Raw genomic sequence first — 144,179 nt, 5'->3', positions numbered from 1 at the left:
TGTACAGCTGATGTGGGGGACTCTGAGTGTGCGCTGTGGTACCGCAGTGTACAGCTGATGTGTGGGACTCTGAGTGTGCGCTGTGGTACCGCAGTGTACAGCTGATGTGGGGGCTCTGAGTGTGCGCTGTGGTACCGCAGTGTACAGCTGATGTGGGGGTGGGGGACTCTGAGTGTGCGCTGTGGTACCGCAGTGTACAGCTGATGTGGGGGTGGGGGACTCTGAGTGTGCGCTGTGGTACCGCAGTGTACAGCTGATGTGGGGGACTCTGAGTGTGCGCTGTGGTACCGCAGTGTACAGCTGATGTGGGGGCTCTGAGTGTGCGCTGTGGTACCGCAGTGTACAGTTGATGTGGGGGCTCTGAGTGTGCGCTGTGGTACTGCAGTGTACAGCTGATGTGGGGGTGGGGGACTCTGAGTGTGCGCTGTGGTACCGCAGTGTACAGCTGATGTGGGGGTGGGGGACTCTGAGTGTGCGCTGTGGTACCGCAGTGTACAGCTGATGTGGGGGACTCTGAGTGTGCGCTGTGGTACCGCAGTGTACAGCTGATGTGGGGGCTCTGAGTGTGCGCTGTGGTACCGCAGTGTACAGCTGATGTGGGGGACTCTGAGTGTGCGCTGTGGTACCGCAGTGTACAGCTGATGTGGGGGTGGGGGACTCTGAGTGTGCGCTGTGGTACCGCAGTGTACAGCTGATGTGGGGGTGGGGGACTCTGAGTGTGCGCTGTGGTACCGCAGTGTACAGCTGATGTGGGGGACTCTGAGTGTGCGCTGTGGTACCGCAGTGTACAGCTGATGTGGGGGACTCTGAGTGTGCGCTGTGGTACCGCAGTGTACAGCTGATGTGGGGGACTCTGAGTGTGCGCTGTGGTACCGCAGTGTACAGCTGATGTGGGGGACTCTGAGTGTGCGCTGTGGTACCGCAGTGTACAGCTGATGTGGGAGTGGGGGACTCTGAGTGTGCGCTGTGGTACCGCAGTGTACAGCTGATGTGGGGGACTCTGAGTGTGCGCTGTGGTACCGCAGTGTACAGCTGATGTGGGGGACTCTGAGTGTGCGCTGTGGTACCGCAGTGTACAGCTGATGTGGGGGACTCTGAGTGTGCGCTGTGGTACCGCAGTGTACAGCTGATGTGGGGGACTCTGAGTGTGCGCTGTGGTACCGCAGTGTACAGCTGATGTGGGGGACTCTGAGTGTGCGCTGTGGTACCGCAGTGTACAGCTGATGTGGGGGACTCTGAGTGTGCGCTGTGGTACCGCAGTGTACAGCTGATGTGGGGGCTCTGAGTGTGCGATGTGGTACCGCAGTGTACAGCTGATGTGGGGGCTCTGAGTGTGCGCTGTGGTACCGCAGTGTACAGCTGATGTGGGGGTGGGGGACTCTGAGTGTGCGATGTGGTACCGCAGTGTACAGCTGATGTGGGGGCTCTGAGTGTGCGCTGTGGTACCGCAGTGTACAGCTGATGTGGGGGACTCTGAGTGTGCGCTGTGGTACCGCAGTGTACAGCTGATGTGGGGGCTCTGAGTGTGCGCTGTGGTACCGCAGTGTACAGCTGATGTGGGGGTGGGGGACTCTGAGTGTGCGCTGTGGTACCGCAGTGTACAGCTGATGTGGGGGCTCTGAGTGTGCGCTGTGGTACCGCAGTGTACAGCTGATGTGGGGGTGGGGGACTCTGAGTGTGCGCTGTGGTACCGCAGTGTACAGCTGATGTGGGGGTGGGGGACTCTGAGTGTGCGCTGTGGTACCGCAGTGTACAGCTGATGTGGGGGACTCTGAGTGTGCGCTGTGGTACCGCAGTGTACAGCTGATGTGGGGGCTCTGAGTGTGCGCTGTGGTACCGCAGTGTACAGCTGATGTGGGGGACTCTGAGTGTGCGCTGTGGTACCGCAGTGTACAGCTGATGTGGGGGACTCTGAGTGTGCGCTGTGGTACCGCAGTGTACAGCTGATGTGGGGGACTCTGAGTGTGCGCTGTGGTACCGCAGTGTACAGCTGATGTGGGGGACTCTGAGTGTGCGCTGTGGTACCGCAGTGTACAGCTGATGTGGGGGACTCTGAGTGTGCGCTGTGGTACCGCAGTGTACAGCTGATGTAGGGGCTCTGAGTGTGCGCTGTGGTACCGCAGTGTACAGCTGATGTGGGGGTGGGGGACTCTGAGTGTGCGCTGTGGTACCGCAGTGTACAGCTGATGTGGGGGTGGGGGACTCTGAGTGTGCGCTGTGGTACCGCAAGTACAGCTGATGTGGGGGCTCTGAGTGTGCGCTGTGGTACCGCAGTGTACAGCTGATGTGGGGGTGGGGGACTCTGAGTGTGCGCTGTGGTACCGCAGTGTACAGCTGCTGTGGGGGTGGGGGACTCTGAGTGTGCGCTGTGGTACCGCAGTGTACAGCTGATGTGGGGGACTCTGAGTGTGCGCTGTGGTACCGCAGTGTACAGCTGATGTGGGGGCTCTGAGTGTGCGCTGTGGTACCGCAGTGTACAGCTGATGTGGGGGACTCTGAGTGTGCGCTGTGGTACCGCAGTGTACAGCTGATGTGGGGGACTCTGAGTGTGCGCTGTGGTACCGCAGTGTACAGCTGATGTGGGGGTGGGGGACTCTGAGTGTGCGCTGTGGTACCGCAGTGTACAGCTGATGTGGGGGACTCTGAGTGTGCGTTGTGGTACCGCAGTGTACAGCTGATGTGGGGGACTCTGAGTGTGCGCTGTGGTACCGCAGTGTACAGCTGATGTGGGGGTGGGGGACTCTGAGTGTGCGCTGTGGTACCGCAGTGTACAGCTGATGTGGGGGACTCTGAGTGTGCGCTGTGGTACCGCAGTGTACAGCTGATGTGGGGGACTCTGAGTGTGCGCTGTGGTACCGCAGTGTACAGCTGATGTGGGGGACTCTGAGTGTGCGCTGTGGTACCGCAGTGTACAGCTGATGTGGGGGACTCTGAGTGTGCGCTGTGGTACCGCAGTGTACAGCTGATGTGGGGGACTCTGAGTGTGCGCTGTGGTACCGCAGTGTACAGCTGATGTGGGGGACTCTGAGTGTGCGCTGTGGTACCGCAGTGTACAGCTGATGTGGGGGTGGGGGACTCTGAGTGTGCGCTGTGGTACCGCAGTGTACAGCTGATGTGGGGGACTCTGAGTGTGCGCTGTGGTACCGCAGTGTACAGCTGATGTGGGGGACTCTGAGTGTGCGCTGTGGTACCGCAGTGTACAGCTGATGTGGAGGACTCTGAGTGTGCGCTGTGGTACCGCAGTGTACAGCTGATGTGGGGGTGGGGGACACTGAGTGTGTGTAATACACGTGGCATGTCTGTATTGTACGTGGCTGTAGATACTGTTATTACATGGCTGTACTGTGTGCTGTGTACAGGATACACGATCCCAGCGCTATAACCTCACCAATCACCAGCCAGGATGGTTCAGTGTCACTGGGATGCGGTTATGTTACCGGTGCTCGGGATCCCATCGGTCAGCATGCTGACGACAGGTTCCTCAACGCTAAAAATGCCGGCAGTCGGCATGCCGACCCACAAGGTCTATTACCACTAATGGGTGTCCATGTTTTCCTGAGGTCACGCCCCCTGTTAGGGGGTATCCGTTCAGATGGTCGACCATGTTATGGTCGACAGTCATTAGGTCGACCACTATTGGTCGACATTGACATGGTCGACATGGACACATGGTCGACACATGAAAATGGTCGACACATGAAAGGTCGACAGATGAAAAGGTCGACATGAGTTTTTTAACTTTTTTTTCTTTTGGGGAACTTTTCCATACTTTACGATCCACGTGGACTACGATTGGAACGGTAATCTGTGCCGAGCGAAGCGGTAGCGGAGCGAAGGCACCATGCCCGAAGCATGGCGAGCGAAGCGAGCCATGCGATGGGACGCGGTGCACTAATTGGGGTTCCCAGTCACTTTACGCAAAAAACGACACCAAAAAAAGTAAAAAAAACTCACGTCGACCTTTTCATGTGTCGACCATTTTCATATGTCGACCATGTCAATGTCGACCAATAGTGGTCGACCTAATGACTGTCGACCATAAAATGGTCGACCATTCATACCGGAACCCTGTTAGGGCGGGTACGGCTTCGCCGCGCAGAAAGGTCTCGCTTAGAAGATTGTAAATGTTGGGAAGTATGCAGATGCATGCGGTCTCCTGCTGGAACTATTCCTGTGCCCCCTCACCTGGGATACCAGCTCACACAGCGCCCCTCACCATGATTACTCCCCACTGATGGCACCGCCTGCACTACAGAACCCAGCATTGCCCTCTCTAGGCCTGGGCTGCAGATATTCCTGTGCCCCCTCACCTGGGATACCAGCTCACACAGCGCCCCTCACCATGATCACTCCCCACTGATGGCACCGCCTGCACTACAGAACCCAGCACTGCCCTCTCTAGGCCTGGGCTGCAGATATTCCTGTGCCCCCTCACCTGGGATACCAGCTCACACAGCGCCCCTCACCATGATCACTCCCCACTGATGGCACCGCCTGCACTACAGAACCCAGCACTGCCCTCTCTAGGCCTGGGCTGCAGATATTCCTGTGCCCCCTCACCTGGGATACCAGCTCACACAGCGCCCCTCACCATGATTACTCCCCACTGATAGCACCGCCTGCACTACAGAACCCAGCACTGCCCTCTCTAGGCCTGGGCTGCAGATATTCCTGTGCCCCCTCACCTGGGATACCAGCTCACACAGCGCCCCTCACCATGATTACTCCCCACTGATAGCACCATGCTGCCCAGTCACCGCCAGCACTACAGAACCCAGCACTACCCCTCTCTGGACCGTCTCTGCAGATATTCACCCCCCAGATAAACTCACCCCCATTCCCCCGGGGGTAGACGCCTTCCAGCGCTGTCCAGTGCTCTCTGCAAATGTAGGGTCTGGAGATGGGATGGAGGGCAGGTTCAGTGTCGGTTACCCCCTGCCACACGTGTAGCCTTTCTCCAGTCTCAGATAGTGTCCAGTCCCCCTCACGTGCCTCTGTGACATGCAGGAGATTTCAGCTGCTGTTTGTCTGTGAAATCCCCTGCAATAGACGTATTCCTATTAACAATTACACTAAACACAGTATAGCCACATAGACTAAATATAAACACAGTATAACAGATAAACTACAGCTATACAATATAATAATAATAACACAATACAACGCAGTATTGCCCAGCATATAACTAATAACATGCCAGCACCAGGGCCAGGACAGTAATACCCCTCTTACACCGCCAGCATATAACACAGATTATAGCACATGAACGCGCATAACCCGTGTTGCTGCGCAGTGTAAAAGGGCCGAGTTGGAATAATCTGGGTAGAGTGACTCGGGTAGTTTGCAGGGTTGAACACGTGATATTTAGTCTAAAAGAGGTATAACTGTGCAGCACGAGGTGCAGGCTGAGCAGAGTAAAGTCCTACTTGTACAAACCATACATCCCTATTGTCACAAAATGGAGGCCGTGCGCTGTGTCTCCGTTACTGGCGCTCTCAGGCCTGGCGCCCATTGTCAGTCTCCACTGCCCACTCCGCACTGGCAGATCCCTCCACAACCAGTCATGGACAGCATTATGACAGTTCTGAGCAGCTGACCGCCCAGAGTCCAATCAGGAACCATTTCTCAGTCATGTGATTATCACCACCAATCACCAGCAAGCCAGGGGTATAAATTCTGAACCCCAGCAGTGGCAAATTGCCAGTGCTTTGTTGTCTATCCACCTGTTGTGAGCTCCAGACTCTCCTATTGAATTCTAGACTAGCGCAGTTTCCATCTCCAGCACTCCCTGACTTCCTGTGCTATCCAGTTCAGCTGCTCAGCTCAGCAACGCAGCATATCCAGATTCTCCGGTACAGCCAATCCCAGTGATCCTGAAGGGCTGCTCAGTTCATCATTGCAGCATATCCAGATTCACCGGTGCAGCCAATCCCAGTGATCCTGAAGGGCTGCTCAGTTCATCATTACAGCATATCCAGATTCACCGGTACAGCCAATCCCAGTGATCCTGAAGGGCTGCTCGGTTCATCATTGCAGCATATCCAGATTCACCGGTACAGCCAATCCCAGTGATCCTGAAGGGCTGCTCAGTTCATCATTACAGCATATCCAGATTCACCGGTACAGCCAATCCCAGTGATCCTGAAGGGCTGCTCGGTTCATCATTGCAGCATATCCAGATTCACCGGTACAGCCAATCCATACCTCACTTTGTTGCAGAATTCAGTACAGGTTATGCCACAATGACAATGATGGTAAACGTCCTCTAATCGTGGGGTATGGGGTGATGCAGGCCTGACAGTATGAGCATCTGTGGTTCCTGCAGACATTTCACAGCGCAGAAAGTGATCGCACACCTATACAGCTATGGGAGCCAATGACATATAATTATTATCCTGTGATACCATCTTGGGATCGTTACATGGCGACAGGACCGGCGTGTGCCATCTTGGTGACCCACCAACCTGCTGGGTTGCTGTCCTATCCACACCTTTTGTGGCACTGGCAATTTACCTCTGCTGGGGTTCAGGATTTATACCCCTGGCTTGCTGGTGATTGGTGGTGATAATCACATGACTGAGAAATGGTTCCTGACTGGACTTTTGGGCGTGTGGGCACCGTCCCTTTACCATCATGGACAACCAGGAGCCGGTAAAGGTAAGAAGAGGCCGATGTAGCCCCACAATGTGTATGGCTGGGGCACTGTGAGGGGACACTGAGGTGACACCTACACCCTGGCACCTTGGGGTAACACTGGGGCTTGCCTGGTGGTGGCACCGGTCACTGTGCCAGGGATATTCCTCCCATAGGTGTAATCAGTATAAGTTTTATGTTACGCTGTATGTTGGAGGTTTACGTTGCTCCTGTGTTACACGGTCGCAGGGAACCCGCGCTGACACGGTGCAGGAGACGGTGCAGGCCTGGAGGCAGTATCAGGAAGACTGTGAGGAGAAGATGAGGACGGACCCCCCATGGAGCGGTGAGACACTGATGACTTACTGTATACCATTCATTGTGTCCTCTGTCTCATGGAGGCTTGTGGCCATGTCTGCATGTGATCAGGGTAATAGTGCATGACGGAGCAGTAGCGGGATCACCACTCGCACGTAAAGGCCGCGCCCTGCGCCTCTCCTCGCCCTCGTGTGTGCTCATTAATGTGCTTCATCAGTGACACTTCCCTTCATAGTTACAGGTGATGTCTGAAGATTGTCAAACATTGTTTAGACTCGGAGCGCCCTTCTTACCCCTCTCTTACCCCTCTCTTACCCCTCTCTTACCCCTCTCTTATCCCTCTCTTACCCCTCTCTTATCCTTCTATTACCCCTCTCTTATTCCTCTCTAACCCCTTGCTTATCCCTCTCTTATTCCTCTCTTACCCCTCTCTTATCCTTCTTTCTCTGACGTCCTAGTGGATGCTGGGAACTCCGTAAGGACCATGGGGAATAGACGGGCTCCGCAGGAGACTGGGCACTCTTAAAAGAAAGATTAGGTACTATATCTGGTGTGCACTGGCTCCTCCCTCTATGCCCCTCCTCCAGACCTCAGTTAGAATCTGTGCCCGGCCAGAGCTGGATGCACACTAGGGGCTCTCCTGAGCTTGCTAGAAAGAAAGTATTTGTTAGGCTTTTTATTTTCAGTGAGATCTGCTGGCAACAGACTCACTGCTACGTGGGACTGAGGGGAGAGAAGCGAACCTACCTGCTTGCAGCTAGCTTGGGCTTCTAAGGCTACTGGACACCATTAGCTCCAGAGGGTTCAAACACAGGGCCTGACCTCAATCGTCCGTTCCCGGAGCCGCGCCGCCGTCCCCCTTGCAGAGCCAGAAGACAGAAGAGAAGCGATGAAATCGGCGGCAGAAGACTCCTGTCTTCATTAAGGTAGCGCACAGCACCGCAGCTGTGCGCCATTGCTCCCACAGCACACCACACACTCCGGTCACTGTAGGGTGCAGGGCGCTGGGGGGGGGGTCCTGGGCAGCAATAAAAATACCTTTGGCATAAAAATACACATAATACAGTCTGTGACTGTATATGTGTAAAACCCCCGCCATTTTTAGTCAGAAACAGGACAGAAGCCCGCCGCTGAGGGGGCAGGGCCTTCTTCCTCAGCACACAAGCGCCATTTTCTTTTCACAGCTCCGCTGGAAGGAAGCTCCCCAGGCTCTCCCCTGCAGTATCCTGGTACACAAAGGGTGAAAAGAGAGGGGGGGGGGGGGGGGGGGCACATAAATTTAGGCGCAAAAAATTGTATACACAGCAGCTACTGAGTAAACACTGAGTTGTAGTGTAATCCCTGGGTTATATAGCGCTGGGGTGTGTGCTGGCATACTCTCTCTCTGTCTCTCCAAAGGGCCTTGTGGGGGAACTGTCCTCAAATAGAGCATCCCCTGTGTGTGTGGTGTGTCAGTACGCGTGTGTCGACATGTCTGAGGTAAAGGGCTCCTCTAAGGAGGTGATAGAGCGGATATGTGTGTGAGAGGGTGTCTCCGTCGACAACGCCGACACCTGTTTGGATATGTGTAAGTGCTGAGGTAAAATTATTGCACAAAAGATTAGAGAACAGACAGGAAATCTACCCATGTCTGTCCCTATGTCACAGAGACCTTCAGAGTCTCACAATGCTCACTATCCAAAATAATAAACACTGATATCGACACGGAGTTTAACTCGACTGTCGACTACGATAATGCAAAGTTACAGCCAAGATGGCTAGAAGGCATTCAATATATGATTATTGAAATAATAGATGATTTGCATATCACTGATGACTCATCTGTCCCTGACACGAGAGTACACATGTTTAAGGGGAAGAATGCTGAGGTAAATTTCCCTCCTCTCATGATGAAAAAGAGCGGGAATCTCCAGACAAGAGACGGCAGCTTCCCACAAGAGAATTCTCAGGCTGCATCCTTTCCCCACTAGGGCCAGGATGTGTTGAGAATCTTCCCCTAGGGTGTCCTGTTTGCACAGACGGTAGCACTTGCTATTCTCAGGGATCCTGCAGATAGCGTGCACATTCTAGTATACTACCCAGACCGGCGATTGTGTCGGCATGGGTTTATAGCGCTGTGGCAGCGTGGACAGGTACCTTATCAGCAGAGATTGAGACCCTAGTAAATATATTAAAGATGCTGTCTTAAGTGATAGATATATAGTTATAAAGCATGCCCAAAGAGACATGAGTATACTGGGTCCTAGAGTCAAAGCTATGTCGATCTCTGCTTGACGTGTCCTGTAGAATATGCATTGGACAGATGATGCCGACTTAAGAGGCATATGGAAGGCTGAGGATTGTGTGGAGAAGGGTTCTCGGGCCTGGTCTCCACAGCTATAGCTGGTAATTCTGCTAGTTTGCCTTATATTCCTGCACAGCCTAAGAAAGCACGACATTATTAAATGCAGCCTTTCGAATAAAGAAACAAGAAAGTCTGAGGTGCGTCCTTTCTTGTCAGAGCCGGGATCAACACAGCTAGTTCCCAGGAACAGAAGTCCTCCCCGGCCCCTACAAAAATCCACCTATGCCGCTGGGGCTCCACAGGCGGAGCTAGGCCCGGTGGGGACACGACTTCGTAAGTTCAGCCACAAGTGGGTTCACTCCCTGTTAGGTCCCTGGGCAATAGATATTGTGTCTCAGGGATACAAGCTGGACTGTGAGAAGATGCCCCCTCACCGACGGCCCTGCTGGCTTCCCCCCAAGAGAGGGAGCCAGTGTTAACTGCAATTCACAAATTGTATCTTTAACAGGTGGTGGTCAAGGGTCCCCTCCTTCAACAAGAGGGTGTTATTATTCGACCATGTTGTAATCCCGAAACCAGACGGTTCGGTCAGACCCATATTGAATTAAAAATCCCTGAACATATACCTGAGAAGGTTCAAGTTCAAGATGGAATCGCTAAGAGCGGTCAGGGCAAGCCTAAAAAGAGGGAGACTTTATCGTGAATCGGGTCATAAGGGATGCATACCTTCATGTCCCCATTTATCCACCTCATTAGGCGTACCTCAGAATTGCGGTACGGGATTGTCATAACCAAGGTAATGGCGGATATGATTGTGCTCCTGCGGAAGCAAGGTGTCACTATTATCACGTACTTGGACAATCTCCTCATACAAGCGAGATCAAGAGAGCAGTTGCTGAACAGCGTATCACTTTCTCTGGAAGTGTAACGGCAACACGGCTGGATTCTATATATTCCAAAGTCGCAGTTGGTTCCTACAGCTCATCTGCCTCTCCTAGGCACGATCCTAGACACAGACCAGAAAAGGGTTTATCTCCCGATAGAGAGAGCTCAGGAGCTCATGACACTGGTCAGGAATCTATTAAAACCAAAACAGGTGTCAGTGCATCACTGCACTCGAGTCCTGGGAAGGATGGTGGCATCATACGAGGCCATTCCCTTAGGCAGGTTCCATGCGAGGACCTTCCAATGGGACTTACTGGACAAGTGGTCCGGATCACCTCTTCAGATGCATCGGTTAATCACCCTATCCCCCAGGGCCAGGGTGTCTCTCCTGTGGTGGCTGCAGAGTGCTCACCTTCTCGAGGGCCGCAGATTCGGCATTCAGGACTGGATCCTGGTGACCACGGATGCAAGCCTCCGAGGGTGGGGGGCAGTTACACAGGGAAGAAATTTCCAAGGTCTGTGGTCAAGTCAACAGACTTGCCTTCACATCAATATCCTGGAACTAAGGGCCATATACAACGCCCTAAGTCAAGCGGAGATCCTGCTTCGCGACCAACCGGTTCTGATCCAGTCAGACCGCAGGGGTTCATGTAAACCGCCAAGACGGCACAAGGAGCAGGGTGGCGAGGGTAGAAGCCACCAGAATTCTTCGCTGGGCGGAGAATCAAGTAAGCGCACTGTCAGCAGTGTTCATTCCGGGAGTGGACAACTGGGAAGCAGACTTCCTCAGCAGGCACGACCTCCACCCGGGAAAGTGGGGACTTCATCAGGAAGTCTTCACGCAGTTTGCAAATTGATGGGAACTGCCTCAGGTGGACTAGATGGCGTCCCACCTCAAAAAAAGCTAAAAAAGGTTTTACGCCGGGTCAAGGACCCTCAGGTGATAGCTGTGGTCGCACTAGTAACACCGTGGGTGTTCCAGTCGGTCTATGTATTCCCTCCTCTTCCTCTCATACCCAAGGGCTGAGAATTGTAATAAAAGGAGGAGTGAGAACAATATTCTTTGCTCCAAATTGGCCAAGAAGGACTCGGTACCCGGAGCTGCAAGAAATGCTCTCAGAGGACTCAGGGCTTCTGCCTCTCAGACAGGACATGTTGCAACAGGGGCCCTCTCTGTTCCAAGACTTACCGCGGCTGCATTTGACGGCATGGCGGTTGAACGCCAGATCATAGCGGAATAGGGCATTCCGGATGCAGTTATTCCTACGCTGATAAAGGCTAGGAAAGACGTGACAGCAAGACTTTTTCACTGTATATAGCGAAAATAGGTTGCTTGGTGTGAGGCCGGGAAGGCCCTACAGAGGAATTCCAGCGGGGTCGATTCCTGCACTTCCTACAGTCAGGAGTGACTATGGGCCTAAAATTAGGATCCATAAAGGTCAAGATTTCGTCCCTATCCATTTTCTCTCAAAAAGAACTGGCTTCACTGCCTGAAGTTCAGACGTTGTTCCGGGGGTGCTGCATATTCAGCCTCCTTTTGTGCCACCGGTGGCACCTTGGGATCTCAACGTTGTGTTGGATTTCCTGAAATCCCACTGGTTTGAGCCACTTAAGACCGTGGAGCTAAAATATCTCACGTGGAAAGTGGTCATGCTATTGGCCTTAGCTTCGGCTAGGCGTGTGTCAGATTTGGCGGTTTTGTCATGTAAAAGCCCTTATCTGATCTTCCATATGGACAGGGCAGAATTGAGGACTCGTCCCCAATTTCTCCCTAGGGTGGTATCATCGTTTCATTTGAACCAGCCTATTGTGATGCCTGCGGCTACTAGGGACTTGGAGGATTCCAAGTTGCTGGACGTAGTCCGGGCTTTGAAAATTTATGTTTCCAGAACGGCGGGAGTCAGAAAGTCTGACTCGCTGTTTATTCTGTATGCAGCCAACAAGGTTGGCGCTCCTGCTTCGAAGCAGACTATTGCTCGCTGGATCTATAGCACGATTCAGCTGGTTCACTCTGCGGCTGGATTGCCGCATCTAAAATCGGTGAAAGCCCATTCCACAAGGAAGGTGGGCTCTTCTTGGGCGGCTGCCCGAGGGGTCTCGGCTTTACAGCTTTGCCGGGCTGCTACTTGGTCGGGGTCAAACAAGTTTGCTAAGTTCTACAAGTTTGATACCCTGGCTGAGGAGGACCTTGAGTTTGCTCATGCGGTGCTGCAGAGTCATCCGCACTCTCCCGCCCGTTTGGGAGCTTTGGTATAATCCCCATGGTCCTTACGGAGTTCCCAGCATCCACTAAGACGTCCGAGAAAATAAGAATTTACTCACCGGTAATTCTATTTCTCGTAGTCCATAGTGGATGCTGGGCGCCCGTCCCAAGTGCGGACTCTCTGCAATACATGTATATAGTTATTGCTTAACTAAAGGGTTATTGATTTGTTATGAGCCATCCGTTAAATGAGGCTCAGTTGTTGTTCATACTGTTAACTGGGTATAGTTATCACAAGTTGTACGGTGTGATTGGTGTGGCTGGTATGAGTCTTACCCTGGATTTCAAATCCTTTCCTTATTGTGTCAGCTCTTCCGGGCACAGTTTCCCTAACTGAGGACTGGAGGAGGGGCATAGAGGGAGGAGCCAGTGCACACCAGATAGTACCTAATCTTTCTTTTAGAGTGCCCAGTCTCCTGCGGAGCCCGTCTATTCCCCATGGTCCTTACAGAGTTCCCAGCATCCACTACGGACTACGAGAAATAGAATTACCGGTGAGTAAATTCTTATTATTACCCCTCTCTTATCCCTCTCTTACCCCTCTCTTACCCCTCTCTTATCCCTCTCTTACCCCTCTCTTATCCTTCTATTACCCCTCTCTTATCCCTCTCTTACCCCTTTCTTATCCCTCTCTTATTCCTCTCTTATTCCTCTCTTATCCCTCTCTTATCCCTATCTTACCCCTTTCTTACCCCTTTCTTACCCCTTTTTTTATCCCTCTCTTATCCCACTCTTATTCCGCTCTTATTCCGCTCTTACCCCTCTTACCCCTCTCTTATCCTTCTCTTATCCTTCTCTTACCCCTCTCTTACCCCTCTCTTACCCCTCTCTTACCCCTTTCTTACCCCTTTCTTATCCCTCTCTTATCCCTTTCTTATTCCGCTCTTACTCCGCTCTTACCCCTCTCTTACCCCTCTCTTACCCCTCTCTTACCCCTCTCTTACCCCTTTCTTACCCCTTTCTTATCCTCTCTTATCCCTCTCTTATTCCGCTCTTATTCCGCTCTTATTCCGCTCTTACCCCTCTCTTACCCCTCTCTTACCCCTCTCTTACTCCTCTCTTACCCCTCTCTTACCCCTCTCTTACCCCTCTCTTATCCTTCTATTACCCCTTTCTTATCCCTCTCTTACCCCTTTCTTATCCCTCTCTTATCCCTCTCTTATTCCGCTCTTATTCCGCACTTATCCCTCTCTTATTCCGCTCTTATCCCTCTCTTATCCCTCTCTTATCCTCTCTTATCCCTCTCTTATCCCTCTCTTTTCCCTCTCTTATTCCTCTCTTATTCCTCTCTTACCCCGCTCTTACCCCTCTCTTATCCCGCTCTTACCCCTCTCTTATCCCGCTCTTACCCCTCTCTTACCCCTCTCTTATCCCTCTCTTACCCCTCTTATTCCTCTTACCCCTCTCTTATCCCTCTCTTATCCCTCTCTTACCCCTCTCTTATTCCGCTCTTATCCCTCTCTTATTCCTCTCGTATCCCTTTCTTATCCCTTTCTTATCCCTCTCTTACCCCTCTCTTACCCCTCTCTTATTCCTCTCTTATTCCGCTCTTATCCCTCTCTTATCCCTCTCTTATCCCTCTTTTACCCCTCTCTTACCCCTCTTACCCCTCTCTTATTCCGCTCTTATCCCTCTCTTATCCCTCTCTTATCCCTCTCTTATCCCTCTCTTACCCCGCTCTTACCCCTCTCTTACCCCTCTCTTATCCCTCTCTTATCCCTCTCTTACCCCTCTCTTATCCCTCTCTTATCCCTCTCTTATCCCTCTCTTACCCCTCTCTTATCCCTCTCTTATCCCTCTCTTACCCCTCTCTTACCCCTCTCTTATCCCTCTCTTATCCCTCTCTTATCCCTCTCTTACCCCTCTCTTATTCTGCTCTTATTCCGCTCTTATTCCGCTCGTATCCCTCTCTTATCCCTCTCTTATCACTCTCTTACCCCTCTCTTATCCCTCTCTTATCCCTCTCTTATCCCTCTCTTATCCCTCTCTTATTCCGCTCTTATCCCTCTCTTATCCCTCTCTTATCCCTCTCTTACCCCTTTCTTATCCCTCTCTTACCCCTCTCTTACCCCACTCTTATCCCACTCTTATCCCTCTTATCCCTTTCTTATCCCTCTCTTATCCCTCTCTTACCCCTCTCTTATTCCTCTCTTACCCCACTCTTACCCCTCTCTTATCCCTCTCTTATCCCTTTCTTATCCCTCTCTTACCCCTCTCTTACCCCTCTCTTATCCCTCTCTTACCCCTCTCTTATTCATCTCTTATTCATCTCTTATCCCTCTCTTATCCCTCTCTTATTCCGCTCTTATTCCGCTCTTATCCCTCTCTTATTCCGCTCTTATCCCTCTATTATCCCTCTCTTATCCCCCGCTCTTATCCCTCTCTTATCCCTCTCTTATCCCTCTCTTATCCCTCTCTTACCCCGCTCTTACCCCTCTCTTATCCCTCTCTTATCCCTTTCTTATCCCTTTCTTATCCCTCTCTTACCCCTCTCTTACCCCTCTCTTACCCCTCTCTTATCCCTCTCTTATCCCTCTCTTACCCCTCTCTTATCCCTCTCTTATCCCTCTCTTACCCCTCTCTTACCCCTCTCTTATCCCTCTCTTATTCATCTCTTATCCCTCTCTTATCCCTCTCTTATTCCGCTCTTATTCCGCTCTTATCCCTCTCTTATTCCGCTCTTATCCCTCTATTATCCCTCTCTTATCCCTTTGTTATCCCCCGCTCTTATCACTCTCTTATCCCTCTCTTATCCCTCTCTTATCCCTTTCTTATCCCTCTCTTATCCCTCTCTTATCCCTCTCTTACCCCGCTCTTATCCCTCTCTTACCCCTCTCTTATCCCTCTCTTACCCCTCTCTTACCCCTCTCTTATCCCTCTCTTACCCCTCTCTTATCCCTCTCTTACCCCTCTCTTACCCCTCTCTTACCCCTCTCTTATCCCTCTCTTACCCCTCTCTTACCCCTCTCTTATCCCTCTCTCTTATCCCTCTCTTACCCCTCTCTTATCCCTCTCTTACCCCTCTCTTACCCCTCTCTTATTCCGCTCTTATCCCTCTCTTACCCCTCTCTTATCCCTCTCTTACCCCTCTCTTACCCCTCTCTTATCCCTCTCTTACCCCTCTCTTATCCCTCTCTTACCCCTCTCTTATTCCTCTCTTATCCCTCTCTTATCTCACTCTTATTCCGCTCTTATTCCGCTCTTATCCCTCTCTTACCCCTTTCTTACCCCTCTCTTATCCCTCTCTTATCCCTTTCTTATCCCTCTCTTACCCCTCTCTTACCCCTCTCTTACCCCTCTCTTACCCCTCTCTTACCCCACTCTTATCCCTCTTATCCCTCTCTTACCCCTCTCTTACCCCTTTCTTATCCCTCTCTTATCCCTCTCTTATTCCGCTCTTATTCCGCTCTTACCCCTCTCTTACTCCTCTCTTACCCCACTCTTACCCCTCTCTTACCCCTCTCTTATCCCTCTCTTACCCCTCTCTTACCCCTCTCTTACCCCTCTCTTATCCCTTTGTTATCCCCCGCTCTTATCACTCTCTTATCCCTCTCTTATCCCTCTCTTATCCCTTTCTTATCCCTCTCTTATCCCTCTCTTATCCCTCTCTTATCCCTCTCTTACCCCGCTCTTATCCCTCTCTTACCCCTCTCTTATCCCTCTCTTACCCCTCTCTTACCCCTCTCTTACCCCTCTCTTATCCCTCTCTTACCCCTCTCTTATCCCTCTCTTACCCCTCTCTTACCCCTCTCTTACCCCTCTCTTACCCCTCTCTTACCCCTCTCTTATCCCTCTCTCTTATCCCTCTCTTACCCCTCTCTTACCCCTCTCTTACCCCTCTCTTATTCCGCTCTTATCCCTCTCTTACCCCTCTCTTATCCCTCTCTTACCCCTCTCTTACCCCTCTCTTATCCCTCTCTTACCCCTCTCTTATCCCTCTCTTACCCCTCTCTTATCCCTCTCTTACCCCTCTCTTATTCCTCTCTTATCCCTCTCTTATCTCGCTCTTATTCCGCTCTTATTCCGCTCTTATCCCTCTCTTACCCCTTTCTTACCCCTCTCTTATCCCTCTCTTATCCCTTTCTTATCCCTCTCTTACCCCTCTCTTACCCCTCTCTTACCCCTCTCTTACCCCACTCTTATCCCTCTTATCCCTCTCTTACCCCTCTCTTACCCCTTTCTTATCCCTCTCTTATCCCTCTCTTATTCCGCTCTTATTCCGCTCTTACCCCTCTCTTACCCCTCTCTTACTCCTCTCTTACCCCACTCTTACCCCTCTCTTACCCCTCTATTATCCCTCTCTTACCCCTCTCTTACCCCTCTCTTACCCCTCTCTTATCCCTCTCTTACCCCTCTCTTATCGCTCTCTTATCCCTCTCTTACCCCTCTCTTACCCCTCTCTTACCCCTCTCTTATCCCTCTCTTATCCCTCTCTTACCCCTCTCTTATCCCTTTCTTATCCCTCTCTTATCCCTCTCTTACCCCTCTCTTACCCCTCTCTTATTCCGCTCTTATCCCTCTCTTACCCCTCTCTTATCCCTCTCTTATCCCTCTCTTATCACTCTCTTACCCCTCTCTTACCCCTCTCTTATCCCTCTCTTATTCCGCTCTTTTCCCTCTCTTACCCCTTTCTTACCCCTCTCTTATCCCTCTCTTATCCCTTTCTTATCCCTCTCTTACCCCTCTCTTACCCCACTCTTATCCCTCTTATCCCTCTCTTACCCCTCTCTTATTCCTCTTACCCCTCTCTTATTCCTCTCTTACCCCTCTCTTATTCCTCTCTTACCCCTCTTTTATCCCTCTCTTACCCCTTTCTTATCCCTCTCTTATCCCTTTCTTATCCCTCTCTTATTCCTCTCTTACCCCTCTCTTATTCCTCTCTTATCCCTCTCTTATCCCTCTCTTATCCCTCTTATCCCTCTTATCCCTCTTTTACCCCTCTCTTATCCCTCTCTTATCCCTCTCTTATCCCTCTCTTACCCCACTCTTATCCCTCTTATCCCTCTCTTACCCCTCTCTTATCCCTCTCTTATTCCGCTCTTATTCCGCTCTTACCCCTCTCTTACCCCTCTCTTAATCCTCTCTTACCCCTCTCTTACCCCTCTCTTATCTCTCTCTTATTCCTCTCTTACCCCTCTCTTACCCCTCTCTTACCCCTCTCTTATCCCTCTCTTACCCCTCTCTTATCGCTCTCTTATCCCTCTCTTATCCCTCTCTTACCCCTCTCTTATCCCTCTCTTACCCCTCTCTTACCCCTCTCTTATTCTGCTCTTATCCCTCTCTTATCCCTCTCTTACCCCTCTCTTACCCCTCTCTTACCCCTCTCTTACCCCTCTCTTATCCCTATCTTACCCCTCTCTTACCCCTCTCTTACCCCTCTCTTACCCCTCTCTTATCCCTCTCTTACCCCTCTCTTATCCCTCTCTTATCCCTCTCTTACCCCTCTCTTACCCCTCTCTTACCCCTCTCTTATCCCTCTCTTATTCCGCTCTTATCCCTCTCTTACCCCTCTCTTACCCCTCTCTTACCCCTCTCTTACCCCTCTCTTATTCCGCTCTTATCCCTCTCTTATCCCTCTCTTACCCCTCTCTTACCCCTCTCTTACCCCTCTCTTACCCCTCTCTTACCCCTCTCTTACCCCTATCTTACCCCTCTCTTACCCCTCTCTTACCCCTCTCTTATCCCTCTCTTACCCCTCTCTTATCCCTCTCTTATCCCTCTCTTACCCCTCTCTTACCCCTCTCTTACCCCTCTCTTATCCCTCTCTTATTCCGCTCTTATCCCTCTCTTACCCCTCTCTTACCCCTCTCTTATCCCTTTCTTATCCCTCTCTTACCCCTCTCTTATTCCTCTCTTACCCCTCTTTTATCCCTCTCTTACCCCTTTCTTATCCCTCTCTTATCCCTTTCTTATCCCTCTCTTATCCCTCTCTTATTCCTCTCTTACCCCTTTCTTATCCCTCTCTTATCCCTCTCTTATCCCTCTTTTACCCCTCTCTTATCCCTCTCTTATCCCTTTCTTATCCCTCTCTTATCCCTCTTTTACCCCTCTCTTATCCCTCTCTTATTCCTCTCTTACCCCTTTCTTATCCCTCTCTTACCCCACTCTTATCCCTTTCTTATCCCTCTCTTACCCCTCTCTTACCCCACTCTTATCCCTTTCTTATCCCTCTCTTACTCCTTTCTTATCCCTCTCTTACCCCTCTCTTACCCCACTCTTATCCCTCTGATCCCTTTCTTATCCCTCTCTTACCCCTCTCTTATCCCTCTTACCCCTCTCTTACCCCTTTCTTATCCCTCTCTTATCCCTTTCTTACCCCTTTCTTACCCCTCTCATCCCTCTCTTACTCTTCTCTTACTCCTCTCTTACTGCTTTCTTATCCCTCTACCTGTTTTACAAGTAATTGCTGAAGTACACTGGCTTGGAAAAAGAGCAGTGATTCCTGCACTAGTCAAAAATATATATTTTTTAATGAATATACATATAAAGAATACTAAAATTCTGACAGTATACTAGGAACTAGGTCAGTTCCTTATTAAGTCCACTTGGCGGTGCGCCCTGAGTCAGAGGTAAGTATGCAAACAAAGGGTGGAAGAGAAAGAAAACTCTTGTGTGGGCACAATCTTATTGATTAGGTAAATATCAGGAAATATTTAGATAAGATAAGACGTAGCTTTTATTGTTTTCTTCATTCAGATAAATTCGTATCCACCAGACATAATACAAATTTACAATACACAGTACGCAACAGGGTTGAAAATAATATACGTTCTGCTCCATCTTCGTATGGAGTGGATTGAAGGGATGTAGGACACAATCACTACGGGTGGTCTTCATTATGCCGGCGGTCGGGCTCCCGGCGACCAGCATACCGGCGCCGGGAGCCCGACAGCTGGCATACCGACACTTATTCTCCCTCGTGGGGGTCAACGACCCCCCTGGAGGGAGAATAAAATAGTGTGGCGCGCGTAGCGTGGCGAGCGCAGCGAGCCCGCAAGGGGCTCATTTGCGCTCGCCACACTGTCGGTAAGCCGGCCTCCCGGCGCCGGTATGCTGGTCGCCGGGAGGCTGGCCGCCGGCAGATCGTAGTGAACCCAATCACTACTACACCTGTTTCATTCATACCAGTAAAGAAAAATCTGTATTAATAAGACCCATTGCATCAGTCGGCACTTGGGAGAACCCGTACACCAGTTATTGAGGGCACCATACGTTCAAAAATGTCAATGAATGAATATGTTGGCGAGCGTGCCGTATTGACGTAGTGTCCTTCAAAATATAAGAAAATAGAAAAACAACAACATTTTAAGGGCCAAGAATTGCCAGTTAAGTAGTATGAAGGAAGAAGAGTGGTGATCCTGCTGTGTTATACCCGAGTCACGTATCCGTTTTTGTTCATATGTGTCTACAACACTCGGTATTCCTTGGGGCTCTCCCTTCCAAGTACTAACCCAGCCCACCACTGTTTAACTTCCAAGATCAGATGAGATCGGGCATACGCAGGGCGGGATGTACTAAAGGGAAAATGCAGTAAAACCCCAGTTTTCGGGGGTTTTATCGCATTTTCATATGTTCTAAGACCCGGGCCGCCGGGTTTTCGCCGCCAAAGGTATCACTATCTTTTTATGGCTTTACGCTATAAAAGCTTATGAGATTCTTTCGCATCCGCACCCACCGACCAGCGCCGCACCCACCAACATCCCCTCACCTGTGTCCAGGCAGCAGGCACCAATCCCCCAGCTCCTTTGCCCCCGCAGAACAGCCATTTCTGTTTCTGGCTGCAGGAGGGGAAGGGGGGATGAGCCTAGGGACTCCCAGCACACATCAACTCCCGGAGTTGGGAGGTGACTGACCCCACAGAGACCCCCCGCCATCCTTCTCACAGGTATCGTGGGGGGTCTAAGTCACCACATTGCGATGCTAATCGCATATGTTAGTACATAGCATTGCTGCAGTGGGCGGTGAGGGGCGGCAATTTATTTTAATACATCCAGCCCGCAGTGAGGTATGATAGTAGAGAATGAACTCACTGGTTGAAAGACTAATGAGAGTGCACCTAGTTGAAATAAAAATAGGGTTAGAGCAGAAGATAGGAGTAGAGCTCAGAGTGAGTTGGAAGAAATTGTAAGGTTAGTGGGTCTGCGGTCTACGTTACACAGGGGGAAAGTCTCATGAATCGTAGAGGAGTACACTTAATAAGCATAGATCGAAAATGAGTAAGTACAGACGAGACGAAGAAGGATCTTAGTAACTACTGAGCTTATTTATTTATTATTATTTATTACCAGTTATTTATATAGCGCACACAGCGTTTTACAGAGAATATTTGGCCATTCACTTCAGTCCCTGCCCCAGTGGAGCTTACAATCTATATTCCCTACCACATGTACACACAGACACATTCACACTAGGGTTAATTTTGTTGGGAGCCAATTAACCTACCAGTATATTTTTGCATTGTGGGAGGAAACCGGAGTACCCGGAGGAAACCCACGCAAGTACGGGGAGAATATACAAACTCCACACAGTTGGGCCATGGGGGGAATCGAACCCATGACCTCAGTGCTGTGAGGCAGTAATGCTAACCACTACACCATCCGTACTGCCCTTATGTGTGGTTCAAAGTCTTTTTATAATATACAGGTGACAAACAGGGTCACTGGTCTTGCATTGTATATTGTATACACAATATATTAGCACCACATTTGATATTAGCACCACATTTATTGAAAAAAAAAAAACCAAGGTATATGTGCAGTTGTATGCAAACCTGATGTATGTTACATCTATTTATAATAGTAACATATCAGTGGTGTTCACGGTGATCAGCCATGAGCTGTGTTTTAGCAAAATTTTGTAATTGTAACTGTTTTCATTCATAAATATGTCTGCACCCTGTCTCCTGGTTATTGCAGCATTTGTATCAGAAAAACGTCGACATGCAGCTTTTTACCCAGGAAAATTCTATGGAATATAATTCTATGTTCCTGTGGCACAAATTAAGTGAACAAGCCCGAGGACGGGTGAAATGCGTTTTCAACGGGACCCTACTCACCAGTAGAACACCTTTGCGAGCCTTCATTACACTGGCACACCTATGGACCAGGTCAATGTAATATGGCATTAACCCTTGTATATTTGACTGTCTCCTTCTTGCACCTCTATTGAGTGGTAATGCTTAGTGCAATGTTAATCATGCATCATGGTGTGACCAACCCACTTGCAGTATATACCATACAATTTTCCTGGGTAAAAAGCTGCATGGCGACGTTTTTCTATTACAAATCTTGTCTGATCTTGGAAGTTAAACAGTGGTGGGCTGGGTTAGTACTTGGAAGGGAGACCCCAAGGAATACCGAGTGTTGTAGACACATATGAACAAACACGGACACATGACTCGGGTATAACACAGCAGGATCACCACTCTTCTTCCTTCATACTACTTAACTGGCAATTCTTAGCCCTTAAAACGTTGTTGTTTTTCTATTTTCTTATATTTTGAAGGACACTACGTCAATACGACACGCTCGCCAACATATTGATTTATTGACATTTTTGAACATATGGTACCCTCAATAACTGGTGTACAGGTTCTCCTGAGTGCCAACTGACGCAATGGGTCTTATTAATACAGATTTTTCTGGTCTGAATGAAACAGGTGTAGTAGTGATTGTGTCCTACATCTCTTCAATCCACTCCATACGAAGATGGAGCAGAACGTATATTGGCCCTCATTCCGAGTTGATCGGTCGCAAGGCGAATTTAGCAGAGTTACACACGCTAAGCCGCCGCCTACTGGGAGTGAATCTTAGCTTCTTAAAATTGCGACCGATGTATTCGCAATATTGCGATTACTAACTACTTAGCAGTTTCAGAGTAGCTTCAGACTTACTCTGCCTGTGCGATCAGTTCAGTGCTTGTCGTTCCTGTTTGACGTCACAAACACACCCAGCGTTCGCCCAGGCACTCCCACCGTTTCTCCGGCCACTCCTGCGTTTTTTCCGGAAACGGTAGCGTTTTCAGCCACACGCCCCTGAAACGCCGTGTTTCCGCCCAGTAACACCCATTTCCTGTCAATCACATTACGATCGCCGGAGCGATGAAAAAGCCGTGAGTAAAATTACTTTCTACATAGCAAAGTTACTTGGCGCAGTCGCAGTGCGAACATTGCGCATGCGTACTAAGCGGATTTTCATTGCGATGCGATGAAAAATACCGAGCGAACAACTCGGAATGAGGGCCATTATTTTTAACCCTGTTGCGTACTGTGTATTGTAAATCTGTATTATGTCTGGTGGATCCGAATTTATCTGAATGATGAAAACAATAAAAGTTGCGTCTTATCTTCTCTAAATATTTCCTGATATTTACATAATCAATAAGATTGCGGCCACACAAGAGTCTTCTTTCTCTTCCACCCTTTGTTGGAAGTACAATAGCCGTCAGCACTAGTACTGGGATGTATAAATGACCCAGCTCTCCTATAATGTGTAAGCTGCTACCATCTAAACCAATAAAATGCTATTAAAAGTATTTATAGTATATGGGAGCGATATAAGCAATGAGTGCGTAAGATAGTTAATATGCATAGAATGTGTGTGTATAGTAAGTGACCGTTTACAGCTCTTATATGGACTAGGCAATTACCGCCTTGTTGGCTGCAGGGATGTAATGATCTTTCTCTTACGTCCTAGAGGATGCTGGGGTACACATTAGTTCCATGGGGTATAAACGGATCCCTTGGGAGCCACTGGCACTTTAGGAGATTAATAGTGTGGGCTGGCTCCTCCCGCTATGCCCCTCCTACCAGACTCAGTTTAGAAAATGTGCCCGGAGGAGCCGGTCACAGCTAGGGGAGCTCTTAGGAGTATTCTTAGTGTTTTTGTTTTATTAGAGCATTAGGTTACAGGCAGGCTGCTGGCGACAGCCTCCCTGCTTCGTGGGACTTAAGGGGGGGAGTAGGACCCAACTCTAGAAGTTAATGGTTCTCTATCTCCGCTGACAGGACACTGAGCTCCTGAGGGTGCTGAATGTAAGCCCACGAGGCAAGAGCTCACTCCGCAGCATGGCCGCCACCCCCTAACAGAGCCAGAAGATAGAAGGTGGTGAGTACAACGCGGCGTCCCGGTTAGCGGGTCGGCGGCGGGTATGGCGGCACAAGGGTGGGAGCGCAGCTCTGACAGGCTGGGCTCCATGAAGGCTCAGCAACACTAAGTGTAGGTGCTTGGAGGGGCGTATTGGGCCAGCGCGGTCACCCTAACTGGTCAAAGAAGCTAACAGGGGATAATCCTGCTGTTAGCATAGTATACCTCTGGCCAATATAATCAAATTTGTGCAGGAAGCTGCGCAAGATTACAGGGGCGGGGCTTCTCCTCAGAGCGGATCCAGCACTCACCAGCGCCATTTTTCTCCCTGCAAACATAGAAGGAAGACGCTGACAGGGAGCGCTGTCCCACCACATAACTCCAGTTATCCTCTGCAGTACCAGGGTGTTATAGATAGGGGGGTAGTGTATTGTTATAGATAGGGGGGTAGTGTATTATTAGTACTAATTAACCTAGTAAGGCTAGTTGGTCAGCGCCGGGCTTTTATCATAATAATTGCCTACTGGGGCGCTGTGTGGCTGCTCCTTATACTCTGTGACTCTCTGAAGGTACTCTGGGGGAAACTGTGTCTGACATTTTCCTGTGTGTGTGTGTGTGTGTGTGTGTGTGTGTGTGTGTGTGTGTGTATATCCCACATTACCATGTCCAAGGACTCTGTGTCCTGTGCTGCAGAGTGTGTATCTTCTCCTGAGGAGTATATTCCATGTACTCAAGACTGCAATATACTGTCTCAGGCTTTGGAACCCGAACCCCCATGGGTGAATTCTTTAAGGGGAATGATATCCCCGATTTCTACAAGGATGTCACATACTGAGAAAGAGACGCAGTTTTTGAGGAAATCTGTGGATGGGTTACAATATTTGGCCCCCACTACTTCATCAAAAACCCCACCTACATACCCACAAAACGTACACTTGCCCAGATAATGCAAGCTGACACTGATACCGACTCTGATACAGGGGACGGTGATGGGGATATGCGGGGGGGGGGGGGTCTCTTTTGCTAAAGGGGTGCAACTAATGATTGAAGCCATTAAGGATGTTTTACACATTTCTGAGAATGTACGTGAACTGGTGGAGGAATCTTATTTTACAGAAAGTAAGAAATCCTCGCTTACCTTTCCGATTTCCAAGGAGTTAAACTCTTTGTTTGAATAATCCTGAAAAGACCCAGAGAAAAAATCTCATATCCCAAAAAGGGTTCTTATTGCTTTTCCTTTTCCTGAAGAGGATAGAAAAAAGTGGGAAAACCCACCTACAGTTGACGCTTCTGTATCTAGGTTGTCAAAAATAGGTGGTTTTACCTGTTCCTGGTTCAACCGCTTTGAAAGAGCCGGCTGACCGCAAAATTGAGACTACGCTCAAATCACTATACACTGCTACTGGCATAGCTTTAAGGCCTACTATTGCTTGTGCGTGGATTTCAAAAGCCATAGTGAAGTGGTCAGGCACATTACTAGAGGACTTAGATACTATGGATAGGAGTGACATTGAATTGTTTTTACGTCACATAGAGGACTCTGCAGGTTTCATGGTGGAGGCCATGAAGGACCTTGGCATGCTGAATGCACGGGCTACTTCTCTGGCGGTCTCAGCGCGCAGAGGACTCTGGCTACGCCAATGGACTGCGGATACAGAATCCAAGAGAAGTGTGGAGAACCTACTCTTCACAGGTCAGGCTCTGTTTGGGGATGCATTGGATGCGTGGATCTTCCCTCAGCAGCACCACCGGCTAGAAAATCTTATCCTTCGCCTACACTGCAGTCCTTTCGGACCGCAAAATTAAAAAAATCCAATCCCCCTCCCACCTTCTTTAGAGGAGGTCGAAGAAAGTCCAGAAAACTTGCTCCATCAGGTTCCCAGGAACAGAAACCAGGTTCTGTTTCCTCAAAATAGTCAGCATGACTGTGGACCTCCCAGCCTGGTGGTCGGGCAGGTGGGAGCGAGACTAAAAGATTTCAGTCACGTTTGGGTGTCATCATGCCTAGACCCCTGGGTAAAAGATATTGTTGCCCAGGGTTACAGGCTGGAGTTTCATGAGCTCACACCTCACAGATTCTTCAAATCAGGCTTACCAGTTTCGCTGACAGAAAGTGCTATCCTACAGGAAGCCATTCAAAAATTGGTTCAAACAAATGTCATTGTTCCAGTTCCACCTCACCTACAACACAAGGGTTATTACTCAAACCTGTTTGTGGTACCGAAACCGGCCGATTCGGTAAGGCCAATATTAAACCTAAAGTCATTGAACCCCTACTTGAGGGAATTCAAATTCAAGATGGAATCTCTGAGAGCTGTGATCTCAGGTCTGGAGGAGGAGGAATTCCAAGTATCCCTGGATATCAAGGATGCATTCCTTCACATTCCGATCTGGCCGCCTCACCAGGCTTATCTCAGATTTACGCTGCTGGACTGTCACTATCAGTTCCAGGCACTGCCTTTTGGCCTATCCACAGCACCAAGGGTGTTCACCAAGGTCATGGCAGAGATGATCTTCTGGAATTACTGCTGGAGGATCCGAAGCCTCTTCCTCTTCGCGAGGACCTTCTCCTACAGGGGCCGTTCGCCTATCAAGACTTACCACGGCTACGTTTGACAGCATGGAGGTTGAACGCCAGATCTTAGCTCGGAAAGGCATTCCGAAAGCGGTCATTCCTGCCCTGATACAGGCTAGGAAGGGAGTTACGTCTAAACATTACCATCAAATTTGGAAAAAGTATGTGTCTTGGTGTGAATCCAAGAAGTTTTGTGCGGTGGAGTTTCAACTGGGACGGTTTCTCCTCTTTCTGCAAGCAGGTGTGGATGTAGGCCTACGCTTGGGCTCCATAAAGGTCCAGATTTCGGCCTTGTCCATTTTCTTCCAGAAACAATTGGCGGCTCTTCCTGAGGTTCAGTTATTCTTGAAAGGGGCTCCGCATATTCAACCACCCTTTTGCCTCCTACAGCACCTTGGGCTCTTAATGTGGTACTGCAGTTCCTGCAATCAAATTGGTTCGAACCTTTACAGGAGGTGGATGTAAAGTTTCTTACTTGTAAAGCGGTCACACTGTTGGCATTGGCATCTGTTCAGTGTGTGTCGGAATTGGGGGCTTTGTCATGCAAGAGCCCCTATTGATTTTCCATGAGGATAGAGCTGAGCTCAGAAGAACGCGTCAGCATTTTCTTCCATATCACCCAACCTATTGTGGTGCCAGTGGCTACTGACACCTCGATTAACTCAAGGTCCTTGGATGTGGTAAGGGCTTTGAAAATATATGTGAAGAGAACTTCTCGTTACAGAAAATCGGACTCTCTGTTTGTCCTATATGATCCCAAGAAAATTGGGTGTCCTGCTTCTAAGCAGACGATTTCTCATTGGATCAGGTTTACTATCCAGCATGCTTGTTCTAAAGCAGGATTGCTGTGTCCTATGTCTGTTAAGGCCCACTCTACTTGTAAAGTGGGCTCTTCCTGGGCGGCTGGTCGGGGGGTCTCGGCTTTACAGCTTTGCCGAGTGACTACTTGGTCAGGGTAGAACACGTTTGCTAAGGTCTACAAGTTCGATACTTTGGCCTCTGAGGACCTACAGTTTGGTCAATCTGTTCTGCAGGAACCTCAGCACTCTCCCTCCCGTACTGGGAGCTTTGGTACATCCCCATGGTACTAATATGGACCCCAGCATCCTCTAGGAAGTAAGAGAAAATAGGATTTTAATTATCTACTGGTAAATCCTTTTCTCGTAGTCCGTAGAGGATGCTGGGCGCCCGCCCAGTGCTTCATATTCCTGCATTGTTACTTGGTTCAGTATTGTTGTTTCAGCCATTGCTGAATTGTTCCAAGTTGGTTAGCTTGGCTTTCCTTTTGTTCTGTGTGAGCTGGTGTGAATCTCACCATTATCTGTGTATTTCCTTTTCTCGAAGTATGTCCGTCTCCTCGGGCACAGTGCTAGACTGAGTCTGGTAGGAGGGGCATAGAGGGAGGAGCCAGCCCACACTATTAAACTCTTAAAGTGCCAGTGGCTCCCAAAGAACCCGCCTATACCCCATGGTACTAATGTAGACCCCAGCATCCTCTACGGACTACGAGAAAAGGATTTACTGGTAGGTAATTTAAAATCCTATTTTTCCTAACTCACCCTGCCTCGTAGTTGGCCCCTGCAGTTACCGCAATCGGTAGCCCATTGTAGCTCATGGGCTACCCTTCGCGGGATGTAGTTCCGGCAGGGTTCCTCAGGAACACTCCGCCGGCAATGCACCCTGTGCATGGTGGTCGTGGTGATGGCCCCGGCAGCATACTCGGCACAGCACAGGGACGGGCCTCTGCTGGGTGTTACATCCACCCGATATGATCGCCCAGGACAGCATTGCATATGTGATCGTTGGTAAATGGGCCCCAATGGCCGCTAGTATTGATACTTGTAGTACAGTTACAGCCCACGTCCTCTCCATGCGTTCTCCTGTGTGACATGGCGCCTGATCATGAGGGAGGGAATCTTATCTTGAATCCCAGCATGGCAGATACAAAACTTCCATGAAAATCCTGCTTTACCTCATTTTCAGAGCGGAGCTTGGCGTGAGGATCCACTCGGGTGGAATTCAGACCTGATCGCTGGGCTGCTAAAATTTTTGTCCTGCGATCAGACATTGGCGCACAAGGGGAGTGTATATTCGCCGTGCAAGTGTGCGATCGCATGTGTTTACGCCGAGCAGCTAAAAAATACCTCAGTCAGCGGACAGCTGCAGATCCGTTCCCACCTCACTCACCATGGAATGGATTTTACACTGCGCAGTGTGTGCGCAGCCCAGGACTTACTCTTGGACACGCCTGCGTTTTCCCTGACACTCCCGGAAACGGTCAGTTACCGCCCACAAATGTCCTCCTGCTGTCAATCAGCGTGCGAATGGCTGTGAGATTAGAATTTTCGCACCAGATTGTCTCTGAGCGGCGATGCCTGTTGCTTGCCAACGTGCGTGTGCATTGCGGGGCATAGACATGCGCAGTCTATCGATAATCGGCCACTGTGTGAGAACGCACAGCAGCGACCAGGTCTGAATCGAGCCCTTGGTTCTCACACATGTGAAGCTGATCGCTAGGTCTTAGTAATGTCCAGCCGCTGACATGTAACACGCTACCGTCACTTTGTCCTTCCCTACAGGAGTCTTCTGTAATCGCACATTTGACATGTATGTATGCTGGGGGGACGCCGCTGCTAACACAACACATGCAGAGCCGTGTCCATCTTACCTGCCCTGGTACCCTCAAGGTGAGGAGGAGGAACATGGGGGGGGGGGGGGGGACACCGGCGGGCACTGACACCCTGCCTTACATTTTCTCTGCCCCTCAGTAAAAGATGGCTTTGTGTTCCGGCGCTGTGGCCCAGATGGTCAGTGGGTCCAGGATGAGACAGACCTGCCATGGAGAGACCACTCTCAGTGTGAGAATGTCGACCCAGAACAGGAGCAGTCAGAGGTAAGAGACATCACTAATACCTATCTTATATGTACTAATGCCCAATATGGGGTGATATAGAGTGTTACATGGGGTAATATATGGGGTGATATAGGGTGTTACATGGGGTAATATATGGGGTGATATAGAGTGTTACATGGGGTAATATATGGGGTGATATAGAGTGTTACATGGGGTGATATTGAGTGTTACATGGGGTAATATATGGGGTGATATAGAGTGCTACATGGGGTAATATATGGGGTGATATAGAGTGCTACATGGGGTGATATTGAGTGTTACATGGGGTAATATATGGGGTGATATAGGGTGTTACATGGGGTAATATATGGGGTGATATAGGGTGTTACATGGGGTAATATATGGGGTGATATAGGGTGTTACATGGGGTAATATATGGGGTAATATAGGGTGTTACATGGGGTAATATATGGGGTTATATAGGGTGTTACATGGGGTAATATATGGGGTGATATAGAGTGCTACAAGGGGTGATATAGAGTGTTACATGGGGTAATATATGAGGTATTATATGGGGTAATATAGAGTGTTACATGGGGTAATATATGAGGTATTATATGGGGTAATATAGGGTGTTACATGGGGTAATATATGAGGTATTACATGGGGTAATATAGGTTGTTACATGGGGTAAAATATGAGGTATTATATGGGGTAATATAGGGTGTTACATGGGGTAAAATATGAGGTATTATATGGGGTAATATAGGGTGTTACATGGGTAATATATGAGGTAATATATGGGGTAATATAGAGTGTTACATGGGGTAAATATGAGGTATTATATGGAGTATTATAGAGTGTTACATGGGGTAAATATGAGGTATTATATGGAGTATTATAGAGTGTTACATGGGGTAAATATGAGGTATTATATGGGGTAATATAGGGTGTTACATGGGGTAATATATGAGATATTATATGGGGTAATATAGAGTGTTACATGGGGTAAATATGAGGTATTATATGAAGTATTATAGAGTGTTACATGGGGTAAATATGAGGTATTATATGGAGTATTATAGAGTGTTACATGGGGTAATATATGAGGTATTATATGGGGTAATATAGAGTGTTACATGCGGTAAATATGAGGTATTATATGGGGTAATATAGGGTGTTACATGGGGTAATATATGAGATATTATATGGGGTAATATAGAGTGTTACATGGGGTAATATATGAGGTATTATATGGAGTATTATAGAGTGTTACATGGGGTAAATATGAGGTATTATATGGAGTATTATTGAGTGTTACATGGGGTAAATATGAGGTATTATATGGGATAATATAGTGTGTTACATGGGGTAAATATGAGGTATTATATGGAGTAATATAGGGTGTTACATGGGGTAATATATGAGGTATTATATGGAGTAATATAGAGTGTTACATGGGGTAAATATGAGGTATTATAGAGTGTTACATGGGGTAATATATGAGGTATTATATGGGGTAATATAGAGTGTTACATGGGGTAAATATGAGGTATTATATGGAGTATTATAGAGTGTTACATGGGGTAAATATGAGGTATTATATGGGGTAACATAGGGTGTTACATGGGTAATATATGAGGTAATATATGGGGTAATATAGAGTGTTACATGGGGTAAATATGAGGTATTATATGGAGTATTATAGAGTGTTACATGGGGTAAATATGAGGTATTATATGAAGTATTATAGAGTGTTACATGGGGTAAATATGAGGTATTATATGGAGTATTATAGAGTGTTACATGGGGTAATATATGAGGTATATGGGGTAATATAGAGTGTTACATGGGGTAAATATGAGGTATTATATGGAGTAATATAGAGTGTTACATGGGGTAATATATGAGGTATTATATGGGGTAATATAGGGTGTTACATGGGGTAATATATGAGGTATTATATGGGGTAATATAGGGTGTGACATGGGGTAATATATGAGGTATTATAGGGGGTAATATAGAGTGTTACATGGGGTAAATATGAGGTATTATATGGAGTATTATAGAGTGTTACATGGGGTAAATATGAGGTATTATATGGAGTATTATAGAGTGTTACACGGGGTAATATATGAGGTATTATATGGGGTAATATAGAGTGTTACATTGGGTAAATATAAGGTATTATATGGAGTATTATAGAGTGTTACATGGTGTAGTATATGAGGTAATATAGAGTATATATATATATATATATATATATATTGGGTAATATGTAGTATTACATGGTGTAAGTATGAGGTATTATATGGAGTCATAAAGAGCATTATATGGGAAAGTATAGATTATGGGTAATATAGAATATTATATGGGGTAATGTAGAGTACTATATGGGGTAATATAGAGTATTATATGGGGAAGTATAGAATATGGGTAATATAGAATATTATATGGGGTAATGTAGAGTACTATATGGGGTAATTGTTATGCACACCAGTGCCTGCAGGAATGTACTGGTGTCTGAACTGTTATGCACACCAGTGCCTGTAGGAATGTACTGGTGTTTGAACTGTTATGCACACCAGTGCCTGCAGGAATGTACTGGTGTCTGAACGGATAGGGATGCAAAACAAATGAACTCACAGACAGACTGGGGAATATGACATTACGTACACAGAAGGTGATAGGGTAACAAAATAAACACAAAGTGAACAGAGAAGCCCAGAGGCTAAGAAACTGGGTGTCTCCCTAGTATTAGTAATGCTCAGATGGAAAAAGCAAGATGTTGTGTTTAAATACGTAGAGAACCCGAAATGCTGTTGCTAAGGGCAACAGCAAAACCCTAAAGGGTTACCAACGGGTGTGGCAGTAAACTCCTTGGTCAGAGATGGAATGATAGACACAAGGAGAGTCTCCACAATCCTAATCCTCACTTGCAGTGCACAGGTTCAGTTTACTGCCACTAAACTGACACCTGAACACCTTGCACAGTGAGACAGGATTTAGGCAGGCAAGTCTGAGAATACAGCCGCAAACTTGCTAAGTTCACAGAGTAGCAAAAGAACCCCAGCAAGTTAAACGACTGACTCCAGTCTTACTGCTAGGTCTGGATTGGCAGAGTGTAGTACCAAATCCCCAGACCTATTTGCAGTAAGCAACAACAAATACAAAGCTACACAGTACTGGCTAACTTTCAGGAACTGACTAACCAACAAAGATTCAGCAGCATCTGCTTAACCTGAGAAGAGGCCTTATATAGCAGGTGCTGTCCACGCCCCACTCAGACCTCACAGACTGTGAGCACAAAAACCAGCACCGGATCCCCTGCCGTGCACAGAGCCTGTAACCACTGCACAGCAAAAGACCCGAACCGGAGTATCAGCTGCGCTCAGGTTACTCCGCTAGCACTTGTCTCCCGGTTGCCATGACGACGTGGCAGCACAGGGCAGGAGACCCTAACAGTACCCCCCCTCTGACGAGGGGTCAAAGAACCCCTACCACCGGGTTTATCGGGGAACTGCGAGAAGAAAGAGCGTATCAGTCTGGGGGCATGAAGATCACAACTGCGCACCCACGACCGCTCCTCCGGGCCATACCCCTTCCAGTGCACCAAAAATGACAGCCGACCCCGAACCATCTTGGAGTCAAGAATCCTTTCAACAACAAACTCCCTCTGGCCACGTATCAGAAGAGGGGAAGGTCTTCCACTGGAAGAAGGATTACTAATCGCCCGTTTTAAAAGGGAACAATGAAATGTTTTATTGATACCCAAAGAACGGGGCAGATCTAACTGAAATGCCACCGGATTGATAACCCTGGTGATCTTATAAGGGCCGATGAACCGGGGGCCTAACTTATGAGATGGCTGTCTCAACTTCAAATTCTTGGTAGACAACCAGACGAAGTCTCCTAATTTGAAGCTGCAGGGTCTTTTCCGCTTATCAAAAACCCTTTTGGTCACTAATGACACAGACACAAGGGCTTTCTTCACTTTCCTCCAAATACCTCTAAGGACCGAAACCACAGAGGAACCACCAGGCGTGGAGTCCAGGGGGTCAAAAGAATTGGCCTTAGGATGATGCCCATACACACAAAGGAAGGGAGAGATCCCTGTAGCAGAGTGAGCCGCGTTGTTATAGGCAAACTCCGCCATGGACAGATGAGCAACCCAGTCAGTCTGACACTTGGAGACATAACACCTGAGGAACTGCTCCAAGGACTGGTTCACCCTTTCAGTCTGCCCATTAGACTGCGGATGGTAGCCTGACGACAAGCTGACAGAAATCTGGAGATCGGAACAAAATGCCCTCCAGAATTTGGCCACAAACTGGGATCCGCGGTCAGAGACCACATCAAGTGGCAACCCGTGGAGACGCACAACATGTAGCATAAATAATTCAGACAGGCGTCTGGCCGATGGCTGCCCAACCAGTGGAACGAAGTGCGCCATCTTCGAAAACCTGTCAACGACAACCCAGATGGCTGTCATCCCCGAGGATTTGGGCAAGTCCACCACAAAATCCATTGAAATGTCGGTCCATGGCTTAGATGGGATAGAGAGTGGATGTAATGGGCCAACAGGAACCCCTCTAGGAGTCTTATTTCGGGCACAGATGTCACATGCCCGAACCCACTGATCCACATCCTTAGCCACCGAGGACCACCATACCGCCCTAGATAGCAACTCCCGAGTTCTGGCAATACCCGGGTGACCTGCTGACTTCTTGGCATGGAATTCCAGGAACACTCGCTGTCTTAACCTAGGAGGCACAAACAAAAGACCTACCGGAAGGTCTGGAGGAGCCTGCTCCTGTGCTCTAAGGACTAATGATAAGAGGTCCTGGGTAATGCCCACTTTAATACATGATGGGGACACAATGGGCAACGGCTCCTCGGTGGTCTCCTGGATTGGAGCAAAACTCAGCGAGAGCGCATCAGCCTTGATGTTTTTTGACCCAGGGCGATATGTTATCAAAAAATTAAAGCGAGCAAAAAACAAAGCCCATCGTGCCTGCCTGGCATTGAGACGCTTCGCTGACTCTAAATATGCCAGATTCTTATGGTCGGTGAGAATTGAGACCACAAATTTAGCCCCCTCAAGCCAGTGTCTCCACTCCTCGAGTGCATCCTTAATAGCCAACAATTCCCGGTTACCCACGTCATAATTCATCTCGGCAGGCGAAAATTTACGGGAAAAGTAAGCACAGGGATGAAGGCGATTATCAGACACTCCCATCTGAGAGAGCACTGCCCCAATACCCATCTCAGAGGCATCCACCTCCACCACAAAAGGACGCTCTGGATCTGGGTGTCGCAGCACATTGGCCGATACAAATGCCCTTTTGAGACGGGCAAAAGCCGCTTTAGCCTCACAAGACCAGTGAGCAACATCCGCCCCTTTCTTAGTGAGTGCCACCAAGGGCGCCACTATAGACGAAAATCCAGCGATAAATCGTCTATAAAAATTCGCAAAGCCCAGGAAACGCTGAAGCGCCTTCAAACTAGTGGGCTGCACCCAATCCAGGACTGCCTGTACCTTGGAATCCTCCATTTGGAAACCTTCTGGGGAGATAATATATCCTAGAAATGCGATTTGCTGAACTTCAAATTCGCACTTCTCCAGCTTCGCCCCAAGCCGGTGGTCTCTGAGTTTCTGGAGGACTAAGCGTACATGCTTCCGATGTTCCTTCAGGGAATGGGAGAAGATTAGGATGTCATCTAAGTATACAACTAAGAATCTATCCAAATATTCCCTGAGTACATCATTCATGAAATCCTGGAAGACTGCCGGGGCATTACAGAGCCCAAAAGGCATCACCAAATATTCATAATGCCCTGAGTGGGTATTAAAGGCAGTCTTCCATTCATCCCCCTCTCTTATTCGGATTAGATTGTACGCACCGCGTAGGTCAATCTTAGAAAAAATGGTGGCAGTACGAAGCTGGTCAAACAAGACCGAAATGAGAGGCAGTGGGTATGAGTTTTTAATCGTGATACAGTTCAATTCCCTGAAGTCGATGCAGGGTCGCAACGAACCGTCCTTTTTACCCATGAAGAAGAACCCCGACCCAACTGGAGACTGTGAAGGTCTGATAAATCCCTTAGCCAAGTTCACCTGAATGTACTCTGCCATAGCCTGAGTCTCAGGACGTGACAGGGAGTACAACCTGCTCTTGGGAAGCTTAGCATTTGGCAACAAATCAATGGCACAGTCATAGGGGCGATGGGGAGGTAGTACCTCTGCAACTTTTTTGGAGAACACGTCCGCAAAATCTGCATAACACCCTGGCAATCCTGGCAAACTTAGCTGCGAGAGCCTGACTGGAAGGCTCAAGCAACTCCTGAAACAATCAGTACCCCAACTAAGAATCTCCCCAGAGACCCAGTCAAATTGAGGATTGTGGGCCCTTAACCAGGGTAACCCCAACACCAATGGGGCAAAAGTACAGACAGTCACATAAAAGGACAATTTTTCAGAGTGTGTGGCTCCAATAAACAAAGAAATCTGGCTAGTGCAAGAGGTAATTTTACCTTGGGATAATGGTTCCCCGTTTAACCCACAAATCTCAATTTCCGATGCCAAGGGTACTAAGGGAACAGAGTGTTTCAGGGCGAATTGGCGGTCCATAAAAACCCCGTCGGCCCCACTGTCCACAAAGGCCTCAGTCTTGACAGTTTGACCGAGGATCTTCAAGGTCACCGGAATGATAAAAGTCTTCTTGGGAAATTCTGACTTCTGGCCTGACAGGATATTTCCCATCACCCTCAGGCCCTGAAGTTTTCCGGCTTTTTTGGGCATGATACTACCACATGACCTTTATTCCCACAGTACAAACACAACCCCTGCTGTCTCCTCCGCGTCTTCTCACGCGAGGAGAGGCGGGTAGCCCCAATCTGCATAGGCTCCTCGGAAAATTCCTCAGAGTCTGAGGTTCCCTTGGGAAAGAAGGAAACCTCGGTCTCCCTTTCAAGCCTACGCTCTCTTAGCCGTCTATCCACCCGGATGGATAACTGCATGAGCTGATCCAAGCTATCAGGCAAGGGATATTGTACCAGTTGGTCTTTTATCTGGTTAGAAAGACCTCTTCGGTACTGGTGTCTCAGGGTTGGGTCATTCCACTGGGTATCATGGGCCAACCTCCGAAACTCCGTACAGTAAACCTCAACTGGCCTTCGCCCTTGCTTAAGGATCGAAATCTGAGCCTCGGCTGAGGCCGTCTTGTCAGGGTCATCATACAACATGCCCAGTGCCGTAAAAAAAAGCATCAACACTTTTAAGCGACGGACAGTCAGGCTGCAACCCATATGCCCAGACCTGTGGGTCTCCTTGTAGCAAGGAAATCACTATGCCCACCCGCTGAATCTCCGACCCAGAAGACTGAGGCCTAAGCTGGAAGTATAGCTTGCAGCTCTCCTTGAAACAAAAGAACTGCGAGCGATCTCCAGAAAAACGATCCGGGAGATTTACTTTCGGCTCCTTAACCCCTAAAGGTGCTGCTGCTGCGGGAGCTCCGCCAGCGGCCTGGGAGGTGTGCATTTTAATGGACAAATCATTAAATTGTCGAGTCAGGACCTGCACCTGATCGACCACCTGTTGCAACGTATTTTGAGGGGTATGCTCCATATTCCCACAAAATTTCAACAGGAGTATTTGGCTGCTGAATATGTTATGCACACCAGTGCCTGCAGGAATGTACTGGTGTCTGAACTGTTATGCACACCAGTGCCTGTAGAAATGTACTGGTGTTTGAACTGTTATGCACACCAGTGCCTGCAGGAATGTACTGGTGTCTGAACGGATAGGGATGCAAAACAAATGAACTCACAGACAGACTGGGGAATGTGACATTACATACACAGAAGGTGATAGGGTAACAAAATAAACACAAAGTGAACAGAGAAGCCCAGAGGCTAAGAAACTGGGTGTCTCCCTAGTATTAGTAATGCTCAGATGGAAAAAGCAAGATGTTGTGTTTAAATACGTAGAGAACCCGAAATGCTGTTGCTAAGGGCAACAGCAAAACCCTAAAGGGTTACCAACGGGTGTGGCAGTAAACTCCTTGGTCAGAGATGGAATGATAGACACAAGGAGAGTCTCCACAATCCTAATCCTCACTTGCAGTGCACAGGTTCAGCTTACTGCCACTAAACTGACACCTGAACACCTTGCACAGTGAGACAGGATTTAGGCAGGCAAGTCTGAGAATACAGCCGCAAACTTGCTAAGTTCACAGAGTAGCAAAAGAACCCCAGCAAGTTAAACGACTGACTCCAGTCTTACTGCTAGGTCTGGATTGGCAGAGTGTAGTACCAAATCCCCAGGCCTATTTGCAGTAAGCAACAACAAATACAAAGCTACACAGTACTGGCTAACTTTCAGGAACTGACTAACCAACAAAGATTCAGCAGCATCTGCTTAACCTGAGAAGAGGCCTTATATAGCAGGTGCTGTCCACGCCCCACTCAGACCTCACAGTCTGTGAGCACAAAAACCAGCACCGGATCCCCTGCCGTGCACAGAGCCTGTAACCACTGCACAGCAAAAGACCCGAACCGGAGTATCAGCTGCGCTCAGGTTACTCCGCTAGCACTTGTCTCCCGGTTGCCATGACGACGTGGCAGCACAGGGCAGGAGACCCTAACAGTAATATAGAGTATTATATGGGGAAGTATAGAATATTATATGGGGTAATGTGGAGTACTATATGGGGTAATATAGAGTATTATATGGGGAAGTATAGAATATGGGTAATATAGAATATTATATGGGGTAATGTAGAGTACTATATGGGGTAATATAGAGTATTATATGGGGAAGTATAGAATATTATATGGGGTAATGTGGAGTATTATATGGGGAAGTATAGAATATGGGTAATATAGAAAATTATATGGGGTAATGTAGAGTACTATATGGGGTAATATAGAGTATTATATGGGGAAGTATAGAATATTATATGGGGTAATGTGGAGTACTATATGGGGTAATATAGAGTATTATATGGGGAAGTATAGAATATGGGTAATATAGAATATTATATGGGGTAATGTAGAGTACTATATGGGGTAATATAGAGTATTATATGGGAAAGTATAGAATATTATATGGGGTAATGTGGAGTATTATATGGGGAAGTATAGAATATGGGTAATATAGAAAATTATATGGGGTAATGTAGAGTACTATATGGGGTAATATAGAGTATTATATGGGGAAGTATAGAATATTATATGGGGTAATGTGGAGTACTATATGGGGTAATATAGAGTATTATATGGGGAAGTATAGAATATGGGTAATATAGAATATTATATGGGGTAATGTAGAGTACTATATGGGGTAATATAGAGTATTATATGGGGAAGTATAGAATATTATATGGGGTAATGTGGAGTATTATATGGGGTAATGTGGAGTACTATATGGGGTAATATAGATTATTATATGGGGAAGTATGGAATATGGGTAATATATGAGGAAATGTATAATATTATATTGGGTAATAGAGAGTATTATATTGGATAATATAAAGTATTAGGTGATTTATATCGCCCTACGGGCCTTCACACCATCGCAAGGGCTACGCCCTGTTAAGCCCTGCACGCCTTTCTGGCGTTCAATATTTGTATTCTCTGGAGTATTACCGGCATTCTTAGTTTTGTTAGTGGTTAAATATTGCATGACGAAAGGGCGTCCGTGGTGAAGGGGGCGTAGCCCTTAGCGACGGCGTGAACAATGGCCACAGGTAGCAGAGCCGCTTATACACACAGCGTCCATAATACACACAGTCGCTTACACAACCAATCCTGTGGTTGGTGGAGTGGCAGGTGCTGGGGTGCCGCGGGTGGGGTAGAGGGTCCGGATGCACCGCAAACAGGGGAGGGGCGGGTGCGGGGGTGCCGCGGATGGAAGAGGAGGTCTGTGGGTGCTGCGGGGGGGAGGGGTTGCCGCAGGTGGGGAAGGGGTAGGTGTGGGGTTGTTTTGCGGGTGGGGGAGGTGTGGGGGTGCCACGGGTTGCGGGAGTGCAGTGGGTGGGGGAGAGGTTGGTTGTTAGGGTGCCGTGGGTGGGGGAGGGTCGGGGGCGGTGGTGCCGCTGGTGGGTGGGTGCCGCGGGTGGGGGAGGGGTGGATGTGCAGGGCAGGACGGAAATAGACGCAGCAGCGTGTGGTCAGGCAGGGAGCGCGACCTCTGCGTCTTAGGTGCTTTCATCAACTATGTTTAAAGTGATCACCACTCGCCAGAGGCATCATGCCCTGCATCCAGCCACCCAGATCTGTGACGCTATGACTCAGACTCCGCCCAGCGCTGTGACTCCGCCCAGCGTTGTGACTCCGCCCAGCGTTGTGACTCCGCCCAGCGTTAGGAAATGAGTCACAGATCTGGGCAAATATATAGGAGATTATATGAGATAATATAAAGTATATAGAGTAATATAGAGTTATATATAAGGTAATATATTTTAATAAATGGTCAATTATAGAGAATTTCATGGGGTTATATTGAATAATATATGGGGTGATAGAGTACTTTATGGGGTAAACTAGAGTCTTACGTGGTATAATATAGAGTATGTGAGTATGATGGGATCAACATAGATTTGTATGCATTTTTCATGCCAAAAATAGGATTATGCCTATATATATATATATATAATATACTAGTCATATATGAACACTAATGAGAATTCTGAGTAACATGAGTAATATCGGTTTAATACAGCATATTATATGAAAGATATAGCATATTGGTAAAAATATACTGTACCTGCATTTCATACACCTGGCTGGAGAGGGAGCGTAGGTAACTACACCTACATTCCATACACCTGGCTGGTCATATATGAACACTAATGAGAATTCTGAGTAACATGAGTAATATCGGTTTAATACAGCATATTATATGAAAGATATAGCATATTGGTAAAAATATACTGTACCTGCATTTCATACACCTGGCTGGAGAGGGAGCGTAGGTAACTACACCTACATTCCATACACCTGGCTGGAGAGGGAGCGTAGGTAACTACATCTGTATTTCATACTTCTGGCTGGAGAGGGTGCGTAGGTAACTACACCTGTATTTCAGACACCTGGCAAGAGAGGGAGCGTAGGTAACTACACCTGTATTTCATACCGCTGGCTGGAGAGGGAGCGTAGGTAACTACACCTGTATTTCATACACCTGGCTGGAGAGGGAGCATAGGTAACTACACCGCATTTCAAATACATGGCTGGAGAGGGAGCGTAGGTCACTGCACCTGTATTTCATACACCTGGCAAGAGAGGGAGCGTAGGTAACTACACCTGTATTTCATACACCTGGCTGGAGAGGGAGCGTAGGTAACTACACCTGTATTTCATATACCTGGCTGGAGAGGGAGGGTAGGTAACTACACCTGTATTTCATACCCCTGGCTGCAGAGGGAGCGTAGGTAACTACACCTGCATTTCATTCCCCTGGCTGCAGAGGGAGCGTAGGTAACTACACCTGTATTTCATATCCTTGGCTGGAGAGGGAGTGTAGGTAACTACACCTGCATTCCATACACCTGAGAGAAGAGGGAGCGTAGGTCACTGCACCTGCATTTCATACACCTGGCTGGAGAGGGAGCGTAGGTAACTACACCTGTATTTCATACTCGTGGCTGGAGAGGGAGTGTAGGTAACTACACCTGTATTTCATACACCTGAGAGAAGAGGGAGCGTAGGTCACTGCACCTGCATTTCATACACCTGGCTGGAGAGGGAGCGTAGGTAACTACACCTGCATTCCATACACCTGGCTGGAGAGGGAGCGTAGGTAACTACACCTGCATTTCAGACACCTGGCAAGAGAGGGAGCGTAGGTAACTACACCTGTATTTCATACACCTGGCTGGAGAGGGAGCGTAGGTAACTACACCTGCATTTCATACACCTGGCTGGAGAGGGAGCGTAGGTAACTACAGCTTCATTTCCTGGCTGGAGAGGGACCATAGGTAATTACACCTGTATTTCATATAACTGTCTGGAGAGGGACCGTAGGTAATTACACCTGTATTTCATATACCTGACTGGAGAGGGAGCGTAGATAACTACACCTGTATTTCATATCCTTGGCTGGAGAGGGAGTGTAGGTAACTACACCTGCATTTCATACACCTGGCAGAAGAGGGAGCGTAGGTAACTACCTCTGTATTTCATACTCCTGGCTGGAGAATGAGCGTAGGTAACTACACCTGTATTTCGTACACCTGGCTGGAGAGGGAGCGTAGGTAACTACACCTATATTTCATATACCTGGCTGGAGAGGAAGCGTAGGTAACTACACTTGCATTTCATACACCTGGCAAGAGAGGGAGCGTAGGTAACTACACCTGTATTTCATACACCTGGCAAGAGAGGGAGCGTAGGTAACTACACCTGTATTTCATACACCTGGCTGGAGAGGGAGTGTAGTTAACTACACCTGTATTTCATATACCTGTTTGGAGAGGGAGCGTAGGTAACTACACCTGTATTTCATATACCTGTTTGGAGAGGGAGCGTAGGTAACTACACCTGCATTTCATACCCCTGGCTGCAGAGGGAGTGTAGGTAACTACACCTGTATTTCATATCCTTGGCTGGAGAGGGAGTGTAGGTAATTACACCTGCATTTCATACACCTGAGAGAAGAGGGAGCGTAGGTCACTGCACCCGTATTTCATACTCCTGGCTGGAGAGGGAGCGTAGGTAACTACACCTGTATTTCATACACCTAGCTGGAGAGGGAGCGTAGGGAACTACACCTGTATTTCATACACCTCGCTGGAGAGGGAGCGTAGGTAACTACACCTGTATTTCATACTCCTGGCTGGAGAGGGAGCGTCGATAACTACACCTGTATTTCATATTCCTGGCTGGAGAGGGAGCGCAGGTAACTACACCTGTATTCCTTACATCTGGCTGGAGAGGGAGCGTAGGTAACTACACCTGTATTTCATATACCTGGCTGGAGAGGGAGCGTAGATAACTACACCTGTATTTCATATACCTGGCTGGAGAGGGAGCGTAGGTAACTACACCTGTATTCCTTACATCTGGCTGGAGAGGGAGCGTAGGTAACTACACCTGTATTTCATATACCTGGCTGGAGAGGGAGTGTAGGTAACTACACCTGTATTTCATATACCTGGCTGGAGAGGGAGCGTAGATAACTACACCTGTATTCCATACACCTGGCTGGAGAGGGAGCGTAGATAACTACACCTGTATTTCATACACCTCGCTGGAGAGGGAGCGTAGGTAACTACACCTGTATTTCATACTCCTGGCTGGAGAGGGAGCATAGGTAACTACACCTGTATTTCATACACCTCGCTGGAGAGGGAGCGTAGGTAACTACACCTGTATTTCATATACCTGGCTGGAGAGGGAGCGTAGATAACTACACCTGTATTTCATATACCTGGCTGGAGAGGGAGCGTAGGTAACTACACCTGTATTCCTTACATCTGGCTGGAGAGGGAGCGTAGGTAACTACACCTGTATTCCTTACATCTGGCTGGAGAGGGAGCGTAGGTAACTACACCTGTATTTCATATAACTGGCTGGAGAGGGAGCGTAGATAACTACACCTGTATTTCATATACCTGGCTGGAGAGGGAGCGTAGATAACTACACCTGTATTCCTTACATCTGGCTGGAGAGGGAGCGTAGGTAACTACACCTGTATTCCATACACCTGGCTGGAGAGGGAGCGTAGGTATTTACACCTGTATTTCATATCCTTGGCTGGAGAGGGAGTGTAGATAACTACACCTGTATTTCATACACCTGGCTGGAGAGGGAGCGTAGGTAACTACACCTGTATTTCTCTGACGTCCTAGTGGATGCTGGGGACTCCGTCAGGACCATGGGGATTAGCGGCTCCGCAGGAGACAGGGCACAAAAATAAAGCTTTAGGATCAGGTGGTGTGCACTGGCTCCTCCCCCTATGACCCTCCTCCAAGCCTCAGTTAGGTTTTTGTGCCCGTCCGAGCAGGGTGCAATCTAGGTGGCTCTCCTAAAGAGCTGCTTAGAAAAAGTTTTTAGGTTTTTTATTTTACAGTGAGTCCTGCTGGCAACAGGCTCACTGCATCGAGGGACTTAGGGGAGAAGAAGTGAACTCACCTGCGTGCAGGATGGATTGGCTTCTTAGGCTACTGGACACCATTAGCTCCAGAGGGATCGAACACAGGCCCAGCCATGGAGTCCGGTCCCGGAGCCGCGCCGCCGACCCCCTTGCAGATGCCGAAAAGTGAAGAGGTCCAGAAACCGGCGGCAGAAGACTTTTCAGTCTTCATGAGGTAGCGCACAGCACTGCAGCTGTGCGCCATTGTTGTCACACACTTCACACCAACGGTCACGGAGGGTGCAGGGCGCTGCAGGGGGCGCCCTGGGCAGCAATGAGAATACCTTGTTCTGGCTAAAAAATACATCACATATAGCCCCTGGGGCTATATGGATGTATTTAACCCCTGCCAGGTCTCACAAACTCCGGAGAAGAGCCCGCCGAAATAGGGGGCGGGGCCTATCTCCTCAGCACACAGCGCCATTTTCCTGCTCAGCTCAGCTGCGAGGAAGGCTCCCAGGACTCTCCCCTGCACTGCACTACAGAAACAGGGTAAAACAGAGGGGGGGGGGGGGGGGGGCACTTTTTTGGCGTTTTTTGATATATATTAAGCTGCTATAAGGGAGACAACACTTCTATAGGGTTGTTCCTATATATTTATAGCGCTTGGGTGTGTGCTGGCAAACTCTCCCTCTGTCTCCCCAAAGGGCTAGTGGGGTCCTGTCTTCGATAAGAGCATTCCCTGTGTGTCTGCTGTGTGTCGGTACGTGTGTGTCGACATGTATGAGGACGATGTTGGTGTGGAGGCGGAGCAATTGCCGGTAATGGTGATGTCACCCCCTAGGGAGTCGACACCGGAATGGATGGCTTTGTTTATGGAATTACGTGATAATGTCAGCACGTTACAAAAATCAGTTGACGACATGAGACGGCCGGCAAACCAGTTAGTACCTGTACAGGCGTCTCAGACACCGTCAGGGGCTGTAAAACGCCCTTTACCTCAGTCGGTCGACACAGACCCAGACACGGACACCGAATCTAGTGTCGACGGTGAAGAAACAAACGTATTTTCCAGTAGGGCCACACGTTATATGATCACGGCAATGAAGGAGGCTTTGCATATCTCTGATACTGCATGTACCACAAAAAGGGGTATTATGTGGGGTCTGAAAAAACTACCTGTAGTTTTTCCTGAATCAGACGAATTGAATGAAGTGTGTGATGGAGCGTGGGTTAACCCCGATAGAAAACTGCTAATTTCAAAGAAGTTATTGGCATTATATCCTTTCCCGCCAGAGGTTAGGGCGCGCTGGGAAACACCCCCTAGGGTGGATAAGGCGCTCACACGCTTATCTAAACAAGTGGCGTTACCGTCTCCTGAAACGGCCGCCCTCAAGGATCCAGCGGATAGGAGGCTGGAAACTACCCTGAAAAGTATATACACTCATACTGGTGTTATACTGCGACCAGCCATCGCCTCTGCATGGATGTGCAGTGCTGGGGTGGTTTGGTCGGATTCCCTGACTGAAAATATTGATACCCTAGATAGGGACAGTATTTTATTGACTTTAGAGCAATTAAAGGATGCTTTTCTTTATATGCGAGATGCTCAGAGGGATATTTGCACTCTGGCATCGAGAGTAAGTGCGATGTCCATATCTGCCAGAAGAAGTTTATGGACGCGACAATGGTCAGGTGATGCGGATTCCAAACGGCATATGGAAGTATTGCCGTATAAGGGGGAGGAATTATTTGGGGTCGGTCTATCAGATTTGGTGGCCACGGCAACAGCCGGGAAATCCACCTTTTTACCTCAGGTCCCCTCCCAACAGAAAAAGACACCGTCTTTTCAGCCGCAGTCCTTTCGTTCCTAAAGGAACAAGCGGGCGAAAGGACAGTCATATTTGCCCCGAGGCAAAGGAAAGGGTAAGAGAGTGCACCAAGCAGCTTCTTCCCAGGAGCAGAAGCCCCCCCCCGGCTTCTGCAAAGCCCTCAGCATGACGTTGGGGCTTTACAAGCGGACTCAGGGGCGGTGGGGGGTCGACTCAAGAATTTCAGTGCACAGTGGGCTCACTCACAGGTGGACCCCTGGATCCTGCAGATAGTATCTCAGGGTTACAGGTTAGAATTCGAGAAGTCTCCCCCTCGCCGGTTCCTAAAGTCTGCTCTGCCAACGTCTCCCTCAGACAGGGCGACGGTATTGGAAGCCATTCACAAGCTGTATTCTCAGCAGGTGATAGTCAAGGTACCCCTCCTACAACAGGGAAAGGGGTATTATTCCACACTATTTGTGGTACCGAAGCCGGACGGCTCGGTAAGACCTATTCTAAATCTGAAATCTTTGAACCTGTACATACAAAAATTCAAGTTCAAGATGGAGTCACTCAGAGCAGTGATAGCGAATCTGGAAGAAGGGGACTTTATGGTGTCCCTGGACATCAAGGATGCTTACCTGCATGTCCCAATTTGCCCTTCACATCAAGGGTACCTCAGGTTCGTGGTGCAAAACTGTCATTATCAGTTTCAGACGCTGCCGTTTGGATTGTCCACGGCACCTCGGGTCTTTACCAAGGTAATGGCCGAAACGATGTTTCTTCTGCGAAGAAAAGGCATATTAATTATCCCTTACTTGGACGATCTCCTGATAAGGGCAAGGTCCAGGGAACAGCTGGGGGACGTAGTAGCACTAACCCAAGTAGTGCTGCAACAGCACGGGTGGATTCTGAATTTTCCAAAATCTCAATTGACCCCGACGACACGTCTGCTGTTCCAGGGAGTATGGTCAAGCCTGGAGATGTCTCTTCACATAAATATACTGGAGCTAAGAGCGATTTACAATGCTCTAAGCCTGGCAAAACCCCTGCTTCAGGGTCAGCCGGTGTTGATCCAGTCGGACAACATCACGGCAGTCGCCCACGTAAACAGACAGGGCGGCACAAGAAGCAGGAGAGCAATGGCAGAAGCTGCAAGGATTCTTCGCTGGGCGGAAGATCATGTGATAGTGAAAGGATTGCCCCTATATTCTTTAACCCTCGATGTGATGGCCTCTCAGACGTCCGTGAGTGTAAACCTTTAGCCACAAGTTACATGCACAACACAAGCAGTAAAGATTCACACTGTTTATTGTTCGTTTAACAAAAGTATATAAAAGAAAGGATTTAGGGCGTGTATATCCCAAGTCAATAACTAATTGGACAGAACACAAAAAGGGGCTAACATAACATGATTGGCTAGGAACTGCCGCAGTGGAAGGATATGCATATATGGGCAAGTTTGTATTTCAAATAGGGAGGTTGTTCACACGGTATAAAAAAGATAAGAGACAAGGACAGTAGCAAGGAATGTGCTGGAACATTAAGTTCTATAACACAAGCAATTCTATGACATTGAAGCAGAGACGAGCTTTAACCCTTTCAATCCCCTCTTAGAATCATTATTGTTATACTATATGATTCTTGCAAAGCTTACGTCTTTCTGCGCGCCAATGGCGCAATTTTTAGCCTGAGCGGGAGTTGCAGTAATTGTTGGGCATTTTAAGAAGGGTTAATCGTTGAGTTAATGATGTTCCGTGTTCATCCTTTTCATCTAAGGCTTCAGCGGGCTTATAGCCCCATGGGGTACCTGTGTTCCAGGCAGCCGCGGACCATGAGCTGCAATCATTTCCCCAGTTATGGCCTGTAACGCAAATATAAGGTACCTCGGGGCTTAGGTTGTCTGTGGTGTCAGCGCGGATCTGGTAGTCAACAGACTTTTGGACAGCAGCTAGTTGGGGGAATTGGAAATAATCTAGTATGTAGGTTGCGGTGTATGTGGTGGAAGAGTTATACCATAGTGTCAGTTTCCCTTATTCTGAGTTATATCAACCTCAGTCATTGAGAGGGGAAAATGGGCCAGTAGGGCTATCAAGATAGTCCCCAGGGTAAAGATAGGGGGCAGGTTCTTCATCGTTTTCTGTTCTTCTGTCTTCGCTAGGTGGGAGGTCAGGGCTGTCTGCCCCGGTTCGTACCTCACTGGAATCACTTGCTTCCCTCTCTAGGTCTGGTCTAGGAACCTTTTTTACTCGGGATGCATGGATCCAGGTAGGACTTTCCTCTGTCAGGACTGCTGTTCGGGTAACTGCTACGACCTCTGTCTCTGGACCATAGGTGAAGTCTCCTGGGCTCTTGCTGCGGGGGAGGATCTTCACCACTACTCTGTCTCCGACCTTAAAAGGGTGTGTAGGTTCCTGTGGATTCAAAGGGTTTTTACAAACAACCTCATGTTCAATTTCATCAAGTTTGGTTATGAGGGCCCTGACATACTCTTCCCTTATAAATTCTAGATCTCCTTCCTGTATCATCAACGGTTTCTTAGCCCAGGGTGTGGGGAAGGGTCTACCCATTAGTATTTCAAAGGGTGAGTATCCTAGAGTTTTCTGTGGGGTCATTCTGATTTCTGCTAGGACAATGGGAAGGACCTGCTTCCATTTGTGGAAGGTACCTCCTGTGGCCTTCCTTAGTTTGTCTTTGAGGGTCCTATTCATTCTTCCTACGACCCCTGAACTCTGCAGGTGGTACCGAGCTTTTACTAAGGCCTGTGTGATTTTGGCTGTAAAGGCTGAGCCTTTATCACTATTTATTTGCAGGGGGCACCCCCATCTAGGGATGATTTTCTGTGTTAGGATTCTTGCTACTGTCTTGGCATCCTCTGACTTAGTTAGGAATACTTCTGGCCAGCGGGAGAACATATCTACAATGACCAGGGCATATTCTTGTTTACCTGTACCAGGGATATGGGTAAAATCAATTTGTAAGTGTGTAAAAGGGGTGGTGGGGTATTCAAGATGCTGGTGTTTAGCTTTATTAGGGTTGTTAGGGTTGTTCCTGAGGCAAGTGATGCATCTGCTAACATACTGGTCCACAAGTGATTTGGCATTAGTAACATAAAAATCATTGGTTAGTAGGAGGAGTGTTGTGGCTTTACTATGGTGACTAACACCATGGTAATGGGCAATGAGCAAAGGGGCACTGGACTGGGGTATACAGGGTTTCCCCTCTTTGCAGATTAATCCTGATTTAGGATTTTTTCTGCAGAATTGGGTAAGTCCAGTCGGAGAGATCAGTATTAGTCGCAGCAGCTTGAAGTTGAGTGAGCAGATGGACGTTGTCAAGGGAGGGACATGCTCTAGTGAGTGCAATGAGTTCTGCAGCTTGCGCGGACTGATAAGGTATTGGCAGGGTTTCCAACACAGTGTCAGGGAGGGTGACAATGGCATAGCCAGCCTGGTATGTATTGTCATTGGGCCTACTACAGGAGCCGTCAACAAAAACTATGTCTGCGCCTGGTATGGGAACGGGAGACATGTCAAGTCTGGGAGAAGTTTCAGCTTCAATGGAAGCAGCACAGTCATGTAGGTCGGGTGGTTCATCCTCGGGACCTTTCAAGCCTAAAAGGGCATTGAGAATGGGTGCAGGGCCAGAAGAACTAGCAGTGTACTTAATGGTAAGGGTAGGGTTACTCAAAAGGAGTACTTCATATCCACTAAGGCGTTGTGCTGACATGTGCTGTGTGTGCAAGCCTTTAAGTATTGCCAGGACATCATGTGTGGTGTGGAGTACTGTGATGTGGCCTAAAGTGAGGGTAGTGGCCATTTCTGCAACCATTGCACAGGCTGCCAAAGCCCTGAGGCAGGCAGGCATACCTTGCACAGACACTGGCATGACTTTGAAAAAAAATGCCACGGGGCGCAACTTCCCTCCATGAAACTGTGTGAGCACCCCCGCCATGGTTTTACAATTGTCCCTTGCATATAGATGGAAAGGTAGTACATAATTGGGGAGGCCAAGTGCCGGACTTTTCATCAACATACATTTTAAACTTTCATATGCAGTTAACATTTCTTGTGACCATTGTACAGTTTTAGGTTTGTCCTTCAGTGTGGCTTGTCTCAAAATGTTATCATAATAAGAACAATCAGAAATCCACTGTCTGCAGTAATTTACCATACCCAGGAAGGACAGTAGTTCCTTCTGGGTAGTTGGGGTGACCAGGCCCAATACAGACTGTATGCGTTGTGGACTGACTTTCCTCTCTCCCTGAGTGAGCACAAAACCTAAGTAATCAACATGCTTTTTACACCATTGCATTTTTGTTTTGGACACCTTGTGTCCACATTCACAAAGCCAGTTTAGTAATGAAACACCATCCTCTCGGCAGGCCTCCTCAGTTTGACTACAGAGCAGCAGATCATCTGCATACTGTAGCAGGACTGAACCATGGTGAGGTTGCCAGGGCCCCAATGTGGCCTGGAGACAACAGGTGCGTCAATAATCTGCACCAGGTAAGTTGTTTACCCTTAAAAGAAAAGGCAAAAAGTAATTGTGTCTGTGAATCTACAGGTATGCTGAAAAAAGGCATTCTTCAAATCAATTACAGAGAAGAACGCAGCATCTGCAGGGATTGCAGAAATGAGTGAGTTTACATCTGGAACAATTGGTGCAATTGGGACAATTAACTGATTGATCGCTCTGAGATTCTGTACAAATCTTATACTGCCATCAGCTTTGGCAACAGGGTTCACAGGAGTACAGTATGGTGATACAATATGTCTGAGAATACCCTGTTGTAAGAATTGCTGTATCATGGGGCGGAGACCTTCTATCTTTTCTGGTGAGAGGGGATACTGCATAGGTCAGAACACAAAACACTGGTTGTTGCACCGCTGTCCACTAAAAAGGGAATTTTACTTCCATTTATAATAAGTGGCAGCAGAGGTGAATCTTTACTATGACGGGTGAGTTGAATAAAGGCTGGGATACCCTCCTCCGGGCCCCGTCAGTGCGCGGGGTCTTTGGAATCTTCCCTGACTGCGGGGTTGGTTCTGTCTGTCAAAGCGTCCGGAGTTCTGATAGTTATGAGTGGGCGCAGGTTTCTTTACATCAAAACACCCTGCAGCCTCTTTCTCATATAAATGTTTTTTTTTTTTTCAAAATCTATCGTACTATCAGAAGTCCAGGAAGAGACATTTTGCTTAACAGAAACTATGACAGAAGGTAGAAGGTTGTTAATGAAGGTGGAAATGAGTAAGCTTTCTGAGTTAAGCAAAGGTAAGCCAGCGTCATCTGTCCAGCAGTCCTTAAACCTTTTCCAAAACTCAGTAACAGACTCCGAAGGTTTCTGTTTACAAGCTACAGCGACAGGCAAAAAAGCACAGGCAAAGGAGCACGGGTTTTAAAGACTTCCTTCATATGTGTATCGCTGCGTCCTTTGCAAGCTTTGCGCAAATAAGATATACAGCCATCGAGGGTAATAGTGGGCTTGGGACAGTGTTTTACTATTATCTAAACTCTGGGTTACTGGTGCGTTAGGGATAGAGCTAGTGGACGCATTTTCTAGCAGTGGAGCTGGAGGCGATCCCATCTGGTGTGAAAGGGTTACTGCTGCCAAGAGATCTGTGTCTCCGAGCGCAGGATATATTGGAATGTAAGGGGGAGGGAGAGGGTTTTCAAAGATTTACAGTTTCTCACTTCTTCGCTTCTGTGCTGTTGGGAACTGACATTTTTAATCCTCCATATAGAAAGGGTAATTACTGCCTTCCCGTAGGAATGGGTCCTGTCCTGCTTTCTCTGTCCATCCCGCTAAATTATCCACCCATGGGTTAACTAAGTAATACTCTGAGGTAGAGTTGCGGGCGACATACATCTTGCATGTCTCACCAGGGAGGGGCGGGGGATATGTAGTTTTTTTACTCTGACTAGAGCCCATTGTCAGACAGTAATATAAATCAACAGTACAACTTTAAAAGAAAATATCTAAAATTTACAACACTCTACTATACATGCATCAGCTAACCAGTTAATTAGTCATTGACAATATCACAATATTATCTGTATAGTGAGAACATGAAATCTTTTGACGTGTACGATACTTACCATTCGTACAAGATGTCAGAAAAATACAGCGTTTTAAACAGGAAGCAGGAAAAGTGTTTGAGTAAAGATATCTGGCAGACGAAAACTTACCAGCCGTCTGATCAAATATAAGAACTTATCTCACTACAAACATACAAGAATATATAGACGATCAAATCGAGGTATTCTCTACGTTACGTATAGACTCCCAGGTCTATTTTTAAGTATCCCAGATACTAACGTCACGTTATGTATAGACTCCCAGGTCTATTTTAAGTATCCCAGATACTAACGTCTTTGGAGAATTGCGCTTGGACCCCTGGTCCCTTCTCAGACGTATCTTTAAGTCCCAGACATTAAAGATGTTTGGTCACGTGTTCCCAGAACACTGACACGGATTCAGCTTCAGTGTATGACCGCAATCCCGTATGGCAAAGACAGACAATAAATTCTCTATCTTACCATCCGGGGACGATCACTGAATCGCGGACGGAGCCCCCACTTGAAAGGATTGCCCCTATATTCTTTAACCCTCGATGTGATGGCCTCTCAGACGTCCGTGAGTGTAAACCTTTAGCCACAAGTTACATGCACAACACAAGCAGTAAAGATTCACACTGTTTATTGTTCGTTTAACAAAAGTATATAAAAGAAAGGATTTAGGGCGTGTATATCCCAAGTCAATAACTAATTGGACAGAACACAAAAAGGGGCTAACATAACATGATTGGCTAGGAACTGCCGCAGTGGAAGGATATGCATATATGGGCAAGTTTGTATTTCAAATAGGGAGGTTGTTCACACGGTATAAAAAAGATAAGAGACAAGGACAGTAGCAAGGAATGTGCTGGAACATTAAGTTCTATAACACAAGCAATTCTATGACATTGAAGCAGAGACGAGCTTTAACCCTTTCAGATAGCACTGTCAGCAGTGTTCATTCCGGGAGTGGACAACTGGGAAGCAGACTTCCTCAGCAGACACGATCTACACCCGGGAGAGTGGGGACTTCATCCAGAAGTTTTCCACATGATTGTGAACCGTTGGGAAAAACCAAAGGTGGACATGATGGCGTCTCGCCTCAACAAAAAACTGGACAGGTATTGCGCCAGGTCAAGAGACCCTCAGGCAATAGCTGTGGACGCTCTGGTAACACCGTGGGTGTTCCAGTCAGTGTATGTGTTTCCTCCTCTGCCTCTCATACCAAAAGTACTGAGAATTATACGGCAAAGGGGAGTAAGAACGATACTCGTGGCTCCGGATTGGCCAAGAAGAACTTGGTACCCGGAACTTCAGGAGATGCTCACGGAAGATCCGTGGCCTCTACCTCTAAGACAGGACCTGCTTCAGCAGGGACCGTGTCTATTCCAAGACTTACCGCGGCTGCGTTTGATGGCATGGCGGTTGAACGCCGAATTCTAAGGGAAAAAGGCATTCCGGAAGAGGTCATTCCTACACTGGTAAAAGCCAGGAAGGAGGTGACTGCACAACATTATCACCGCATTTGGAGAAAATATGTTGCGTGGTGTGAGGCCAGGAAGGCCCCCACGGAGGAATTTCAATTGGGTCGATTCCTACATTTCCTGCAAACAGGATTGTCTATGGGCCTCAAATTGGGGTCCATTAAGGTTCAAATTTCGGCCCTGTCAATTTTCTTCCAGAAAGAATTGGCTTCAGTTCCTGAAGTCCAGACTTTTGTAAAAGGAGTACTACATATACAGCCCCCGGTTGTGCCCCCAGTGGCTCCGTGGGACCTTAATGTAGTTTTGGATTTTCTCAAATCCCATTGGTTTGAGCCACTCAAATCGGTGGATTTGAAATATCTTACATGGAAAGTAACCATGCTACTGGCCCTGGCTTCAGCCAGGAGAGGGTCAGAATTGGCGGCTTTATCGTATAAAAGCCCATATCTGATTTTCCATTCGGACAGGGCAGAACTGCGGACGCGTCCTCATTTTCTGCCTAAGGTGGTGTCAGCTTTTCACCTGAACCAGCCTATTGTGGTGCCTGCGGCTACTAGCGATTTGGAGGATTCCAAGTTGCTGGACGTTGTCAGGGCATTGAAAATATATATTTCAAGGACGGCTGGAGTCAGAAAATCTGACTCGCTGTTTATACTGTATGCACCCAACAAGCTGGGTGCTCCTGCTTCTAAGCAGACGATTGCTCGTTGGATTTGTAGCACAATTCAACTTGCACATTCTGTGGCAGGCCTGCCACAGCCTAAATCTATCAAGGCCCATTCCACAAGGAAGGTGGGCTCTTCCTGGGCGGCTGCCCGAGGGGTCTCGGCATTACAACTCTGCCGAGCAGCTACGTGGTCGGGGAAGAACACGTTTGTAAAATTCTACAAATTTGATACCCTGGCTAAAGAGGACCTGGAGTTCTCTCATTCGGTGCTGCAGAGTCAACCGCACTCTCCCGCCCGTTTGGGAGCTTTGGTATAATCCCCATGGTCCTGACGGAGTCCCCAGCATCCACTAGGACGTCAGAGAAAATAAGATTTTACTTGCCGATAAATCTATTTCTCGTAGTCCGTAGTGGATGCTGGGCGCCCATCCCAAGTGCGGATTGTCTGCAATACTTGTACATAGTTATTGTTACAAAAAAATCGGGTTGTTATTGTTGTGAGCCGTCTGTTCAGAGGCTCCTACGTTTGTCATACTGTTAACTGGGTTCAGATCACAAGTTGTACGGTGTGATTGGTGTGGCTGGTTTGAGTCTTACCCGGGATTCAAAATCCTTCCTTATTGTGTACGCTCGTCCGGGCACAGTATCCTAACTGAGGCTTGGAGGAGGGTCATAGGGGGAGGAGCCAGTGCACACCACCTGATCCTAAAGCTTTATTTTTGTGCCCTGTCTCCTGCGGAGCCGCTAATCCCCATGGTCCTGACGGAGTCCCCAGCATCCACTACGGACTACGAGAAATAGATTTATCGGTAAGTAAAATCTTATTTTCATACACCTGGCTGGAGAGGGAGCGTAGGTAATTACACCTGTATTTCATATCCTTGGCTGGAGAGGGAGTGTAGATAACTACACCTGTATTTCATACACCTGGCTGGAGAGGGAGTGTAGATAACTACACCTGTATTTCATACACCTGGCTGGAGAGGGAGCGTAGGTAACTACACCTGTATTTCATACACCTGGCTTTCATACACCTGGCTGGAGAGGGAGTGTATATAACTACACCTGTATTTCATACACCTGGCTGAAGAGGGAGTGTAGATAACTACACCTGTATTTCATACACCTGGCTGGAGAGGGAGCGTAGGTAACTACACCTGTATTTCATATACCTGGCTGGAGAGGGAGCGTAGATAACTACACCTGTATTCCTTACATCTGGCTGGAGAGGGAGCGTAGGAAAATGTGCAATATTAAAGGCAACAGACCTTTGTATCAAAAGTGTTAGGAAAAACACAAGGAAAAGGAAGCCAGTGGTTTGCAAAAGAAGTAGCAAATATCGTGAAAGCAAAAAAGATGGCTTTTAGGAAATATAAGCAGACACAAAATAATGAAGACAAAGAGATATATCCTATTAGACAGACGGATACTAAGAAGGTAATCAGATGTGCAAAGGCACAAGCTGAGGAGAAAATGGCCCAGTCAGTGGGTAAAGGAGGCAAAACTTTTGTTTAGGTATATAAGCGAGAGGAGAAAAACAAAAGGCGGAATAATAAAACTAAAGACAGAGACTGGGAGTCTTGTTGAAGGAGACAATGTAATAGCAGATCATCTTAATAATTATTTTTGCTCAGTATTTACTTTTGAAAGAGAGGGGAAGGGGCCACAGTTAAGTTGCAGGGATATTCAGAAAAATGAAACAAGTACATTTACAGAGGAGAAGGTCCTAACAGAACTCTCAAAGCTGAAAGTGTACAAATCTATGGGGCCAGATGGGATACATCCAAGGATACTAAAAGAACTTAAAGAGGTGCTGGTAGCACCATTGACAGAATTATTCAACCAGTCATTAGCTACAGGAGTAATTCCAGAGGACTGGAAAAGAGCAAACGTAGTCCCACTGCACAAAAGTGGAAGCAAGGAAGAGGCAAACAACTACAGACCAGTTAGTCTTACATCAGTAGTAAGGAAATTGATGGAAACACTCTTAAAATAAAGAGTTGTAGATTATCTCAAATCTGGCAATTTACAGGATCCCAAACAGCATGGATTCACTAGGGGAAGATCATGTCAAACAAATCGTATTGACTTTTTTGACTGTGTGACTAAAGTGATGGATAAAGGTGGAGCCATGGATATAGCTTATCTAGACTTTAGTAAGGCTTTTGACATTGTTCCACATCGCAGACTGCTAAATAAACTTGAAAGTTTGGGATTGGATATTAGGATTATTGAATGGATAAGATCTTGGTTGAAGGATAGAAAACAGAGAGTTGTGGTAAATGGAGTGCATTCGCAGGAGGGAAATGTTACCAGTGGAGTACCCCAGGGATCTGTACTTGGACCAGTGCTTTTTAATATCTTTATTGGTAACATTGCAAATGGCATTAAAGGGAAAGTATGCCTTTTTGCAGATGACACAAAGGTATGCAACAGGGTAGACACACCAGGTGGGGTAAAACAAATGATTGAGGATCTAGGTACACTAGAGGAATGGTCATGAATGTGGCAATTACAGTTTAATGCCCAACAATGCAAAATCATGCACTTGGGTCTCAAAAATCCAAAGGCTAAATATAGTATTAATGGGACTATACTGGAAACTACTGCGGAGGAAAGGGATCCAGGAGTCACTATTTCAGGTGACATAAAGCATAAATATAGTATTACTGGCACTATACTGGAAACTACTGAGGAGGAAAGGGATCTAGGAGTCACTATTTCAGGTGACATAAAGGATAAATATAATATTAATGGCACTATACTGGAACTACTGAGGAGGAAAGGGATCCTTCCTGTTGGTGTCCCTCAGGGTTCTGTCCTAGGCCCCCTTCTGTTCTCCCTGTACACCTCTTCCCTGGGTGCGCTTATTAACTCATTTGGCCTTCAATACCACCTCTATGCTGATGACACACAACTCTACCTCTCCTCTCCTGATCTATCCCCCTCTGTCCTCTCTCAGGTCTCCAGCTGCCTCTCTGCCATCTCCTCCTGGATGTCTGAGCGCTCCCTGTAGCTCAACATGGATAAAACTGAACTTATTATCTTTCCCCCAGCCAGAGCAACACTCCCTACAAATATCTCTATCACTGTTGACAACACAATCATCTCCCCCGTTCCCCAACTCCGCTGCCTGGGCGTCACTCTTGACTCCGCCCTCTCCTTTGCACCCTACATCCAAGCTCTGGCGCAATCTTGTCGGTTTCAGCTACGCAACATTGCTCGCATCAGGCCGTTTCTCTCCCAGAGTGCAACTAAACTTATCATCCACTCACTGGTCATCTCACGACTCGACTACTGCAATGTGCTCCTCACTGGCCTCACTTGCTCCCACATCGCTCCCCTCCAATCTGTCCTCAACTCCGCAGCTAGGCTCATCTTCCTCTCCCGCCGCTCCACTTCTGCCACTCCCCTTCGACAAAATCTGCACTGGCTCCCATTCCCCTACAGAATCCTCTTCAAACTCCTCACCCTCACATACAAGGCCATCTCTAATTCCACTTCTCCCTACATCTCCAACCTCCTCTCCCTTCATACTCCCTCCCGCCCACTACGGTCGGCTGATGACCGTCGCCTCTCCTCTGCCTTGGTCACTGCTTCCCATGCATGAGTTCAGGATTTTGCCCGTGCTACACCCCTTCAGTGGAATGCGCTCCCGCGCTCCATTAGACTCTCCCCGACCTTGCAAAGCTTCAAACGGGCACTAAAAACCCACCTATTTATCAAAGCGTACCCCTCCAATGCATAACCTAGTCCTTAGGCTGCTCCTCCATCCCTCTGCCCCATGCCTTGGACATCTCTGCTTTGCTCGAATACCACAATCAGGCTTCTACCTGCTTGCTTGCACCTCGTGTCATCTGTCTGTTGCCCCTCCCCACTAGATCACTAGATTGTTAGCTCTTCAGAGCAGGGCCCTCTTTCCTCTTGTCTAAGCCCTCTTCTTGACACATTTCACTCAGCGACCATCTTTACCTGCTTTTTCTCCTGCTGGTAAATGGCCCCTCTCTATCTATGGCCGCCAGCCCCAAGTAGTACAATGATTACTCCTTCGCTACTTACATCTAAGCTGTATTATGTTTTGAGAATTGTGGTGCTCTTTGTTACCTGCACTCCATTTTTGTTATTTATTTACTGTTATGTTAAGTTTTGTCTCCCTGTACTGTCCTTTGTACGGCGCTGCGAAACACTTGTGGCGCCCTATAAATAAAATTTAATAATAATAATAATCTAGGAGTCACTATTTCAGGTGACAGGATAAATATAGTATTAATGGCACTATACTGGAAACTACTGAGGAGGAAAGGGATCTAGGAGTCACTATTTCAGGTGACATAAAGCATAAATATAGTATTAATGGCGCTATACTGGAAACTACTGAGGAGGAAAGGGATCTAGGAGTCACTATCTCAGGTGACATAAAGGATAAATACAGTATTAATGGCACTATACTGGGAACTACTGAGGAGGAAAGGGATCTAGGAGTCACTATTTCAGGTGACATAAAGGATAAATATAGTATTAATGGCACTATACTGGGAACTACTGAGGAGGAAAGGGATCTAGGAGTCACTATTTCAGGTGACATAAAGGATAAATATAGTATTAATGGCACTATACTGGGAACTACTGAGGAGGAAAGGGATCTAGGAGTCACTATTTCAGGTGACATAAAGGATAAATATAGTATTAATGGCACTATACTGGGAACTACTGAGGAGGAAAGGGATCTAGGAGTCACTATTTCAGGTGATATAAAGGATAAATATAGTATTAATGGCACTATACTGGAAACTACTGAGGAGGAAATGGATCTAGGAGTCACTATTTCAGGTGACATAAAGGATAAATATAGTATTAATGGCGCTATACTGGTAACTACTGAGGAGGAAAGGGATCTAGGAGTCACTATTTCAGGTGACATAAAGGATAAATATAGTATTAATGGCACTATACTGGGAACTACTGAGGAGGAAAGGGATCTAGGAGTCACTATTACAGGTGACATAAAGGATAAATATAGTATTAATGGCGCTGTACTGGGATCTACTGAGGAGGAAAGGGATCTAGGAGTCACTATTTCAGGTGACAAAGGATAAATATAGTAGTAATGGCATTATACTGGGAACTACTGAGGAGGAAAGGGATCTAGGAGTCACTATTTCAGCTGACAAAGGATAAATATAGTAGTAATGGCACTATACTGGTAACTACTGAGGAGGAAAGGGATCTAGGAGTCACTATTTCAGGTGACATAAAGGATAAATATAGTATTAATGGCACTATACTGGGAACTACTGAGGAGGAAAGGGATCTAGGAGTCACTATTACAGGTGACATAAAGGATAAATATAGTATTAATGGCGCTGTACTGGGATCTACTGAGGAGGAAAGGGATCTAGGAGTCACTATTTCAGGTGACAAAGGATAAATATAGTAGTAATGGCACTATACTGAGAACTACTGAGGAGGAAAGGGATCTAGGAGTCACTATTTCAGGTGACAAAGGATAAATATAGTAGTAATGGCACTATACTGGAAACTGCTGAGGAGGAAAGGGATCTAGGAGTCTCTATTTCAGGTGACATAAAGGATAAATATAGTATTAATGTCACTATACTGGAAACTACTGAGGAGGAAAGGGATCTAGGAGTCACTATTACAGGTGACATAAAGGATAAATATAGTATTAATGGCACTATACTGGAAACTACTGAGGAGGAAAGGGATCTAGGAGTCACTATTACAGGTGACATAAAGGATAAATCTAGTATTAATGGCACTATACTGGAAACTACTGAGGAGGAAAGGGATCTAGGAGTCACTATTTCAGGTGACATAAAGGATAAATATAGTATTAATTGCACTATACTGGAAACTACTGAGGAGGAAAGGGATCTAGGAGTCACTATCTCAGGTGACATAAAGGATAAATATAGTAATAATGGCACTATACTGGAAACTACTGAGGAGGAAAGGGATCTAGGAGTCACTATTTCAGGTGACATAAAGCATAAATATAGTATTAATGGCGCTATACTGGAAACTACTGAGGAGGAAAGGGATCTAGGAGTCACTATCTCAGGTGACATAAAGGATAAATACAGTATTAATGGCACTATACTGGGAACTACTGAGGAGGAAAGGGATCTAGGAGTCACTATTTCAGGTGACATAAAGGATAAATATAGTATTAATGGCACTATACTGGGAACTACTGAGGAGGAAAGGGATCTAGGAGTCACTATTTCAGGTGACATAAAGGATAAATATAGTATTAATGGCACTATACTGGAAACTACTGAGGAGGAAAGGGATCTAGGAGTCACTATCTCAGGTGACATAAAGGATAAATATAGTATTAATGGCACTATACTGGAAACTGCTGAGGAGGAAAGGGATCTAGGAGTCACTATTTCAGGTGACATAAAGGATAAATATAGTATTAATGGCACTATACTGGACACTACTGAGGAGGAAAGGGATCTAGGAGTCACTATTTCAGGTGATATAAAGGATAAATATAGTATTAATGGCACTATACTGGTAACTACTGAGGAGGAAAGGGATCTAGGAGTCACTATTTCAGGTGATATAAAGGATAAATATAGTATTAATGGCACTATACTGGAAACTACTGAGGAGGAAATGGATCTAGGAGTCACTATTTCAGGTGACATAAAGGATAAATATAGTATTAATGGCGCTATACTGGTAACTACTGAGGAGGAAAGGGATCTAGGAGTCACTATTTCAGGTGACATAAAGGATAAATATAGTATTAATGGCACTATACTGGGAACTACTGAGGAGGAAAGGGATCTAGGAGTCACTATTACAGGTGACATAAAGGATAAATATAGTATTAATGGCGCTGTACTGGGATCTACTGAGGAGGAAAGGGATCTAGGAGTCACTATTTCAGGTGACAAAGGATAAATATAGTAGTAATGGCATTATACTGGGAACTACTGAGGAGGAAAGGGATCTAGGAGTCACTATTTCAGCTGACAAAGGATAAATATAGTAGTAATGGCACTATACTGGTAACTACTGAGGAGGAAAGGGATCTAGGAGTCACTATTTCAGGTGACATAAAGGATAAATATAGTATTAATGGCACTATACTGGGAACTACTGAGGAGGAAAGGGATCTAGGAGTCACTATTACAGGTGACATAAAGGATAAATATAGTATTAATGTCACTATACTGGAAACTACTGAGGAGGAAAGGGATCTAGGAGTCTCTATTACAGGTGACATAAAGGATAAATATAGTATTAATGGCACTATACTGGAAACTACTGAGGAGGAAAGGGATCTAGGAGTCACTATTACAGGTGACATAAAGGATAAATCTAGTATTAATGGCACTATACTGGAAACTACTGAGGAGGAAAGGGATCTAGGAGTCACTATTTCAGGTGACATAAAGGATAAATATAGTATTAATGGCACTATACTGGAAACTACTGAGGAGGAAAGGGATCTAGGAGTCACTATTTCAGGTGACATAAAGGATAAATATAGTATTAATGGCGCTATACTGGAAACTACTGAGGAGGAAAGGGATCTAGGAGTCACTATTTCAGGTGACATAAAGGATAAATACAGTATTAATGGCACTATACTGGAAACTACTGAGGAGGAAAGGGATCTAGGAGTCACTATTTCAGGTGACATAAAGGATAAATACAGTATTAATGGCACTATACTGGAAACTACTGAGGAGGAAAGGGATCTAGGAGTCACTATTTCAGGTGACATAAAGGATAAATACAGTAATAATGGCACTATACTGGAAACTACTGAGGAGGAAAGGGATCTAGGAGTCACTATTTCAGGTGACATAAAGGATAAATATAGTATTAATGGCACTATACTGGAAACTACTGAGGAGGAAAGGGATCTAGGAGTCACTATCTCAGGTGACATAAAGGCTAAATACTGTATAGTATTAATGGCACTATACTGGAAACTACTGAGGAGGAAAGGGATCTAGGAGTCACTATTTCAGGTGACATAAAGGATAAATATAGTATTAATGGCACTATACTGGGAACTACTGAGGAGGAAAGGGATCTAGGAGTCACTATCTCAGGTGACATAAAGGATAAATATAGTATTAATGGCGCTATACTGGTAACTACTGAGGAGGAAAGGGATCTAGGAGTCACTATTTCAGGTGACATAAAGGATAAATATAGTATTAATGGCACTATACTGGGAACTACTGAGGAGGAAAGGGATCTAGGAGTCACTATTACAGGTGACATAAAGGATAAATATAGTATTAATGGCGCTGTACTGGGATCTACTGAGGAGGAAAGGGATCTAGGAGTCACTATTTCAGGTGACAAAGGATAAATATAGTAGTAATGGCATTATACTGGGAACTACTGAGGAGGAAAGGGATCTAGGAGTCACTATTTCAGCTGACAAAGGATAAATATAGTAGTAATGGCACTATACTGGTAACTACTGAGGAGGAAAGGGATCTAGGAGTCACTATTTCAGGTGACATAAAGGATAAATATAGTATTAATGGCACTATACTGGGAACTACTGAGGAGGAAAGGGATCTAGGAGTCACTATTACAGGTGACATAAAGGATAAATATAGTATTAATGGCGCTGTACTGGGATCTACTGAGGAGGAAAGGGATCTAGGAGTCACTATTTCAGGTGACAAAGGATAAATATAGTAGTAATGGCACTATACTGAGAACTACTGGGGAGGAAAGGGATCTAGGAGTCACTATTTCAGGTGACAAAGGATAAATATAGTAGTAATGGCACTATACTGGAAACTACTGAGGAGGAAAGGGATCTAGGAGTCTCTATTTCAGGTGACATAAAGGATAAATATAGTATTAATGTCACTATACTGGAAACTACTGAGGAGGAAAGGGATCTAGGAGTCACTATTACAGGTGACATAAAGGATACATATAGTATTAATGGCACTATACTGGAAACTACTGAGGAGGAAAGGGATCTAGGAGTCACTATTACAGGTGACATAAAGGATAAATCTAGTATTAATGGCACTATACTGGAAACTACTGAGGAGGAAAGGGATCTAGGAGTCACTATTTCAGGTGACATAAAGGATAAATATAGTATTAATTGCACTATACTGGAAACTACTGAGGAGGAAAGGGATCTAGGAGTCACTATCTCAGGTGACATAAAGGATAAATATAGTAATAATGGCACTATACTGGAAACTACTGAGGAGGAAAGGGATCTAGGAGTCACTATTTCAGGTGACATAAAGCATAAATATAGTATTAATGGCGCTATACTGGAAACTACTGAGGAGGAAAGGGATCTAGGAGTCACTATCTCAGGTGACATAAAGGATAAATACAGTATTAATGGCACTATACTGGGAACTACTGAGGAGGAAAGGGATCTAGGAGTCACTATTTCAGGTGACATAAAGGATAAATATAGTATTAATGGCACTATACTGGGAACTACTGAGGAGGAAAGGGATCTAGGAGTCACTATTTCAGGTGACATAAAGGATAAATATAGTATTAATGGCACTATACTGGACACTACTGAGGAGGAAAGGGATCTAGGAGTCACTATTTCAGGTGATATAAAGGATAAATATAGTATTAATGGCACTATACTGGAAACTACTGAGGAGGAAAGGGATCTAGGAGTCACTATCTCAGGTGATATAAAGGATAAATATAGTATTAATGGCACTATACTGGGAACTACTGAGGAGGAAAGGGATCTAGGAGTCACTATTTCAGGTGATATAAAGGATAAATATAGTATTAATGGCACTATACTGGAAACTACTGAGGAGGAAATGGATCTAGGAGTCACTATTTCAGGTGACATAAAGGATAAATATAGTATTAATGGCGCTATACTGGTAACTACTGAGGAGGAAAGGGATCTAGGAGTCACTATTTCAGGTGACATAAAGGATAAATATAGTATTAATGGCGCTGTACTGGGATCTACTGAGGAGGAAAGGGATCTAGGAGTCACTATTTCAGGTGACAAAGGATAAATATAGTAGTAATGGCATTATACTGGGAACTACTGAGGAGGAAAGGGATCTAGGAGTCACTATTACAGGTGACATAAAGGATAAATATAGTATTAATGGCGCTATACTGGTAACTACTGAGGAGGAAAGGGATCTAGGAGTCACTATTTCAGGTGACATAAAGGATAAATATAGTATTAATGGCACTATACTGGGAACTACTGAGGAGGAAAGGGATCTAGGAGTCACTATTACAGGTGACATAAAGGATAAATATAGTATTAATGGCGCTGTACTGGGATCTACTGAGGAGGAAAGGGATCTAGGAGTCACTATTTCAGGTGACAAAGGATAAATATAGTAGTAATGGCATTATACTGGGAACTACTGAGGAGGAAAGGGATCTAGGAGTCACTATTTCAGCTGACAAAGGATAAATATAGTAGTAATGGCACTATACTGGTAACTACTGAGGAGGAAAGGGATCTAGGAGTCACTATTTCAGGTGACATAAAGGATAAATATAGTATTAATGGCACTATACTGGGAACTACTGAGGAGGAAAGGGATCTAGGAGTCACTATTACAGGTGACATAAAGGATAAATATAGTATTAATGGCGCTGTACTGGGATCTACTGAGGAGGAAAGGGATCTAGGAGTCACTATTTCAGGTGACAAAGGATAAATATAGTAGTAATGGCATTATACTGGGAACTACTGAGGAGGAAAGGGATCTAGGAGTCACTATCTCAGGTGACATAAAGGATAAATATAGTATTAATGGCACTATACTGAGAACTACTGAGGAGGAAAGGGATCTAGGAGTCACTATTTCAGGTGACAAAGGATAAATATAGTAGTAATGGCACTATACTGGAAACTACTGAGGAGGAAAGGGATCTAGGAGTCTCTATTTCAGGTGACATAAAGGATAAATACAGTATTAATGTCACTATACTGGAAACTACTGAGGAGGAAAGGGATCTAGGTGTAACTATTTCAGGTGACATAAAGGATAAATATAGTATTAATGGCACTATACTGGGAACTACTGAGGAGGAAAGGGATCTAGGAGTCACTATTACAGGTGACATAAAGGATAAATCTAGTATTAATGGCACTATACTGGAAACTACTGAGGAGGAAAGGGATCTAGGAGTCACTATTACAGGTGACATAAAGGATAAATCTAGTATTAATGGCACTATAATGGAAACTACTGAGGAGGAAAGGGATCTAGGAGTCACTATTTCAGGTGACATAAAGGATAAATATAGTATTAATGGCACTATACTGGAAACTACTGAGGAGGAAAGGGATCTAGGAGTCACTATTTCAGGTGACATAAAGGATAAATATAGTATTAATGGCGCTATACTGGAAACTACTGAGGAGGAAAGGGATCTAGGAGTCACTATTTCAGGTGACATAAAGGATAAATACAGTATTAATGGCACTATACTGGAAACTACTGAGGAGGAAAGGGATCTAGGAGTCACTATTTCAGGTGACATAAAGGATAAATATAGTATTAATGGCGCTATACTGGGAACTACTGAGGAGGAAAGGGATCTAGGAGTCACTATTTCAGATGACATAAAGGATAAATATAGTATTAATGGCGCTATACTGGGAACTACTGAGGAGGAAAGGGATCTAGGAGTCACTATTTCAGGTGACATAAAGGATAAATACAGTATTAATGGCACTATACTGGAAACTACTGAGGAGGAAAGGGATCTAGGAGTCACTATTTCAGGTGACATAAAGGATAAATACAGTAATAATGGCACTATACTGGAAACTACTGAGGAGGAAAGGGATCTAGGAGTCACTATTTCAGGTGACATAAAGGATAAATATAGTATTAATGGCACTATACTGGAAACTACTGAGGAGGAAAGGGATCTAGGAGTCACTATCTCAGGTGACATAAAGGCTAAATATAGTATTAATGGCACTATACTGGAAACTACTGAGGAGGAAAGGGATCTAGGAGTCACTATTTCAGGTGACATAAAGGATAAATATAGTATTAATGGCACTATACTGGGAACTACTGAGGAGGAAAGGGATCTAGGAGTCACTATCTCAGGTGACATAAAGGATAAATATAGTATTAATGGCACTATACTGGAGACTACTGAGGAGGAAAGGGATCTAGGAGTCACTATGTCAGGTTACATAAAGGATAAATATAGTATAATGGCACTATACTGGACACTACTGAGGAGGAAAGGGATCTAGGAGTCACTATCTCAGGTGACATAAAGGATAAATATAGTATTAATTGCACTATACTGGGTACTACTGAGGAGGAAAGGGATCTAGGAGTCACTATCTCAGGTGACATAAAGGATAAATATAGTATTAATGGCACTATACTGGAAACTACTGAGGAGGAAAGGGATCTAGGAGTCACTATTTCAGATGACATAAAGGCAGGTAAGCAATGTAACAAGGCAATGAGGAAGGCTAGTCAGATGCTTGGTGCATTGGGAGAGGAATCAGCAGCAGAAAGAAGTAATAATACCACTGTATAGGTCATTGGTACGGCCCCATCTGGAATACTGTGTCCAGTTCTGGAGGCCATATCTCCAGAAGGATATAAATACATTAGAGACTGTACAAAGAAGGGCAACTAAAATGGTGCATGGCCTACATCACAAAACATACCCAGAAAGACTAAGAAATCTCAACATGTATAGTGTGGAGCAGAGAAGGGAAAGGGGGGACATGATAGAGACTGTCACATATATCAGGGATTTTAACAAAGTCCAGGAGGGAAACATTCTCCAAATGAAGAGAAGCAATAGGACACGAGGACATGCACTGAGACTGGAGGGGGGAGGTTCAGGGGAAATTTACGGAAAAATTACTTCACTGAAAGGGTAGTGGACAAGTGGAATAGCCTCCCATCAGAGGTGGTAGAGGCTAAGACAGTAGAGCAATGTAAACATGCATGGGATAGACATAAGGATATCCTTACAAAAAATAAGGATCAAATAAGGTTAGAGATAAAAAATAATGTAAAAAAAAAAGGGGGCAGACTAAATGGGCCAAGTGGTTCTTACCTGCCGACAAATTCTATGTTTCTATACCTGCATTCCATACACCTGGCTGGAGAGGGAGCATAGGTAACTACACCTGTATTTCATACACTTGGCTGGAGAGGGAGCGTAGGTAACTACACCTGTATTTCATACACCTGGCTGGAGAGGGAGCATAGGTAACTACACCTGTATTTCATACACTTGGCTGGAGAGGGAGCGTAGGTAACTACACCTGTATTTCATACACTTGGCTGGAGAGGGAGCGTAGGTAACTACACCTGTATTTCATACACTTGGCTGGAGAGGGAGTGTAGGTAACTACACCTGTATTTCATACACCTGGCTGGAGAGGGACCGTAGGTAATTATACATGTATTTCATATACCTGGCTGGAGAGGGAGCGTAGGTCACTACACCTGCATTTCATACACCTGGCTGGAGAGGGAGTGTAGGTCACTACACCTGTATTTCATACACCTGGCTGGAGAGGGAGTGTAGATAACTACACCTGTATTTCATATACCTGAGTGGAGAGGGAGCGTAGGTAACTGTACCTGTATTTCATACACCTGGCTGGAGAGGGAGCGTAGATAACTACACCTGTATTTCATACACCTGGCTGGAGAGGGAGCATAGGTAACTACACCTGTATTTCATACACCTGGCTGGAGAGGGAGCGTAGGTAACTACACCTGTATTTCATATACCTGGCTGGAGAGGGAGCGTAGGTAACTACACCTGTATTTCATACACCTGGCTGGAGAGGGAGCGTAGATAACTACACCTGTATTTCATACACCTGGCTGGAGAGGGAACGTAGATAACTACACCTGTATTTCATACACCTGGCTGGAGAGGGAGCGTAGATAACTACACCTGTATTTCATACACCTGGCTGGAGAGGGAGCGTAGGTAACTACACCTGTATTTCATACACCTGGCTGGAGAGGGAGCGTAGGTAACTACACCTGTATTTCATACACCTGGCTGGAGAGGGAGCGTAGGTAACTACACCTGTATTTCATATACCTGAGTGGAGAGGGAGCGTAGGTAACTGCACCTGTATTCCATACACCTGGCTGGAGAGGGAGCGTAGATAACTACACCTGTATTTCATACACCTGGCTGGAGAGGGAGCGTAGATAACTACACCTGTATTTCATACACCTGGCTGGAGAGGGAACGTAGATAACTACACCTGTATTTCATACACCTGGCTGGAGAGGGAACGTAGGTAACTACACCTGTATTTCATACACCTGGCTGGAGAGGGAGCGTAGGTAACTACACCTGTATTTCATACACCTGGCTGGAGAGGGAGCGTAGATAACTACACCTGTATTTCATACACCTGGCTGGAGAGGGAGCGTAGGTAACTACACCTGTATTTCATACACCTGGCTGGAGAGGGAGCGTAGGTAACTACACCTGTATTTCATACACCTGGCTGGAGAGGGAGCGTAGGTAACTACACCTGTATTTCATACACCTGGCTGGAGAGGGAGCGTAGGTAACTACACCTGTATTTCATATACCTGAGTGGAGAGGGAGCGTAGGTAACTGCACCTGTATTCCATACACCTGGCTGGAGAGGGAGCGTAGATAACTACACCTGTATTTCATACACCTGGCTGGAGAGGGAGCGTAGATAACTACACCTGTATTTCATACACCTGGCTGGAGAGGGAACGTAGGTAACTACACCTGTATTTCATACACCTGGCTGGAGAGGGAACGTAGGTAACTACACCTGTATTTCATACACCTGGCTGGAGAGGGAGCGTAGGTAACTACACCTGTATTCCTTACATGTGGCTATAGAGGGAGCGTAGGAAAGTATGCTCCTGGCGGATAAGGGGGTGAGAAGAAGAGAAAGGGAAGCAGCCATTAGATTGGGGTTATTTTGCTGGTTTCTAGAACCCCCTTTTTATGGGGGACCCAATAACCTTCTCATTTCAATGTAATTACAAATATATGTACAACAATATTAATGTTATTTCCAGGATCCACAGAGCAATCTACCCAAAGGATCCAGAAGTGTATTTGTCTATGTTCCCGTTGTGTGACGCTGCGACTTGTGCAGGAGCTATGCAGCATTTGATTGCGTTGTGCTTTGTTTCTGCAGAGTCAGGCCTGGATCCTGTCCCAGCTACGGGTGATGTACAGCGTGGGGTATGGCATCTCGCTGGCTGCGCTCATTGTGGCGCTGTGTATCCTCACGCAGCTGAGGTCTGTTTTCTTAATTTACTAAGGTTCTTTTATCATTTACACTGACCCTTCTCAGAGTAAGAATAATGGATCAATCTGCTCTGGGGCAATTATACCTTCTCCCAAATAAATACTTACTCCTCACCCCTGCTGGCGCATGCACAGGGGCAGAAGTCTGTCTGTAGGAGAAGTTGGGCGGAGATAGAATGTTCCCAGTAAAGACGCATTTTGCGCATCCAAGTTGCGCAAAATGCGCCCCCGCCCGTATCTAGACACCCTTTTAGAGTCATTAGCGTTGATGCGCGCCTTGGTGTGCGCTCTGCAGACTGTCATCCATTAGGCTCTTTACATGAGACCCAACATTTCCTTTTGCTGACTCTGATCTGTGTTTCAGGCGTCTGCGCTGCACCCGGAATCTGATCCACTGCAATCTGTTTGCATCATTCATCCTGCGCGCTGTATCGCTGCTGTCACGCGACGCTCTGCAGTGGGGCCAGCACAGTATGATACATGGAGAGGAGGATGTGACTGCCCTGCTAAGAGAGAGGGTGAGATGGGGCGAGAGTCTGACTGCCCTGCTGAGAGAGAGGGGAGATAGGGTGAGATAAGCAATATCACAAGGAGAAGGGGGTCTGACTGCCCTGCTGAGAGAGAGGGTGAGATGGGGTGAGATCAGCATTAGCACATGTAGAAGGGGGTCTGACTGCCCTGCTGAGAGAGAGGGTGATTGATGTGAGATCAACATTAGCACATGGAGAAGGTGGTCTGACTGCCCTGCTGAGAAAGAGGGTGAGACGGGGCGAGATCAGCAATATCACACAGAGAATGTGGTCTGACTGCCCTGCTGAGAGAGAGGGTGAGATGGGGTGAGATCAGCATTAGCACACGGAGAAGGGGATCTGACTGCCCTGGAGAGAGAGGGTGACATGGGGTGAGATCAGCATTAGCACATGGAGAAGTTGGTCTGGCTGCCCTGCTGAGAGAGGGTGAGACGCGGTGAGAGCAGCATTAGCACAAAGAGAAGTTGGCCTGACTGCCCTGCTCAGAGAGAGGGTGAGATGGGGCGAGATCTGCATTAGTACAAGGAGAAGGTGGGCTGACTGGCCTGCTGAAAAAGAGGGTGAGACGGGGTGAGATCAGCATTAGCACAAGGAGAAGGTGGTCTGACTGCCCTGCTGAGAGAGAGGGTGAGACGGGGCGAGATCAGTATTAGTACAAGGAGAAGGAGGTCTGACTGCCCTGCTGAGAGATAGGGTGAGATGGGGCGAGATCAGCATTAGCACAAGGAGAAGGGGGTCTGACTGCCCTGTTGAGAGAGAGGGTGAGGCGGGGTGAGAGCAGCATTAGCACAAGGAGAAGGTGGTCTGACTGCCCTGCTGAGAGAGAGGGTGAGATGGGGCGAGATCAGCATTAGCACAAGGAGAACAGGGTCTGACTGCCCTGGTGAGAGAGAGAGTGAGACGGGGTGAGATCAGCATTAGCATAAGGAGCAGATAGTCTGACTGCCCTGCTGAGAGAGAGGGTGAGACGAGACGAGATCAGCATTAGTACAAGGAGAAGGGGTCTGACTGCCCTGCTGAGAGAGAGGGTGAGACAGGGCGAGATCAGCAAGAAGGTGGTCTGACTGCCCTGCTGAGAGAGAGGGTGAGACACGGTGAGATCAGCATTAGCACAAGGAGAAGGGGGTCTGACTGCCCTGCTGAGAGAGAGGGTGAGACGGGGTGAGATCAGCAATAGCACAAGGAGAAGATGGTCTGACTGCCCTGCTGAGATAGAGGGTGAGACAGGGCGAGATCAGCATTAGTACAAGGAGAAGGGGGTGTGACTGCCCTGCTGAGAGAGTGGGTGAGACGGGGCGAGATCAGCAATAGCACAAGGAGAAGGTGGTCTGACTGCCCTGCTGAGAGAGAGGGTGAGATGGGGCGAGATCAGCATTAGCATAAGGAGAAGGGGGTCCGACTGCCCTACTGAGAGAGAGGGTGAGATGGGGCGAGATCAGCAATGGCACAAGGAGAAGATGGTCTGACTGCCCTGCTGAGAGAGAGGGTGAGACGGGGCGAGATCAGCATTAGCACAAGGAGATTGTGGGCTGACTGCCGTGCTGAGAGAGAGGGTGAGACGGGGCGAGATCAGCATTAGCACACGGAGAAGGGGGTCTGACTGCCCTGATGAGAGAGAGGGTGAGACAGGGTCAGATCAGCATTAGCAGAAGAAGAAAGGGGTCTGACTGCCCTGCTGAGAGAGAGGGTGAGATGGGGCGAGATCAGCACTAGCACAAGTAGAAGGGGGTCTGACTGCCCTGATGAGAGAGAGGGTGAAACAGGGTCAGATCAGCATTAGCAGAAGAAGAAAGGGGTCTGACTGCCCTGCTGAGAGAGAGGGTGAGATGGGGCGAGATCAACACTAGCACAAGTAGAAGGGGGTCTGACTACCCTGCTGAGAGAGAGGGTGAGACAGGGAAAGATCAGCATTAGCACAAGGAGAAGGGGGTCTGACTGCCCTGCTGAGAGAGGGTGAGACGGGGTGAGATCAGCATTGGCACATGGAGAAGGGGGGCTGACTACCCTGCTGAGAGAGAGGGTGAGGCAGGGAAAGATCAGCATTAGCACACAGAGAAGGGGGTCTGACTGCCCTGCTGAGAGAGAGGGTGAGCTGGGCGAGATCAGTATTAGTACAAGGAGAAGGTGGTCTGACTGCCCTGCTGAGAGAGAGGGTGAGACGGGGCGAGATCAGCATTAGTACAAGGAGAAGGTGGTCTGACTGCCCTGCTGAGAGAGAGGGTGAGACGGGGTGAGATCAGCATTAGCACAAGGAGAAGGGGTTATGACTGCCCTGCTGAGAGAGTGTATGAGACAGGGCGAGATCAGCATTAGCACAAGGAGAAGGAAATCTGACTGCCCTGCTGAGAGAGAGGGTGAGATGGGGTGAGATCAGCATTAGCACAAGGAGAAGGGGGTCTGACTGCCCTGCTGAGAGAGAGGGTGAGACGGGGTGAGATCAGCATTAGTACAAGGAGAAGGGGTTATGACTGCCCTGCTGAGAGAGAGTATGAGACGCGGTAAGATCAGCATTAGCACATGGAGAAGGGTGTCTGACTACCCTGCTGAGAGAGAGGGCGAGACGGGGTGAGATCAGCATTAGCACAAGGAGAAGGGGGTCAGACTGCCCTGCTGAGAGAGAGTATGAGACGCGGTAAGATCAGCATTAGCACATGGAGAAGGGTGTCTGACTACCTGTTAGGTTCCTGGTGCTCAGAACAAGGGAGATGTTATGAAGCGAGTCCAGAGCACCAGGACGTAATGCTGGGAAAGGGGAATGGAAAGGGAATAGCCCCTGGCGCCCTATCTCCGTTGTCTCGCCCGTGCTGTCAGTACACTCTTGCGAGACTATGGTTGCTTGAGCCCATGGCAGCCGCGTTTGAAGGGCGGATTACGTCTGCCCAACTTCGATGCCCCCTCAGGTCTTAATGAGAGACAAAGAGTGAACCGAGACAGGGTGATAACAAGGGGCCCTCTAACTAAACAACAAGGCCAGGGGCTACTAACAAACCTAAAACCAAAGTATGTGCGGCTTGCCGCCAAAGGAAAAGAACAACAAAGGAAATGCTGACCACACGCCGACACAATACTTTTGTGTACCGGCGGTGACAGTATAAGCAGAACCCTCTGCAAAACACCAGTGACAGAAATAATAACGGAATACAGCGGCCTAGGCCGATGGACGCGGCAGAGCCGCTACTCACGGAACCGGTACGAATACTGGCAAACGGACAGGAACCCCCAATGCTGCCGACACAGACTCTCAGAACTGGAGGACAGGCAGAATCCCAAACGACAGACCGGTGGACACCAAGAAGCCAGAAACTCGACCAGGCATAGGCAAAGCCACCGGACTTCTGGACAGGAACACTTCACGGCAGGACACGGGATCAGACACAGGAATCGACACAGGGACTGACACAGGGACTGACACAGGAATCGACACAGGAAGCAGCTCGACAGACACTGCTACACAGGAGCTCAGGAACTGGCAGGTACAAGCTCAGATCTCAAGCAGACTGGAAACCTAGAAATATCACCAGCGTCTGTGAATTGCACTCAGCCAGCATATAACAGAGAGGCCTAATTAATAATGTCATGCAGCTGCCCTGTTGCATGACTCCAAACTGACAAGATGCAATTAGCAGCCAGGTGAGGCTGAACACATGGGAACAAGCTGCAATTATACAGACTCACCAGCGGCGGCAACCAAGAGTATTCTTAAACAGAGCAATGGGAAATCCTGGCCTGCAAAACAACTTATAAACATAAAATAGGAATGAACCACTACCTGTGGTTCATAACAGTATCCCCTCCTTAAGGGTGAGCTCCGAGCACCCCATGACACCCACGGGGAACATGAACAGAAGAATAACATAAAATACCTAACTGACATGCAAAACAGGAATGAGCCACAGCCGTGGCTCATACCAGTACCCCCCCCCCCTTGAGGAGGGGTCAAAGGACCCCAAAATACAGACTATCCAAAACAAGGGATACAAAAAAAACCTGACACACTGGTCTAACAGACAAGAAAACAGAAACAAGCTGCAACAACAGCTTGTAACAGTGCCCTCCCCTTGACGGTGGCCACTGGACACAAGACAAGGAAAAAAAAATCTTTTCTTTTTTTTATCAAGGCAAGAGTCAAAAATTATTTCTTTTTCTTCTTCTTCTTTTTACAAAGCTCTTTAGGTCTGACCAAGGTAATTCCCCAAACATTGTCTGAACTGATGGTACCACCCAGCAAGGCTGCGTTCAAATCAGAGATAGGTTTCTTACCCTTGGGAGCTGAACTTTCAGGCAAAGTACTCCTATTAGAAGAAGAATTCAGAAAAGCACATCCTGCAGTCAAAACAACGGGCTGAGACTCTTGTGCCAAGTTTACAGTATTTGGTGGACTCTCAGCAGACAAGACGGGTGACTTAGAGGAACCTGAACCAATTTCTTTGGAACCATATCTTTTAATAATTGCATCACTGAATGCTGGGGGATCCTGAAGAATGGGATCTTCAGCTTTCATTAGGCTGGTCACCCACTCAAAAGGCTCTCCTCTAAAAGAATAAATCAGATAGAGCACAAGGTTTTCTGAAGTGATGCCCAGAAATGGTCTAGACAACATAATAATGTAATAGTGTTTGTAAAGTGCCAGAAATTGGGCTAAGTCCCCATCAAAGATTATGGATGTTGAGATATCAACAGAGTCAGGATCTGTTTCCTTCCCATCTGACTGACTGGAGTGCTTTGCTAGGACCTGGTCACTATTGACCTTACTCAAGGCTGAGACTCTCTGAACCCCACCCAGGGCAGTGACTTTCTGAACCCCACCCGGGGCAGTGACTTTCTGAACCCCACCCGGGGCAGTGACTTTCTGAACCCCACCCGGGGCAGTGGCCTCCGGGAACCCCGCTGGGGCAGTGGCCTCCGGGAACCCCGCTGGGGTCAGCACCTCGGATTCTTTTACTGGGACCGAGCCGTCGGCCTCCCCCACTGGGACCGAGCCATCGGCCTCCCTTTCTAAGTCGATAATTATCGAAACTTCTCCCGGGACTATGACTTCCGGGACTTTTTCTGAAGCTATAATCTTCAGCTCCTCCACAAATGCTATGCCTCTTAAGTTCTTTCCTGGGGAAGCGACCTCTAGACCCTTCTTTGAGGCTGCGTCTCTCGAGACCCCACTTGGGGATATTACTTCAAATATCCCTTCTGGGGTTTTGCTTCTCGAGTTCCCTTCTAGAACTATGGTTTTAGATACCCTTTCTGGGGTTGCGCTTTTCAAGTCCCTACCTGGGGTAACAGCTTCTGAGACCCCTTCTGGTATGGACACCTGAACTATAATATTTGATGTCCCTCTATAAGCTAGGGCATCGGGTACCGCTCCAGCACTCTGGGCATCGGGTACCACTCCAGCACTCTGGGCATCGGGTACCGCTCCAGCACTCTGGGCATCGGGTACCGCTCCAGCACTCTGGGCATCGGGTACCGCACCAAGATCCTGAGCATCGGGCACCTCTCCAGGACCCTGGGCAACGGGCATCACTCCAGGACCCTGGGCAACGGGCACCACTCCAAGACCCTGGGCAACGGGCACCACTCCAAGACCCTGGGCAACGGGCACCACTCCAGGGGCTTGCAACTCTGCTTCAACAGGAACCTCAAGAGAGGAGAGAAACATTCTCTTTTGATTCCTGAATCTATAATGGGGCTCCCTTGCCCAAGGACCCCAATTATAGGACAGAGAGCTTTTTAGTGTGGGTTGTGTGACAAGTACCTCTGCCACAGTAGAGACAGGAGTAGGTCTTGTATCCTGACTCAACTTGGCCAGAGGGCAAGACTTGTCACCACACTTTGGCTTGCGCAACTCACAGGTCTGCAGATAGTGGCCTAAACCCCCACAATATAAGCATAAGTTTAAGTTTCTGCGACGCAGACGCTCCTCTTCTGAGAGCCTGGGCCGCAGAAAACTTTTAAACCTTTTCTCTTCAATTAAACTAGAGGATTCTCTTGTCACCATACTGTGAACAAAAGTCTCTTTAGAGATAGATGTACTCTCAACGACTTCTGGCAAGATGAGCAAGATTTTAGTCAGAAGGTTTTGCAGTTGCTTTAGGGATTGCTGCAAAACTTCTAGTCGCTCTGGTCTCAAAGCACTGAAAGCAGAGTTCAGGGCTGCGAGAGATGCCTGCAGGGCTTGCATAGTAGACATAGGAGGATTTAAAACTAGACAAGACTAGACAAGGCAAGACTAGACTAGGCAAGACTAGACAAGACAAGACAAGACTAGACAAGGCAAGACTGAATTTTTAAGCTAAACAAAACAAGACTGGTTTTTTTCTTTTTTCTTTTTTTTAAACACCGGACTGGATTTTTTTTTAAAACACCGGACTGGATTCTAAACACCGGACTGGCTGGATTCTAAACACCGGGCTGGATTCTAAACACCGGACTGGATTCTGCACACTGAATTCTAGACAGGACTGGATTCTAAACACCGGATTGGATTCTGCACACTGAATTCTAGACAAGACTGGATTCTAGACTAGACACTGGACTGGGCCAAAAAAGAAAAAAATATTTATTTATTTTTTTGTGGTATGGCTGGTGATAATGTTAGGTTCCTGGTGCTCAGAACAAGGGAGATGTTATGAAGCGAGTCCAGAGCACCAGGACGTAATGCTGGGAAAGGGGAATGGAAAGGGAATAGCCCCTGGCGCTCCGTTGTCTCGCCCGTGCTGTCAGTACACTCTTGCGAGACTATGGTTGCTTGAGCCCATGGCAGCCGCGTTTGAAGGGCGGATTACGTCTGCCCAACTTCGATGCCCCCTCAGGTCTTAATGAGAGACAAAGAGTGAACCGAGACAGGGTGATAACAAGGGGCCCTCTAACTAAACAACAAGGCCAGGGGCTACTAACAAACCTAAAACCAAAGTATGTGCGGCTTGCCGCCAAAGGAAAAGAACAACAAAGGAAATGCTGACCACACGCCGACACAATACTTTTGTGTACCGGCGGTGACAGCATAAGCAGAACCCTCTGCAAAACACCAGTGACAGAAATAATAACGGAATACAGCGGCCTAGGCTGACGGACGCGGCAGAGCCGCTGCTCACGGAACCGGTACGAATACTGGCAAACAGACAGGAACCCCCAATGCTGCCGACACAGACTCTCAGAACTGGAGGACAGGCAGAATCCCAAACGACAGACCGGTGGACACCAAGAAGCCAGAAACTCGACCAGGCATAGGCAAAGCCACCGGACTTCTGGACAGGAACGCTTCACGGCAGGACACGGGATCAGACACAGGAATCGACACAGGGACTGACACAGGGACTGACACAGGAATCGACACAGGAAGCAGCTCGACAGACACTGCTACACAGGAGCTCAGGAACTGGCAGGTACGAGCTCAGAACTCAAGCAGACTGGAAACCTAGAAATATCACCAGCGTCTGTGAATTGCACTCAGCCAGCATATAACAGAGAGGCCTAATTAATAATGTCATGCAGCTGCCCTGTTGCATGACTCCAAACTGACAAGATGCAATTAGCAGCCAGGTGAGGCTGAACATATGGGAACAAGCTGCAATTATACAGACTCACCAGCGGTGGCAACCAAGAGTATTCTTAAACAGAGCAACGGGAAATCCTGGCCTGCAAAACAACTTATAAACATAAAATAGGAATGAACCACTACCTGTGGTTCATAACAGTATCCCCTCCTTAAGGGTGAGCTCCGAGCACCCCATGACACCCACGGGGAACATGAACAGAAGAATAACATAAAATACCTAACTGAAATGCAAAACAGGAATGAGCCACAGCCGTGGCTCATAACACTACCCTGCTGAGAGAGAGGGCGAGACGATTCGAGATCAGCATTAGAACAAAGAAAAGGGGGTCTGACGTCCTTGCTGAGAGAGAGGGTGAGACGAGGCGAGATCAGCATTAGCATAAGGAGAAGGGGGTCTGACTGCCCTGATGAGAGAGAGGGTGAGACAGGGTCAGATCAGCATTAGCAGAAGAAGAAAGGGGTCTGACTGCCCTGCTGAGAGAGAGGGTGAGATGGGGCGAGATCAGCACTAGCACAAGTAGAAGGGGGTTTGACTGCCCTGCTGAGAGGAGAGGGTGAGAGGGGACGAGATCAGCATTAGCACAATGGGAAGGTGGTCTGACTGCCCTGCTGAGAGAAAGGGTGAGACGGGTGAGATCAGCATTAGCACAAGGAGAAGGTGGTCTGATTGCCCTGCTGAAATGGAGAGGGTGAGAGGGGACGAGATCAACATTAGCACAATGGGAAGGTGGTCTGACTGCCCTGCTGAGAGAAAGGGTGAGACGGGTGAGATCAGCATTAGCACAAGGAGAAGGGGGTCTGACTGCCCTGCTGAGAGAGAGGGTGAGCTGGGCGAGATCAGCATTAGCACAAGGAGAAGGTGGTCTGATTGCCCTGCTGACAGAGAGGGTGAGACAGGGCAAGATCAGCATTAGCACAAGGAGAAGTTGGGCTGACTGCCCTGATGAGAGAGAGGGTGAGACGGGGCGAGATCAGCAGAGGAAATACCACATGGTGCCCCCCCCCCATTCCTGACTGTAACCAAACTACACACTATAACCCGGATTGTTACCATGATGATGATAAAGTAGAGTACACAGAGAGAACTGCAGTCACATCTTATGATGCAGCGCCACCTACTGTTGCTCCTGTATAGTTTCCAAGCAACACTTAGCCTGTAGCTGTTGTTACACTTCATTAATGTTGTGTAGTATCACTGTGTTACATTGTGTATTTCTGTGTATCTCTCAGACACTGGTAGGTTGTCGTGTGGCTCAGACCATCACACAGTACTGTGTAGCTGCTAATTACTACTGGCTGCTGGTGGAAGGACTGTACTTACACAACCTTCTGCTCATGCTGTCCTTCTCAGAAGAAGCTGCGCTGCCACGATACGCGGTGCTGGGCTGGGGTAAGTGCGTCTTTCCTGTGTCCCCATCACTTCTATGTTGGATTTTGCATGGTGAGGGTTGTGTGTTTCTTCCATTGCACTAAACTGGGGAGACAAAACCAACTCTCCTGTTATTTGCACAAGCAGGTGTGTTCTCTTACATCTTTGCTCCGTGCTTTACAAGTCACGGGGTGTAGTATGGTATGCCGGTGGCCGGGCTCCCGGCGACCAGCATACCGGCGCCGGGAGCCCGACCGTCGGCATACCGACAGCATGGCGAGCGCAAATGAGCCCCTTGCGGGCTCGCTGCGCTTGCCACGCTGCGGGCACGGTGGCACGCTGCGGGCACGGTGGTGCGCTACGCGCGCCATGCTATTTTATTCTCCCTCCAGGGGGTCGTGGAACCCCACGAGGGAGAAAAAGTGTCGGTATGTCGGCTGTCGGGATTCCGGCGCCGGTATACTGTGCGCCGGGATCCCGACAGTCGGCATACTGAAGACCACCCCAAGTCACGTTACACATAACGCGTGAGTGCCGTGTGACTTGATAACGACGAGCATCTTTTTTTGCAATTTTTTCAACGAAAATGCGTCTTAGACGCAATGTAATGTAATAGGACGCACAAGCAGCTTCTGCTGATTCAAATAATATGCGGCATGCCTGTATTCTGTGTGACTGACACTGTATCTGCATACAAAATGCTCTGCTACAGTGTCTTCATGGAAAACTGTAACGTGGCATTTCAGATGCAGATACAGTCATTTTACCTGTGTGCAATGTTGTTTGTTTCAGGTGCCCCTGTTCTGTTTGTGATCCCGTGGGTGGTTGTGAGACAGCTCTATGAAAACACACAGTGAGTGCAACACACGTTCAGTCTGCAGAATGTAAGGTCGCCCCTTCCCAGGTACTAGCACCCCGACCTCCCAGTGCGGGGGTCACATAATGAGACCCTTCAGTAAACTCCTTTCTTATAGGCAAGGGACCAAGGATCATAGGACATATCTATCTTTCTATCTATCTATCTATCTATCTATCTATCTATCTATCTATCTATCTATCTATCTATCTATCTATCCTCTGAGTAGCCTCTGTTCCAGCGATGCCTACAGTGGTGCGAGTAGAAAAAATGTCTTATAGGTACTGTGTGCGCGTGCCAAAAAATGGGTGTGGCCAAATGCCACATGGGCGTGGCCAATGAAAATGGGGGCGTGATACACGTATGGGGGGGGGCAGATACACATATGACCCCAATAGTGCCAGACACACGTTACCCCACAGTGCCAGATACACAAATGCCCCCCAGTGCCAGATATACATTGCCCCACAGTGCCAGATATATATTGCCCCACAGTGCCAGATATACATTGCCCCCCAGTGCCAGATACACATGTCCCTCCAGTGCCAGATATGCCCCCAGTGCCAGATACACATGTCCCCCCCAGTGCCAGATACACATGTCCCCCCCCCAGTGCCAGATACACATGTCCCCCCAGTGCCAGATACACATGTCCCCCCAGTGCCAGATATGCCCCCAGTGCCAGATACACATGTCCCCCCCAGTGCCAGGTATGCCCCCAGTGCCAGGTACACATGTCCCCCCCAGTGCCAGGTATGCCCCCAGTGCCAGGTACACATGTCCCCCCAGTGCCAGATATGCCCCCAGTGCAGATACACATGTCCCCCCCAGTGCCAGGTATGCCCCCAGTGCCAGATACACATGTCCCCCCAGTGCCAGATATGCCCCCAGTGCAGATACACATGTCCCCCCAGTGCCAGATATGCCCCCAGTGCCAGATACACATGTCCCCCCAGTGCCAGATATGCCCCCAGTGCCAGATACACATGTCCCCCCAGTGCCAGATATGCCCCCAGTGCCAGATACACATGTCCCCACAGTGCCAGATATTCCCCCAGTGCCAGATACACATGTCCCCGCAGTGCCAGATATTCCCCCAGTGCCAGATACACATGTCCCCCCAGTGCCAGATATGCCCCCAGTGCCAGATACACATGTCCCCCCAGTGCCAGATATGCCCCCAGTGCCAGATACACATGTCCCCCCAGTGCCAGATATGCCCCCAGTGCCAGATACACATGTCCCCGCAGTGCCAGATATGCCCCCAGTGCCAGATACACATGTCTCCCCAGTGCCAGATATGCCCCCAGTGCCAGATATGAACCCAGTGCCAGGTACACATGTCCCCCCAGTGCCAGAAATGCCCCCAGTGCCAGGTACACATGTCCCCCCAGTGCCAGAAATGCCCCCAGTGCCAGATACACATGTCCCCCCAGTGCCAGATATGCCCCCAGTGCCAGATACACATGTCCCCCTGTGCCAGATACACATGTCCCCCCAGTGCCAGATATGCCCCCAGTGCCAGATACACATGTCCCCCCAGTGCCAGATATGCCCCCAGTGCCAGATACACATGTCCCCCCAGTGCCAGATATGCCCCCAGTGCCAGATACACATGTCCTCCCAGTGCCAGATACACATGTCCCCCTGTGCCAGATACACATGTCCCCCCAGTGCCAGATACACATGCCCCCCCAGTGCCAGATATGCCCCCAGTGCCAGATACACATGTCCCCCCAGTGCCAGAAATGCCCCCAGTACCAGATACACATGTCCTCCCAGTGCCAGATATGCCCCCAGTGCCAGATACACATGTCCCCCCAGTGCCAGATATGCCCCCAGTGCCAGATACACATGTCCCCCTGTGCCAGATACACATGTCCCCCCAGTGCCAGATATGCCCCCAGTGCCAGATACACATGTCCCCCCAGTGCCAGATATGCTCCCAGTGCCAGATACACATGTCCCCCCAGTGCCAGATATGCCCCCAGTGCCAGATACACATGTCCTCCCAGTGCCAGATATGCCCCCAGTACCAGAAATACATGGCCCCGCAGTACCAGATATGCCCCCAGTGCCAGATACACATGTCCCCCCAGTGCCAGATATGCCCCCAATGCTAGATATGCCCCCAGTGCCAGATACACATGTCCCCCCAGTGCCAGATATGCCCCCAATGCTAGATATGCCCCCAGTGCCAGATACACATGTCCTCACAGTGCCAGATATGCCCCCAATGCTAGATATGCCCCCAGTGCCAGATACACATGTCCTCACAGTGCCCCCCCCCCTGCTGCTTACCACTGCTGCTGTCCTGTGTGTGAGGTGCGCTCTCCTCCCCTCACAGCAGCAGTGCGATGAGCAGGAGCGGAGGGAGGGAGAGAGAGAGCGGCGGTCCGGCGGCGGTGGGTACGGCATGCCCACGGCGAAATTCTTAAGGGTACGCGCCCACTTGCACTGCTGGATGCCTAACACGGCTGAAGTCCCCGCTAATTACTAGTGACGGAACGTTACGCGGCAGTGTTGGGTAGTTCGCATCACACTTGCGCACTGCTGGAGGGAACGCAGCGCAGATAAATTCCTCTTCACAACCCATCTCTCCTCCAGATAGGAATGAGTGGGGCTCTGAAAACCAACCCCATCTGAGATGACACAGGTTCCTGCAGGCACCACGGAAACTCATTTTTCAGTGTTAGCTGAATACTATTGGGCCCCTCATACATAATGAATGAACCCACTACTGAAAGCACCGGCTTATTGGCGAGGAGGAATTGGCTCCTTAATGTTGTGACTCGGCGTCAGAGTGGTGAGGGTTCCAAGGGCCTAATTCAGACCTGATCGCAGCAGCAAAATTGTTCTCTAATGGGCAAAACCATGGGCACTGCAGGTGGGGCGGATGTAACATGTGCAGAACACATTACATCTTCTCCCCCCACCCCCCTCTCCTCTGCACTGCACATGGTTTTGTCCATTAGAGAACAATTTTGCTGCAGCGATCAGATCTGAATTAGGCCCCAAGCGCGCTTTCCGTTCATCAACCACTGTACCAGAGGAATCACCGGTGATCCAGGGCAATTGTTTAAGGGGAGAGAACTTGGCGGCACTGGTGAACTGACATGTGCTGCATACCGGGGGTATTGTGATTCCTGGAGTGAAGTGTGAGCTGCGCGGCTCCGGGGTGGGGGTTCCTCTCCTCACTCCTTCATTATGTGCTGCTTTGGAGCTTACCTCATAACTGAGCCACGTGTAAGTAGTTCTGGGGCATGGCTGGGGGCAGACAGATCTCCCATCACTCTCTATAGAGCCAGCCAGAGCTCCCATCACTCTATAGAGCCAGCCAGAGCTCCCATCACTCTATAGAGCCAGCCAGAGCTCCCGTCACTCTATAGAGCCAGCCAGAGCTCCCATCACTCTATAGAGCCAGCCTGATCTCCCATCACTCTATAGACACATCCAGAGCTCCCATCACTCTATAGAGCCAGCAGAGCTCCCATCACTCTATAGAGCCAGCCAGAGCTCCCATCACTCTATAGAGCCAGCCAGAGCTCCCATCACTCTCTATAGACCCAGCCAGAGCTCCCATCACTCTCTATAGACCCAGCCAGAGCTCCCATCACTCTCTATAGACCCAGCCAGAGCTCCCATCACTCTCTATAGACCCAGCCAGATCTCCATCACTCTCTATAGACCCAGCCAGATCTGCCATCACTCTATATAGACCCAGCCAGAGCTCCCATCACTCTCTATAGACCCAGCCAGATCTGCCATCACTCTATATACCCAGCCAGATCTCCCATCACTCTCTATAGACCCAGCCAGAGCTCCCATCACTCTCTATAGACCCAGCCAAAGGGGTTCAGTATGGTATGCCGGCGGCCGGGCTCCCGGCGACCAGCATACCGGCGGCTTACCAACAGTGTGGCGAGCGCAAATGAGCCCCTTGCGGGCTCGCTGCGCTCGCCACGCTACGGGCACGCTATTTTATTCTCCCTCCAGGGGGGTCGTGGACCCCCACGAGGGAGAATAAGTGTCGGTATGCCGGCTGTCGGGATACTGTGCGCCAGGATCCCGTCAGTCGGCATACTGAAGACCACCCAGCCAGAGCTCCAATCACTCTCTATAGACCCAGCCAGATCTGCCATCACTCTCTATAGACCCAGCCAGAGCTCCCATCACTCTCTATAGACACAGCCAGAGCTCCCATCACTCTCAAAAGACCCAGCCAGATCTCCCATCACTCTCTATAGACCCAGCCAGATCTCCCATCACTCTCTATATACCCAGCCAGAGCTCCCATCACTCTATAGACCCAGCCAGAGCTCCCATCACTCTCTATAGACCCAGCCAGATCTCCCATCACTCTCTATAGACCCAGCCAGATCTCCCATCACTCTCTATAGACCCAGCCAGATCTCCCATCACTCTCTATAGACCCAGCCAGAGCTCCCATCACTCTCTATAGACCCAGCCAGAGCTCCCATCACTCTCTATAGACCCACCCAGATCTGCCATCACTCTCTATAGACCTAGCCAGAGCTCCCATTACTCTCTATAGACCCAGCCAAATCTCCCATCACTCTCTATAGACCCAGCCAGAGCTCCCATCACTCTCTGTAGACCCAGCCAGAGCTCCCATCACTCTATAGAGCCAGCCAGAGCTCCCATCACTCTATAGAGCCAGCCAGATCTGCCATCACTCTCTATAGACCCAGCCAGATCTGCCATCACTCTCTATAGGCCCAGCCAGAGCTCCCATCACTCTCTATAGACTCAGCCAGATCTCCCATCACTCTCTATAGACCCAGCCAGAGCTCCCATCACTCTCTATAGACCCAGCCAGATCTGCCATCACTCTCTATAGACCCAGCCAGAGCTCCCATCACTCTCTATAGACCCAGCCAGAGCACCCATCACTCTCTATAGACCCAGCCTGATCTCCATCACTCTCTATAGACCCAGTCAGAGCTCCCATCACTCTCTATAGACTCAGCCAGATCTCCCATCACTCTCTATAGACCCAGCCAGAGAACCCATCACTCTCTATAGACCCAGCCAGATCTGCCATCACTCTCTATAGACCCAGCCAGAGCTCCCATCACTCTCTATATACCCAGCCAGAGCTCCCATCACTCTATAGACTTAGCCAGATCTCCCATCACTCTCTATAGACCCATCCAGATCCCCCATCACTCTCTATATACCCAGCCAGAGCTCCCATCACTCTATAGACCTAGCCAGATCTCCCATCACTCTCTATAGACCCATCCAGATCTCCCATCACTCTCTATAGACCCAGCCAGAGCTCCCATCACTCTCTATAGACCCAGCCAGAGCTCCCATCACTCTCTATAGACCCAGCCAGAGCTCCAATCACTCTCTATAGACCCAGCCAGAGCTCCCATCACTCTCTATAGACCCAGCCAGAGCTCCCATCACTCTATATAGACCCAGCCAGAGCTCCCATCACTCTCTATAGACCCACCCAGATCTGCCATCACTCTCTATAGACACAGCCAGAGCTCCCATCACTCTATAGAGCCAGCCAGATCTCCTATCACTCTCTATAGACCCAGCCAGAGCTCCCATCACTCTATAGAGCCAGCCAGAGCTCCCATCACTCTATATAGCCAGCCAGAGCTCCCATCACTCTATAGAGCCAGCCAGAGCTCCCATCACTCTATAGAGCCAGCCAGAGCTCCCATCACTCTATAGAGCCAGCCAGAGCTCCAATCACTCTATAGAGCCAGCCAGAGCTCCCATCACTCTCTATAGACCCAGCCAGAGCTCCCATCACTCTATAGAGCCAGCCAGAGCTCCCATCACTCTCTATAGAGCCAGCCAGAGCTCCCATCACTCTATAGACCCAGCCAGATCTGCCATCACTCTATAGAGCCAGCCAAAGCTCCCATCACTCTATAGAGCCAGCCAGAGCTCCCATCACTCTATAGAGCCAGCCAGAGCTCCCATCACTCTCTATAGAGCCAGCCAGAGCTCCCATCACTCTCTATAGACCCAGCCAGAGCTCCCATCACTCTCTATAGAGCCAGCCAGAGCTCCCATCACTCTCTATAGAGCCAGCCAGAGCTCCCATCACTCTCTATAGACCCAGCCAGAGCTCCCATCACTCTCTATAGAGCCAGCCAGAGCTCCAATCACTCTATAGAGCCCGCCAGAGCTCCCATCCCTCTCTATAGACCCAGCCAGAGCTCCCATCACTCTATAGAGCCAGCCAGAGCTCCCATCAATCTATAGAGCCAGCCAGAGCTCCCATCACTCTATAGACCCAGCCAGAGCTCCCATCACTCTCTATAGAGCCAGCCAGAGCTCCCATCACTCTCTATAGAGCCAGCCAGAGCTCCCATCACTCTCTATAGACCCAGCCAGAGCTCCCATCACTCTATAGAGCCAGCCAGAGCTCCCATCACTCTATAGAGCCAGCCAGATCTCCCATCACTCTCTATAGACCCAGCCAGAGCTCCCATCACTCTATAGAGCCAGCCAGAGCTCCCATCACTCTATAGAGCCAGCCAGATCTCCCATCACTCTCTATAGACCCAGCCAGAGCTCCCATCACTCTCTATAGACCCAGCCAGAGCTCCCATCACTCTCTATAGACCCAGCCAGAGGGGTTCAGTATGGTATGCCGGTGGCCGGGCTCCCGGCGACCAGCATACCGGCGCCAGGAGCCCGACCGCCGGCTTACCAACAGTGTGGCGAGCGCAAATGAGCCCCTTGCGGGCTCGCTGCGCTCGCCACGCTACGGGCACGCTTTTTTGTTCTCCCTCCAGGGGGGTCGTGGACCCCCACGAGGGAGAATAAGTGTCGGTATGCCGGCTGTCGGGACACTGTGCGCCAGGATCCCGTCAGTCGGCATACTGAAGACCACCCAGCCAGAGCTCCCATCACTCTCTATAGACCCAGCCAGATCTGCCATCACTCTCTATAGACCCAGCCAGAGCTCCCATCACTCTCTATAGACCCAGCCAGATCTGCCATCACTCTCTATAGACCCAGCCAGAGCTCCCATCACTCTCAAAAGACCCAGCCAGATCTCCCATCACTCTCTATAGACCCAGCCAGATCCCCCATCACTCTCTATATACCCAGCCAGAGCTCCCATCACTCTATAGACCTAGCCAGATCTCCCATCACTCTCTACAGACCCATCCAGATCTCCCATTACTCTCTGTAGACCCAGACAGATCTGCCATCACTCTCTATAGACCCACCCAGATCTGCCATCACTCTCTATAGACCCACCCAGATCTGCCATCACTCTCTATAGACCCAGCCAGATCTCCCATCACTCTCTATAGACCCAGACAGATCTCCCATCACTCTCTATAGACCCAGCCAGATCTCCCATCACTCTCTATTAACCCAGCCAGAGCTCCCATCACTCTCTATAGACCCAGCCAGAGCTCCCATCACTCTCTATAGACCCAGCCAGAGCTCCCATCACTCTCTCTAGACCCAGCCAGAGCTCCCATCACTCTCTATAGACCCAGCCAGAGCTCCCATCACTCTCTATAGACACAGCCAGAGCTCCCATCACTCTCTATAGACCCAGCCAGAGCTCCCATCACTCTATAGACCCAGCCAGATCTGCCATCACTCTCTATAGACACAGCCAGATCTCCCATCACTCTCTATAGACCCAGCCAGATCTGCCATCACTCTCTATAGACCCAGCCAGATCTGCCATCACTCTCTATAGACCCAGCCAGAGCTCCCATCACTCTCTATAGACACAGCCAGAGCTCCCATCACTCTCTATAGACCCAGCCAGAGCTCCCATCACTCTCTATAGACCCAGCCAGATCTGCCATCACTCTCTCTAGACCCAGCCAGAGCTCCCATCACTCTCTATAGACCCAGCCAGAGCTCCCATCACTCTCTATAGACACAGCCAGAGCTCCCATCACTCTCTATAGACCCAGCCAGATCTGCCATCACTCTCTATAGACACAGCCAGAGCTCCCATCACTCTATAGACCCAACCAGATCTGCCATCACTCTCTATAGACCCAGCCAGATCCCCCATCACTCTCTATATACCCAGCCAGATCCCCAATCACTCTCTATAGACCCAGCCAGATCTCCCATCACTCTCTATAGACCCAGCCAGATCCCCCATCACTCTCTATATACCCAGCCAGATCCCCCATCACTCTCTATAGACCCAGCCAGATCTCCCATCACTCTCTATAGACCCAGCCAGAGCTCCCATCACTCTCTATAGACCCAGCCAGATCTCCCATCACTCTCTATAGACTCAGCCAGAGCTCCCATCACTCTCAATAGACCCAGCCAGATTTCCCATCACTCTCTATAGACCCAGCCAGATCCCCCATCACTCTCTATATACCCAGCCAGAGCTCCCATCACTCTATAGACCTAGCCAGATCTCCCATCACTCTCTATAGACCCATCCAGATCTCCCATTACTCTCTATAGACCCAGCAAGATCTGCCATGACTCTCTATAGACCCAGCCAGATCTGCCATCACTCTCTATAGACCCAGCCAGATCTCCCATCACTCTCTATAGACCCAGCCAGATCTCCCATCACTCTCTATTGACCCAGCCAGATCTCCCATCACTCTCTATAGACCCAGCCAGAGCTCCCATCACTCTCTATAGACCCAGCCAGAGCTCCCATCACTCTCTATAGACCCAGCCAGAGCTCCCATCACTCTCTAGAGACCCAGCCAGAGCTCCCATCACTCTCTCTAGACCCAGCCAGAGCTCCCATCACTCTCTGTAGACACAGCCAGAGCTCCCATCACTCTCTGTAGACCCAGCCAGAGCTCCCATCACTCTCTATAGACCCAGCGAGATCTGCCATCACTCTCTATAGACACAGCCAGAGCTCCCATCACTCTATAGACCCAACCAGATCTGCCATCACTCTCTATAGACCCAGCCAGATCCCCCATCACTCTCTATATACCCAGCCAGATCCCCCATCACTCTCTATAGACCCAGCCAGATCTCCCATCACTCTCTATAGACCCAGCCAGATCCCCAATCACTCTCTATATACCCAGCCAGATCTCCCATCACTCTCTATAGACCCAGCCAGAGCTCCCATCACTCTCTATAGACCCAGCCAGAGCTCCCATCACTCTCTATAGACCCAGCTAGAGCTCCCATCACTCTCTATAGACCCAGCCAGAGCTCCCATCACTCTCTATAGACCCAGCCAGAGCTCCCATCACTCTCTATAGACCCACCCAGATCTGCCATCACTCTCTATAGACACAGCCAGAGCTCCCATCACTCTATAGAGCCGGTCAGATCTCCCATCACTCTCTATAGACCCAGCCAGAGCTCCCATCACTCTATAGAGCCAGCCAGAGCTCCCATCACTCTATAGAGCCAGCCAGAGCTCCCATCACTCTATAGAGCCAGCCAGATCTGCCATCACTCTCTATAGACCCAGCCAGATCTGCCATCACTCTCTATAGACCCAGCCAGAGCTCCCATCACTCTCTATAGACTCAGCCAGATCTCCCATCACTCTCTATAGACCCAGCCAGATCTGCCACCACTCTCTATAGACCCAGCCAGAGCTCCCATCACTCTCTATAGACCCAGCCAGATCTGCCATCACTCTCTATAGACCCAGCCAGATCTCCCATCACTCTCTATAGACCCAGCCAAATCTCCCATCACTCTCTATAGACCCAGCCAGAGCTCCTATCACTCTTTATAGACCCAGCCTGATCTCCATCACTCTCTATAGACCCAGCCAGATCTGCCACCACTCTCTATAGACCCAGCCTGATCTCCCATCACTCTCTATAGACCCAGCCAGAGCTCCCATCACTCTCTATAGACCCAGCCAGAGCTCCAATCACTCTCTATAGACCCAGCCAGAGCTCCCATCACTCTCTATAGACCCAGCCAGAGCTCCCATCACTCTATATAGACCCAGCCAGAGCTCCCATCACTCTCTATAGACCCACCCAGATCTGCCATCACTCTCTATAGACACAGCCAGAGCTCCCATCACTCTATAGAGCCAGCCAGATCTCCTATCACTCTCTATAGACCCAGCCAGAGCTCCCATCACTCTATAGAGCCAGCCAGAGCTCCCATCACTCTATATAGCCAGCCAGAGCTCCCATCACTCTATAGAGCCAGCCAGAGCTCCCATCACTCTATAGAGCCAGCCAGAGCTCCCATCACTCTCTATAGAGCCAGCCAGAGCTCCCATCACTCTATAGAGCCAGCCAGAGCTCCCATCACTCTCTATAGAGCCAGCCAGAGCTCCCATCACTCTCTATAGACCCAGCCAGAGCTCCCATCACTCTCTATAGAGCCAGCCAGAGCTCCCATCACTCTCTATAGAGCCAGCCAGAGCTCCCATCACTCTCTATAGACCCAGCCAGAGCTCCCATCACTCTCTATAGAGCCAGCCAGAGCTCCAATCACTCTATAGAGCCCGCCAGAGCTCCCATCCCTCTCTATAGACCCAGCCAGAGCTCCCATCACTCTATAGAGCCAGCCAGAGCTCCCATCAATCTATAGAGCCAGCCAGAGCTCCCATCACTCTATAGACCCAGCCAGAGCTCCCATCACTCTCTATAGAGCCAGCCAGAGCTCCCATCACTCTCTATAGAGCCAGCCAGAGCTCCCATCACTCTCTATAGACCCAGCCAGAGCTCCCATCACTCTATAGAGCCAGCCAGAGCTCCCATCACTCTATAGAGCCAGCCAGATCTCCCATCACTCTCTATAGACCCAGCCAGAGCTCCCATCACTCTATAGAGCCAGCCAGAGCTCCCATCACTCTATAGAGCCAGCCAGATCTCCCATCACTCTCTATAGACCCAGCCAGAGCTCCCATCACTCTCTATAGACCCAGCCAGAGCTCCCATCACTCTCTATAGACCCAGCCAGAGGGGTTCAGTATGGTATGCCGGTGGCCGGGCTCCCGGCGACCAGCATACCGGCGCCAGGAGCCCGACCGCCGGCTTACCAACAGTGTGGCGAGCGCAAATGAGCCCCTTGCGGGCTCGCTGCGCTCGCCACGCTACGGGCACGCTTTTTTGTTCTCCCTCCAGGGGGGTCGTGGACCCCCACGAGGGAGAATAAGTGTCGGTATGCCGGCTGTCGGGACACTGTGCGCCAGGATCCCGTCAGTCGGCATACTGAAGACCACCCAGCCAGAGCTCCCATCACTCTCTATAGACCCAGCCAGATCTGCCATCACTCTCTATAGACCCAGCCAGAGCTCCCATCACTCTCTATAGACCCAGCCAGATCTGCCATCACTCTCTATAGACCCAGCCAGAGCTCCCATCACTCTCAAAAGACCCAGCCAGATCTCCCATCACTCTCTATAGACCCAGCCAGATCCCCCATCACTCTCTATATACCCAGCCAGAGCTCCCATCACTCTATAGACCTAGCCAGATCTCCCATCACTCTCTACAGACCCATCCAGATCTCCCATTACTCTCTGTAGACCCAGACAGATCTGCCATCACTCTCTATAGACCCACCCAGATCTGCCATCACTCTCTATAGACCCACCCAGATCTGCCATCACTCTCTATAGACCCAGCCAGATCTCCCATCACTCTCTATAGACCCAGACAGATCTCCCATCACTCTCTATAGACCCAGCCAGATCTCCCATCACTCTCTATTAACCCAGCCAGAGCTCCCATCACTCTCTATAGACCCAGCCAGAGCTCCCATCACTCTCTATAGACCCAGCCAGAGCTCCCATCACTCTCTCTAGACCCAGCCAGAGCTCCCATCACTCTCTATAGACCCAGCCAGAGCTCCCATCACTCTCTATAGACACAGCCAGAGCTCCCATCACTCTCTATAGACCCAGCCAGAGCTCCCATCACTCTATAGACCCAGCCAGATCTGCCATCACTCTCTATAGACACAGCCAGATCTCCCATCACTCTCTATAGACCCAGCCAGATCTGCCATCACTCTCTATAGACCCAGCCAGATCTGCCATCACTCTCTATAGACCCAGCCAGAGCTCCCATCACTCTCTATAGACACAGCCAGAGCTCCCATCACTCTCTATAGACCCAGCCAGAGCTCCCATCACTCTCTATAGACCCAGCCAGATCTGCCATCACTCTCTCTAGACCCAGCCAGAGCTCCCATCACTCTCTATAGACCCAGCCAGAGCTCCCATCACTCTCTATAGACACAGCCAGAGCTCCCATCACTCTCTATAGACCCAGCCAGATCTGCCATCACTCTCTATAGACACAGCCAGAGCTCCCATCACTCTATAGACCCAACCAGATCTGCCATCACTCTCTATAGACCCAGCCAGATCCCCCATCACTCTCTATATACCCAGCCAGATCCCCAATCACTCTCTATAGACCCAGCCAGATCTCCCATCACTCTCTATAGACCCAGCCAGATCCCCCATCACTCTCTATATACCCAGCCAGATCCCCCATCACTCTCTATAGACCCAGCCAGATCTCCCATCACTCTCTATAGACCCAGCCAGAGCTCCCATCACTCTCTATAGACCCAGCCAGATCTCCCATCACTCTCTATAGACTCAGCCAGAGCTCCCATCACTCTCAATAGACCCAGCCAGATTTCCCATCACTCTCTATAGACCCAGCCAGATCCCCCATCACTCTCTATATACCCAGCCAGAGCTCCCATCACTCTATAGACCTAGCCAGATCTCCCATCACTCTCTATAGACCCATCCAGATCTCCCATTACTCTCTATAGACCCAGCAAGATCTGCCATGACTCTCTATAGACCCAGCCAGATCTGCCATCACTCTCTATAGACCCAGCCAGATCTCCCATCACTCTCTATAGACCCAGCCAGATCTCCCATCACTCTCTATTGACCCAGCCAGATCTCCCATCACTCTCTATAGACCCAGCCAGAGCTCCCATCACTCTCTATAGACCCAGCCAGAGCTCCCATCACTCTCTATAGACCCAGCCAGAGCTCCCATCACTCTCTAGAGACCCAGCCAGAGCTCCCATCACTCTCTCTAGACCCAGCCAGAGCTCCCATCACTCTCTGTAGACACAGCCAGAGCTCCCATCACTCTCTGTAGACCCAGCCAGAGCTCCCATCACTCTCTATAGACCCAGCGAGATCTGCCATCACTCTCTATAGACACAGCCAGAGCTCCCATCACTCTATAGACCCAACCAGATCTGCCATCACTCTCTATAGACCCAGCCAGATCCCCCATCACTCTCTATATACCCAGCCAGATCCCCCATCACTCTCTATAGACCCAGCCAGATCTCCCATCACTCTCTATAGACCCAGCCAGATCCCCAATCACTCTCTATATACCCAGCCAGATCCCTCATCACTCTCTATAGACCCAGCCAGATCTCCCATCACTCTCTATAGACCCAGCCAGAGCTCCCATCACTCTCTATAGACCCAGCCAGATCTCCCATCACTCTCTATAGACCCAGCCAGAGCTCCCATCACTCTCAATAGACCCAGCCAGATTTCCCATCACTCTCTATAGACCCAGCCAGATCCCCCATCACTCTCTATATACCCAGCCAGAGCTCCCATCACCCTATAGACCTAGCCAGATCTCCCATCACTCTCTATAGACCCATCCAGATCTCCCATTACTCTCTATAGACCCAGCCAGATCTGCCATGACTCTCTATAGACCCAGCCAGATCTGCCATCACTCTCTATAGACCCAGCCAGATCTCCCATCACTCTCTATAGACCCAGCCAGATCTCCCATCACTCTCTATAGACCCAGCCAGATCTCCCATCACTCTCTATAGACCCAGCCAGAGCTCCCATCACTCTCTATAGACCCAGCCAGAGCTCCCATCACTCTCTATAGACCCAGCTAGAGCTCCCATCACTCTCTATAGACCCAGCCAGAGCTCCCATCACTCTCTATAGACCCAGCCAGAGCTCCCATCACTCTCTATAGACCCACCCAGATCTGCCATCACTCTCTATAGACACAGCCAGAGTTCCCATCACTCTATAGAGCCGGTCAGATCTCCCATCACTCTCTATAGACCCAGCCAGAGCTCCCATCACTCTATAGAGCCAGCCAGAGCTCCCATCACTCTATAGAGCCAGCCAGAGCTCCCATCACTCTATAGAGCCAGCCAGATCTGCCATCACTCTCTATAGACCCAGCCAGATCTGCCATCACTCTCTATAGACCCAGCCAGAGCTCCCATCACTCTCTATAGACTCAGCCAGATCTCCCATCACTCTCTATAGACCCAGCCAGATCTGCCACCACTCTCTATAGACCCAGCCAGAGCTCCCATCACTCTCTATAGACCCAGCCAGATCTGCCATCACTCTCTATAGACCCAGCCAGATCTCCCATCACTCTCTATAGACCCAGCCAAATCTCCCATCACTCTCTATAGACCCAGCCAGAGCTCCTATCACTCTTTATAGACCCAGCCTGATCTCCATCACTCTCTATAGACCCAGCCAGATCTGCCACCACTCTCTATAGACCCAGCCTGATCTCCCATCACTCTCTATAGACCCAGCCAGAGCTCCCATCACTCTCTATAGACCCAGCCAGAGCTCCAATCACTCTCTATAGACCCAGCCAGAGCTCCCATCACTCTCTATAGACCCAGCCAGAGCTCCCATCACTCTATATAGACCCAGCCAGAGCTCCCATCACTCTCTATAGACCCACCCAGATCTGCCATCACTCTCTATAGACACAGCCAGAGCTCCCATCACTCTATAGAGCCAGCCAGATCTCCTATCACTCTCTATAGACCCAGCCAGAGCTCCCATCACTCTATAGAGCCAGCCAGAGCTCCCATCACTCTATATAGCCAGCCAGAGCTCCCATCACTCTATAGAGCCAGCCAGAGCTCCCATCACTCTATAGAGCCAGCCAGAGCTCCCATCACTCTATAGAGCCAGCCAGAGCTCCAATCACTCTATAGAGCCAGCCAGAGCTCCCATCACTCTCTATAGACCCAGCCAGAGCTCCCATCACTCTATAGAGCCAGCCAGAGCTCCCATCACTCTCTATAGAGCCAGCCAGAGCTCCCATCACTCTATAGACCCAGCCAGATCTGCCATCACTCTATAGAGCCAGCCAAAGCTCCCATCACTCTATAGAGCCAGCCAGAGCTCCCATCACTCTATAGAGCCAGCCAGAGCTCCCATCACTCTCTATAGAGCCAGCCAGAGCTCCCATCACTCTCTATAGACCCAGCCAGAGCTCCCATCACTCTCTATAGAGCCAGCCAGAGCTCCCATCACTCTCTATAGAGCCAGCCAGAGCTCCCATCACTCTCTATAGACCCAGCCAGAGCTCCCATCACTCTCTATAGAGCCAGCCAGAGCTCCAATCACTCTATAGAGCCCGCCAGAGCTCCCATCCCTCTCTATAGACCCAGCCAGAGCTCCCATCACTCTATAGAGCCAGCCAGAGCTCCCATCAATCTATAGAGCCAGCCAGAGCTCCCATCACTCTATAGACCCAGCCAGAGCTCCCATCACTCTCTATAGAGCCAGCCAGAGCTCCCATCACTCTCTATAGAGCCAGCCAGAGCTCCCATCACTCTCTATAGACCCAGCCAGAGCTCCCATCACTCTATAGAGCCAGCCAGAGCTCCCATCACTCTATAGAGCCAGCCAGATCTCCCATCACTCTCTATAGACCCAGCCAGAGCTCCCATCACTCTATAGAGCCAGCCAGAGCTCCCATCACTCTATAGAGCCAGCCAGATCTCCCATCACTCTCTATAGACCCAGCCAGAGCTCCCATCACTCTCTATAGACCCAGCCAGAGCTCCCATCACTCTCTATAGACCCAGCCAGAGGGGTTCAGTATGGTATGCCGGTGGCCGGGCTCCCGGCGACCAGCATACCGGCGCCAGGAGCCCGACCGCCGGCTTACCAACAGTGTGGCGAGCGCAAATGAGCCCCTTGCGGGCTCGCTGCGCTCGCCACGCTACGGGCACGCTTTTTTGTTCTCCCTCCAGGGGGGTCGTGGACCCCCACGAGGGAGAATAAGTGTCGGTATGCCGGCTGTCGGGACACTGTGCGCCAGGATCCCGTCAGTCGGCATACTGAAGACCACCCAGCCAGAGCTCCCATCACTCTCTATAGACCCAGCCAGATCTGCCATCACTCTCTATAGACCCAGCCAGAGCTCCCATCACTCTCTATAGACCCAGCCAGATCTGCCATCACTCTCTATAGACCCAGCCAGAGCTCCCATCACTCTCAAAAGACCCAGCCAGATCTCCCATCACTCTCTATAGACCCAGCCAGATCCCCCATCACTCTCTATATACCCAGCCAGAGCTCCCATCACTCTATAGACCTAGCCAGATCTCCCATCACTCTCTACAGACCCATCCAGATCTCCCATTACTCTCTGTAGACCCAGACAGATCTGCCATCACTCTCTATAGACCCACCCAGATCTGCCATCACTCTCTATAGACCCACCCAGATCTGCCATCACTCTCTATAGACCCAGCCAGATCTCCCATCACTCTCTATAGACCCAGACAGATCTCCCATCACTCTCTATAGACCCAGCCAGATCTCCCATCACTCTCTATTAACCCAGCCAGAGCTCCCATCACTCTCTATAGACCCAGCCAGAGCTCCCATCACTCTCTATAGACCCAGCCAGAGCTCCCATCACTCTCTCTAGACCCAGCCAGAGCTCCCATCACTCTCTATAGACCCAGCCAGAGCTCCCATCACTCTCTATAGACACAGCCAGAGCTCCCATCACTCTCTATAGACCCAGCCAGAGCTCCCATCACTCTATAGACCCAGCCAGATCTGCCATCACTCTCTATAGACACAGCCAGATCTCCCATCACTCTCTATAGACCCAGCCAGATCTGCCATCACTCTCTATAGACCCAGCCAGATCTGCCATCACTCTCTATAGACCCAGCCAGAGCTCCCATCACTCTCTATAGACACAGCCAGAGCTCCCATCACTCTCTATAGACCCAGCCAGAGCTCCCATCACTCTCTATAGACCCAGCCAGATCTGCCATCACTCTCTCTAGACCCAGCCAGAGCTCCCATCACTCTCTATAGACCCAGCCAGAGCTCCCATCACTCTCTATAGACACAGCCAGAGCTCCCATCACTCTCTATAGACCCAGCCAGATCTGCCATCACTCTCTATAGACACAGCCAGAGCTCCCATCACTCTATAGACCCAACCAGATCTGCCATCACTCTCTATAGACCCAGCCAGATCCCCCATCACTCTCTATATACCCAGCCAGATCCCCAATCACTCTCTATAGACCCAGCCAGATCTCCCATCACTCTCTATAGACCCAGCCAGATCCCCCATCACTCTCTATATACCCAGCCAGATCCCCCATCACTCTCTATAGACCCAGCCAGATCTCCCATCACTCTCTATAGACCCAGCCAGAGCTCCCATCACTCTCTATAGACCCAGCCAGATCTCCCATCACTCTCTATAGACTCAGCCAGAGCTCCCATCACTCTCAATAGACCCAGCCAGATTTCCCATCACTCTCTATAGACCCAGCCAGATCCCCCATCACTCTCTATATACCCAGCCAGAGCTCCCATCACTCTATAGACCTAGCCAGATCTCCCATCACTCTCTATAGACCCATCCAGATCTCCCATTACTCTCTATAGACCCAGCAAGATCTGCCATGACTCTCTATAGACCCAGCCAGATCTGCCATCACTCTCTATAGACCCAGCCAGATCTCCCATCACTCTCTATAGACCCAGCCAGATCTCCCATCACTCTCTATTGACCCAGCCAGATCTCCCATCACTCTCTATAGACCCAGCCAGAGCTCCCATCACTCTCTATAGACCCAGCCAGAGCTCCCATCACTCTCTATAGACCCAGCCAGAGCTCCCATCACTCTCTAGAGACCCAGCCAGAGCTCCCATCACTCTCTCTAGACCCAGCCAGAGCTCCCATCACTCTCTGTAGACACAGCCAGAGCTCCCATCACTCTCTGTAGACCCAGCCAGAGCTCCCATCACTCTCTATAGACCCAGCGAGATCTGCCATCACTCTCTATAGACACAGCCAGAGCTCCCATCACTCTATAGACCCAACCAGATCTGCCATCACTCTCTATAGACCCAGCCAGATCCCCCATCACTCTCTATATACCCAGCCAGATCCCCCATCACTCTCTATAGACCCAGCCAGATCTCCCATCACTCTCTATAGACCCAGCCAGATCCCCAATCACTCTCTATATACCCAGCCAGATCCCTCATCACTCTCTATAGACCCAGCCAGATCTCCCATCACTCTCTATAGACCCAGCCAGAGCTCCCATCACTCTCTATAGACCCAGCCAGATCTCCCATCACTCTCTATAGACCCAGCCAGAGCTCCCATCACTCTCAATAGACCCAGCCAGATTTCCCATCACTCTCTATAGACCCAGCCAGATCCCCCATCACTCTCTATATACCCAGCCAGAGCTCCCATCACCCTATAGACCTAGCCAGATCTCCCATCACTCTCTATAGACCCATCCAGATCTCCCATTACTCTCTATAGACCCAGCCAGATCTGCCATGACTCTCTATAGACCCAGCCAGATCTGCCATCACTCTCTATAGACCCAGCCAGATCTCCCATCACTCTCTATAGACCCAGCCAGATCTCCCATCACTCTCTATAGACCCAGCCAGATCTCCCATCACTCTCTATAGACCCAGCCAGAGCTCCCATCACTCTCTATAGACCCAGCCAGAGCTCCCATCACTCTCTATAGACCCAGCTAGAGCTCCCATCACTCTCTATAGACCCAGCCAGAGCTCCCATCACTCTCTATAGACCCAGCCAGAGCTCCCATCACTCTCTATAGACCCACCCAGATCTGCCATCACTCTCTATAGACACAGCCAGAGCTCCCATCACTCTATAGAGCCGGTCAGATCTCCCATCACTCTCTATAGACCCAGCCAGAGCTCCCATCACTCTATAGAGCCAGCCAGAGCTCCCATCACTCTATAGAGCCAGCCAGAGCTCCCATCACTCTATAGAGCCAGCCAGATCTGCCATCACTCTCTATAGACCCAGCCAGATCTGCCATCACTCTCTATAGACCCAGCCAGAGCTCCCATCACTCTCTATAGACTCAGCCAGATCTCCCATCACTCTCTATAGACCCAGCCAGATCTGCCACCACTCTCTATAGACCCAGCCAGAGCTCCCATCACTCTCTATAGACCCAGCCAGATCTGCCATCACTCTCTATAGACCCAGCCAGATCTCCCATCACTCTCTATAGACCCAGCCAAATCTCCCATCACTCTCTATAGACCCAGCCAGAGCTCCTATCACTCTTTATAGACCCAGCCTGATCTCCATCACTCTCTATAGACCCAGCCAGATCTGCCACCACTCTCTATAGACCCAGCCTGATCTCCCATCACTCTCTATAGACCCAGCCAGAGCTCCCATCACTCTCTATAGACCCAGCCAGAGCTCCCATCACTCTCTATAGACCCAGCCAGACCTGCCATCACTCTCTATAGATCCAGCCAGATCTCCCATCACTCTCTATAGACCCAGCCAGATCTCCCATCACTCTCTATAGAACCAGCCAGATCTGCCATCACTCTCTATAGAGCCAGCCAGAGCTCCCATCACTCTGTATAGACCCAGCCAGTGCTCCCATCACTTTCTATAGACCCAGTCAGAGCTCCCATCATTCTCTATAGACTCAGCCAGATCTCCCATCACTCTCTATAGACCCAGCCATATCTGCCACCACTCTCTATAGACCCAGCCAGAGCTCCCATCACTCTCTATAGACCCAGCCAGAGCTCCCATCACTCTCTATAGACCCAGCCAGATCTGCCATCACTCTCTATAGACCCAGCCAGAGTTCCCATCACTCTCTATAGACCCAGCCAGATCTCCCATCACTCTCTATAGACCCAGCCAGATCTCCCATCACTCTCTATAGACCCAGCCAGAGCTCCCATCACTCTCTATAGACCCAGCCAGATCTGCCATCACTCTCTATAGACCCAGTCAGAGCTCCCATCACTCTCTATAGACCCAGCCAAATCTCCCATCACTCTCTATAGACCCAGCCAGAGCTCCCATCTCTCTCTATAGACCCAGCCTGATCTCCCATCACTCTCTATAGACCCAGCGAGATCTGCCATCACTCTCTATAGACCCAGCCTGATCTCCCATCACTCTCTATAGACCCAGCCTGATCTCCCATCACTCTCTATAGACCCAGCCTGATCTCCCATCACTCTCTATAGACCCAGCCAGATCTGCCATCACTCTATATACCCAGCCATATCTCCCATCACTTTGTATAGACCCAGCCAGAGCTCCCATCACTCTCTATAGACCCAGCCAGATCTGCCATCACTCTTTATAGACCCAGCCAGAGCTCCCATCACTCTCTATAGATCCAGCCAGAGCTCCCATCACTCTCTATAGACCAAGCCAGAGCTTCCATCACTCTCTATAGACCCAGCCAGAGCTTCCATCACTCTCTATAGACCGAGCCAGAGCTCCCATCACTCTCTATAGACCCAGCCAGACCTGCCATCACTCTCTATAGACCCAGCCAGATCTCCCATCACTCTCTATAGACCCAGCCAGATCTCCCATCACTCTCTATAGAACCAGCCAGATCTACCATCACTCTCTATAGACCCAGCCAGAGCTCCCATCACTCTCTATAGAACCAGCCAGATCTACCATCACTCTCTATAGACCCAGCCAGAGCTCCCATCACTCTGTATAGACCCAGCCAGTGCTCCCATCACTCTCCATAGACCCAGCCAGAGCTCCCATCACTCTCTATAGACCCATCCAAATCTGCCATCACTCTCTATAGACCCAGCCAGATCTGCCATCACTCTCTATAGACCCAGCCAGAGCTCCTATCACTTTCTATAGACCCTGCCAGATCTCCCATCACTCTCTATAGACCCAGCAGGATCTCCCATCACTCTCTATAGACCCAGCAGGAGCTTCCATCACTCTATAGACCCAGCCAGATCTCCCATCACTCTCTATAGACCCAGCCAGAGCTCCCATCACTCTCTATAGACCCTGCCAGATCTCCCATCACTCTATATAGACCCAGCAGGATCTCCCATCACTCTCTATAGACCCAGCAGGAGCTTCCATCACTCTATAGACCCAGCCAGATCTCCCATCACTCTATATAGACCCAGCCTGATCTCCCATCACTCTCTATAGACCCAGCCAGAGCTCCCATCACTCTCTATAGACCCAGCCAGAGCTCCCATCACTCTCTATAGACCCAGCCAGAGCTCCCATCACTCTCTATAGACCCTGCCAGATCTCCCATCACTCTATATAGACCCAGCAGGATCTCCCATCACTCTCTATAGACCCAGCAGGATCTCCCATCACTCTCTATAGACCCAGCCAGAGCTCCCATCACTCTCTATAGACCCAGCCAGAGCTCCCATCACTCTCTAGAGACCCAGCCAGAGCTCCCATCACTCTCTCTAGACCCAGCCAGAGCTCCCATCACTCTCTGTAGACACAGCCAGAGCTCCCATCACTCTCTGTAGACCCAGCCAGAGCTCCCATCACTCTCTATAGACCCAGCGAGATCTGCCATCACTCTCTATAGACACAGCCAGAGCTCCCATCACTCTATAGACCCAACCAGATCTGCCATCACTCTCTATAGACCCAGCCAGATCCCCCATCACTCTCTATATACCCAGCCAGATCCCCCATCACTCTCTATAGACCCAGCCAGATCTCCCATCACTCTCTATAGACCCAGCCAGATCCCCAATCACTCTCTATATACCCAGCCAGATCCCTCATCACTCTCTATAGACCCAGCCAGATCTCCCATCACTCTCTATAGACCCAGCCAGAGCTCCCATCACTCTCTATAGACCCAGCCAGATCTCCCATCACTCTCTATAGACCCAGCCAGAGCTCCCATCACTCTCAATAGACCCAGCCAGATTTCCCATCACTCTCTATAGACCCAGCCAGATCCCCCATCACTCTCTATATACCCAGCCAGAGCTCCCATCACCCTATAGACCTAGCCAGATCTCCCATCACTCTCTATAGACCCATCCAGATCTCCCATTACTCTCTATAGACCCAGCCAGATCTGCCATGACTCTCTATAGACCCAGCCAGATCTGCCATCACTCTCTATAGACCCAGCCAGATCTCCCATCACTCTCTATAGACCCAGCCAGATCTCCCATCACTCTCTATAGACCCAGCCAGATCTCCCATCACTCTCTATAGACCCAGCCAGAGCTCCCATCACTCTCTATAGACCCAGCCAGAGCTCCCATCACTCTCTATAGACCCAGCTAGAGCTCCCATCACTCTCTATAGACCCAGCCAGAGCTCCCATCACTCTCTATAGACCCAGCCAGAGCTCCCATCACTCTCTATAGACCCACCCAGATCTGCCATCACTCTCTATAGACACAGCCAGAGCTCCCATCACTCTATAGAGCCGGTCAGATCTCCCATCACTCTCTATAGACCCAGCCAGAGCTCCCATCACTCTATAGAGCCAGCCAGAGCTCCCATCACTCTATAGAGCCAGCCAGAGCTCCCATCACTCTATAGAGCCAGCCAGATCTGCCATCACTCTCTATAGACCCAGCCAGATCTGCCATCACTCTCTATAGACCCAGCCAGAGCTCCCATCACTCTCTATAGACTCAGCCAGATCTCCCATCACTCTCTATAGACCCAGCCAGATCTGCCACCACTCTCTATAGACCCAGCCAGAGCTCCCATCACTCTCTATAGACCCAGCCAGATCTGCCATCACTCTCTATAGACCCAGCCAGATCTCCCATCACTCTCTATAGACCCAGCCAAATCTCCCATCACTCTCTATAGACCCAGCCAGAGCTCCTATCACTCTTTATAGACCCAGCCTGATCTCCATCACTCTCTATAGACCCAGCCAGATCTGCCACCACTCTCTATAGACCCAGCCTGATCTCCCATCACTCTCTATAGACCCAGCCAGAGCTCCCATCACTCTCTATAGACCCAGCCAGAGCTCCCATCACTCTCTATAGACCCAGCCAGACCTGCCATCACTCTCTATAGATCCAGCCAGATCTCCCATCACTCTCTATAGACCCAGCCAGATCTCCCATCACTCTCTATAGAACCAGCCAGATCTGCCATCACTCTCTATAGAGCCAGCCAGAGCTCCCATCACTCTGTATAGACCCAGCCAGTGCTCCCATCACTTTCTATAGACCCAGTCAGAGCTCCCATCATTCTCTATAGACTCAGCCAGATCTCCCATCACTCTCTATAGACCCAGCCATATCTGCCACCACTCTCTATAGACCCAGCCAGAGCTCCCATCACTCTCTATAGACCCAGCCAGAGCTCCCATCACTCTCTATAGACCCAGCCAGATCTGCCATCACTCTCTATAGACCCAGCCAGAGTTCCCATCACTCTCTATAGACCCAGCCAGATCTCCCATCACTCTCTATAGACCCAGCCAGATCTCCCATCACTCTCTATAGACCCAGCCAGAGCTCCCATCACTCTCTATAGACCCAGCCAGATCTGCCATCACTCTCTATAGACCCAGTCAGAGCTCCCATCACTCTCTATAGACCCAGCCAAATCTCCCATCACTCTCTATAGACCCAGCCAGAGCTCCCATCTCTCTCTATAGACCCAGCCTGATCTCCCATCACTCTCTATAGACCCAGCGAGATCTGCCATCACTCTCTATAGACCCAGCCTGATCTCCCATCACTCTCTATAGACCCAGCCTGATCTCCCATCACTCTCTATAGACCCAGCCTGATCTCCCATCACTCTCTATAGACCCAGCCAGATCTGCCATCACTCTATATACCCAGCCATATCTCCCATCACTTTGTATAGACCCAGCCAGAGCTCCCATCACTCTCTATAGACCCAGCCAGATCTGCCATCACTCTTTATAGACCCAGCCAGAGCTCCCATCACTCTCTATAGATCCAGCCAGAGCTCCCATCACTCTCTATAGACCAAGCCAGAGCTTCCATCACTCTCTATAGACCCAGCCAGAGCTTCCATCACTCTCTATAGACCGAGCCAGAGCTCCCATCACTCTCTATAGACCCAGCCAGACCTGCCATCACTCTCTATAGACCCAGCCAGATCTCCCATCACTCTCTATAGACCCAGCCAGATCTCCCATCACTCTCTATAGAACCAGCCAGATCTACCATCACTCTCTATAGACCCAGCCAGAGCTCCCATCACTCTCTATAGAACCAGCCAGATCTACCATCACTCTCTATAGACCCAGCCAGAGCTCCCATCACTCTGTATAGACCCAGCCAGTGCTCCCATCACTCTCCATAGACCCAGCCAGAGCTCCCATCACTCTCTATAGACCCATCCAAATCTGCCATCACTCTCTATAGACCCAGCCAGATCTGCCATCACTCTCTATAGACCCAGCCAGAGCTCCTATCACTTTCTATAGACCCTGCCAGATCTCCCATCACTCTCTATAGACCCAGCAGGATCTCCCATCACTCTCTATAGACCCAGCAGGAGCTTCCATCACTCTATAGACCCAGCCAGATCTCCCATCACTCTCTATAGACCCAGCCAGAGCTCCCATCACTCTCTATAGACCCTGCCAGATCTCCCATCACTCTATATAGACCCAGCAGGATCTCCCATCACTCTCTATAGACCCAGCAGGAGCTTCCATCACTCTATAGACCCAGCCAGATCTCCCATCACTCTATATAGACCCAGCCTGATCTCCCATCACTCTCTATAGACCCAGCCAGAGCTCCCATCACTCTCTATAGACCCAGCCAGAGCTCCCATCACTCTCTATAGACCCAGCCAGAGCTCCCATCACTCTCTATAGACCCTGCCAGATCTCCCATCACTCTATATAGACCCAGCAGGATCTCCCATCACTCTCTATAGACCCAGCAGGATCTCCCATCACTCTCTATAGACCCAGCCAGATCTCCCATCACTCTCTATAGACCCAGCCAGATCTCCCATCACTCTCTATAGACCCTGCCAGATCTGCCATCACTCTCTAGATTCAGCCAGCTCCGCCCCTACATTGATCCCCACAAGCGGGTAACCTGGGTGTACAAAGATGGCCACCCAGCCAGGAGGGAGCATCTCCTGATGACCGCTATGACACAGTAAATGGTGCTGCTGAAGCCGGAGGTGCAGTTGGTGGTGGTGTGGGAGGCGGCACCTGAAGTGACAGCCAGTGGCCCTATCGCTGTGATCACCCATTAAACCTCACGCAGCAGACATACAGTATATCACATATGTGTTATTATACACCCGTTCCTGCCAGGGACTTACATAAGGTGAGCTGCCGGGGGCACATGACGAGGCTCTGCAGGCCCTACAGCGGATGAGTGACGCCTCTCTGTTTTATTGTAGATGTTGGCAGAGAAATGACAACCGTTCCTATTGGTGGATAATTCGCACTCCCATCCTCCTGGCCGTGCTGGTAAGTGTCCACCTCTCCGTGGTGCAGGATGAAGGGCAGGAAGCGGGGAGTTGTGTATACATAGGAGAGGGTACTATTATTATTGTGAGGCGCACAAGACAACGTTCCACATGGAGCTGGCAGCTCTGCGTATTACTGTATGGGGTGAAATAATGTTGTACTTATAAGACAGTGGAAGAGTACAATGTGTTTTGTCATGCAGCACCAGAGGATCAGCGGGGGAGGGGGTACTTATTACCCGGGCTGCCCCCTCTTACCTGTCAGCAGCAGCCTCTCTACGCAGCACACAATGCTTTGTGCTGGGTCTATGCTGCCTGAGTGGGAGAGATCGCACCGCTCGCACCCCCCTGGCTGTGCAGCTGGATGAGGTGTGCATAGAAATCCTCGTTCTCCTTAGTTTTAGACTGCTAATGTGAAAGGTAATCTTGTTCCATGAGATGGATATATCTGCATTCTGCACCCGCTGGAGCCGCTGCTGAATGAGATAGGACTGAATGCAGCCAGACGAGCATTATTAATACTGTATCCCATACAGTAGCCAGTGTGTAGAAAGACCAATGTGCACATGTATGTTCCAGGGTTGGTACTAGGTTCTTCTACCGCTCCCCCAGACTCCCGCACTTGCTCCAATGTTCCGCAGAGTGGGAGATTGTGGATTGCATTTGGAAACCCCCTGTAGAAATCCTGTATTTGCCCCTAACCCCTATGTCAGCTACCTAAGAGTAGTGTGTGACACCGCTGCTCCTGGTGCAGCCATACAGCACCATCTACAGAGCAGTGTGCCGCACTATTACAGTATAATGCTCCGTTATGTGTGGGATGTATTTACCATAACTACTGACAGAGAAAAGCGTACTGTTATCTAATGCACATAACGCGCACTCTTAGACTTGTTTAATACTCCCTTTGGGAGAGCCCTGAATAGGGCAACCATGTCCAATGACGGGGTGTAGTGTCACAGCCGAATCATCATGGCGCTGTTTGCTGCTCAAAGCCGTGATTCATGGCAAAGCGTCATCCAACCAACTGCGTCAGTCGGGAAGTGGGCGCAGACTGTAGGCAAGACGTGTGTAGGGTTCTGCAATACATCATACACAAATACATAATAATGACGATATGATCTATCAGTAATGAATGATATAGTTATACAGTATATCTAGTGCTGAACGCCTGGAGTCAGTATTTTATGCACCACAGTGATGTCACACGTGCTTTATAGGGTAGCAGTGATGTCACACGTGCTTTATAAGGTATCAGTGATGTCACACGTGCTCTATAAGGTATCAGTGATGTCACACGTGCTTTATAGGGTAGCGGTGATGTCACATGCTTTATAGGGTAGCAGTGATGTCACACGTGCTTTATAGGGTAGCAGTGATGTGTCACGTGCTTTATAGGGTAGCAGTAATGTCACACGTGCTTTATAGGGTAGCAGTGATGTCACACGTGCTTTATAGGGTAGCAGTGATGTCACACGTGCTTTATAGGGTAGCAGTGATGTCACACATGCTTTATAGGGTAGCAGTGATGTCACACATGCTTTATAGGGTAGCAGTGATGTCACACATGCTTCATAGGGTAGCAGTGATGTCACACGTGCTTTATAGGGTAGCAGTGATGTCACACATGCTTCATAGGGTAGCAGTGACGTCACACGTGCTTTATAGGGTAGCAGTGATGTCACACGTGCTGTATAGGGTAGCAGTGATGTCACATGCTTTATAGGCTAGCAGTGATGTCACACGTGCTTTATAGGGTAGCAGTGATGTCACATGCTTTATAGGGTAGCAGTGATGTCACACGTGCTGTATAGGGTAGCAGTGATGTCACACGTGCTGTATAGGGTAGCAGTGATGTCACACGTGCTTTATAGGGTAGCAGTGATGTCACACGTGCTTTATAGGGTAGCAGTGATGTCACACATGCTTTATAGGGTAGCAGTGATGTCACACGTGCTTCATAGGGTAGCAGTGATGTCACACGTGCTTCATAGGGTAGCAGTGATGTCACACGTGCTTTATAGGGTAGCAGTGATGTCACGTGTTTTGTAGGGTAGCAGTGATGTCATGTGCTTTGTAGGGTATCAGTGATGTCACACATGCTTTATAGGGTAGCAGTGATGTCACAGATGCTTTATAGGGTAGAAGTGATGTCACACATGCTTTATAGGGTAGCAGTGATGTCACACATGCTTTATAGGGCAGCAGTGATATCACACATACTTTATAGGGTAGCAGTGATGTCACATGTGTTTCATAGGGTATCAGTGATGTCACACATGCTTTATATGGTAGCAGTGATGTCACATGCTTTATAGGGTAGCAGTGATGTCACACGTGCTTTATAGGGTAGCAGTGATGTCACACGTGTTTCGTAGGGTAGCAGTGATGTCACACATGCTTTATATGGTAGCAGTGATGTCACATGATTTATAGGGTAGAAGTGATGTCACACATGCTTTATAGGGTAGCAGTGATGTCACACGTGCTTTATAGCGTAGCAGTGATGTCACACAGTGGTGTCACCAGTAAAGGTGACACCACTTTGATGTAACAAATATGATGTCACAAGTACAGTATATGATGATGTCTTGTGTGTGTTACAGGTGAACTTTATCATCTTCCTGCGTATTCTGCGCATCCTGGTACTGAAACTCAGAGCAAATCAGATGAGGAGGAGTGACCGCAAGTATAGGTGCGCGGAGCAGTGGTCACAAGAAACGCCCTGCAGAGTATCATAGCCTGGACATTCCACAGAGCAGTGATCACAAGATCTGCAGAGCATCACACCTTGAACATTCATCAGAGCAGATACTGTGATACATAAGTCTGCGGAGCATCTTACCTGCGTCATTCTGCAGAGCAGTAACACAGAACACCCTTGCAGATCACTATTGATTTTGCACATCATACCAGAGTCGGCCTCTCTGTACCCAGTGCTTCACATAGAATATTATATTAGTACACTGGGTGGGGTCTGTAGTATTGAGCCACATTGCACCCATCACACTAAAGGGAGAGAGACATTTCTCATTTCTGTAGCTCCCATCCATTAAGCCCCAAAGCCAGTCCCAGAGAAGTTCCCAACCCAACCAGTCCGTCCCAGGCAGCTCACATCCCAGCCAGTGCCAGATCAGCTCCAAACCCAGCCAGGCCCTTACCCACTGCCACCCATCCCAGCCAGTCCCATACCCACTGCCACCCATCCCAGCCAGGCCCTTACCCACTGCCACCCATCCCAGCCAGTCCCTTACCCACTGCCACCCATCCCAGCCAGTCCCTTACCCACTGCCACCCATCCCAGCCAGGCCCTTACCCACTGCCACCCATCCCAGCCAGTCCCTTACCCACTGCCACCCATCCCAGCCAGGCCCTTACCCACTGCCACCCATCCCAGCCAGGCCCTTACCCACTGCCACCCATCCCAGCCAGGCCCTTACCCACTGCCACCCATCCCAGCCAGTCCCTTACCCACTGCCACCCATCCCAGCCAGTCCCTTACCCACTGCCACCCATCCCAGCCAGGCCCTTACCCACTGCCACCCATCCCAGCCAGTCCCTTACCCACTTCCACCCATCCCAGCCAGGCCCTTACCCACTTCCACCCATCCCAGCCAGGCCCTTACCCACTGCCACCCATCCCAGCTAGACCCTTACCCACTTCCACCCATCCCAGCCAGTCCCTTACCCACTGCCACCCATCCCAGCCAGTCCCTTACCCACTGCCACCCATCCCAGCCAGTCATAAACCAGCTACCACTCATCCCAGCCAATCCTATACCAGCTGTCACTCATACCAGCCAGTCCTGTACCAGCTGTCACTCATCCCAGCCAGTCCTGTACCAGCTGTCACTCATCCCAGCCAGTCCTATACCAGCTGTCACTCATCCCAGCCAGTCCTATACCAGCTGTCACTCATCCCAGCCAATCCTATACCAGCTGTCACTCATACCAGCCAGTCCTGTACCAGCTGTCACTCATCCCAGCCAGTCCTGTACCAGCTGTCACTCATCCCAGCCAGTCCTATACCAGCTGTCACTCATCCCAGCCAGTCCTATACCAGCTGTCACTCATCCCAGCCAGTCCTATACCAGCTGTCACTAATCCCAGCCAGTCCCTTACCCACTGCCACCCATCCCAGCCAGGCCCTTACCCACTGCCACCCATCCCAGCCAGTCCCTTACCCACTGCCACCCATCCCAGCCAGTCACTTACCCACTGCCACCCATCCCAGCCAGTCATAAACCAGCTACCACTCATCCCAGCCAATCCTATACCAGCTGTCACTCATACCAGCCAGTCCTGTACCAGCTGTCACTCATCCCAGCCAGTCCTGTACCAGCTGTCACTCATCCCAGCCAGTCCTATACCAGCTGTCACTCATCCCAGCCAGTCCTATACCAGCTGTCACTCATCCCAGCCAGTCCTATACCAGCTGTCACTAATCCCAGCCAGTCCCTTACCCACTGCCACCCATCCCAGCCAGGCCCTTACCCACTGCCACCCATCCCAGCCAGGCCCTTACCCACTGCCACCCATCCCAGCCAGTCCCTTACCCACTGCCACCCATCCCAGCCAGTCTTAAACCAGCTACCACTCATCCCAGCCAATCCTATACCAGCTGTCACTCATCCCAGCCAGTTCTGTACCAGCTGTCACTCATCCCAGCCAGTCCTATACCAGCTGTCACTCATCCCAGCCAGTCCTATACCAGCTGTCACTCATCCCTGCCATGTGGCAGCTGGTATAGGACTGGCTGGGATGAGTGACAGCTGGTATAGGACTGGCTGGGATGAGTGACAGCTGGTACAGGACTGGCTGGGATGAGTGACAGCTGGTACAGGACTGGCTGGTACAGGACTGGCTGGGATGAGTGACAGCTGGCTGTCAGTCATCCCAGCCAGTCCTATACCAGCTGTCACTCATCCCAGCCAGTCCTATACCAGCTGTCACTAATCCCAGCCAGTCCTATACCAGCTGTCTCTCATCCCAGCCAGTCCTATACCAGCTGTCACTAATCCCAGCCAATCCCTTACCCACTTCCACCCATCCCAGCCAGGCCCTTACCCACTGCCACCCATCCCAGCCAGTCCCTTACCCACTGCCACCCATCCCAGCCAGTCCCTTACCCACTGCCACCCATCCCAGCCAGTCCCTTACCCACTGCCACCCATCCCAGCCAGTCTTAAACCAGCTACCACTCATCCAAGCCAATCCTATACCAGCTGTCACTCATCCCAGCCAGTCCTGTACCAGCTGTCACTCATCCCAGCCAGTCCTGTACCAGCTGTCACTCATCCCAGCCAGTCCTATACCAGCTGTCACTAATCCCAGCCAGTCCCTTACCCACTGCCACCCATCCCAGCCAGGCCCTTACCCACTGCCACCCATCCCAGCCAGTCCCTTACCCACTGCCACTCATCCCAGCCAGTCCCTTACCCACTGCCACTCATCCCAGCCAGTCCCTTACCCACTGCCACCCATCCCAGCCAGTCCCTTACCCACTGCCACCCATCCCAGCCAGTCCCTTACCCACTGCCACCCATCCCAGCCAGTCTTAAACCAGCTACCACTCATCCCAGCCAGTCCTGTGCCAGCTGTCACTCATCCCAGCCAGTCCTGTACCAGCTGTCACTCATCCCAGCCAATCCTGTACCAGCTGTCACTCATCCCAGCCAGTCCTATACCAGCTGTCACTCATCCCAGCCAGTCCTATACCAGCTGTCACTCATCCCAGCCAGTCCTATACCAGCTCTCACTCATCCCAGCCAATCCTATACCAGCTGTCACTCATCCCAGCCAATCCTATACCAGCTGTCACTCATCCCAGCCAGTCCTATACCAGCTGTCACTAATCCCAGCCAGTCCTATACCAGCTGTCACTAATCCCAGCCAGTCCTATACCAGCTGTCACTAATCCCAGCCAGTCCTATACCAGCTGTCACTCATCCCAGCAAATCCTGTACCAGCTGTCACTCATCCCAGCCAGTCCTATACCAGCTGTCACTAATCCCAGCCAGTCCTATACCAGCTACCAACCACTGCATGCGCCATCCCAGTTAGGCCCAGAACAGGTCCCAACCCAACCAGTCCCAGGCAGCTCCCATCCCAGCCAGTTCCAGACCAGCTTCCAAGTCAGCCAATCCCAGGTAACTCAGACCTCAACCAGTCCCAAACCACCTGCCACTCACCCCATGCTTCTATCCCAGACAGTCTCTTACCCGCTGCCACCCATCCCAGTCTCTTATCCGCTGCCACCAATCCCAGCCAGTCTCTTAACCCCTGCCACCCATCCCATGCTCCCATCCCTGACAGTCCTTTAGCCGCTGCCACCCGTCCCAGCCAGTTCCTTACCCACTGCCACCCATCCCAGCCAGTCCCTTACCCGCTGCCACTCATCCCAGCAAGTCCGATACCAGCTTCCATTCATCCCATGCCCCCATCCCAGGCAATCCCAGTCCACACTCAGTAAAGGATCACAGGCAGTGTTATAGAGCCACCATGCACCCAATCTCCATTCAGTTGATAACCCTCCATATATACTGATGTGCTTCCAGTCTGTCTTATAAATATCCACTGAAACCTTGATACATAGAAACATAGAATGTGACAGCAGATAAGAACCACTTGACCCATCCAGTCTGCCCCTTTCTTACCATATTGTTACCTCAAACCCTAGTTGATCCTTATTTCTATGTAAGGATATCCTTATGTCTATCCCATGCATGTTTACATTGCTCTACTGACTTACCCTATACCACCTCTGCTGGGAGGCTCTTCCACTTGAAACCCCCCCCCCCCCCCCCCCCCCCCACTCCAGTCTCAGTGCATGTCCTCCTGGTCTATTACTTCTCTCCCTGTGAGGAATGTCTCCTCCTGTGCCGTGGTGATACCCCTGATATATGTGACAGTCTCTCTCATGTCCTCGTGGTCTATTACTTCTCTCCCTGTGAGGAATGTCTCCTCCTGTACCGTAGTGAGATACCCCTGATATATGTGACAGACTCTATCATGTCCTCGTGTCCTATTACTTCTCTCCCTGTGAGGAATGTCTCCTCCTGTACCGTGGTGATACCCCTGATATATGTGACAGTCTCTCTCATGTCCTCGTGTCCTATTACTTCTCTCCCTGTGAGGAATGTCTCCTCCTGTACCGTGGTGATACCCCTGATATATGTGACAGTCTCTATCATGTCCTCGTGGTCTATTACTTCTCTCCCTGTGAGGAATGTCTCCCCCTGTACCGTGGTGATACCCCTGATATATGTGACAGTCTCTATCATGTCCTCGTGTCCTATTACTTCTTTCACCCTGTACCGTGGTGATACCCCTGATATATGTGACAGTCTCTCTCATGTCCTCGTGGTCTATTACTTCTCTCCCTGTGAGGAATGTCTCCTCCTGTACCGTGGTGATAGCCCTGATATATGTGACAGTCTCTCTCATGTCCTCGTGTCCTATTACTTCTCTCCCTGTGAGGAATGTCTCCCCCTGTACCGTGGTGATACCCCTGATATATGTGACAGTCTCTATCATGTCCTCGTGTCCTATTACTTCTCTCCCTGTGAGGAATGTCTCTCTCCTGTACCGTGGTGATACCCCTGATATATGTGACAGTCTCTATCATGTCCTCGTGGTCTTATACTTCTCTCCCTATGAGGAATGTCTCCCCCTGTACCATGGTGATACCCCTGATATATGTGACAGTCTCTCTCATATCCTTGTGGTCTAATACATCTCTCCCTGTGAGGAATGTCTCCCCCTGTACTGTGGTGATACCCCTGATATATGTGACAGTCTCTATCATGTCCTCGTGGTCTAATACTTCTCTCCCTGTGAGGAATGTCTCCTCCTGTACCGTGGTGATACCCCTGATATATGTGACAGTCTCTCTCATGTCCGCGTGGTCTAATACTTCTCTCCCTGTGAGGAATGTCTCCCCCTGTACCGTGGTGATACCCCTGATATATGTGACAGTCTCTCTCGTGTCCTCGTGTCCTAATACTTCTCTCCCTGTGAGGAATGTCTCCTCCTGTACCGTGGTGATACCCCTGATATATGTGACAGTCTCTCTCATGTCCTCGTGTGCTATTACTTCTCTCCCTGTGAGGAATGTCTCCCCCTGTACCGTGGTGATACCCCTGATATATGTGACAGTCTCTCTCGTGTCCTCGTGTCCTAATACTTCTCTCCCTGTGAGGAATGTCTCCTCCTGTACCGTGGCGATACCCCTGATATATGTGACAGTCTCTCTCATGTCCTCGTGTCCTATTACTTCTCTCCCTGTGAGGAATGTCTCCCCCTGTACCGTGGTGATACCCCTGATATATGTGACAGTTTCTCTCATGTCCTCGTGTCCTATTACTTCTCTCCCTGTGAGGAATGTCTCCCCCTGTACCGTGGTGATACCCCTGATATATGTGACAGTCTCTCTCATGTCCTCATGTCCTATTACTTCTCTCCCTGTGAGGAATGTCTCCCCCTGTACCGTGGTGATACCCCTGATATATGTGACAGTCTCTATCATGTCCTCGTGTCCTATTACTTCTCTCCATGTGAGGAATGTCTCCTCCTGTACCGTGGTGATACCCCTAATATATGTGACAGTCTCTATCATGTCCTCGTGGTCTATTACTTCTCTCCCTGTGAGGAATGTCTCCCCCTGTACCGTGGTGATACCCCTGATATATGTGACAGTCTCTCTCATGTCCTCGTGTCCTAATACTTCTCTCCCTGTGAGGAATGTCTCCCCCTGTACCGTGGTGATACCCCTGATATATGTGACAGTCTCTATCATGTCCTCGTGTCCTATTACTTCTCTCCCTGTGAGGAATGTCTCCTCCTGTACCGTGGTGATACCCCTGATATATGTGACAGTCTCTCTCATGTCCTCGTGTCCTAATACTTCTCTCCCTGTGAGGAATGTCTCCCCCTGTACCGTGGTGATACCCCTGATATATGTGACAGTCTCTCTCATGTCCTCGTGTCCTATTACTTCTCTACCTGTGAGGAATGTCTCCTCCTGTACCGTGGTGATACCCCTAATATATGTGACAGTCTCTATCATGTCCTCGTGGTCTAATACTTCTCTCCCTGTGAGGAATGTCTCCCTCCTATACCGTGGTGATACCGCTGATATATGTGACAGTCTCTATCATGTCCTCGTGGTCTAATACTTCTCTCCCTGTGAGGAATGTCTCCCTCCTATACCGTGGTGATACCCCTGATATATGTGACAGTCTCTCTCATGTCCTCGTGTCCTATTACTTCTCTTCCTGTGAGGAATGTATCCTTCCTGTACCGTGGTGATACCCCTGATATATGTGACAGTCTCTCTCATGTCCTCGTGTCCTACTACTTCTCTCCCTGTGAGGAATGTCTCCCCCTGTACCATGGTGATACCCCTGATATATGTGACAGTCTCTCTCATGTCCTCGTGTCCTACTACTTCTCTCCCTGTGAGGAATGTCTCCCCCTGTACCGTGGTGATACCCCTGATATATGTGACAGTCTCTATCATGTCCTCGTGGTCTAATACTTCTCTCTCTGTGAGGAATGTCTCCTCCTGTACCGTGGTGATACCACTCATATATGTGACAGTCTTTCTCATGTCCTCGTGGTCTATTACCTCTCTCCCTGTGAGGAATGTCTCCCCCTGTACCGTGGTGATACCCCTGATATATGTGACAGTCTTTCTCATGTCCTCGTGGTCTAATACTTCTCTCCCTGTGAGGAATGTCTCCCCCCTGTACCGTGGTGATACCCCTGATTTATGTGACAGTCTCTCTCATGTCCTCGTGGTCTAATACTTCTCTCCCTGTGAGGAATGTCTCCCTCCTGTACCGTGGTAATACCCCTGATATATGTGACGGTCTCTATCATGTCCTCGTGGGCTAATACTTCTCTCACTGTGAGGAATGTCTCCCCCCTGTACCGTGGTGATCCTCCCAAAATATGTGACAGTCTCTATCATGTCCTCGTGGGCTAATACTTCTCTCACTGTGAGGAATGTCTCCCCCATGTACCGTGGTGATACCCCTGATATATGTGACAGTCTCTATCATGTCCTCGTGTCCTAATACTTCTCTCCCTGTGAGGAATGTCTCCCCCTGTACCGTGGTGATACCCCTGATAAATGTGACAGTCTCTATCATGTCCTCGTGTCCTATTACTTCTCTCCCTGTGAGGAATGTCTCCCCCTGTACCGTGGTAATACCCCTGATATATGTGACAGTCTCTCTCATATCCTCGTGGTCCATTACTTCTCTCCATGTGAGGAATGTCTCCCTCCTGTACCGTGGTGATACCCCTGATATATGTGACAGTCTCTATCATGTCCTCGTGTCCTAATATTTCTCTCCCGGTGAGGAATGTCTCCCCCCTGTACCGTGGTGATACCCCTGATATATGTGACAGTCTCTCTCATGTCCTCGTGGTCTATTACTTCTCTCCCTGTGAGGAATGTCTCCTCCTGTACCGTGGTGATACCCCTGATATATGTGACAGTCTCTCTCATGTCCTCGTGTCTTATTACTTCTCTCCCTGTGAGGAATGTCTCCTCCTGTACCGTGGTGATACCCCTGATATATGTGACAGTCTCTATCATGTCCTCGTGTCCTAATACTTCTCTCCCTGTGAGGAATGTCTCCTCCTGTACCGTGGTGATACCCCTGATATATGTGACAGTCTCTATCATGTCCTCGTGTCCTGTTACTTCTCTCTCTGTGAGGAATGTCTCCTCCTGTACCGTGGTGATACCCCTGATATATGTGACAGTCTCTCTCATGTCCTCGTGTCCTATTACTTCTCTCCCTGTGAGGAATGTCTCCCCCTGTACCGTGGTGATACCCCTGATATATGTGACAGTCTCTCTCATGTCCTCGTGTCCTATTACTTCTCTCCCTGTGAGGAATGTCTCCCCCTGTACCGTGGTGATAACCCTGATATATGTGACAGTCTCTCTCATGTCCTCGTGGTCTAATACTTCTCTCCCTGTGAGGAATGTCTCCCCCCTGTACCGTGGTGATCCTCCCAAAATATGTGACAGTCTCTATCATGTCCTCGTGGGCTAATACTTCTCTCCCTGTGAGGAATGTCTCCTCCTGTACCGTGGTGATACCCCTGATATATGTGACAGTCTCTCTCATGTCCTCGTGTCCTATTACTTCTCTCCCTGTGAGGAATGTCTCCTCCTGTACCGTGGTGATACCCCTGATATATGTGACAGTCTCTATCATGTCCTCGTGTCCTATTACTTCTCTCCCTGTGAGGAATGTCTCCCCCTGTACTGTGGTGATACCCCTGATATATGTGACAGTCTCTATCATGTCCTTGTGGTCTAATACTTCTCTCCCTGTGAGGAATGTCTCCTCCTGTACCGTGGTGATACCCCTGATATATGTGACAGTCTCTATCATGTCCTCGTTTCCTAATACTTCTCTCCCTGTGAGGAATGTCTCCCCCTGTACTGTGGTGATACCACTGATATATGTGACAGTCTCTATCATGTCCTCGTGTCCTATTACTTCTCTCCCTGTGAGGAATGTCTCCCCCTGTACTGTGGTGATACCCCTGATATATGTGACAGTCTCTATCATGTCCTTGTGGTCTAATACTTCTCTCCCTGTGAGGAATGTCTCCTCCTGTACCGTGGTGATACCCCTGATATATGTGACAGTCTCTATCATGTCCTCGTGTCCTATTACTTCTCTCCCTGTGAGGAATGTCTCCCCCTGTACTGTGGTGATACCCCTGATATATGTGACAGTCTCTATCATGTCCTTGTGGTCTAATACTTCTCTCCCTGTGAGGAATGTCTCCTCCTGTACCGTGGTGATACCCCTGATATATGTGACAGTCTCTATCATGTCCTCGTGGTCTATTACTTCTCTCCCTGTGAGGAATGTCTCCCCCTGTACCGTGGTGATACCCCTGATATATGTGACAGTCTCTATCATGTCCTCGTGGTCTATTACTTCTCTCCCTGTGAGGAATGTCTCCTCCTGTACCATGGTGATACCCCTAATATATGTGACAGTCTCTCTCATGTCCTCGTGGTCTATTACTTCTCTCCCTGTGAGGAATGTCTCCTCCTGTACCGTGGTGATACCCCTGATATATGTGACAGTCTCTCTCATGTCCTCGTGTCCTATTACTTCTCTCCCTGTGAGGAATGTCTCCCCCTGTACCATGGTGATACCCCTGATATATGTGACAGTCTCTATCATGTCCTCGTGTCCTATTACTTCTCTCCCTGTGAGGAATGTCTCCTCCTGTACCGTGGTGATACCCCTGATATATGTGACAGTCTCTATCATGTCCTCGTGTCCTATTACTTCTCTCCCTGTGAGGAATGTCTCCCCCTGTACCATGGTGATACCCCTGATATATGTGACAGTCTCTATCATGTCCTCGTGGTCTATTACTTCTCTCCCTGTGAGGAATGTCTCCTCCTGTACCGTGGTGACACCCCTGATATATGTGACAGTCTCTATCATGTCCTCGTGTCCTATTACTTCTCTCCCTGTGAGGAATGTCTCCCCCTGTACCGTGATGATACCCCTGATATATGTGACAGTCTCTCTCATGTCCTCGTGTCCTATTACTTCTCTCCCTGTGAGGAATGTCTCCCTCCTGTACCGTGGTGATACCCCTGATATATGTGACAGTCTCTATCATGTCCTCGTGTCCTATTACTTCTCTCCCTGTGAGGAATGTCTCCCCCTGTACCGTGGTGATACCCCTGATATATGTGACAGTATCTATCATGTCCTCGTGTCCTATTACTTCTCTCCCTGTGAGGAATGTCTCCCTCCTGTACCGTGGTGATACCCCTGATATATGTGACAGTATCTATCATGTCCTCGTGTCCTATTACTTCTCTCCCTGTGAGGAATGTCTCCCCCTGTACCGTGGTGATACCCCTGATATATGTGACAGTCTCTCTCATGTCCTCGTGTCCTATTACTTCTCTCCCTGTGAGGAATGTCTCCCCCTGTACCGTGGTGATACCCCTGATATATGTGACAGTCTCTCTCATGTCCTCGTGGTCTAATACTTCTCTCCCTGTGATGAATGTCTCCTCCTGTACCGTGGTGATACCTCTGATATATGTGACAGTCTCTCTCATGTCCTCGTGTCCTATTACTTCTCTCCCTGTGAGGAATGTCTCCTCCTGTACCGTGGTGATACCCCTGATATATGTGACAGTCTCTCTCATGTCCTCGTGTCCTATTACTTCTCTCCCTGTGAGGAATGTCTCCTCCTGTACCGTGGTGATACCCCTGATATATGTGACAGTCTCTCTCATGTCCTCGTGGTCTAATACTTCTCTCCCTGTGATGAATGTCTCCCTCCTGTACCGTGGTGATACCCCTGATATATGTGACAGTCTCTCTCATGTCCTCGTGTCCTATTACTTCTCTCCCTGTGATGAATGTCTCCCTCCTGTACCGTGGTGATACCCCTGATATATGTGACAGTCTCTCTCATGTCCTCGTGTCCTATTACTTCTCTCCCTGTGAGGAATGTCTCCTCCTGTACCGTGGTGATACCCCTGATATATGTGACAGTCTCTCTCATGTCCTCGTGTCCTATTACTTCTCTCCCTGTGAGGAATGTCTCCTCCTGTACCGTGGTGATACCCCTGATATATGTGACAGTCTCTCTCATGTCCTCGTGGTCTATTACTTCTCTCCCTGTGAGGAATGTCTCCCCCTGTACCGTGGTGATACCCCTGATATATGTGACAGTCTCTCTCTGCCACACACTATACATAGTAAGATGTTTTAGTCTTGGTTCTGCTTTGGGGCAGCACATCGCGCCATCTCTCTGCCTAGGTGCATCTGCAGTGTCTTTCCCCTTCTCTCTATTCTAACACTGCAGAGCATTCCTCCATACTCACCCTGCAGCAGAGCATCTCTCCATACTCACACCATCATTATCCATCTTCAGTGAATTACTCAATGCACGCTCTGCAGAGCATTTCTCCATGCAGAACCTTCATCCATCCAACTCTCATTTTGCTCTCTCAGGTTGGCCAAGTCGACGTTGACCCTGATTCCACTTCTTGGGATCCATGAAGCCGTCTTTAACCTGATACCGGAGGAGAGTGCGAGGGGTCGGATCAGATACAGTAAACTGGGGCTGGAGTTATTGCTCAGCTCCTTCCATGTAAGTTGCTCTTAGGTTACAGCGGCAATTGGCATAGACAAGACCCCCCAAATCCCGGAGTCCCTTCATTAGATGACATAGAGACCATGTCTTATCTCCTGATTCCACAGGGGCTGCTGGTCGCCGTCCTGTACTGTATCTGCAACAAGGAGGTGAGCGCGCGTTCCTCTGTATTCCCTCTGCTTCCAGTATAACATCTTATCCTCCAGTATCTCAGCCCCTCTGTCCTCTTTCCCGAAGGTTCAAGCGGAGCTGCGCCGGAAGATACAGGACACCTTCAGCGGCAGACACCCCACCTGCGGCCCCCGGTCCCTGCGCCCCCCTCCTAGGAGAACCTGCGGCGCGGAAGATCTGATGTCTGACAGTTCCGAGGCCGCCCACCCGGAGCTCCGGACCAGCCAGTGTTAATCTCCCCCCCCCCACTTATTATTATTGTCTATTTATTTATTTATAGCTTGTCACATAGCCGCCATTGTTCATTAAACTCTTGTGAAGACGCAGCGAGTAATTAATAATCAACCAGATGCATTATAGGTTCCAGATAAGTCTGTATTCCGGGAAGAGGCGTTTCACCCCCAGGATTGCGGCACGTAGGTGATATAAATGGTCTGCCATATGAATACGTACGCTGTGGGGGAGGGGCGTTCATGAAAAGGGCGGCAGCTACTGTGCAGGATGCCTGGTCGGAGGGAATCGTGCATGGAGAAAACATTCACTGAAACGTCTATTCCCACTGTGTCCCCACTATTATACTTTATTCATATAGCGCTGACATATTACACAGCGCTGTACAACCTGAGAGTAGTTATTACTATTATACTTTATTCATATAACGCTAACATATTACACAGCGCCGTACAACCTGAGAATAGTTATTACTATTATACTTTATTCATATAGCGCTAACATATTACACAGCACCGTACAACCTGAGAGTAGTTATTATTATTATACTTTATTCATATAACGCTAACATATTACACAGCGCTGTACAACCTGAGAGTAGTTATTACTATTATACTTTATTCATATAACGCTAACATATTACACAGCGCTGTACAACCTGAGAGTAGTTATTACTATTATACTTTATTCATATAGCGCTAACATATTACACAGCGCTGTACAATCTGAGAATAGTTATTACTATTATACTTTATTCATATAACGCTAACATATTACACAGCGCTGTACAACCTGAGAGTAGTTATTACTATTATACTTTATTCATATAGCGCTAACATATTACACAGCGCTATACAACCTGAGAATAGTTATTACTATTATACTTTATTCATATAGCGCTAACATATTACACAGCGCCGTACAACCTGAGAGTAGTTATTACTATTATACTTTATTCATATAGCGCTAACATATTACACAGCGCTGTACAACCTGAGAATAGTTATTACTTTTATACTTTATTCATATAACGCTAACATATTACACAGCGCCGTACAACCTGAGAGTAGTTATTACTATTATACTTTATTCATATAACGCTAACATATTACACAGCGCTGTACAACCTGAGAGTAGTTATTACTATTATACTTTATTCATATAGCGCTAACATATTACACAGCGCCGTACAACCTGAGAGTAGTTATTACTATTATACTTTATTCATATAGCGCTAACATATTACACAGCGCCGTACAACCTGAGAGTAGTTATTACTATTATACTTTATTCATATAACGCTAACATATTACACAGCGCTGTACAACCTGAGAATAGTTATTACTATTATACTTTATTCATATAGCGCTAACATATTACACAGCGCTGTACAACCTGAGAGTAGTTATTACTATTATACTTTATTCATATAGCGCTAACATATTACACAGCGCTGTACAACCTGAGAATAGTTATTACTATTATACTTTATTCATATAGCGCTAACATATTACACAGCGCTGTACAACCTGAGAGTAGTTATTACTATTATACTTTATTCATATAACGCTAACATATTACACAGCGCTGTACAACCTGAGAGTAGTTATTACTATTATACTTTATTCATATAGCGCTAACATATTACACAGCACTGTACAACCTGAGAGTAGTTATTACTATTATACTTTATTCATATAGCGCTAACATATTACACAGCGCTGTACAACCTGAGAGTAGTTATTACTATTATTCTTTATTCATATAGCGCTAACATATTACACAGCGCTGTACAACCTGAGAATAGTTATTACTATTATACTTTATTCATATAGCGCTAACATATTACACAGCGCTGTACAACCTGAGAGTAGTTATTACTATTATTCTTTATTCATATAGCGCTAACATATTACACAGCGCTGTACAACCTGAGAATAGTTATTACTATTATACTTTATTCATATAGCGCTAACATATTACACAGCGCTGTACAACCTGAGAGTAGTTATTACTATTATACTTTATTCATATAGCGCTAACATATTACACAGCGCTGTACAACCTGAGAATAGTTATTACTATTATACTTTATTCATATAGCGCTAACATATTACACAGCGCTGTACAACCTGAGAATAGTTATTACTATTATACTTTATTCATATAACGCTAACATATTACACAGCGCTGTACAACCTGAGAATAGTTATTACTATTATACTTTATTCATATAGCGCTAACATATTACACAGCGCTGTACAACCTGAGAGTAGTTATTACTATTATACTTTATTCATATAGCGCTAACATATTACACAGCGCTGTACAACCTGAGAATAGTTATTACTATTATACTTTATTCATATAGCGCTAACATATTACACAGCGCTGTACAACCTGAGAGTAGTTATTACTATTATACTTTATTCATATAACGCTAACATATTACACAGCGCTGTACAACCTGAGAGTAGTTATTACTATTATACTTTATTCATATAGCGCTAACATATTACACAGCACTGTACAACCTGAGAGTAGTTATTACTATTATACTTTATTCATATAGCGCTAACATATTACACAGCGCTGTACAACCTGAGAGTAGTTATTACTATTATTCTTTATTCATATAGCGCTAACATATTACACAGCGCTGTACAACCTGAGAATAGTTATTACTATTATACTTTATTCATATAGCGCTAACATATTACACAGCGCTGTACAACCTGAGAGTAGTTATTACTATTATTCTTTATTCATATAGCGCTAACATATTACACAGCGCTGTACAACCTGAGAATAGTTATTACTATTATACTTTATTCATATAGCGCTAACATATTACACAGCGCTGTACAACCTGAGAGTAGTTATTACTATTATACTTTATTCATATAGCGCTAACATATTACACAGCGCTGTACAACCTGAGAATAGTTATTACTATTATACTTTATTCATATAGCGCTAACATATTACACAGCGCTGTACAACCTGAGAATAGTTATTACTATTATACTTTATTCATATAGCGCTAACATATTACACAGCGCTGTACAACCTGAGAGTAGTTATTACTATTATACTTTATTCATATAGCGCTAACATATTACACAGCGCCGTACAACCTGAGAGTAGTTATTACTATTATACTTTATTCATATAACGCTAACATATTACACAGCGCTGTACAACTTGAGAGTAGTTATTACTATTATACTTTATTCATATAGCGCTAACATATTACACAGCGCCGTACAACCTGAGAGTAGTTATTACTATTATACTTTATTCATATAGCGCTAACATATTACACAGCGCTGTACAACCTGAGAGTAGTTATTACTATTATACTTTATTCATATAGCGCTAACATATTACACAGCGCTGTACAACCTGAGAGTAGTTATTACTATTATACTTTATTCATATAGCGCTAACATATTACACAGCGCTGTACAACCTGAGAATAGTTATTACTATTATACTTTATTCATATAACGCTAACATATTACACAGCGCTGTACAACCTGAGAATAGTTATTACTATTATACTTTATTCATATAACGCTAACATATTACACAGCGCTGTACAACCTGAGAATAGTTATTACTATTATACTTTATTCATATAGAGCTAACATATTACACAGCGCTGTACAACCTGAGAATAGTTATTACTATTATACTTTATTCATATAGAGCTAACATATTACACAGCGCTGTACAACCTGAGAGTAGTTATTACTATTATACTTTATTCATATAGCGCCAACATATTACACAGTGCTGTACAACCTGAGAATAGTTATTACTATTATACTTTATTCATATAACGCTAACATATTACACAGCGCTGTACAACCTGAGAATAGTTATTACTATTATTCTTTCTTCATATGGCGCTAACATATTACACAGCGCTGTACAACCTGAGAGTAGTTATTACTATTATACTTTATTCATATAACGCTAACATATTACACAGCGCTGTACAACCTGAGAATAGTTATTACTATTATTCTTTCTTCATATGGCGCTAACATATTACACAGCGCTGTACAACCTGAGAGTAGTTATTACTATTATACTTTATTCATATAACGCTAACATATTACACAGCGCCGTACAACCTGAGAATAGTTATTACTATTATTCTTTCTTCATATAGCGCTAACATATTACACAGCGCTGTACAACCTGAGAATAGTTATTACTATTATACTTTATTCATATAGCGCTAACATATTACACAGCGCTGTACAACCTGAGAATAGTTATTACTATTATACTTTATTCATATAACGCTAACATATTACACAGCGCTGTACAACCTGAGAATAGTTATTACTATTATTCTTTCTTCATATAGCGCTAACATATTACACAGCGCTGTACAACCTGAGAGTAGTTATTACTATTATACTTTATTCATATAACGCTAACATATTACACAGCGCCGTACAAGCTGAGAATAGTTATTACTATTATACTTTATTCATATAACGCTAACATATTGCACAGCGCTGTACAACCTGAGAATAGTTATTACTATTATACTTTATTCATATAACGCTAACATATTACACAGCGCCGTACAACCTGAGAGTAGTTATTACTATTATACTTTATTCATATAGCGCTAACATATTACACAGCGCTGTACAACCTGAGAGTAGTTATTACTATTATACTTTATTCATATAGCGCTAACATATTACACAGCGCTGTACAACCTGAGAGTAGTTATTACTATTATACTTTATTCATATAACGCTAACATATTACACAGCGCTGTACAACCTGAGAGTAGTTATTACTATTATACTTTATTCATATAGCGCTAACATATTACACAGCGCTGTACAACCTGAGAGTAGTTATTACTATTATACTTTATTCATATAACGCTAACATATTACACAGCGCTGTACAACCTGAGAGTAGTTATTACTATTATACTTTATTCATATAGCGCTAACATATTACACAGCGCTGTACAACCTGAGAATAGTTATTACTATTATACTTTATTCATATAGCGCTAACATATTACACAGCGCTGTACAACCTGAGAGTAGTTATTACTATTATACTTTATTCATATAACGCTAACATATTACACAGCGCCGTACAACCTGAGAGTAGTTATTACTATTATACTTTATTCATATAGCGCTAACATATTACACAGCGCTGTACAACCTGAGAGTAGTTATTACTATTATTCTTTATTCATATAGCGCTAACATATTACACAGCGCTGTACAACCTGAGAATAGTTATTACTATTATACTTTATTCATATAGCGCTAACATATTACACAGCGCTGTACAACCTGAGAGTAGTTATTACTATTATACTTTATTCATATAGCGCTAACATATTACACAGCGCTGTACAACCTGAGAATAGTTATTACTATTATACTTTATTCATATAGCGCTAACATATTACACAGCGCTGTACAACCTGAGAATAGTTATTACTATTATACTTTATTCATATAACGCTAACATATTACACAGCGCTGTACAACCTGAGAATAGTTATTACTATTATACTTTATTCATATAGCGCTAACATATTACACAGCGCTGTACAACCTGAGAGTAGTTATTACTATTATACTTTATTCATATAGCGCTAACATATTACACAGCGCTGTACAACCTGAGAATAGTTATTACTATTATACTTTATTCATATAGCGCTAACATATTACACAGCGCTGTACAACCTGAGAGTAGTTATTACTATTATACTTTATTCATATAACGCTAACATATTACACAGCGCTGTACAACCTGAGAGTAGTTATTACTATTATACTTTATTCATATAGCGCTAACATATTACACAGCACTGTACAACCTGAGAGTAGTTATTACTATTATACTTTATTCATATAGCGCTAACATATTACACAGCGCTGTACAACCTGAGAGTAGTTATTACTATTATTCTTTATTCATATAGCGCTAACATATTACACAGCGCTGTACAACCTGAGAATAGTTATTACTATTATACTTTATTCATATACAGTAGCGCTAACATATTACACAGCGCTGTACAACCTGAGAGTAGTTATTACTATTATTCTTTATTCATATAGCGCTAACATATTACACAGCGCTGTACAACCTGAGAATAGTTATTACTATTATACTTTATTCATATAGCGCTAACATATTACACAGCGCTGTACAACCTGAGAGTAGTTATTACTATTATACTTTATTCATATAGCGCTAACATATTACACAGCGCTGTACAACCTGAGAATAGTTATTACTATTATACTTTATTCATATAGCGCTAACATATTACACAGCGCTGTACAACCTGAGAATAGTTATTACTATTATACTTTATTCATATAGCGCTAACATATTACACAGCGCTGTACAACCTGAGAGTAGTTATTACTATTATACTTTATTCATATAGCGCTAACATATTACACAGCGCCGTACAACCTGAGAGTAGTTATTACTATTATACTTTATTCATATAACGCTAACATATTACACAGCGCTGTACAACCTGAGAGTAGTTATTACTATTATACTTTATTCATATAGCGCTAACATATTACACAGCGCCGTACAACCTGAGAGTAGTTATTACTATTATACTTTATTCATATAGCGCTAACATATTACACAGCGCTGTACAACCTGAGAGTAGTTATTACTATTATACTTTATTCATATAGCGCTAACATATTACACAGCGCTGTACAACCTGAGAATAGTTATTACTATTATACTTTATTCATATAGAGCTAACATATTACACAGCGCTGTACAACCTGAGAATAGTTATTACTATTATACTTTATTCATATAGCGCTAACATATTACACAGCACCGTACAACCTGAGAATAGTTATTACTATTATACTTTATTCATATAGCGCTAACATATTACACAGTGCTGTACAACCTGAGAATAGTTATTACTATTATACTTTATTCATATAACGCTAACATATTACACAGCGCTGTACAACCTGAGAATAGTTATTACTATTATTCTTTCTTCATATAGCGCTAACATATTACACAGCGCTGTACAACCTGAGAGTAGTTATTACTATTATACTTTATTCATATAACGCTAACATATTACACAGCGCTGTACAACCTGAGAATAGTTATTACTATTATTCTTTCTTCATATAGCGCTAACATATTACACAGCGCTGTACAACCTGAGAATAGTTATTACTATTATACTTTATTCATATAGCGCTAACATATTACACAGCGCTGTACAACCTGAGAATAGTTATTACTATTATACTTTATTCATATAACGCTAACATATTACACAGCGCTGTACAACCTGAGAATAGTTATTACTATTATTCTTTCTTCATATAGCGCTAACATATTACACAGCGCTGTACAACCTGAGAGTAGTTATTACTATTATACTTTATTCATATAACGCTAACATATTACACAGCGCTGTACAACCTGAGAGTAGTTATTACTATTATACTTTATTCATATAACGCTAACATATTACACAGCGCTGTACAACCTGAGAATAGTTATTACTATTATACTTTATTCATATAGCGCTAACATATTACACAGCGCCGTACAAGCTGAGAATAGTTATTACTATTATACTTTATTCATATAACGCTAACATATTGCACAGCGCTGTACAACCTGAGAATAGTTATTACTATTATACTTTATTCATATAACGCTAACATATTACACAGCGCCGTACAACCTGAGAGTAGTTATTACTATTATACTTTATTCATATAGCGCTAACATATTACACAGCGCTGTACAACCTGAGAGTAGTTATTACTATTATACTTTATTCATATAGCGCTAACATATTACACAGCGCTGTACAACCTGAGAGTAGTTATTACTATTATACTTTATTCATATAACGCTAACATATTACACAGCGCTGTACAACCTGAGAGTAGTTATTACTATTATACTTTATTCATATAGCGCTAACATATTACACAGCGCTGTACAACCTGAGAGTAGTTATTACTATTATACTTTATTCATATAGCGCTAACATATTACACAGCGCTGTACAACCTGAGAGTAGTTATTACTATTATACTTTATTCATATAGCGCTAACATATTACACAGCGCTGTACAACCTGAGAATAGTTATTACTATTATACTTTATTCATATAGCGCTAACATATTACACAGCGCTGTACAACCTGAGAGTAGTTATTACTATTATACTTTATTCATATAACGCTAACATATTACACAGCGCCGTACAACCTGAGAGTAGTTATTACTATTATACTTTATTCATATAGCGCTAACATATTACACAGCGCTGTACAACCTGAGAGTAGTTATTACTATTATACTTTATTCATATAGCGCTAACATATTACACAGCGCCGTACAAGCTGAGAGTAGTTATTACTATTATTCTTTATTCATATAGCGCTAACATATTACACAGCGCTGTACAACCTGAGAGTAGTTATTACTATTATACTTTATTCATATAGCGCTAACATATTACACAGCGCTGTACAACCTGAGAGTAGTTATTACTATTATTCTTTATTCATATAGCGCTAACATATTACACAGCGCCGTACAACCTGAGAATAGTTATTACTATTATACTTTATTCATATAGCGCTAACATATTACACAGCGCTGTACAACCTGAGAATAGTTATTACTATTATACTTTATTCATATAGCGCTAACATATTACACAGCGTTGTACAACCTGAGAATAGTTATTACTATTATACTTTATTCATATAACGCTAACATATTACACAGCGCTGTACAACCTGAGAGTAGTTATTACTATTATACTTTATTCATATAACGCTAACATATTACACAGCGCTGTACAACCTGAGAATAGTTATTACTATTATTCTTTCTTCATATAGCGCTAACATATTACACAGCGCTGTACAACCTGAGAGTAGTTATTACTATTATACTTTATTCATATAACGCTAACATATTACACAGTGCTGTACAACCTGAGAATAGTTATTACTATTATACTTTATTCATATAGCGCTAACATATTACCCAGCGCCGTACAACCTGAGAGTAGTTATTACTATTATACTTTATTCATATAACGCTAACATATTACACAGCGCTGTACAACCTGAGAGTAGTTATTACTATTATACTTTATTCATATAGCGCTAACATATTACACAGCGCTGTACAACCTGAGAATAGTTATTACTATTATACTTTATTCATATAGCGCTAACATATTACACAGCGCTGTACAACCTGAGAATAGTTATTACTATTATACTTTATTCATATAGCGCTAACATATTACACAGCGCTGTACAACCTGAGAGTAGTTATTACTATTATACTTTATTCATATAGCGCTAACATATTACACAGCGCCGTACAACCTGAGAGTAGTTATTACTATTATACTTTATTCATATAACGCTAACATATTACACAGCGCTGTACAACTTGAGAGTAGTTATTACTATTATACTTTATTCATATAGCGCTAACATATTACACAGCGCCGTACAACCTGAGAGTAGTTATTACTATTATACTTTATTCATATAGCGCTAACATATTACATAGCGCTGTACAACCTGAGAGTAGTTATTACTATTATACTTTATTCATATAGCGCTAACATATTACACAGCGCTGTACAACCTGAGAATAGTTATTACTATTATACTTTATTCATATAGAGCTAACATATTACACAGCGCTGTACAACCTGAGAATAGTTATTACTATTATACTTTATTCATATAGCGCTAACATATTACACAGCACCGTACAACCTGAGAATAGTTATTACTATTATACTTTATTCATATAGCGCTAACATATTACACAGTGCTGTACAACCTGAGAATAGTTATTACTATTATACTTTATTCATATAACGCTAACATATTACACAGCGCTGTACAACCTGAGAATAGTTATTACTATTATTCTTTCTTCATATGGCGCTAACATATTACACAGCGCTGTACAACCTGAGAGTAGTTATTACTATTATACTTTATTCATATAACGCTAACATATTACACAGCGCTGTACAACCTGAGAATAGTTATTACTATTATTCTTTCTTCATATAGCGCTAACATATTACACAGCGCTGTACAACCTGAGAATAGTTATTACTATTATACTTTATTCATATAGCGCTAACATATTACACAGCGCTGTACAACCTGAGAATAGTTATTACTATTATACTTTATTCATATAACGCTAACATATTACACAGCGCTGTACAACCTGAGAATAGTTATTACTATTATTCTTTCTTCATATAGCGCTAACATATTACACAGCGCTGTACAACCTGAGAGTAGTTATTACTATTATACTTTATTCATATAACGCTAACATATTACACAGCGCCGTACAAGCTGAGAATAGTTATTACTATTATACTTTATTCATATAACGCTAACATATTGCACAGCGCTGTACAACCTGAGAATAGTTATTACTATTATACTTTATTCATATAACGCTAACATATTACACAGCGCCGTACAACCTGAGAGTAGTTATTACTATTATACTTTATTCATATAGCGCTAACATATTACACAGCGCTGTACAACCTGAGAGTAGTTATTACTATTATACTTTATTCATATAGCGCTAACATATTACACAGCGCTGTACAACCTGAGAGTAGTTATTACTATTATACTTTATTCATATAACGCTAACATATTACACAGCGCTGTACAACCTGAGAGTAGTTATTACTATTATACTTTATTCATATAGCGCTAACATATTACACAGCGCTGTACAACCTGAGAGTAGTTATTACTATTATACTTTATTCATATAACGCTAACATATTACACAGCGCTGTACAACCTGAGAGTAGTTATTACTATTATACTTTATTCATATAGCGCTAACATATTACACAGCGCTGTACAACCTGAGAATAGTTATTACTATTATACTTTATTCATATAGCGCTAACATATTACACAGCGCTGTACAACCTGAGAGTAGTTATTACTATTATACTTTATTCATATAACGCTAACATATTACACAGCGCCGTACAACCTGAGAGTAGTTATTACTATTATACTTTATTCATATAGCGCTAACATATTACACAGCGCTGTACAACCTGAGAGTAGTTATTACTATTATTCTTTATTCATATAGCGCTAACATATTACACAGCGCTGTACAACCTGAGAATAGTTATTACTATTATACTTTATTCATATAGCGCTAACATATTACACAGCGCTGTACAACCTGAGAGTAGTTATTACTATTATACTTTATTCATATAGCGCTAACATATTACACAGCGCTGTACAACCTGAGAATAGTTATTACTATTATACTTTATTCATATAGCGCTAACATATTACACAGCGCTGTACAACCTGAGAATAGTTATTACTATTATACTTTATTCATATAACGCTAACATATTACACAGCGCTGTACAACCTGAGAATAGTTATTACTATTATACTTTATTCATATAGCGCTAACATATTACACAGCGCTGTACAACCTGAGAGAAGTTATTACTATTATACTTTATTCATATAGCGCTAACATATTACACAGCGCTGTACAACCTGAGAATAGTTATTACTATTATACTTTATTCATATAGCGCTAACATATTACACAGCGCTGTACAACCTGAGAGTAGTTATTACTATTATACTTTATTCATATAACGCTAACATATTACACAGCGCTGTACAACCTGAGAGTAGTTATTACTATTATACTTTATTCATATAGCGCTAACATATTACACAGCACTGTACAACCTGAGAGTAGTTATTACTATTATACTTTATTCATATAGCGCTAACATATTACACAGCGCTGTACAACCTGAGAGTAGTTATTACTATTATTCTTTATTCATATAGCGCTAACATATTACACAGCGCTGTACAACCTGAGAATAGTTATTACTATTATACTTTATTCATATACAGTAGCGCTAACATATTACACAGCGCTGTACAACCTGAGAGTAGTTATTACTATTATTCTTTATTCATATAGCGCTAACATATTACACAGCGCTGTACAACCTGAGAATAGTTATTACTATTATACTTTATTCATATAGCGCTAACATATTACACAGCGCTGTACAACCTGAGAGTAGTTATTACTATTATACTTTATTCATATAGCGCTAACATATTACACAGCGCTGTACAACCTGAGAATAGTTATTACTATTATACTTTATTCATATAGCGCTAACATATTACACAGCGCTGTACAACCTGAGAATAGTTATTACTATTATACTTTATTCATATAGCGCTAACATATTACACAGCGCTGTACAACCTGAGAGTAGTTATTACTATTATACTTTATTCATATAGCGCTAACATATTACACAGCGCCGTACAACCTGAGAGTAGTTATTACTATTATACTTTATTCATATAACGCTAACATATTACACAGCGCTGTACAACCTGAGAGTAGTTATTACTATTATACTTTATTCATATAGCGCTAACATATTACACAGCGCCGTACAACCTGAGAGTAGTTATTACTATTATACTTTATTCATATAGCGCTAACATATTACACAGCGCTGTACAACCTGAGAGTAGTTATTACTATTATACTTTATTCATATAGCGCTAACATATTACACAGCGCTGTACAACCTGAGAATAGTTATTACTATTATACTTTATTCATATAGAGCTAACATATTACACAGCGCTGTACAACCTGAGAATAGTTATTACTATTATACTTTATTCATATAGCGCTAACATATTACACAGCACCGTACAACCTGAGAATAGTTATTACTATTATACTTTATTCATATAGCGCTAACATATTACACAGTGCTGTACAACCTGAGAATAGTTATTACTATTATACTTTATTCATATAACGCTAACATATTACACAGCGCTGTACAACCTGAGAATAGTTATTACTATTATTCTTTCTTCATATAGCGCTAACATATTACACAGCGCTGTACAACCTGAGAGTAGTTATTACTATTATACTTTATTCATATAACGCTAACATATTACACAGCGCTGTACAACCTGAGAATAGTTATTACTATTATTCTTTCTTCATATAGCGCTAACATATTACACAGCGCTGTACAACCTGAGAATAGTTATTACTATTATACTTTATTCATATAGCGCTAACATATTACACAGCGCTGTACAACCTGAGAATAGTTATTACTATTATACTTTATTCATATAACGCTAACATATTACACAGCGCTGTACAACCTGAGAATAGTTATTACTATTATTCTTTCTTCATATAGCGCTAACATATTACACAGCGCTGTACAACCTGAGAGTAGTTATTACTATTATACTTTATTCATATAACGCTAACATATTACACAGCGCTGTACAACCTGAGAGTAGTTATTACTATTATACTTTATTCATATAACGCTAACATATTACACAGCGCTGTACAACCTGAGAATAGTTATTACTATTATACTTTATTCATATAGCGCTAACATATTACACAGCGCCGTACAAGCTGAGAATAGTTATTACTATTATACTTTATTCATATAACGCTAACATATTGCACAGCGCTGTACAACCTGAGAATAGTTATTACTATTATACTTTATTCATATAACGCTAACATATTACACAGCGCCGTACAACCTGAGAGTAGTTATTACTATTATACTTTATTCATATAGCGCTAACATATTACACAGCGCTGTACAACCTGAGAGTAGTTATTACTATTATACTTTATTCATATAGCGCTAACATATTACACAGCGCTGTACAACCTGAGAGTAGTTATTACTATTATACTTTATTCATATAACGCTAACATATTACACAGCGCTGTACAACCTGAGAGTAGTTATTACTATTATACTTTATTCATATAGCGCTAACATATTACACAGCGCTGTACAACCTGAGAGTAGTTATTACTATTATACTTTATTCATATAGCGCTAACATATTACACAGCGCTGTACAACCTGAGAGTAGTTATTACTATTATACTTTATTCATATAGCGCTAACATATTACACAGCGCTGTACAACCTGAGAATAGTTATTACTATTATACTTTATTCATATAGCGCTAACATATTACACAGCGCTGTACAACCTGAGAGTAGTTATTACTATTATACTTTATTCATATAACGCTAACATATTACACAGCGCCGTACAACCTGAGAGTAATTACTATTATACTTTATTCATATAGCGCTAACATATTACACAGCGCTGTACAACCTGAGAGTAGTTATTACTATTATACTTTATTCATATAGCGCTAACATATTACACAGCGCCGTACAAGCTGAGAGTAGTTATTACTATTATTCTTTATTCATATAGCGCTAACATATTACACAGCGCTGTACAACCTGAGAGTAGTTATTACTATTATACTTTATTCATATAGCGCTAACATATTACACAGCGCTGTACAACCTGAGAGTAGTTATTACTATTATTCTTTATTCATATAGCGCTAACATATTACACAGCGCCGTACAACCTGAGAATAGTTATTACTATTATACTTTATTCATATAGCGCTAACATATTACACAGCGCTGTACAACCTGAGAATAGTTATTACTATTATACTTTATTCATATAGCGCTAACATATTACACAGCGTTGTACAACCTGAGAATAGTTATTACTATTATACTTTATTCATATAACGCTAACATATTACACAGCGCTGTACAACCTGAGAGTAGTTATTACTATTATACTTTATTCATATAACGCTAACATATTACACAGCGCTGTACAACCTGAGAATAGTTATTACTATTATTCTTTCTTCATATAGCGCTAACATATTACACAGCGCTGTACAACCTGAGAGTAGTTATTACTATTATACTTTATTCATATAACGCTAACATATTACACAGTGCTGTACAACCTGAGAATAGTTATTACTATTATACTTTATTCATATAGCGCTAACATATTACCCAGCGCCGTACAACCTGAGAGTAGTTATTACTATTATACTTTATTCATATAACGCTAACATATTACACAGCGCTGTACAACCTGAGAGTAGTTATTACTATTATACTTTATTCATATAGCGCTAACATATTACACAGCGCTGTACAACCTGAGAATAGTTATTACTATTATACTTTATTCATATAGCGCTAACATATTACACAGCGCTGTACAACCCGAGAGTATTTATTACTATTATACTTTATTCATATAGCGCTAACATATTACACAACGCTGTACAACCTGAGAATAGTTATTATTATTATACTTTATTCATATAACGCTAACATATTACACAGCACTGTACAACCTGAGAATAGTTATTATTATTATACTTTATTCATATAGCGCTAACATATTACACAGCGCTGTACAACCTGAGAGTAGTTATTACTATTATACTTTATTCATATAGCGCTAACATATTACACAGCGCTGTACAACCTGAGAATAGTTATTACTATTATACTTTATTCATATAGCGCTAACATATTACACAGCGCTGTACAACCTGAGAATAGTTATTACTATTATACTTTATTCATATAGCGCTAACATATTACACAGCGCTGTACAACCTGAGAGTAGTTATTACTATTATACTTTATTCATATAGCACTAACATATTACACAGCGCTGTACAACCTGAGAGTAGTTATTACTATTATACTTTATTCATATAGCGCTAACATATTACACAGCGCTGTACAACCTGAGAATAGTTATTACTATTATACTTTATTAATATAGCGCTGACATATTACACAGCGCTGTACAACCTGAGAATAGTTATTACTATTATACTTTATTCATATAACGCTAACATATTACACAGCGCTGTACAACCTGAGAATAGTTATTACTATTATACTTTATTCATATAACGCTAACATATTACACAGCGCCGTACAACCTGAGAATAGTTATTACTATTATACTTTATTCATATAACGCTAACATATTACACAGCGCCGTACAACCTGAGAATAGTTATTACTATTATACTTTATTCATATAACGCTAACATATTATACAGCGCCGTACAACCTGAGAGTAGTTATTACCATTATACTTTATTCATATAGCGCTAACATATTACACAGCGCCGTACAACCTGAGAATAGTTATTACTATTATACTTTATTCATATAGCGCTAACATATTACACAGCGCTGTACAACCTGAGAATAGTTATTACTATTATACTTTATTCATATAGCGCTAACATATTACACAGCGCTGTACAACCTGAGAATAGTTATTACTATTATACTTTATTCATATAGCGCTAACATATTACACAGCGTTGTACAACCTGAGAATAGTTATTACTATTATACTTTATTCATATAACGCTAACATATTACACAACGCTGTACAACCTGAGAATAGTTATTACTATTATACTTTATTCATATAACGCTAACATATTACACAGCACCGTACAACCTGAGAATAGTTATTACTATTATACTTTATTCATATAGCGCTAACATATTACACAGCGTTGTACAACCTGAGAATAGTTATTACTATTATACTTTATTCATATAACGCTAACATATTACACAGCGCTGTACAACCTGAGAATAGTTATTACTATTATACTTTATTCATATAGCGCTAACATATTACACAGCGCCGTACAACCTGAGAATAGTTATTACTATTATACTTTATTCATATAACGCTAACATATTACACAACGCTGTACAACCTGAGAATAGTTATTACTATTATACTTTATTCATATAGCGCTAACATATTACACAGCGCTGTACAACCTGAGAATAGTTATTACTATTATACTTTATTCATATAACGCTAACATATTACACAGCGCCGTACAACCTGAGAATAGTTATTACTATTATACTTTATTCATATAACGCTAACATATTATACAGCGCTGTACAACCTGAGAGTAGTTATTACTATTATACTTTATTTATATAGCGCTAACATATTACACAGCGCTGTACAACCTGAGAATAGTTATTACTATTATACTTTATTCATATAGCGCTAACATATTACACAGCGCTGTACAACCTGAGAGTAGTTATTACTATTATACTTTATTCATATAACGCTAACATATTACACAGTGCTGTACAACCTGAGAGTAGTTATTACTATTATACTTTATTCATATAGCGCTAACATATTACACAGCGCTGTACAACCTGAGAGTAGTTATTGCTATTATACTTTATTCATATATCGCTAACATATTACACAGCGCCGTACAACCTGAGAATAGTTATTACTATTATACTTTATTCATATAGCGCTAACATATTACACAGCACCGTACAACCTGAGAATAGTTATTACTATTATACTTTATTCATATAGCGCTAACATATTACACAGCGTTGTACAACCTGAGAATAGTTATTACTATTATACTTTATTCATATAACGCTAACATATTACACAGCGCTGTACAACCTGAGAATAGTTATTACTATTATACTTTATTCATATAGCGCTAACATATTACCCAGCGCTGTACAACCTGAGAGTAGTTATTATTATTATACTTTATTCATATAACGCTAACATATTACACAGCGCTGTACAACCTGAGAATAGTTATTACTATTATACTTTATTCATATAGCGCTAACATATTACACAGCGCTGTACAACCTGAGAGTAGTTATTACTATTATACTTTATTCATATAACGCTAACATATTACACAGCGCTGTACAACCTGAGAATAGTTATTACTATTATTCTTTCTTCATATAGTGCTAACATATTACACAGTGCTGTACAACCTGAGAATAGTTATTACTATTATACTTTATTCATATAGCGCTAACATATTACACAGCGCCGTACAAGCTGAGAATAGTTATTACTATTATACTTTATTCATATAACGCTAACATATTACACAGCGCTGTACAACCTGAGAGTAGTTATTACTATTATACTTTATTCATATAGCGCTAACATATTACACAGCGCTGTATAACCTGAGAATAGTTATTACTATTATACTTTATTCATATAGCGCTAACATATTACACAGCGCCGTACAACCTGAGATTAGTAATTACTATTATACTTTATTCATATAGTGCTAACATATTACACAGCGCTGTACAACCTGAGAATAGTTATTACTATTATACTTTATTCATATAGAGCTAACATATTACACAGCGCTGTACAACCTGAGAGTAGTTATTACTATTATACTTTATTCATATAGCGCTAACATATTACACAGCGCCGTACAAGCTGAGAGTAGTTATTACTATTATTCTTTATTCATATAGCGCTAACATATTACACAGCGCTGTACAACCTGAGAGTAGTTATTACTATTATTCTTTATTCATATAGCGCTAACATATTACCCAGCGCCGTACAACCTGAGAGTAGTTATTACTATTATACTTTATTCATATAACGCTAACATATTACACAGCGCTGTACAACCTGAGAACAGTTATTATTATTATACTTTATTCATATAGCGCTAACATATTACACAGTGCTGTACAACCTGAGAATAGTTATTACTATTATTCTTTATTCATATAGTGCTAACATATTACACAGCGCCGTACAACCTGAGAGTAGTTATTACTATTATACTTTATTCATATAGCGCTAACATATTACACAGCGCCGTACAACCTGAGAGTAGTTATTACTATTATACTTTATTCATATAGCGCTAACATATTACACAGCGCTGTACAACCCGAGAGTATTTATTACTATTATACTTTATTCATATAACGCTAACATTTTACACAGCGCTGTACAACCTGAGAGTAGTTATTACTATTATACTTTATTCATATAGCGCTAACATATTACATAGCGCTGTAAAACCTGAGAGTAGTTATTACTATTATACTTTATTCATATAGCGCTAACATATTACATAGCGCTGTAAAACCTGAGAATAGTTATTATTATTATACTTTATTCATATAACGCTAACATATTACACAGCACTGTACAACCTGAGAATAGTTATTATTATTATACTTTATTCATATAGCGCTAACATATTACACAGCGCTGTACAACCTGAGAATAGTTATTACTATTATACTTTATTCATATAACGCTAACATATTACACAGCGCTGTACAACCTGAGAATAGTTATTACTATTATACTTTATTCATATAGCGCTAACATATTACACAGCGCCGTACAACCTGAGAGTAGTTATTACTATTATACTTTATTCATATAGCGCTAACATATTACACAGCGCTGTACAACCTGAGAATAGTTATTACTATTCTTCTTTATTCATATAGCACTAACATATTACTCAGCGCTGTACAACCTGAGAATAGTTATTACTATTATACTTTATTCATATAACGCTAACATATTACACAGCGCCGTACAACCTGAGAATAGTTATTACTATTATACTTTATTCATATAACGCTAACATATTACACAGCGCTGTACAACCTGAGAATAGTTATTACTATTATACTTTATTCATATAACGCTAACATATTACACAGCGCCGTACAAGCTGAGAGTAGTTATTACTATTATACTTTATTCATATAACGCTAACATATTACACAGCGCTGTACAACCTGAGAATAGTTATTACTATTATACTTTATTCATATAACGCTAACATATTACACAGCGCCGTACAACCTGAGAATAGTTATTACTATTATACTTTATTCATATAACGCTAACATATTACACAGCGCTGTACAACCTGAGAATAGTTATTACTATTATACTTTATTCATATAACGCTAACATATTACACAGCGCCGTACAACCTGAGAATAGTTATTACTATTATACTTTATTCATATAACGCTAACATATTACACAGTGCTGTACAACCTGAGAATAGTTATTACTATTATACTTTATTCATATAGCGCTAACATATTACACAGCGCTGTACAACCTGAGAGTAGTTATTACTATTATACTTTATTCATATAGCGCTAACATATTACACAGCGCTGTACAACCTGAGAATAGTTATTACTATTATACTTTATTCATATAACGCTAACATATTACACAGCGCTGTACAACCTGAGAATAGTTATTACTATTATACTTTATTCATATAGCGCTAACATATTACACAGCGCTGTACAACCTGAGAGTAGTTATTACTATTATAATTTATTCATATAGCGCTAACATATTACACAGCGCTGTACAACCTGAGAGTAGTTATTACTATTATACTTTATTCATATAGCGCTAACATATTACACAGCGCTGTACAACCTGAGAATAGTTATTACTATTATACTTTATTCATATAGCGCTAACATATTACACAGCGCTATACAACCTGAGAGTAGTTATTACTATTATACTTTATTCATATAGCGCTAACATATTACACAGCGCTGTACAACCTGAGAGTAGTTATTACTATTATACTTTATTCATATAGCGCTAACATATTACACAGCGCTGTACAACCTGAGAGTAGTTATTACTATTATACTTTATTCATATAGCGCTAACATATTACACAGCGCTGTACAACCTGAGAATAGTTATTACTATTATACTTTATTTATATAACGCTAACATATTACACAGCGCTGTACAACCTGAGAGTAGTTATTACTATTATTCTTTATTCATATAACGCTAACATATTACACAGCGCTGTACAACCTGAGAATAGTTATTACTATTATACTTTATTCATATAACGCTAACATATTACACAGCGCTGTACAACCTGAGAGTAGTTATTACTATTGTTCTTTATTCATATAGCGCTAACATATTACACAGCGCCGTACAACCTGAGAGTAGTTATTACTATTATTCTTTATTCATATAGCGCTAACATATTACACAGCGCTATACAACCTGAGAATAGTTATTATTATTATACTTTATTCATATAGCGCTAACATATTACACAGCGCTGTACAACCTGAGAATAGTTATTACTATTATACTTTATTCATGTAGCGCTAACATATTACACAGCGCTGTACAACCTGAGAATAGTTATTACTATTATACTTTATTCATGTAGCGCTAACATATTACACAGCGCCGTACAACCTGAGAGTAGTTATTACTATTATACTTTATTCATATAGCGCTAACATATTACACAGCGCTGTACAACCTGAGAGTAGTTATTACTATTATACTTTATTCATATAGCGCTAACATATTACACAGCGCTGTACAACCTGAGAGTAGTTATTACTATTATACTTTATTCATATAGCGCTAACATATTACACAACGCTGTACAACCTGAGAATAGTTATTACTATTATACTTTATTCATATAGCGCTAACATATTACACAGCGCTGTACAACCTGAGAATAGTTATTACTATTATACTTTATTCATATAACGCTAACATATTACACAGCACTGTACAACCTGAGAATAGTTATTATTATTATACTTTATTCATATAGCGCTAACATATTACACAGCGCTGTACAACCTGAGAATAGTTATTATTATTATACTTTATTCATATAGCGCTAACATATTACACAGCGCTGTACAACCTGAGAATAGTTATTATTATTATACTTTATTCATATAACGCTAACATATTACACAGCGCTGTACAACCTGAGAGTAGTTATTACTATTATTCTTTATTCATATAGCGCTAACATATTACACAGCGCTGTACAACCTGAGAGTAGTTATTACTATTATACTTTATTCATATAACGCTAACATATTATACAGCGCTGTACAACCTGAGAGTAGTTATTACTATTATACTTTATTTATATAGCGCTAACATATTACACAGCGCCGTACAACCTGAGAGTAGTTATTACTATTATACTTTATTCATATAGCGCTAACATATTACACAGCGCTGTACAACCTGAGAATAGTTATTACTATTCTTCTTTATTCATATAGCACTAACATATTACTCAGCGCTGTACAACCTGAGAATAGTTATTACTATTATACTTTATTCATATAACGCTAACATATTACACAGCGCCGTACAACCTGAGAATAGTTATTACTATTATACTTTATTCATATAACGCTAACATATTACACAGCGCCGTACAAGCTGAGAGTAGTTATTACTATTATACTTTATACATATAACGCTAACATATTACACAGCGCTGTACAACCTGAGAATAGTTATTACTATTCTTCTTTATTCATATAGCACTAACATATTACTCAGCGCTGTACAACCTGAGAATAGTTATTACTATTATACTTTATTCATATAACGCTAACATATTACACAGCGCTGTACAACCTGAGAATAGTTATTACTATTATTCTTTCTTCATATAGCGCTAACATATTACACAGCGCTGTACAACCTGAGAGTAGTTATTACTATTATACTTTATTCATATAACGCTAACATATTACACAGCGCCGTACAAGCTGAGAATAGTTATTACTATTATACTTTATTCATATAACGCTAACATATTGCACAGCGCTGTACAACCTGAGAATAGTTATTACTATTATACTTTATTCATATAACGCTAACATATTACACAGCGCCGTACAACCTGAGAGTAGTTATTACTATTATACTTTATTCATATAGCGCTAACATATTACACAGCGCTGTACAACCTGAGAGTAGTTATTACTATTATACTTTATTCATATAGCGCTAACATATTACACAGCGCTGTACAACCTGAGAGTAGTTATTACTATTATACTTTATTCATATAACGCTAACATATTACACAGCGCTGTACAACCTGAGAGTAGTTATTACTATTATACTTTATTCATATAGCGCTAACATATTACACAGCGCTGTACAACCTGAGAGTAGTTATTACTATTATACTTTATTCATATAACGCTAACATATTACACAGCGCTGTACAACCTGAGAGTAGTTATTACTATTATACTTTATTCATATAGCGCTAACATATTACACAGCGCTGTACAACCTGAGAATAGTTATTACTATTATACTTTATTCATATAGCGCTAACATATTACACAGCGCTGTACAACCTGAGAGTAGTTATTACTATTATACTTTATTCATATAACGCTAACATATTACACAGCGCCGTACAACCTGAGAGTAGTTATTACTATTATACTTTATTCATATAGCGCTAACATATTACACAGCGCTGTACAACCTGAGAGTAGTTATTACTATTATTCTTTATTCATATAGCGCTAACATATTACACAGCGCTGTACAACCTGAGAATAGTTATTACTATTATACTTTATTCATATAGCGCTAACATATTACACAGCGCTGTACAACCTGAGAGTAGTTATTACTATTATACTTTATTCATATAGCGCTAACATATTACACAGCGCTGTACAACCTGAGAATAGTTATTACTATTATACTTTATTCATATAGCGCTAACATATTACACAGCGCTGTACAACCTGAGAATAGTTATTACTATTATACTTTATTCATATAACGCTAACATATTACACAGCGCTGTACAACCTGAGAATAGTTATTACTATTATACTTTATTCATATAGCGCTAACATATTACACAGCGCTGTACAACCTGAGAGAAGTTATTACTATTATACTTTATTCATATAGCGCTAACATATTACACAGCGCTGTACAACCTGAGAATAGTTATTACTATTATACTTTATTCATATAGCGCTAACATATTACACAGCGCTGTACAACCTGAGAGTAGTTATTACTATTATACTTTATTCATATAACGCTAACATATTACACAGCGCTGTACAACCTGAGAGTAGTTATTACTATTATACTTTATTCATATAGCGCTAACATATTACACAGCACTGTACAACCTGAGAGTAGTTATTACTATTATACTTTATTCATATAGCGCTAACATATTACACAGCGCTGTACAACCTGAGAGTAGTTATTACTATTATTCTTTATTCATATAGCGCTAACATATTACACAGCGCTGTACAACCTGAGAATAGTTATTACTATTATACTTTATTCATATACAGTAGCGCTAACATATTACACAGCGCTGTACAACCTGAGAGTAGTTATTACTATTATTCTTTATTCATATAGCGCTAACATATTACACAGCGCTGTACAACCTGAGAATAGTTATTACTATTATACTTTATTCATATAGCGCTAACATATTACACAGCGCTGTACAACCTGAGAGTAGTTATTACTATTATACTTTATTCATATAGCGCTAACATATTACACAGCGCTGTACAACCTGAGAATAGTTATTACTATTATACTTTATTCATATAGCGCTAACATATTACACAGCGCTGTACAACCTGAGAATAGTTATTACTATTATACTTTATTCATATAGCGCTAACATATTACACAGCGCTGTACAACCTGAGAGTAGTTATTACTATTATACTTTATTCATATAGCGCTAACATATTACACAGCGCCGTACAACCTGAGAGTAGTTATTACTATTATACTTTATTCATATAACGCTAACATATTACACAGCGCTGTACAACCTGAGAGTAGTTATTACTATTATACTTTATTCATATAGCGCTAACATATTACACAGCGCCGTACAACCTGAGAGTAGTTATTACTATTATACTTTATTCATATAGCGCTAACATATTACACAGCGCTGTACAACCTGAGAGTAGTTATTACTATTATACTTTATTCATATAGCGCTAACATATTACACAGCGCTGTACAACCTGAGAATAGTTATTACTATTATACTTTATTCATATAGAGCTAACATATTACACAGCGCTGTACAACCTGAGAATAGTTATTACTATTATACTTTATTCATATAGCGCTAACATATTACACAGCACCGTACAACCTGAGAATAGTTATTACTATTATACTTTATTCATATAGCGCTAACATATTACACAGTGCTGTACAACCTGAGAATAGTTATTACTATTATACTTTATTCATATAACGCTAACATATTACACAGCGCTGTACAACCTGAGAATAGTTATTACTATTATTCTTTCTTCATATAGCGCTAACATATTACACAGCGCTGTACAACCTGAGAGTAGTTATTACTATTATACTTTATTCATATAACGCTAACATATTACACAGCGCTGTACAACCTGAGAATAGTTATTACTATTATTCTTTCTTCATATAGCGCTAACATATTACACAGCGCTGTACAACCTGAGAATAGTTATTACTATTATACTTTATTCATATAGCGCTAACATATTACACAGCGCTGTACAACCTGAGAATAGTTATTACTATTATACTTTATTCATATAACGCTAACATATTACACAGCGCTGTACAACCTGAGAATAGTTATTACTATTATTCTTTCTTCATATAGCGCTAACATATTACACAGCGCTGTACAACCTGAGAGTAGTTAT

General features: G+C 46.0%; 1 protein-coding gene across 1 annotated transcript; it reads left to right on the top strand.

The window, feature by feature from the left end:
• The first annotated feature begins 24,507 nt into the window (after window positions 1-24,507).
• On the top strand, window positions 24,508-118,763 carry GIPR (gastric inhibitory polypeptide receptor). The gene is made up of 12 exons (XM_063950476.1): window positions 24,508-24,586; window positions 28,622-28,729; window positions 28,811-28,935; window positions 68,189-68,292; window positions 68,666-68,819; window positions 77,614-77,773; window positions 78,545-78,605; window positions 104,060-104,129; window positions 106,735-106,823; window positions 118,162-118,300; window positions 118,411-118,452; window positions 118,541-118,763. The coding sequence occupies exons 1-12, from the start codon at window positions 24,508-24,510 to the stop codon at window positions 118,706-118,708; spliced, it is 1,299 nt and encodes a 432-aa protein (XP_063806546.1). The 3' UTR covers window positions 118,709-118,763.
• The last annotated feature ends 25,416 nt before the right edge of the window (window positions 118,764-144,179 follow it).

Source organism: Pseudophryne corroboree, assembly GCF_028390025.1.
Source record: "Pseudophryne corroboree isolate aPseCor3 chromosome 8 unlocalized genomic scaffold, aPseCor3.hap2 SUPER_8_unloc_4, whole genome shotgun sequence".
Classification (NCBI taxonomy): Eukaryota; Metazoa; Chordata; class Amphibia; order Anura; family Myobatrachidae; genus Pseudophryne; species Pseudophryne corroboree.
Note: the sequence above shows the minus strand (reverse complement) of the source record. Positions and strands in the feature narration are given on the sequence as shown.

Bases quoted from the DNA above. Each gene is read 5' to 3' on its own strand.
- GIPR (XM_063950476.1), top strand. From the start codon at position 24,508: ATGATTGAAGCCATTAAGGATGTTTTACACATTTCTGAGAATGTACGT. The intron at 68,293-68,665 runs GTCTGTTTTCTT...TCTGTGTTTCAG, and splicing joins TGTATCCTCACGCAGCTGAG to GCGTCTGCGCTGCACCCGGA. The intron at 68,820-77,613 runs GTGAGATGGGGC...TGTATCTCTCAG, and splicing joins CTGCCCTGCTAAGAGAGAGG to ACACTGGTAGGTTGTCGTGT.